At 41.0% G+C, this 144,179-nt stretch overlaps 4 protein-coding genes and 1 long non-coding RNA gene across 7 annotated transcripts in view; 3 read left to right on the forward strand and 2 right to left on the reverse strand.

Moving 5' to 3' along the window:
- AIG1 (androgen induced 1) overlaps window positions 1-29,139 on the forward strand; it is a 118,713-nt gene extending 89,574 nt beyond the window's left edge. Inside the window, exons 4-6 of the mRNA XM_042894680.1 lie at window positions 15,786-15,901; window positions 25,152-25,315; window positions 28,467-29,139. Of these exons, the coding sequence (XP_042750614.1) occupies window positions 15,786-15,901; window positions 25,152-25,315; window positions 28,467-28,504 (318 nt within the window). The 3' untranslated portion in view covers window positions 28,505-29,139. The remainder of the gene's footprint in view (window positions 1-15,785; window positions 15,902-25,151; window positions 25,316-28,466) is intronic.
- A 14,003-nt stretch (window positions 29,140-43,142) lies between these two features.
- On the forward strand, window positions 43,143-46,225 carry LOC122193801. 2 transcript variants are annotated; one of them, XR_006182986.1, is made up of 3 exons: window positions 43,143-43,939; window positions 44,130-44,285; window positions 44,558-46,225. It is a non-coding gene; the product is annotated as an uncharacterized LOC122193801 (long non-coding RNA). The 2 variants fall into 2 exon arrangements; XR_006182985.1 differs by having other exon boundaries at window positions 44,188-44,285.
- A 10,589-nt stretch (window positions 46,226-56,814) lies between these two features.
- ADAT2 (adenosine deaminase tRNA specific 2) lies at window positions 56,815-64,958 on the reverse strand. 2 transcript variants are annotated; one of them, XM_042894338.1, is made up of 6 exons: window positions 64,860-64,958; window positions 64,679-64,765; window positions 59,524-59,674; window positions 58,473-58,579; window positions 57,075-57,147; window positions 56,815-56,962 (listed from the first exon to the last, which is right to left on the reverse strand). In XM_042894338.1, the coding sequence occupies exons 1-6, from the start codon at window positions 64,902-64,904 to the stop codon at window positions 56,922-56,924; spliced, it is 504 nt and encodes a 167-aa protein (XP_042750272.1). In that variant the 5' UTR covers window positions 64,905-64,958; the 3' UTR covers window positions 56,815-56,921. The 2 variants fall into 2 exon arrangements, with proteins under 2 accessions (XP_042750272.1, XP_042750263.1); XM_042894329.1 differs by having other exon boundaries at window positions 64,661-64,765; window positions 64,860-64,957.
- A 41-nt stretch (window positions 64,959-64,999) lies between these two features.
- On the forward strand, window positions 65,000-83,293 carry PEX3 (peroxisomal biogenesis factor 3). Its single transcript, XM_042877928.1, has 12 exons — window positions 65,000-65,126; window positions 70,312-70,443; window positions 71,761-71,842; window positions 76,039-76,082; window positions 77,253-77,377; window positions 78,799-78,865; window positions 78,961-79,015; window positions 79,276-79,432; window positions 80,371-80,441; window positions 81,187-81,309; window positions 82,430-82,526; window positions 82,962-83,293. The coding sequence occupies exons 1-12, from the start codon at window positions 65,054-65,056 to the stop codon at window positions 83,043-83,045; spliced, it is 1,110 nt and encodes a 369-aa protein (XP_042733862.1). The 5' UTR covers window positions 65,000-65,053; the 3' UTR covers window positions 83,046-83,293.
- FUCA2 (alpha-L-fucosidase 2) lies at window positions 83,292-94,719 on the reverse strand. Its single transcript, XM_042877914.1, has 7 exons — window positions 94,523-94,719; window positions 92,508-92,695; window positions 90,810-91,149; window positions 90,021-90,231; window positions 88,088-88,278; window positions 86,681-86,789; window positions 83,292-85,017 (listed from the first exon to the last, which is right to left on the reverse strand). The coding sequence occupies exons 1-7, from the start codon at window positions 94,717-94,719 to the stop codon at window positions 84,877-84,879; spliced, it is 1,377 nt and encodes a 458-aa protein (XP_042733848.1). The 3' UTR covers window positions 83,292-84,876.
- Window positions 94,720-144,179: the final 49,460 nt, after the last annotated feature.

Here is a 144,179-nt window from a genome sequence, read left to right on the forward strand (position 1 = left end):
TCAGATGCAGGACTGGTCTAACATTATCAGTTTCTTAGCTGGTATCTCCTCATTGCCCAGTTGACACTTGAAAGGACAGAGCAGTCATTTAGCCATAGCATCTCTAATCTGTTTACCCCAGCGTTGGGCCTTGAATCTGTACTTGTTTTAGAGACAGGGGAGAGCTGCAATAGTACTGTTTTAGCATCTGAGACTCAGGAGAGGATCACTGAACCCCTAAGATGTATACACCAGTGGAATTTTCAGGAAGAAAGACTCTGGCTGGATTTGTGCATGTGTGGGTGACATTTGGGGAGACTCAGGGCTCTGAGATCTTCTTGTTAGAAGGAGGCAGCATTCAAGGTGTGGGCTTGGACAGCTGTGGAGCTGCTGGCACATAGGGTGCTCTATACGGAAGGAAGGAAACTTTCCAGGCTTGCATTACAGAATCCTTCAGCGCCTGGTGAGCAAAGGGAACAGGTTAATTTAGGGGCAATGGTGGAGGTGGTTTTTCTCACAGCTTACCAGTCTTCATAGTATATTCTGTCTGTAGTGTTTTTCTCAGCCTGTTACATTTGGCTGCACTAAATGAGAATGAATTTATAATCCTTTACTTTTTTGGAGGAGGCGGAGGAAGGCAGATGACTACAGAACCTCTTATAGAATATTATTATGAAAGAAGTGCAAATTACCTCCTAGCCTCTCATGCTGTTAAAAAAATTGATTTGAATGACATTTTCAAGGTGTTATTTCTAAGACATTCAGCAATTGCCATTCATCCATGAACGGTTAGTGAGATGAATAACAAAAACTGATTTAGGATTCATAGGAGGAAGTGTTAAAAAATAACATTTGGCAGAAAACAGTGGTTATACGAAATTCTCTTGTATATCTAAACTGCATGAAGGTTATCTAAGTGGTTTAGGTAATCCAGTCATTGTGAAAAAAGATTGTTTGAGCCATGGAGTGGCCGGTTGTTTTTAGTTCTACATGGACTGGAAGAGTCATCTAGCTATCAAATGCAATATAATAGTATGGCAACATTGCTTTCAAGGAAATAAAACAGGCCCTCTCTGCTGGCCATTCTTCAGGCAGGTAAAATATAGCAACACTGACTCGGAATTAACTCATCCTGTCAGCAAGCAAACATCAGAATTCAAACATGAGGAAAGAGGAAGGAAAGCAGAGTGAATCTTAGAGGACTTCATCTTTGTGTGGAAGCCTGACCTGCCAAAAGACACGTACATTTACAGGGTAGTTAAACATAGGCTTTAATAAAAACTTGCAGCAGATTTCCTTCTGCTAGAGTAGTTCTAGAAACCAGGATACTTCATCAGGGATCTTAAGACAATCCACATAGTTCTTATACGTATGTGCTTATGGTGAAAACAACAGCATGTTATTTTGCAGGTACTTGACATTTTAAGATTGCTGAGTTGTTAGCTGTAAATGCTAGAAGTTTTATACAGATAAGATATATTAATGTATCTACATATGATGGCTATAATTGAAGTCTATTATGTAACTTGTTTGAATTTTTTGAATGTTTGTACTGATAGCATTTTATAATTGAAAGGTTTCTAAAACTTAATAATTAAAAGTTATATCTGACCAAAAAAAATCTGTCTTCAAGAGGAAACTTATTTTTCATAATAGTTGTTGAAATCTCTGTTTTTTCACTGGAACTTAAATTTCAGTGCTTTGGACTTTTACCATTATGGGTTTTCTTCCTCTCATTTTATCTTTCTCCTGTTTTCTCTTTTTCATATCACTAAAGGCAAAAAAAAAAAAAAAGAAAAAGAAAAAGAAGTGATATCCAGGAACTTTCACCATGTTTCATTCTGCCTTAAGAAGAGATTGAGGGAGAATGAAAAGCTGAAACTGAAATGAGAAAATGCTGGAAAGCTGTGTATCTTCACTTTGAAATGCACAGCTCGTATGTTATGTATTCAGACTGTGTCAGCCTCTAGGCTAAGATACATCCTACACAAACATCATTATCAGTGTTGAACTTTCATCTTATAGTGTGGATTCCCGAACCTTATATCAGTAAGTAATCAGTTAAACAAATATTTTGGAGTTCCTTACGAGGACTGTTTCCTAATACTAAATTAATAGGCTTAGAGCACTTAATAAAAAGTAGTTTTATTCCACCTATCTTCTTCTGTAATGTCTGTTTACAGAACACGCTTTGACTCATATGTTCTCCATCTGCTCTGTCTGTCTGTATACTTTCGCCTCACACATGCCTGCTTGTGATGCAAGGTAACTTGCCCATCTCTCATTGAGAAGTAAGCAGGGAGCATAAATAGTTTGTGCTGTATTAATAGTGAGAACTGCCTCTTAAGATGGATTCTGCACTTTGCCTCCCTGCTTTTATGTTCCCTGAGGGTGCTTGGTAGATTTGGTTTTTTGTTTTTCACCATTTAATTTCCTCTCACGTTTTAATCCTGAGCATCCTTAACCAAGAATGCTTCTTCTTCAGCTTCCGTGAGCTTTTTTCCTAGGAGGACTTAATAGCTGCCCTGTGTTTAGAAATTCTGCTTCTTGCTGTGGCTGTGAATGACGAGGCAGCTTCACACGTAGCTGGTACTGGTGCAGAGCATTAAGAAGGATGAGCCAGGGAATGTAGTGCAAATAGAGGAGCAGAGCAGCACCCAGACAATATGAGGCTGGAAGCAGAAAGGTAAAGAGAAATTTTGTAGGGGAAAGACAGGTAAAAGTTAGAGAAAGAATGCTTCAGGTATTGATGACTCTTCCCGAATGAAATCACTGCTAGAGGTTTCCCTACTCTCAATACCACCAAGGGACCAAAATGGTGGTTTAAGTGATTTAAGACTCCCTAGGGAACAGAAAGCATGGTATAATATACCGAAAACTGTTGCCATATTCTAGTTAATCTACTTTTTGTTTCCTCATTTTCAGCCCCAAGTAGCTTGAAGACTATTAAATACATCTGGAATATATAAATGAGTGAATAGTCTGCCATTTGCAAATCCTCACCCAAAATGAAAGAATGTGGCTTCTTATTAAATGGGAGATTGTTACTGTCCCAACATAGTCAGCAGTGTTAGCAATGAATCCAGCGGAATTAAGGAGCTTTCTAAATGCTTTGACAAATAGAGTGCTAACGTCTTTGATGAAAAATGACTTTTAGCAAGGTCTTCCAAATATTTTCTCCTATTTAAATTGTATTTCAGTCCCACTAGATGAAGGAATTCTAGTAGACACTGTGACATTTTTTCGATATTATTGTTCAATTATTTTACCACCAGCACTGGTCACATACTAAATTCAGGCTACTTTTTAATGAAAAATGGCTTTTCAGTTGAAAACAAATAAATGCTTTAATTATTTGTTTTCATTTTAAGAGGAAAAATAGAGTTGTTTCTTGTAAATGTTTTTTTTCTTTCAAGGTTAAAGCAAACCTGAATCCACACTGCTTTCATTTCTCAAAAATATATTTTTGTATTAACACTCAGGTATGAATCTACTGGTTAGAGGAGCTGGTGACCTCTCTCAGGTGCAGAGTGAGAAGAACTCCCCACTCTTTGGCAAAAAAAAAAAAAAAAAAGAACAAACAATCTATCTCCTTTAACATACATTGAAGAACTCTCTATTTCCACCAGCGTATGTGGTGGAGAGTGGGGAGTTCTTCTCACTCTGCACCAGAGAGGTCACCAGCTCTTCTAACCAGTAAATTCATACCTGACTGTTAATTCAGGGCACCCCCACCTGCCCTTGCATGGGGCTCTGTTGAGAGAGAGCTACTCTGCCTCACTCGCTGCTACTTCTCCTCTGGGCAGAGTGGGACAGCTTTCTTTTAGCTTGGTGAAGGGGAGTGATCAGTAGAGGTGGTTTCCTGAAGAATCAAGGGGCAGTTCTTAGTGCTGGCACTCATGTAATGTGTGCAAATCACTTACAGTTTTGATCACTTTGTTCTCTTTAAAAACACAGCGTTTCCCTGCATTACAGGAGTACCAGAGGCTGGCTGCTGTTTGCCAGGCTCCCTGCTCTTGTGTGGGAGTGAATGGCTGTGCAGATGGCACTAAGGTTTGTGGTTCATCCATAGCCACCATGAGGTCATCCACCAGTATTGCTGGAGAAGGATACCAAAGTGCCAGTTTCTATTAACTTTTTCAGTCTTGTGGTTATTTCTAAATGTGTTGTGACTTTTCTTAGGAAGGGGAGATTGGAAACACTCCAGGAACTCCTTCCCAAGTAGTACAGTGATCTGCCTGGCTCCCTAATGTATTGTTACGTCCTTTCTGCTTCCAAAGATATGCCTAGCTGAAAGCATGCCATGAATCCTTGAATCCCAATCACACGAGTCACTGGGATGCATACTGCAAACCTGGTCTTACATTCATGGCCCCTTCTAAAGTTGCCCTGGAGCTGATGACCATTAGTTTTAATTCCCAGCTGCTCTCTCCTTTCAACAGGAGGGAGAGGTCAGAACAAGAATAAATTTCTCAAGCAGCAGCCCAGATATTCATCTGGCTTTTTTGTGTTTCCTCTAGAATGTCTACGTTTACGTTTACAGAGACAGATGCACTCATATTTGATAAAACTATTTTAAATAATGTACTTTCATTGGGTGTTGAAACTATTGGATTTTATCCACGTGATTTTCTTCCGCTCCCTTGAATGGATGAGGTCAATACCTTCAGGCCCTGGTCTAGCTGTGGACCTCACACCAGGACTCTTCCGAGCTTGACCTCCTGACATCCAAGAGGTGTGGTGATGTGGGCTGGGCCCAGTCACATTCCAGAACAAAACCCATCGTGGATCTTTTCCTCTGTTGTAGACAAGATTCCCTTTGTGCACTTCTTTACCAAGAAAGTATTTTTACGTATGTTTCGTTCTCCTTTCTACAGAAATGAGGTAAAGGTTAAATGGAATTTTTTATAGAGCATAGTGACAATCGAAAGTTCTAATTGTTAATAAAACTAAAGGATATCTTCATCATAAGGAGTTATATTATGGTAATCCCTGCTGATCACATAGTGGCTGGGGGTTATCTAGGCTCTCAGAGTGCTTCTTGCCCATTTGTTGAAAGGTCTGAGTTTTTTGGTTTTGTTTTTATTTTTCTGTTTGTGTTAAAATGGCAACATGGTAAATTGATAACTCTTATTCCTGAGATAAGAAGGCAGTGCTATGCATATACTGGAGTTTCCTGTCTAAAGTTTAGGTTTTGTTGAAGTACCATAGTATAGTTTTGAGCCTTTCTTCGTAGTTCAGCAGGTATTAGACATTTTATTCATAAGCCAATCTTTTCCTGATGTTTTAATTTTATTCTAGCTTTAAGAGAGAGCTTTAAGAAGTAAGTTTAGGGCTAAAAAGATAACAAAAAGACCCCACAGTTTTGTAGGCTAACATGTCAAGTAATTAAAATACTAATACCAGTCTACAGCCAGACACTTTTGCGGTGTGAAGTGTAGTAGCACACTAAGAATGTGTTGTAGCTGCAGCAGAGGAGGAGGAACAAAAGGACCAAAGTTCACAGTCTAGCATCAACCTACATCATGTAACCCATTTATCAAGTGCTGTTGCCAGTAAAATGGGCCAGGTTCAATCATTTTGTTGCTCTTGCTGAAAATAGCACTGGTCAGGACCCCACATAGATATTTGCAGAAGTGAATTACACATGTGCACGTCCCTAGTAAGCAGTGCTTAGCTACTTGGAGGCTATGGCTCCCAGGGCTTAAAGCAATGGCACCCTTACTGGTGGGATTAAAAAACAAACGTAACATGAGGAAGCTAGTGATAATAAGTCAAGAGCATTAGGTAAGTATTTTCCTCAAGGCATGCCTTTGCAATGTCCTTAATTCAGTCTTCCTTGTCAGGCCTGGCTGAGTAGCTTCCATCCTTGCTTTCTCTACCATGTACTCTTCACACTTGGTTGTCCTAGCTTTTGCAGATCCAGATATGTCTTTCAGCTTGTGCAGCTGAGGTGGCTGTGGCTGCTGCTCTGCTTCTGAACATGGAGGTCTTAACCAGCCTTTCTCAACTAACCTGTTTTTTTTCAGCAGGTCATCTTAACTCACTTTCTGTGCCCATCCCATCGGCCACTCTAGTTCCCACGCCAGGACCTTAGTTGGGTTCTCTTGTTCTTCCATTAGCAGTAAGGTCAATCTTCAATTGCCCTTCAGATGAAAAACATTGCTGCTGCGAATCTAGGGTGCTCTTAATCAAACGTGTTTTCCCTTTCCCATCAGATGCTATTCCTCATTGCAAGGCCCTTGTGTAACTAGTAGTTTGGCATGTCAGGTTTGTTGGTCTGTCTCTTCAACAAATATCTGTAGCAGTCATTCGTGTTTGTGAGGCTTTACTCTGCAGTTCTTCCAGTACTTTTAGTATTTCAGCTGCAACAAAACAAAGTTAGAGATAACATGACAGACATCTTGTGACTGGCCAGTCTGTTCCCACCTGAAAGGCATCTCCCATCTCAAACATACAATCACATGCAATGTGATCATTAATTATGAGGAAACTGCAAGCAGAACTGATGCCTTCCTATCATCTCTCTGGTCCTGAGCTACAAAATGGTAACAATTACAGGGCTATGTTGTGCTTAGAAAATACTTTGGGTCTGAACAAAAGGAATTTCTGAAGTGCACAGTGGAGACTTTCCTGGAGGGCAAGGCAGTTCAGTTCTCCTTTTCTGCTTACATCTTAGAGAACCAAAACTTTACAGCTGCCTCATTTTACAGTTGTATGAGCACGTGCTGCAAAGGAAGTTCTGTCTTGAATCCCTGTAGCAGTAGGGAAATATGGGTAAGATTTCTGATACTGCAAAAGTGCATCACAATACTGCAGTTATCACCAAACTGAAAAACTTCTCAGACCACGTTCAACAGGACCACTCCTCTACATGCAGCCTCTTCCCCTCATCTACCACTAACCTTTACACATGTGCTGGTTCTGTTTCTCTTCTTGCTCGGAAGAATGCTATAAACTGGTAGAACTGCATCTCATCTCTAGCTCCTCCCTTTCCACATCTGAAATAGAAAAGGCATGCAGAATCACCTACTGAGAGCAGCCTGTCTGGAGGCAGCAAGGGAGGGAAGCAGAACCACACGCATCATGGTTAAAGTGAACAGAAAAAGTCAGGTCAGGTTTTACAAGACAACACAGAGAAACTAATAGCTTTAATATTGTGGGTGCCACAGGTCCACTGCAACCTGATTGTCATAAAGCCCTTAGACATCACATACGTTCAATATGACAATCCTCTTGTGCTTCTGATCACTGTGATCTTCAGATCAGTATTTGACAGCAGGAAATAGCTGTCTGTTTCCCATTAGAAGAGATTATCAAGCTCTGCATTATCTGCATTAAAGTGAGATTGCTTGATTTTGCAGAGTTCAAAATCTGAAAAAGAAAGGAAAAATAAAAGATAAACTGTACAACAGTGTTAACACTGGTTTTATTTACGTCCTCTATCTTACAGTATTTAGTATGTACAAACATACTTTTACAGATGAGGATATTCACGATAAATATTTCACATTTGCCAAGAAAAATGGGTGAATAAAAATATGTTTTGTGTAAAGAATGTAGTTGAATTTTGCTTTAAGAGAAAATATTTTTTATTTGCTGACATTTTACACAATAATCTTGAGATTATGTGATGTGTGGTTGTCTTCAGCTCTCATCATATAGCAGGGATGGCTCACAGAAGACTTGAGTGCCTTAGTTCAAGCATAAACAAAAGGCAAAACACCTGCCAGTCTCCACTTACATTTATCTTCTCCTACAAATGTGTACATTTGCATGCTTGTCCAAACCACACTTCAGCTATGCAGCTTATTTGGAATTCTGAAAGATGGGACATTATCAGGATTCATACATGTTTTAGAACAGGGACAAACACTTTCTTGCATGCTGTGCTGGTTAACACTGCAATCTTTCTCATTCTAAGCATGTGTATGTGTGATTTAATGTGATACCATTTGTACAAAGTGTGCCACCCTCTTGAGACCCTTGTATTTATCTGCTTTCAATTACATTTGAAGTATTCAGAAAGTCTCCCATTCTAATCCCGTCCAACTTGGAAGCCACATAGCTCAAACATGAGACTGTCAAACATGAGTAGTTGCAGATGTCAGTGCACTGGTGGCGGGAGTCCAGGAAGATAGATCAAGCCTTAGTCACTAAAAAATACATGCCAGCACATCTCAGATACATAGCATTGTAGCACCTCATAAGGAAAATGTGTTGTGAAAGGAAATCAGTAACCTCTTGGAGGTGATCTGGTTTTGAAATATTCTTGATTAATTATGCCAGGGTGTGTTTGGCAACATTGCCTGATCCAGCGTTAACCTAATGCTTTTTGGATGAAGCACTATTGTAACTAGTCTCAAAAGTCAAGACTGATGGTTCAAGTCAGGTTTTAAAGGGTCAGCTTATAGATTTTGTAATGCCTTTGCGTCTGACATTGCTGCTTTTACTATGGTGTGTAGGCTTTTACTGTCAATCAAATAAGAATTGTTTTAACATGAACAATAGCATTTAGGACTAATTGCATTTGAAGTGCAGTGGTTCTCCTAAATAATATCATGTAGAGTAAAATAAGGAAGGAACATCAGTGTGTTTTTGTGACAGAAGACCTGAGTTCAGGATGTTCCCTGGTCTTTTTGCTTAATTGCCTCCTTTGCAGATGAGAGGCAGCTCCAGAAGACACTCAGGAAAGGATGTACCTCTGTCTATCTTTTCGACTTTCCTGCACAGGCTCACTTCCCTCTTAACAAGGTTTCCAGCCACACTTGCTGTCCCCCAATAAATGCAGGGCCCCACTCCATGCCTTCCCTGCAAACCCACCTCACTTCCCAGTGCTCCTGCACATGCCAGTGCCTCCCTCACTGTCTGAATCAAGTTGCAGATAAGTTGCAGTTACCATGGGATAGACCAAAATCTGACCTTTGGCTACCTCACCTGCACGACACCCAATAAATCCAGCTCCTTCAGTAACCACTTCCAAGATTTTAAATTTCTGAATAGCATCAAAGAACCACCATTTGAAAAAGAAATTGCAAAAAAATGGATTCTTGATTTTCCCAAATGTGAAATTTCTTCCCCACTGGCCTGAAGCCCAGGACAAGCAATAATCAGTCCTGGACCAGAGACAGACTCAAAGTCCAAAGTCTTCAGGTTAGAAAGAGGATCCTTTTGCTATCATGATGCCAAAAATATCCTTCTGTGAAAGCCTTAGCACTTGCAGTGGGAGAAGGCCGAACACTGAAATGTGACACGGTGCATTTAATTTATAGATAAACTTTTCAAGTCAGTTGAGGAGATTTAGAGAGCATCTTGATACAAATTATTTTTTCCTTTTGAGGCCTGTGTAACTGAACTCACGATATGGAAGGAGCTGGCTTTTCAACAAGGGGAATACTATTTTCCATATGAATAAAATTGTTTTAAACCATTGCTAAAGTACATCTGCAAGCTTTCTTTAGTGACATTTGTGCTAGGAATAGATGAAGCTTAATGAATTTACTAGCTCTTCTTCAACACGACCTGCATAAACACCCGGCAATCATTAATGCAAATTAAATCTTTGTGATACATGTAAGTCTGTATATATAACTATAAACATTCATTTTAAGGATAATTGTAAGAGACAAGGAAATACTTCTTTGCCTGGATAAACCTTTTTGTAAATGATAGATTAAGAAGTCCTGGGGCAAATGGTTTAACCGGTAAGAGGCAAATAAGCTGAACAAAATATGTAGAAAAATAATTTGCCTAATACTGCTAGCCTTAGTGGCACATTTTATCTAGTGATTTGTGGCAAAAATAAGGACTTGAGGTTGAAAGTAAACTAGGGCTCACTGAGTTTGATCAGCTACAGCTTAATACAGAGAAGCTGAGCTGTGTTGGTTGCCTTCGTATTATAAAAGTCTGCAAAGGGTAACGTGGGGCATGCAGCTGGGAGCTGGGTAGGGAGCTTGGGTGTATCACTGAAGGAACAGAAAGCCTGACTAAGGGATCCCAGCAAAGGGGTGACTTGTATGACATTGTACTTTACATGTGTTTTAATGATGTCTGTGTACGTGACATGCATTGAAAGCAGTCATATTGAATTATACAGAGGTAAAGAAAATAAGGCTGATGTCCTGGACTGGACCTGATGGAGTCCTTCATTCCTCCATAGTTACCCTACGTGACCTTGAGCGGTGCTTTCCATCTGTCCTCCCCTTCTGCAAAACGGATATCCTGACCCAAAGTGCGGGATGAATCTGTAACACTTTTGATTGGCACTGTGGAAATTCTATAGATAAACACCTAAATATAGCCTCCTTGGCATAATACAGTCACAGGGGTGAGATCAGACTGACAGTGCTGTTTCATTATATAGTATATACTGCATATGTCAGAAACAAGGAGAACAAACCTGTGAACATTCGGTACATGTGGATAAAATTGTACAAGTCAGGTTAAGTAAGATATACCATGCCCACTGTATTTATCTACAGAAAAGAGAAAGAGGGGGTATCACTGAAAAGGAAGTGTTAATATTCTTTTCAAAGACCTCAACACTCTTATATTGATTGATTACAAATGCTTATATCTGACTCTTGTGTGTTTTGTGGCATTATATGATATTAGTCTTTGTTTAGATCACTGAATACTTCTTCCTTTCTCCAACCTACAATAATAATAAATGAGTTGTCTGTGGCTGCCTTGGAGTGCATCCTGTGCATCAGTGTGTCTCAGTTAAGTCATAATTTCTCATTTGTAAAAGGATAAGTGCTACCAGAGCTTTCCTTCTAAGAAGGATTCAGACTCACTCAAGGATTCCCATTTATTATGCACCCAGTTCTGATATCCTGCTGCTCTCTTTATGGATTAGGCTGCCTTGGTGGAAGGTATCATCCTTCAGCTGACACATAAATACTCACTTGCCAGCTGTTCCTTTCACAGAAGTTTCTCAACAACTAAATCATGATCATGCCTCTTGTTTTACCTGCTTCTGATCTGGTTCTCCATTTTACTCCCAACAGGAGCAAGCAGAAAAAGCAGCTTTATTACTGCTATTAAACTACAAATGGTGCTGATTACAACGGTTGATATTTCTAGGTCTACTGGTAATGATTTCTAGGATTAATGCACTGGTTGTGATTTTAAATTAAGAAGAATGGGTTATTTTGTTGATTATTTCTGTAACGCCTTTAATCTCAAGGTGTTGCACAAACTCCTTGGCAGTAAGGAGATGCAGATGGGTTGCTTCACTCTGACACACAGCAGATATTTAACAACACAATCTGGTTGGGAGCTCAGAAAAAGAGGGAACAATAGCACCCTACTGATGCTGGTCGTAAGGGTTATTCTTACAGTCTTCGCAGTTCAGGACTGGGTGAATTAGTGGGAAGATCACACTGCCATGGGTTCTGCCAAGGATGGGTACTAATACACAAAGCAATCAATTTAGCACCTTTTAAAAAGCTTCAAAATTCTCAAAACACAGCTAGGGGACGAAAAAAGGCTAGGCAAAGTACTGATGAAAACAGTGATAAAAAAAACAGCACTTGTTAGTTGGAAGATAAAGCATACAATTAGGCTTTCAAGATCAAGCATTTAGTTTGTCTAAAGATTATTACAGAACTCATTCTTAATGCACTTCATTTGCATAAAATCTCTTCTTTCAGCTACCTGTTGCAGTTGCAACTCCTAGAATGGAGAAGTACAGTCCTCAATCAAATCTCAGTTTGTCAAGCCAATATTTCAGCTGCGCAGCCTATCTGTAATGTGACTTTCTAGTCTAATATGTCATTAGGCACATATATACATGTGAAGGATGGGGCATATTTTAGAAGTACTTTTTGAAGACTCGTTAGTGAGCATGCCTTTCAAGCAGTTTCCCTCAGAAAGCAGTCGCAGTGGTTTGGGGGATTGACCCAACTGCCGGCTGGGATTTGCAGAGTGTGCTATTTCAGCTTTATTCGGAGGCTGCTCCTTTGCAGTCAGTCTCCAGAGTGTTTTCTGGATCAGATTTCCCATGTGATATCCTTCCTGCAAATTTCACCTGGGTTCCATGAACCAACCTGACTCCTCTCTATGTTCATGCATTGTTACCAGTAGGTGAAGGTTCAGCAACTCAAATGTCTTCCTCCCTTCTAGGTGACCAAACCTCAGGAAGCAGCACTGAGGAATAAGTACAAAATGGGGAAGAAATTACAGTTTTCTGCTCTGCAGAGAAGGTTTGCTTGAAAACCTAGCAGTCATATTGAGCTGCGAAAGCTCCTCTCTCTCTCTCTCTCTCCTCTCTCTTTTTTTTTTGGTGGTAATAAAAATGTCTTACCCTTGTAGTATTACTTGTTTGTACTAGCAGTTTACTACCTTTATCGTATTGTACTAGCCATTATACTCTAATTATAAAGCTACCCTTTAAGATTTTAAATGGTGCCAAATCTCAGCTTCTGCTACGGTGGCTAATCATTCTCGCTATTTAAGCCTCCCTGTTATTTGAACTTCCTAATACTTCCCTTAAGTAAGCCCCTAGAGATTATTTGACGAGCAAGGTGAGAAATGTTCTGCTGTCCTTCCCAGGACTGTACCAAGCATGACAATGATTGAATGGGATCAGTCAACGAGATACAAGTTGGGCATCTTTGGTCAGCGTTTCATGATCTTTAACAAACAGAACAAGGAAGCATCAATGTTATTTTCTGTGTAATCATCAACTTCCAGCTGTCCGTGTTTGTTTAGAAGTCAAGTGGCAAAAAAAGATAGAGGGTGTGGCATTTCTGGCCTTCTGCAGCTTTCCTGTTCCTGGTGGGTTTCACTCCAGTGCATTTGAGCCCTACTCACATTTCCTAGGCCTTTGTCCAGGATCAATCTGATTCGTGTTTGATGTTTACAGCCCCAGAGTGTTTCGAGACGGTTCTGTTTGACTGTAGGTATCCCTGCTTGCAAAAGATTGCGTTTTTTAAATTCAGGTTTGAATAAGATGAGATGTAAGAAAAGGAATTTTAGGTCTTTCTTGAATGTGGGGTAAAGAATCTGAAATAGCTTTTTTAAGTGGCAGTTTCACTAGAACTGCTTAAAACTGAAGTGTGGATTTTTAGAACTGCAGTGTTTGCAGATACATTTGCTGTAATTCATTGACATTAAAGATACATGTCTGTTTTTAATCCTCACACTTGTAATTGCACTGTGCTTTTTGACAGTGTTTTGTACATGAACTCTTCTGTGCTATAGCTCATTATCCTCTTTTTTCCTTACCTTTAGAAAAGGGCAGAATTTAGGAAAATAATGACCTCTTTTATTATATAACCACAAAAGAAAGGAATGAAGAAAAGAATTCTGTTTTAGACAGCTGTTAGTGAAATTATTTTAACTACTTTTTAATTGGCAAGCTATTGAGTTGTTATCATCAGTGAAGAGCACATCGGCAAGAAGTACCTGAAGTGACAAACATTTCAGTTGTGAAATGCAGTTCAGAAGCTCTGCAGTCATCATGCATGTTAAGAGCAGTTAAGACTAAGTAGCTGGATCACAGGAATACACGATACAGGAGTAATCAAGGGTGATTTTTGGATTTGAAAGTCTTTGTTGCCTTCTGTTTGCACCTCTGAAGAGGCTGTGGAGCCGGGGCAGGAGACATTTGAGCAGCCTAGTGCTGTGTGGCTTTGGGAGCTATGCCTGAAATATTGTTCTCTGTCTAGAGACCTTTATTATCCAGATGCACAAGCTTAGAAGTGAATCTTCAGGTCTTGCATTGCTGTCAGTCCCTTTTAATGGACTCTGAAGGTACTGCACCATCAATAGACCTCTCCTCTAATAGTGGCACCTCTCTCACTGACCTCTTGTAAAATATCCATGCATTCCGTTGATGCTGTTCTATGCTGTTTAAAGGGATGGGGGTGAAGAAGTTGTTAAAAGATGAAGGTATTGAAAGCTCCCCTAACTGCTGTATTATCCACCTGACATTCTCCAAATGCCAGTCATTAATTACAAATGTAGTGAAAATCAGAGCAGATACTCAATTCAAATTATGTTACATCTGTGAGCCAGAGCACTTCCATCATCTTATCATTTCCCAGCCAAACAGTTCTTCCTTCTCCACGCTTGTTAAAGGCTCAGTACCCCCACTCTGTTTCCTCTCATTTGAATCTATTATCCATTCAGAGATAATGCTATTTCATGTCCATCCTGCCTTCTTTTTCTTGTGACTACTACAAACTCACCAGTCCAGCCCTCCATCACTCCCCAGAATTACATGTCCCCATCTAATATTTAATGGCAGATTATAGCCAACACAAGTCAAAACCTTTTCCACACACAATATGTGTGCAAGGTGGCACAGCAGGATATGTTTCTAGACTCCCCAGTAATGCCAGTTATAGGTGAGCTTTATATTCAGAAATTATGGGTTTTTTTTTTTCATTACATGCTTGTGCTGATGTATATTTTCATGCTTGCCAGCACTCTGAGATCTAGATGTCAAGTGTTGGGGCAGGCTAGATGCAATTTTTCATTCTGCTGACATTAATTGGATGAACAGACCTTCTCAGAAGGGACAGTATAGGGAATGTGTATGGAAAAATGACAAAATAAGGACTTTCACAGCTGAATAAAGACAAGTGGCTGAAAATGGTTTTTATAGCTTTGGCTTTGTTGTGGTTTAACCCTGCAGGCGGCTGAGCGGCACACAGTTGTTTGTTCTCTCTCCCTCTTCCCAGTGGGATGGGGGAGAGTTAAGAAAAACAACATAGAATTTGTGGGTTGTCAGAACAATATTTACCAGAACAGAGAAAAGAATAATAATTACAACAAATATGTATGTATGTATCAATGTATATAACAACATATATAACGCCACCCCTGACCAAAGTCCAGCTAGCTCACCGAGAAGCAGAAGAGAGATGAACTCCCACCCCCTTCAAAACTCCTTCCACTTGATGTCATATGGTATAGAATATCCCTCTGGCCAGTTTAAGTCAGCTGTCCTAATTCTGTTCCCTCCCAGCTACTTGGGCTCTTTGCTGCAAATGGCCTTGTCTCTGCACTAACTATAGCTGTCAGTGTGTTATCAACATTGTTTTTCTCATAGAACCAAAACATAGCATCACACCAGACACTCTGAAGAAGATAATTCCATCCCAGCTGCAACTGAGATAGACTTTCATATGTTTCATTTGGGAATCTAAAACCATTTTGCACAACTAACAAACTAGGATTCACAACACTTTTCCGAAAAAAAGATAACTGTTCCCACCTTACAGATGGAGGAACAAAGGTATTGAGGCTATCGTTTGAAAATATGTCCTGCTTTCAAGACCCCAGGTTGAGATACATTTAAGCCTAATTCTCAGAAGCATTAAACACCAATGTTTATATTCATTCATTTGGCATTGTTCATGCCTAGAGCCTCTGAAAATCAAGTGCGTTGCCTCTTGTATCGAATGGTCAAAATAACTAAAGTGATTTGGCAAAGATCACAGAGCTATTGCAGGGCTGAGCTGGGACAGAGACCCAGTTCCTTTAGGACATGTCCCTTCATGCCGCATCCTGGTTCCACATAGTGAACATTCCCCTTGTATTCTTGGCCAATATGAAAAGCATGCTCTGCTCACTGAGTTTTCCTCTGCCATCTCAAATAATTGGATGTTACAGAAGCAATATTAAGCACTCGGGTTATTGACCTGCTTTATAGAGTCATTTTACCTTTTCTTGGTAACCATCAAGAAGTTGTCTTTACATTTTTTATTAATAAGTTTCTTATTGCAAAACTAGCATGAAAAAGTAATGAGAATCATTTGTATCACCTGTTTTTCCCCTGTTGTTTTGTTTTTTAGCATACAACAGTTTTGCCCTTTATATTAATCGAGATGAGAACAACACATCATCAGTATCCCAGCAGGAGCTGTGGACTGGCTGCAGTGTGCACCTTCGCTGTTGGCTATATTTTATGGTAAGGGCTGTACATGCTGTGTTTTCAAATCGTATTGGGGGTTTTGTACTGCTAAATTTGGGCACATATTTCATTATGGATATAATCACTAACAGATTCACGCTGCATGCCTCGTTTGGTCCAAGACCTGGGCTTTGTCTGGTTTCCCCAGATGCTTATATTTTTAGAAAGTATATGCCAAACCTCACACAACAGGAATTTGTTGAACAATCCCATGTAAGCAGTGGTCTTTCCAAGAGTACATTTTTTGACCTTTTTTTTCAAGCTAAATGTTTTTCTTGGACCTTGGTTTTATTGCTTAGGGGTTTGTTCTATCAAATAAAATTGGGAATAGGCAAATGATTTCCTGCATTAGTATTTACACGGCAACAGAATAGATAGAATGCTGCCTTTTTTTCTTTTACTAGTTCATAAATTCTTTCTGTAAAACTGATTGCAGAATAAGCTGGTAATCCAAACGTTGCAGTTTATTTAAAAAAATGCAAATGCTTGTGAAAAAACTAAACAGCAATAACCTTTCTTATGCAACATTAAAATCGTTATGTCTTATGTGACAAAGTTAATCTACTTTGGTCATTCTGACATTGCATCTTTCACTAAACCTTTGTTTTGCTCACAGTGCTCCTTTGATGCCATATATTGTCTATCCTTTCCACATACATTTCATGACCTCCTGTTTACTTCTTCTCAGATCACAACAACCTTCCCTCAGCTCAGGGGATGTTTTCCAAAACCATGGATAATACTTTTTTTTTGACCAGTCAAGTGAGGTCTGACTAATGAGAGAGGAACACAGACTTTGCAACATTTCTTGCAAACAAACTATGCAACATTTCTCCTTGGTCCAATAAAAAAAAAAGCTGTTATTCATACACATCAACAACATCAAGTGATCATAAAACGATAGTAATCCAGCTGAAGTGGGATGCTGTGTCCCAAGTTGCTAGTCATTCTGCCATTTACATTTACAAACACATATCCTTCTTAAATAAGAATGATATTTGCAATTTTAAGATAAGGACAGTCTCATACATAAAAGGATGTAATGATTTATTCAGGAGAAAGGGTGTTCTTTTAACTCATATATGGTAATACATAACAGCTGCTTATTTACCACCTTCCTCCGAAGATGCCTAGAGATAGGATGGCCGAGTTGTTGTACGTGTGATCTGACCTGGTGATAGTGCCTGTTTTCTCATAATCACCTGAGTAGACACGTGGGATAGCATTCAATAAAGCAGAAAATTGAAGCAGTCTAGTCTGTAAGTGAAATAAAACCAGAGATGTCTTAAGAAACTGTTACATTATTGGTGTGATACTCGCATGCCTTGAACCTGCCTAATACAGTGTATCTACATCCTACAGCTATAAGTATAATGTAAAATGAACTTTTAGGACAAATAAAGCACAGGAAAAAGATATTTAACTACTAAGCAGATATCCAGTTACAGGCTACTGTCATCTCCCTTTGCTTTTGCTTAATGTTAGGCCTGCTCTCAAGCAATTTGCCTTCTTCCAAGTTGTAATTCCTCAGAAAATAGTGTGAGACAATGGTTTATTCTATCTAAAGGTCATCCTGCTAAAATTTGCAGTTACAGTCCTTACCCTCCTTCCATGTTTATGGAAGAGATTTTGGTCTTCTTATGGGGAAGACCGGAGGGAGACACAGGCTGCACAGTACCATCTGCAAGTACTGCGTCTTCAGCCTGCAATGTTGAAATTGAAGCCTCTGTCTAAGATTTGGCTGAAACTGCAAGCTAAGTCTTGTTTCATTGATATCAATACAGTGTATCTGGTGTTCACAGAAACCAAGAGAAAGAATGAAAAGAGTGGTTTTTTTAATCCACCTCAGAGTGTGCCTACATTTCACAGCTAGTTTTCACCATCTTCCTACTGCTAGGTAATCACAGAATTAATTACCATAATCATTTAGAGAATTTGTAATTATATAATTAGGATTTGCTGCCCTCGTACACTTTAGACCCCTCAATGTTAGCGTGGTGCATTAGAAAGAGATGACACCTGCAAATGACCTAGTTACATGCAGCCTTTTGGAACTTCCTTCCTTTGCATCTTTGCCCTCAGATCCCCTGCTGGTGCATAGTTCTTGGTTTATATTTTTTGACCTTAAAGTCAGAAGTCTGCTGTGTCATTTTTCCCTCAGCAATACTGTTTTCTCTGAAGCTTTCTCAATATAAAATTGAGAAAGTTGCTAATCATATGTTCTCAATGTTTTACCACTGAATTTTGAACTCTTCCCACCACAGATGAAACCTTCTTACTGTACTGCACAATTTATGTATCAAGTCTCATTTTGTACTATAAAGGCGTATACATTTTGTTAATGCATTTTTTCAAGTGTAGCTAGGGAAGAGCTTCTGGTTTGTTTCATGTGCAGCTGAATCTTTCTTGTATGGAAGGGACAGTGAAATGGGGAGTTTTTATTTTGTATGTCTGATAAATGAGAAAACAAACAAACAATTCTGAATAGAATCACAAAAGTTAGAATAATATAGCTAAATAACTTGATATCACCTAAACAATATTCAGAGATCTATTATATGTATTATTTGATCTTGAGGAGTAAAAGAGTATAAACTTTTTCTATTTTTTCTTTTCTTTTTTCTTTTAAATTCTATCCCTTCAGTCAGGAGAGCGTTTGGGCAGGCACACTTAGTTCATGCACTGCCTGTGAAGAAGAACTCTGCATTGCTTTCAAGGAACTGTGCCCAGGCACAACATTCACAGACCTGTGTTGCCTGTTGCACTCCACACATGGACTTTAAGGATCTAGGCCATGGGATAAGATGGGAAAGACCAATTGGCTTTATTCACTATGGCTTGAAAAAGTCATAATTTGTACTGAATTGTTAAATCTAGACTGTACTAAGAAATCGTAGGAGTTTGCCAGTACTACCAGAAAATACTGCCAATGAGAGTATGGAGTTGGTTGTCAAGGAACAGAAAAGAGCCAGAAATGTGTTGCTCCTTGCAATACGAATGACCTCATGGCAACTAATATCAGAGCCTAATATGTCCCTAGAATAAACTGAGATGAACACATTTATTTAAAATCGCTTTCTTGTTCCATCTGCTTTTGAGTGCTTGAGGATGCCAAATAAACAGACCCTAAGAATCTGACTGACTCCACTGCTCACATAATTGGTAGGCTACATATTTGGGATCAAAAGACTTGGTCTGCTCTCTTGTTGCTATCTCAAATCCACTAGGACTTGCCTCCATGTGTGCCAAGCTTGGACTTGATTCATTCTTTGATAGATCTAATTAAATATCTTAGGTATCTTTAAACCTTTCTTTGAAAATAAAGTTTAAGTGGCTTTGTGAGAGCTCTGTAGATTTGCTGAGGGAAAGCATTTACATGGGATGATTTGCTGAATTCTTCTTGAGTGAATAAAAGAAATGAATCTACATTCTGAGAAATTGTAATGAATTTGAAATAGCTGCAGTCAGTTTTGCTGTAGGATTTCCACTAGTGGTTCTCTGTAGAAGGAGAGGAAGGTCAGAAATAGAATATGTTGGCAAAAGGGTAGGAATGCTAGGACAAACACTGTAATTCAGAAGAGAAGGGTAAAGAGTATGGAAGTGATTGATACAGATGGAGTAGGAAACCCAGCATGTGTCTGCTACACAGGGTGCGTTGTTCTCTGTGTGTCAAGAAGGGGCCATACATGGTTTTGCAAGCAAGCACTGGAGAGCGAAATTCAGCATGGATCAGGTGAATCAATGATTGGCAAAGACCAAATTAAAAATCCTTTAGAGACAAGCAAAAGAGGGTTAACAGAGAGCATGGGCAAGGACATGTGCAGCTAATAGGTCATCAAGCTGAAATCATGCAAGTGAGTGGGAAAAGCTTGGAGGGGAAGAGGGTGATGGGCTTTCAAATCAGAGTGGAAGTCTGATGGTGGGTGATGGATCATAGAATCACAGAATCACAGAATGGCCCGGGTTGGAAGGGACCTCAAGGATCATGAATTTCCACCCCCCCGCCACATGGAGGTCCACCAACTTCCCCATTTAAATACTAGATCAGGCTGCCCAGGGCCCCATCCAACCTGGCCTTGAACACCTCCAGGGATGGGACATCCACAACCTCTCTGGGCAGCCTGTTCCAGCACCTCACCACTTTCTCTGTAAAGAATTTCCCCTTGACATCCAACCTAAATCTTCCTCCCTCAACTTAAAACCATTTCCCCTTGTCCTGCTGTTATCAACCCTTTCAAAGAGTTGATTCCCCTCCTGTTTGTAGGCTCCCTTTAGGTATTGAAAGGCTGCAATGAGGTCACCCTGCAGCCTTCTTTTCTCCAGGCTGAACAAGCCCAGCTCCCTCAGCCTGTAAGTGGATGAGACAATGCAAAAAAGAAGAGAGTTGAAGCCAGGACTACTTAGAACGGGAAAGATTCAGAAGTAGAAGAAGCAAAAATAGGCCAGGGAATTAGCATTCCCTGTACCTTACCTACAAGAAGAATGGGAGAAAAACAGTGCTTTCAGGAGGAGAATTCTTCATGAATCCTCAGTGTGATAGGTCTGACATAGCCATTATGGACTGTTTCATTCTGTTTCCCCTCCACCTCCACATCAAGTGTTTCAAAGTAACAGTACAGTCAGTACAGATGACATGCATAGATAATACATTCTCACTTGCTTGTGCATCTCCTTAAAATACAGCTCAAGAAAGCATAGCAACCATTGCTATATTTAAAATTAAATAGTATTTATCAAAACAGACAACCTCCAAATCTGCAGAGTTTCTGTCATTGTAGCTCACACGAATTTCTCCTAATCTTTGTTCATCACAGAGAATGCTGGCACTATGTTGTGCTGCGTATGTTTTGCATGACATTCTTTGCAGGAGCAGTTTTCTGTGATTTGACATCTTCTGACTGCACAAGCCATTCCATATCAGTAGTGCAGTCCTATTGACCCTTGTATTCTTCGGCAACACTCAAACTGGCGAAGAATCCAGCATAAGAAAATGGAAGAGGTGGAGAGTATTTCTTTCATTTCCTGATGACTGTCTATTGAATTTATATTTTAGTATTTAAAATTCCTAACCAGTATAAATTCCTCCTGTAGATTCCTCCTTCCCAGCTTACACCTGTTTGGCTGGGAATATAAAGAGGCCACCATCTTGAGATGGCCGAGAATGTAACAATTCTGATTAGATGTAGAAAAGCTGTCCAGTGTCTTTGGAAACAAAAATTAAAAATGTAAAGAGAATTTTCAGTGTTAGAAATCAAAAGTAGAACAGTTTTATTCTGGGTCATTGTGCTCCAGCGTCTGAAAGCACAGGGTTGAACCCTAGCCTGTACCCACAAATGATTTGTTCAGTGACTTAGCTGCTGTAAGCCTATCACCTCCTTCAGGAGATATTCTACAATTTAACAGTTCTGAGTAAAGTTCCCCCTTTCAGCAGAAAAGGAGAGCGATACTAGGAAAGATCAGGAAATAAAAGCATTGAAAATACCCACATTCTGTCACTTGTTAAATTGTAGCCACAACAATCAGCTTTCAATGTATTTCAGACTGAAGAATTGGCCTTCTATTACCTCTGTCGCCAAAAACCTGGATAGCACAGAAGATGTAGGAAAGGATCTGTGAGAGCTGCTGCAAGAAATACCCAGAAAGGCATTACCACAGTAGATCAGTGTAGTTATGTATCAAGGCTGTGACTGTTGCTAATGTCAGATGCTCCAGGAGAGGAATCAGAAGGCCTTTTTGGAAAAAACAGCCTATAAGGGAAGCTTTCATCTAAAGACCATGAAAAAAAAAAGGATGTTTGGACCCTTCAGTCTTGATGTGTTCTGTACTTTGTACTGAAGCATAATTGTATGCATTTTTATTATTTGTATAGTCTCCTGACTTCAGAAGCTCACTGGAGTTGTATTATAGTGCCTACAACAAAGGACTGGATTAAACAAACACAAGGTCCTATCAAACTTTTATTCTAGGAGGTTTTTTTAATCTTGATTTCAGTGACATATCACTGCAAGCTAGGTAGATCATTAATTAGACATCACACAGAAAGATATTTCTTTTGTCAGATCTGAATGTCTTGCTTCTGAGTTCTGCTATATTGCTCCTTCTGCTACGAGGAAGAGCGTTTGGAGCTCCTCAGCGATTCTGTGGCATGCATTGTTACTGTATGTCATCTCATTCACTGCTCTGAAGAAAGGCTCTACAGGCCCCTGCCTAACAGTTCCTGCTTTCAGATCATGTAGTACTGATTGTTGTCTAGCTGCAGATTTGGCTGAAGGGCTCAACTTGGGCAGGAAACAGATGGAGACTCATAATTCAGACCACAAGGAGCCAGCAAGTTGTGATGCCTGTGCAAGTGTATTTCGAGTTGTGTAGCTGGCAGCCGTGTAGCCATCATGAGGGAGCAACCCCTTTCGGTTGTCACAGCCGTCTTCTGATATCTACCTACTGAGCTTGCCTTTACCAGAACTAGGATTTGCACATGCCATTGTAACAGTTGCATCACTCAAAGTGAGGCATAAACCACAAGGTTCCCACAGTTTTTTGAATTTGTTGCTTTTCTTCATTAACAAAAGATCAGTAGCCAGAGAGTAAATGTACCTATCTTCTCTGCACAGTTTTCGTTTTCTCAGACAGACTGATTGAAAAATGGCAGACAGGAAGACTCATTCCTTTGATATATGAGATATGCAACATCTACTGTATACTAGAAGTGAAAAACAGCTACAAAGTCAAGGTTTTGACAGGTGTTCTGAAAACGAAGTAACAGTGTGTTTTCAAATTTCTGTTGGTTTTTTTTTTTCTGTTTCCTACACCAGCTGGTTGAAAAATTCCAAAAATCACCACTTTTTAAAACATTTTAATTTGAATACAAGTGGGAATATCTCCACTTCTTTTTTCTTACCAGTTCTAACCAATGGCAAAGTGAGCTGTGTGACCCCTAACGCACTCCTCTTTGCAAAAACACTGCTACATCCAGAAGGACTGCCACAGAACCAAAACATGGGGAGCTTCAAAGTTCATGTTATCTTCTCAAAAGTAGTCAGGCCAGTGTTACCTTAAACTTTTTCTCCTCGATATATTTTTGCCTTAACAACCCATTTTTCATACCTGTGCATTGAAAGGGTCTTAAATTGGATCTAGATTTGCACTCCTAAGTAAATCTTAATGCATGCTTCCCTGTGCTTATCTAATAATGAAGTTGGACAAGAATAATGACTACTAGAATTGCGACGTTGAAGGCACTCATTAGTGTTAGTAATCAGCAATCTTGAATGGAGGCTTTATGCCCATGGTTTATCAGCTCCTTGTGTGGGGCTGTGCTAGCGTGCGTTCAGTGTTCAGCAGGGGAGAGCTGCTCAGAAAGGCCATCAGGTGAGGTTTCCATGGTAGCAGTTGTCCTCTGGCAGCTCCCCTCCGAGGTGCAGGCTGCGCAGGAGCAGTCAGTGTGCCACTGCTCAGAGGGGACACGGCCAACATCGCTCAGCCCAAATGCAATGCTCGCTGGAAGGAAGGTCGGGGTTGCTGAGGGTGTGAGGTTGTGACAGTCATCTCAGCAGTACTGTGTACCCCCTGTTCTCAGCGCATGAGTTCCTGTGTTGTGGCTGCACTGGTGACAGGCGTACAGCAGCTGTGTGGAACGCACCAGCAGCCTTGCCAAACAAGGCGACCTTTCTGGGCAGCAAAGAACAGAGTTCATACAATGTACTAGAAATTCTGAACTAACCAGACACAGCTGACATTCGGGAGCTCAGCAGTGACTCATTGGTCAGATTTAGAAAATGTTTCTTCTTTCCAACATAAGTGCATTCTAGTAAATGTCACTTCTACTTGGTTCATGAATTTGAGTACATAGGTGCCATTTAGAAGGTCCCTTGAAAAGTCCCTCCATAAAGATGCTTCATGGTACTGGACAGTTTCATCACGCAGGGATGCTAAGTACATGTACAGGTAACAGAGAATCACTAAGCAGGGATTCTATGCTCTCTGTTTCTCTCTATGCTTTCTGCTCTTCAGTAGCCTGTGGCCATTGACATAGTGATCAAAAGTTTTCTTTAAACAAAAAGTATCAGCAAGTAAAGCAAATCATATGGACGTGGAAATCTCCATCAGTAATTTTCTCTGCAGCTGCTGAGTCTTCTATCTAGCTGTGCTTCACTGCACGCATCTCTCTCAAACTGATCGGAGAGGATCAGATTTACAGTCTTACAGAGAGATCAGCAGCTCAGAATTGTGAGCCTCAGCCTTGTCTCCACTGAGCTTTTTTCCCAGTTAGCCACCATGATGTGTGCTCAGTTTTTTGGCAGCATTTACCTTTCTTAGCTTCCAACTGCTGGAATATATAATCTCTCTCTGTCCCCCGCTCTGATTTCACCATTCACCATGTCAGATCTCTCTGCAGCACCTGTCCTTCCACAGGGTACAGATGTCAACGCAGTCACACACACAGAAACCACATACCTAGAGTGCTTCTTCAGACTGCGTTGAGGTACAGCTCACACACTGTTTCTTGAGTTAATGTTCCAATGTTCTCCGTTGTAGATGAACACTAACAACAACTGTGAGAAGAGCAAGTCGTCATTCCTTTTCCTTTATTGAGTGTGGAGCTGGGTGGAATTTCACTGATGAGATGGTTTAAAAAAAAAATAATTTTGCAAGCAGAAAATCATTTGATCGCGAATCATACCAGGTAGCTGGAAGAAAAATTGGAGCAACCTATAAAACACAGGTGCTAAAGAAATCATTGTTTTAAAGAGAAGCTGAACCATATGTCTCTGACAAATGAAGAAACTGAAGCACTTGCCAAGTGCGGAGAGGAAAGCAGCGAACACACAAATGTACAGAATGAAAACAAAATGCACCAGAAAGCAGAAAGCCAGGCTTTGTAGGAGAATTGCAGGAGCACTGAACACCTTTTGGAAGAAGAACTTGCTTGGAATTGTGGGAGTGTTGCATTCCCATGCTGACATACAAAACAGGAATTTATATTCTTTGTAAATATAAATGTAGCATCAGAACCTGAAAATTGGATGACTGTTCATACTGAATTTAAAACAAAGCTGTAACAGTACAGGAAATCAGTCTTTGTTTCGTCATTTTAAATGTCTGTTCTGGAAAGATACCATCTGAGCTCTCCAAGAAGCTGCAGTTAATAGCAACTCGCTGTCCTTTCAAGTGAACCTTTTTAGGTTGCAGCTACTTTCTAAAAACAAGGCTGTAAGAGTCATCACTTGATGGTTTTGTTCTGTTTCAGGGTGTGCTGGATTCACCATGTTACAGGAGTGTGGGTGTACCCGCTTCTTGAACATCTCAGCCCAGGTGTCAAAATAATCTTTTTTGCAGCTGTTACTGTAATAATTAACATTTTCTACGTGATGGGAGAGGTCCTGAACAACTACATTTGGGATACTCAAAAATGTGAGTATTGTTTTAGAAATATTAATTCATGAAATAATCTGTCAGGGCTTGAATGTGCTGCCCTGAAAGTCAAAAAGATTTTTAGCAGGCTAAAGTGGAGGAGAATGACAGAAGTTCCATTGAAACTTCTTGCTTGCTCGCTCTTAAGAGCAGTCAAATGAATGGAATGGCTGCTGGAGAGCACTATGTGCTATGAATATGTATTCTTTTTTATTACTTCTAATACTAATTTAAGAGCTGCTAGCAATTACCTGAAACCCACTTGGTTTACAACCCACTTATTAGCTGATGAATCCATTAAATGCCTCTAGAATAAAATATCATTTTGTAGGAACATTGTTAATGTTAAGCTTTGACTAAGAAATAACAATTTTAAAAAGTAGTATTCCCAGATATAAGGTGTCTTCTGCTTATAAGTTTATTCAAAGAAAATTAATATGTTCACATCAGTCAAGTATGAGGAATGAAAGACCTTAGTGCAGGGTGAACATAGCTCTCTAGGCTGTATGTTCATCTACCAAGCCTAGGCCAGTAGAGCAGTAAAGGAGTAAAAGGAAAGACAGAGTAAAGGAAAAAGGAAAATAAGACAAACACAAGCTTTAATCTATGAAAGATGTTTTCATTTGTCAAAATGCCTGGAAAGCGAACAACCTTCATAATCTCTGCAGGAGCAAATCACAAATGGAGCGGAATCCTTGCTCACTGGGAATTCTGTCATTGTATTCATTGGGCCCGTAACAAATTGTGACCATAACAACAGTCCACGTCCCATTTTGGGAAATATAGTTTGCACCTGTTCATACACCATAAATTCCCATGGTAGATTTCTGCTCACACAGATCTGTTTTACCAAGTCTTGTGGTACTTGGGAAAGTCTGATTCTTGAAGCTCAAACAGTTTTACCTGCCATTTGCTCATGGCATCACTTAGATGCAAAGTATCTTGTTGGTTTTATGCTACGATCAGTGGTCATTGGTCACAATGGGTTTTGAGTCCTGAGTTTGATGTCACATTCAGGTTTTTTTTTACTTATTTAAATTAATGCTGGAAAAAAAAAAGCTTGTAAAAAATGCAGCTACAAGGAACACTTTCACTTAATCTACATCATGTATGTAGCATAGAAATGTGGTGAAGAACCAACTGTTCTTACCAAGTCGATGAATAAGTAAACGGTGGAAAATCTCCCTCATTTTGCACTGTATGGATCTCTGCTTCTTGTGGCCTCTGATCCCAGAGAAGCCGATCGGGTCATTCTCCCAGTCGGTTCTCCATGACCCTATTATCCTCTCTGTCATTTCCTTGATTTGGTAAAAGAATACAAATCCAAACTCCTTTGTGGCTCAAGCACTTGCAGTCCAGAAAATGTCATGAGTCACCTGCTGTTGTGCTATGCTGGAAACACTTTGCATAAACCAAACCTGAAGTGTATAACATGCATACCACAAACAGCAGAAATTTCAAATAATGCCAATCTGTCAACTGGCAAGATTTAGGAAAATGTTATTTGAAAACTGTACATTTAAAAGGAGTATTTGAATCATAAGTTTTCAAATTAAGGAAGTCTGCAGTGAAATTTCTGGGGTGGAAGGGGGCTGTTTTGAGCTTTGGAGGTTTGTTTGGTTTTTTTTTTCACTTTCCTATGGAGATGCGTAAAATAAAGCCTTGCTACTGACAAAATGATTTGCAGTTAGATATTTCCAACTGAAACTACAAATATGGTAGGCAAGGAAAAATTTGCCCTTTCTACAAGCCAGTGTCTATCCACAGTTTTGAGGGTGTCTGTGTTCCTGCCAAACTATTTGATGCATCTGCAGCAGTGCAATTGAGAAGAAAGGAAAGAGCCTCTTTTCAAAAGGCAAATAAAACAGCTCATTTAAAACTGTTGGAGGAGTTTCTCACAGCAGAAGGCTCAAGGCTGGCTCTGGAGCAGCCTTGTAAACCCACTGTAATCTTTTGGACCCAGCCTCTTGTTTTGGTTGTTAAACCTGTGACTGTTGCTCAGCACAGGTCTGCCAGTGACACCCAGGGCCGTTGTCCTCAGGCTGCTGGCAGCAGCAGCCCCGTTTGTTTCCTCATTGCTTCTTTCTACAAAGGCAGCTCTGCAGCTGTGTGTTCTAACTGCACGTGGCTCTCACTCCTTCCCATCGTGGAATTAACTAGCTACGTTTTCACTGCGACTTTTAGTGTAACTGCCATCTATGCATAGATTGCATTAGCAGGTGATCTTACTTGTGACTAGATTTTCCTCTCAGTGTTCTCAAAAATTACTCCTTTTTTGCCTCCAGTCCTCAGAGGTCCTTCTTTTCCAACATGCAGCAGGCCTGAAAACCTCCAAAAGAAATATTTTTATTTGAGATGTTTGGCAGAGAGGGCCTAGTCAGAAGAACAATACTTTTGTCAGATACCAATAGTAATTCATTGTCCAGAAACAGGCATATGAAATAGCTGAACGTTTTCATTGCCAGAAAAAACACAATCTGCTGCCCAACCCAGACGCTGCTCAGCTTAGAGGAGAGAAAAGTCCTGCAGCAAAGATCAGTTCTTTAAGGAGCCCTGCGCTCAGCACAGTCCTCCCGATAGCACTGAGGGACATGACCCTTACCAGAAGAAAGAGGTGCCCTGTCGACACTACTTGATCCTTTGTTTCTGTGCTGTCAAAAGAGGCAGATGTACTTGCAAATATTTAAAAATCTGAGGCTGAAATAGAAAGGGGGGCTTAAGTCACTGAATTCTAAGCAGAAATTTTAAAACTTGCATTCAAATAGAACCAGCTGCTTCTCTTCAGCTATAACAACATCCACCTTAATTTGCTCGTAGGTAAGCAGAGGAGTTGAGGGAACTAAGTGTTCCCAGTCCCCTGCAGCAGTCAAAGCCTGAGCATGCGGCAGGGGGTGAGGCTGATTTGAAAGTGGTCGGGAGGGAGGGAGGACTGTGAGGTTCATTACTGGACAACCACTGCCATCAGGTGTGCAGATGCTCTTTTCATGCACAGCAGGTGAGGTAACACATGCAAGAGCATGTGAGCAAGTAGGGGAGAAACAACAGCAATATAGGGAAAAGAAAGATTAATGCTTTAGAAGAAACCTCCCTAAATAAAATTTGGTTTTATTCATTCAGAGATTTTTAAAAGCTGTTCTCCATATGCTTTCAGGTATTGAAGAAGACAAAGAAAAGCCAAAATTGGACTGAACAATAGATGCAACATGGAGGCTTGTTCATGGCTCCATGGAAGATTTCTCATCCCCAACAGAGGTTGGCACAGAGAGGAATCTTTTGGAAATAAAGCAGATAATGGGCCTTCTGCTCAGAGCAGGGATATTCTGGGGGTTTGTGTGGAGGGAAAATAATTTTAGCTAAGAATAATAATTATGTTTAAACCTCCATTCCTATTTCTCCATGCTTGCATGTGATATACACATTTAAGATGTATACTTATCTCCATGGCATTCTCAACATGCTTTTCTTGAATCAAGTAAGCCATTGAATCATTAAGTCATTACAGCTTTCCATTTCCACCAAGAAGAACAAGTCCATTCTTTGTATTGTTTGAGAAAAGCTTAACCAGATATGTCTAATATGGAGAACAAAACAATCCAATGTATTTCCAAGTATAGTGTAAAAATGTATTTAAAATCTATTGCATGAATGTATCTGAAGAATTCAATACGACTGCAATGCAAACATAACATGATGTGACAGTTGCCTTAAATGAGTGATGCTAATAATTTTATCAATCCGGTAAGATTTTATTTGCCATGTTAGACTATCTGAAAATGATGCAACTTTTCTTAATTATGTCTAAATAAAGATCAAGTTATCCCCAAGTTTCTGTTTCTTCATGCTGATTCTTGAAATTCTGGATGGATTGATGACATTTGAATTGTATGTTTTCAGGTTTTCCAGTGTCAGCTGTAGATGATATTGTTTCTGCAGGAGGACTTTTCTTATTTTCCTGGTTCAAGACCAGTCCTGCATTTCCAGATTGTAAGTTCTCAATACGTGGGCTTAACCATTAGCATTGTATCAGAAGGTACCTTTAAGCCTTCCTTTGGGAAGGTATGATAGCAAATGTTCAAACTCAGAGGCATGCTTTTTGTATGAGGAATTCAGTTCCAAAATACTAGAGACAGTCTAAGCTTGACAGAATTCTGTTTAATGTTCAGACAATCAAAGATGAACTGTAGTGGGCATGAAAATTGTGTAGAATTAAAATAAAGTGAACAGAATTATTTTCAAAAAATTACTTTATGAAAAAGTAACCTAAAGATCCAAACGTTCACATGTTCACATCTCACATGTACTCACTGGTATTTAGGTGTGTTTACTTTAACACACAGAGCACTTTAAAGGTCTATAATGTTAATGTGTGATTTTTATTACAGAGATTCTTGCAGAGTTTTAATATAACTTGACCATGTTTCTGCTTTGGAACAGTTTGGGAGGAAACAGATCTCATGAAAATCATGATATGCTTCCCGTTATTTTTTCTAAATACACTGCTGTTTCTGTATATGTGATTGCAGAAATGGTGCAGTAGCACGGTGCAGTGACTTTCAGTTGATCTCCTTCAAATATAAGGCATCTGCAATTACATTGCCATGTGACTATTCCTTCCGTGATTTACCTCGTTTATCAGAGTTGCAAAGATTTCAAAGCTAGGCAAGTTACTAGAAAGTTCCTGTAAACGTGTGGCCAGGTTGAAGGAGGAGCTCACATGGAATTGGTTTGGGTCTGCCCAGTTAGTTCACTCTGGCTTCATGCCGAATGAAACCAAGTACACTGCTTGTGCACTCACATCGGCTTTGGAAGCAAATTAGCTGTAGCCACGTGGCCTTGCATTAGGGTTATTATGCTCTGCTGGACCTGAGCTGAGTTGGCACACATGCACAGTGATTCTGCAACATGGTTACTCTATCCACAGATAACTGAACTTGATTGTAATAGATGGTCATTAGTGGAGGAGGTAAGATGTCTGTTGTTCGCAACAGGCCTTCAAAACTCAGGAAGAGAAGAAAATACAAACTCATTTATATTCCAGAGATCTGTGAACTGCTTAAAGTCACTGCTTCTGAAAGCTTTGGTATTATGTGAAAGTATTGGTGGACAATGAATATGCTAAACAATCCAGCTGTACTGTCCAGCAGCAGCAGCAGCAGTGACACATGTTGTATCATGAGAAGATTAGCAGCTCGTGGTGGGAAACCCAAAGCACAAATCTTTTTGTCTTGTTACACATTCTTATGATATTTTTTAAAATATTATTCCACAGTGATTTGTTTCATTCACTGAATTCAATTGTTCATTCTGATGGAAAGGTATCAGATAAAAAATAAGACATTCAAGAATGCCATACAGCTATATGCAGTCTGCTACAGCACACCAAGAGCTCAAAATGGCTGTTGATTTCTTTTTCTCAGTAAGTATTACAGCCGCTTAGGCAGAGTTTTTCTTCTAATACCATGTTGTTTTAGGTGATACTAGAAGTGTATTAACAATATACAGAGAGCAGAAACATCAGAGACTAAACTGATGTAGCTGAATCCATAGATTCAGAGGTACTGCATAGAGACACTTAAAATTGTCTTCCCTTGTATCTGTGAATTAATGAATATTGGGCACCTCTGAAAAATAGTATGCCAAGCTTAGGTATCAGTTATGGGCTTAATCCCATGAAGTCGGCAATATGAGACAAAGGCAACAGATGTGACACAAAATGTGATAGGCTTCATTGGGCTCAAGGAAATTTATGATATTTGAAGAAGATCCAATCTCAGTTTGTCTTCTCAGGTCTCAGAAAGTTCTCCACCTCCTTTGAATCACAGTATTTAAAGTCAAAAACAAGTTTAGAGCACCAAATCCAACCTATGATGTATGAACCAAGATATAAATAACTTAGGAGCCTGTCTACCCGGAGTGCTCTTCTAGACTCTGTTCATTCCCTTTAGAATTACACAATCCAGAGTGTTTAAGAAAGATGATGGATGAATGATGACTGAAGTAGAAGTCACTTGTAAGCTTGCCAAATTTCAACCATCTTGGCTGAAATTGTCCCTGAAAGGCATTTCTCTTGGGAGAAGTTTTTTTTTGTTAAAGAAAAAACTTTTTTCAGAACAAGTCATCTATTTCCAAATGAAAGTCTATGGAAAAGATGCATTTTTTCTATGTCTAGAAAACTTTTCTCTATTTTTTTTTTGCTGTGGAACTGAGTTTTTGGAAGAAGGATTGCATTTATGTTAGTAACACTTTCCACTTTATGGGGAAAATCTATTTTGTATAAGTTTTAGAAAAAAAACCATCCCTGCACTTCCCTGTAGTACACAAGTAATTCTCTGAAGTCTTTATCAACTTTGGAAATGGTCTGTCTACTGGCTGAACAGGATTTGCCATGCAGTTGCTGATCTGCTGACTTTCTCAAGTTATGCAGAGTTTGACTTCCAAGATGTGTACCAGAATGGGGACCATGACCTTGGTTTCCGTGTATTGTCAGTACACCCCCAAAGCTAATGCAAGTAAAGCAGAATTCAAGGAAAGGAAACAAAGCTTTGAGGAAAACTTGAGCAATGAGAGTAGGTTGCAGATAAATAAGCTAAATGGAAAGATTTCCAGCCATTCCCTTGAGAACTGCTGTAAAATTAAATTATTAATACTTGTTAAGTATGTCCTGGCTGTAGTGAAAAACCACATACAAAGTTCTGTGAAGGAATCATTAGTTTTGTTGTCAGAGAAAGATACAGCAGTAAATAAGGCAGGCTGCCACACCTTGAACCACAAGGAAAATAACAAAATATGGTTTCATCATTCACCGAGCACCATCCATCATGTGTTATGAATGAGGCAGAGGAAAAAATATTGTGTGATCATCTAATTAAAGGCAGTATCATAATTCATACTCACAGGGGGCCAAATTAAGGTTGAACAGACTGCCTTAATTTTGACATTACCTCACTCTGACTTTGCAATCTGAATACTATTCTCTTGCCTTAGTATAAAATATGAAAAAAGTGATTTTTTTAAAGCTGGTTAGAATGACTAACCATAGAGTTGCCATAAATTTCTGTGTGAGTATATGCCCAGTTTGGCTTTACAGAGCTCATCCTCACTTTCTGTATGCACTTGGATACCCCAAAATAAGTACGCACAGCTCTCATACCATTCTGTTACAAAGAAATTGCCGTAATTTGTTAATTATTGCCACAGTTTCAGAACTAAATTTAGTCTGTGATTTAATTGGCTTGTATGTGATGAAACCATATTTTGCTTTCTTTCTGTAGCAACTGGTACATTATTTTAAAGGGAACTGACAGACACTTTCCTCAGTTATGTAGTTTGTTTCTCTGCCCATGTGGGCAGTACCTGCTAAATTGCCACTTGTGCACATCATATCCTCTTGGACACTGTGAGTAGACTGAAAAATGGCTACCTTTTCCAATAGGCCTCCAAATGATGGTTTGACATGACAGTGTACAAGGCATATGATTTAGTTGTTTGTTTTGAATATGCTATTTCTTGACAACAATTTCTTCTTCGCCTTTTATTTTTTATTAAGAGTGGCTAGCCTGCCGGGCTCTGATATGCACTTGGTTAGCCTTTGAAGGCTCTGATACCATTAGGTTGAATATTGATAGCTTTTATAATCTAAAACTTGAGTTAAATTGTAGTCCTGAAGAGACTACAGCCTGAAGTTGACATTACTGAGGTAGGTGTGGTGCTCCTGCCCTGAGAATGAAGGAGCAAGCAGCAGGAGATGTGTAGGTGGTTGCCTATGAATGCAGCCTTGGAGGAGTTATGTTACTAATCCTGTCTTCTAATGCTTCTGTTTTAATGTGAGCAGGGGCAAATTGTGGTGACAGCTATTTTCCATCAGCAGCAACCAAAGAAAGCTCCTAATCAAATTGTAATGCATACTAGTAGAACAGGTCATATACACTGGGGTATCCCAGCTGCTCTGCACTGCTCCTGTGGTTCAAAAGCATCACATGCTGCTTTAGCCAGCTGCTTAAACTGGGGTCACAGGTGTTGCAGTGAAACCTGGGAGTTTTTATTATAAATGTGGGCCATTTTATTTGGCTCAAGATGTTCATAGGTGTTGCAAAAGTGCAAATGTCTTCAGTATAACTGATCGTAGTATTTAAGCTGGGTTGCACATACAGCCTTGGCTATTTCAGAAATCCCAGGAAATAGAAGTGTTTGCAGGCTTGGTGGGTTAATTTCAACAGAGGCAATGATCTCTCTTTTTCTGAGGCAAGAGGAGCAAAGGGAGAATGAAATTAGTCTGGAAAGTAAACAGATTTGACTGTCGACATCTGTTTAGGAAAGTACTTAAGCACGTGCTGAATTCAAAGCATACGCACAGGTGCTTCTCAGTGCAGAGGCTTTGCTGAATGAGGGTGCGAGAGCACTGGCAGGTGGGACGCTTTCTGTAGTGCTTCCAATGACGTAATTAAATGAAAAAGCTTTTTGTGCTTAGAATGAAAATAGGTCTTTTGAGCACAGTTACTTCCTTTTCTATTATTAAATAACTCTAAGAACAGAACTGTCCAATTTACAGACCATAAACAACAAATAGATTTAACATATATTCTCAGAAATAAGCAATTTTATTTTTATCTAAAATGCTCTCTGTATTGTCCAAGTAACAGATGGAAATAAATGGATTTTAATGTAACCCAGAAGAGCAAGTTGTAGTCTTGCTCCATTAAGTGCCTTTTTTGTTCAGACCACGGCTGTAAAAGGGTTTGAACCTCCACACCATAAACGCCAGTATGGAAGTTGGAAAGATAGGCTTCTTGGCCCACCGGAGGAGCTTTTTGCTGTTCCTTAGAGCTGTGTAAAAAGAGAGAGAAGTAAAATAGCATCTTTTTCTCATTATCTGTATTGTAGCTAATCACGATGTCCAAGTTCAGCATTTCATACATAGCTCATGTATTAAAAAGTAAATGTCTACGATTAGGCTGGAGAAGTATCTCTGCTGTGTGCATTCTAAATATAGAGAGCACTACAGTACAGTCAGTACTAGGACATAATATCTCTTTTTTCTAATATGCAAACCATCCCCATACTACATTGGAAATACAAAAGTTCAACACAGACCTATGTACATATCTATACATACACATATGTTAATACAGACACACATGGTCTGCAGTTGAAACAAATAATGACAGATATTAAAGGACAGTTACTTGCTTACCGTGAAAAGAAATCAGGAGCTATGAAAGATAAAATTCTTGTTCCACCAAGCTCTTGGTGCTTCTGCTTTTCTCCTCAGTGGAAGGCTGCTGAGCACAATCTTCAGCCACAGTTCCCTGCACTGCACTATGGACACATACAGATAACATTTACAGACTGTGTGCTGCTTAAGAAATTTTTGCTTCTGCATTTCTGCATGTTTAATTTAATTTTGCAGGCAGAGCAGTGCCTGGCTAGCTTTCTACGTATAATTGTCCTCATTTATTTGCTATGTAAAATAAAATAATTTGTTCTTATTTAATAACGGTTCCCAATTTGGCTTCTAAGTTTACACCTGACAGATGTAATAGGATAAAAGATGGGAAGGTCATCTGTCTTCTGCTGGTGGTATTAAGTTGCAAGCCATTTTCTCTAGAAGTGGCTTAACAGAATGAAAGTATGGAGCAGAAGAAGGCAATTAAGTGCAAAATTATGATAATGGAGGACCTCTACTACATGTATACAGTATAGCAGAGTCACCATTGGGCAGGTTATAAAGAAGGAATTGCTGGAATGATAATTTCTTGGAACAAGTAGCTGTGGAGTACACAGAGGAAGAGAGTGTTCAACCTGAAAAGCACAGGGACTCATCCAAGATGCAATCCCAGGTGAACACTGAGCAATAGTGACCACAGCATAAGGATGTTCACCCTCCCTGGGGTGGGAAGGTACCTAAGCTTTGTACAGTGTTCCTAAATATGGGAGAGGAATGTTGTAGAGGACAGGAATGAACAGATGAACAAATGAAAGAAAAAGAAAAAGAAAGAAAGAAAAGAAATACAAAAGAAGCTGCTGGGACTATCCCACATACCAAAGTGGTGCTAGAGGCATCCTGAGGAAGGGAGGACAGCATGTAAAATTGCAGGTCTGAGAAATAAATACTTAGGCAAATGGCAGTACATTGTGATACTTTTAGTGGCAGAACCACTGGTGGGATATGCACAATTAGAGGCATATCGATGTAGTGGTACGATTATAGATTTATAGAAGCATCTAGGTTGGAAGAGACCTTCAAGCACACCAAGTCCAACTATCAATCTGACCTAGTTCTGACAGCCCAGCTATTTCTAGTGTTACTTCTAAACTGGAGGTAAATTTAGAAAGAGGTCCACTGGATGGCCTATGATACGATTAAAGCAAGAATGCTTGTCAAGTCAAGTGCCTAGTTGCCACTGCTGTTAAGGCTGCAAAAGTGGTTATGTTGCACAGTGTTGCAGCAGCCTGTTTGTACTGGACCACATCTTAGCCATGTGGCAGGTCTTTTCCTTCAGCAAGAACTCCACATAGACAAACTATAGCTGGACCTTGGCTGGAACTTGGCTGCTGTGCTTGTGAACACAGGTCCCATAGGATGACATACAGATTGGCACGTACCATAGCTATGGTTGGTGCGTGTGGCTGGAGATTTCACAGTAACTCAGTACAAAATAAAAACAGCAAAAGAAGAAGAAAAGAGATGCCAGGCTTTGTTTAATAGAACTAATTACGCAGGTACTGGAAGATTTCAAATTCCTTTCAGCACTTTTACTCAGGATTTAGATTCTGCTTTAAAACCCTCTACATTTTGCAGTTTACACATTAGCATAGCGTAGGACTACTTTCAGGAACATATATCTGCAGATCTGGGGCATGAGCTGTTCTCATAATTTCAGTGGGATGGAGAGAAAACAGTTCAAAGGAGGAGGATGGGGGAAGGGAGGTATTTCCATATTTTTTTTAAGGAATCATAAAGAAACACAGGCAAGAATGTCAATCATATTTCTGTCTTTAATATTGTCAGGAATACAAAAGTTCACAGAGCACATGTGTGAGAGGGTGCTGTGCTGCCTTGACTACATGATCTGCATGATACATGTCAGAAGATGGGAATGTTGCTATGGCAATTGTTCCCGTTCCTGAATACTAAGTTGACGAATAAGCCAGTCCACAAGAAAGCGGGCTCACTTACGAGCTTATTTGCTTGGAGATGTTAAATATTTTCAGTTTTTCTTGAAGAGATGCATAATTTTCTGCCCTGGCTTCTTAAAGCTGGGTGCTCCTCACCTCTCTCCTCTCCCCTTCATGCAGTGCTTCTGTGATCTGGAAACTACTGAGGAGAGAGATTTAACAGAATTTTGTGTTCAGGGCTGTTGGGGTTTTCCCACAGTTTATACAGCATCCTTCAATTTCCAACTTGATCAGAAAGCAACAAATAAATGGGTCTTTTTGCTACATCCTACATTCCCAAAAGGCATTTTGCTGCCTCATAAAATTCTGTATCAGATTCAATCCAGATCATACTAGCATCTTCCCATTTACATTGTCCCCTGGCAGGACAGCGAGAGAGGGACCGGTAGCTGTTACTTCCCCTACCAGCATTTTACTGTGCCACCCAGAGATCCCATTCCTTCCCCACTGTACTGATGAGCCTCTCCCCCTTTGCTCTGTAGGTACTGTGACAGGGAAGCAATGCCTTGACCCTACAAATTGCACTTTTGATTTCCATTTGAAATATTCCTGTTTGCATATATATATATGCCAAATCACTTGAACACCCACCTAAAAAGAGAATGTACCATAAGAGCATGAGGATTTATTTGATGCTTCATTGTCCAGTCATTGAATAATAAAGCCAACAGAAAATAATCATCAGTCATTGGAAGAAACACGACCAAAACAGCAACATAAGAGAAATTTCCTGTCAAGTTTAATATATATGTATAAATTCCAATAAGACCTACCACACTGCCTCAGACAAGTCACAGATTTGTGTGGACCCAGAGGTATTCACGAATACGGGACATCTTTGGAAACTGCAGGAGCAGGTGTTTTACACAGAAGACTGACCTCCTGATGTAACATTCATTCGTTCTCTGTAGAAACACATTCTAAGTGGAAGAATTTCAGAGCTAAGGCTTAACTCTGAAATGCTTATTCAGACCATCCAGCTGGTCTGAGGTTTTTGATACCCGCCTGACTCAGGCGGAGTTTATCTCCGGGTGGACCACAACCACCAGGAGAGATGTCAAAAGTTTCCACAGTGCAGGGCACGAAGAGGTGAAAACATTTACTTATTTTGCAGAGTAAGGACACAGTGCTTTTCCACTATGCAGGCCCAGGAATTTTAAACTACGCGCTTTCTTTCTTTTCTATCTGAGCTCATTTTGTTTCTACAGTTTTGAAGGACAAACCTGAGCCACTCCTGTTTCAGGTACTTTCCTCATTTCCGAGCAAGGAGACCAGGAAAAAGAGCAGACAAAGATAATTTATTTACATAATTTTCTGCCCTGGCTTCTTAAAGCTGGATGCTCTGTTCTGCACCAGCTAGAAAAGATGATGAGCTGCGGCTGAATATTTGCTGACAATTTTAGTATACGGTCCAGCTCACTGTTGAATGGAGACCAGTACACACTGCTTTCTGACAAGCGCCACCACCACATTCTGGGCAGGTTGCCCAGAGCAGGTGTGAAATTTGTGTGCAGAAGGAATGAAAAGCTTAGATCTCTGTGCAAAGAGGGGCTTTACCTCATCCTGCCGAAAGCTGTCTGTGATAGGGAAGCGTTAGCTGGGACATGACCACTGATGGTTGGATGAGATGATCTCAGTGGTCTCTTCCAACCTTAATGATTCTATGACAGCTTCCTTGGCCACTCTGTTTGCAGGCTGCCTGCCCTTCAGGTGACAGCAGCGCTATCCCTTTGCTTTCTCCACCAGTGATCACTTGCTTGCCCAGGGAAGAGCTCCTCAGCGTTCATGCCCATGAAAAACCACAAGAGCTGGAGTAAAACAAGATTGATTCAGAAAGAGGGTGTGAATCCAAGAAGTGCAAAACAAACAGTCTACACGACACATTTCTTTCTCACCTCTGCAGAAGGTGATCTAGCTAATCCTTCTGTGTTGTAACAGGAAAATAATCGATATCTTAGAACTCTGCAGTGAGTATCTGAGGATGCAGGCAGCAAACAGCAGCTGTCTGGGCCTCCAGCCCATCCAGCACTGAGCATAAGCAACTGCCTCTGGTGTGCCCTCCAGCTTTGTGCTGTGGTGTCTGCATGCAGGCAGCGACTTCAGGCCACATCTCATTTTCTTATTCCCAAATAAGCATTCTGCTTAGCTTTGCCACCGTGATGTGAGTTTCCTAAATAAGATGTTCTGGGAAAGAACATGCTCTTGAAAAAAGATAGATAGTCACTTCTTTCAGAAAGCTTGGCATTCGCACAGGCTGCACTGACATCCTGTGGCTTAATTTCCCAGCCTGAAGTGAAGGTAAGCACACAGGGACAGCTTTACCCCCACTTCTTACTCCCTCTCCTCATTGCCCCATTTGAAGAATGGAGTAGCACCCTGGGATCTAACGTCACCACATCTGCCATCGTGCCAATGTTGCCTGCCAGGCACCCCCCTTTATGGTGTCCCTTGAATTATAGCCCACAGCAGCAGGGCTGGGAGAGAGTGAGCTGCAGTGACCCATCGCTGGGTGGAGTGTTGCTGGGACGCCCTTATCCACGTGTCTTTATGGAAAAACTCATTAACACCCTTACCTCCACCTCTGCCCTCAGGGAGCCCAGGTGGAGCCTGCTGAGCCATTCCACAGGGTGCCCCAGGCCCACTATGAGCTGCACCCCAGCCCCTGGTCAGACACTGCGTGAGAGCACCCAGCCCCAACAGACTTAATGTTTCCTTCCCCTGGGGAATAGCATTAACCTGTAACTTTTTAGGCATCACTTGATCAGCTGAGTAACAGCTATTAGCTTTGGACTCTAGGCATTTTTATGAGATATTGGTTCCAGGGCTTGTGGTTTGGCGTCAAAAGCACGTTATTCACACACAAAACAACTGCATTAAAATAACATTAGGGATCTGGCTGAAACTGACAAAACCTAGGAAACTCAGAATTAAGGCTGAAAGTATGTCCTTAACTCACCCACAGCATGCCTTTTGGAGCAGTTCATATTGCATGTGAAATCCCCTGGCACTGGCCCCTGCCCCAACAGAGCTGTGCTCAACACAAGACTTTGGAGAGGAAATCAGGGCTGTGTCTCACCCCAGGTGAGTCATGGCCACTGCCACCTTCATGCCCTGGGGCCAGTCATTGACACCATCGCTTTCACACTCCAAACCAGCCAGGGTACTGCTCTGCCTTGTCCAGGAGGGATATGCTCACCATCCAGTCCTACCCCCAGCAGGTGGCAGCTGTTATATGGCAAGCCAGGCCAGGCCTACAAGAAAGAAGGGAGCAGACTCTTTATCAGGGTCTGCTGTGATAGGACAAGGGGGAAAGGTTTCAAACTAAAAGAGGGGAGTTTTAGACTGGCTATAAGGAAGAAGTTTCCTTTACAATAAGGGTGTTGAGACACTGGCACGGGCTGCCTGGAGAGGTGGTGGATGCCCTGTCCCTGGAGTCATTCAAGGTCAGGCTGGAGGGGCTCTGAGCAACATGATCTAACTGTGGGTGTCCTTGTTTATTGCAGGGGAGCTAGACTGGATGACCTTTAAAGGTCCCTTCCAACTTAGACAATTCTAGGCTCAGGATTTCTGTGTGTCTGAAGCTATCGAGCTGTGTTTTCAACCCTTTCAGCAGCACCATGGCAGTCAAGAAGGGAGCTGCTGAAAAAACAGCACAGGCTGAGGAGGGCTTTGCCCAGCCAACAGCCAGGGGTGGGACATGAACCTCCAGCCCTCATGGCATCATGCCCCCATCTACTGTTGATTTGCTCTGATTAATCAGAGTAGTACAGTGAGGATGAAACATAGCCAGGCTAGGGACTGCTAGGTAACACCAGGACACTCTAGGGCTGCAAAGGTGGGTTGGAGTAACACAAGAGCAGCGAGGAGGAGAGAGGCCTTTCTGAAACCTGTCAGGGGAAAATCCTTAGCCCAGAAAACACCTTCTAATGTTCCCTCTGTGGATTGTGTTACTGTGAGGGACTGCAGCCAAGACCCGGTGCGGGGGCACAGGTTGCTGCCACGGAAGCCAAGGGGAAGAGGGGAACTCGACACGGCCATGTGCAGCTGTGCTGAAGAGCCAGCAGTTGGAGTCGGTGGACACCACCACCATGAGGACCTCACAGAATTTACACCATGGCATCTAGTGGCTGAAAAGTGCAGGGAGGGTCCACAACAGCGTCACACGGTGAGTCAAAAGCAGCAACTCTGGGACATTCCCAATGAAAACACCTGCTGTGCTCCTCTCAAAGCCCAGCCTTTGGTCACTGGACATAAACATCAAAAGCCTTAATTGGCTGCTGGCTTTCCAGAAGGTGTATCTGAGCTTAGGAAATGGTGATCTCAGTTGCACCCATGTTCTCTGCAATAAGGAAAGCAGCAGCCAAAGGGGTATTAGAGGTCACATACTCCCAGAAGAGCTCCCTGCAGGTGCCCAGAACCCCTAGGAACAATTGCCAAGCCCTTGGAGACAGGACTAGCCCTTCTCTCTCTTAGGCATTTTTTTTCACACTGTGGCCAAGTATCGCGTCCAGACTGCAGCTAAATCAATTCCTCTAAAAGCCTGCTTGAAATTAGTTTCACTTCTGCTGCTCTGCCTATTCCTTTTATTTATGAGCTCTGCCATCTTATAGGAAACAACCCAAGATGTTCATGCATGAGGCATCTCTAAGGGATAAATCATATATGTGTGTGTGTGTGTATATATATTTTTTAAGTAACAAAAAGAAAAGTGTTCAGATTCCAAGGTTGCCATCTAAAAAGTGCACCTTAACCATATTGGGTGTGATTTTTTTTCCTCAATGAGGTGAGAAAGACATTTGCTATCCACATCTTGGAAGCCAAACAAATAGCATAATTGTTTCCTTTCTCAGCAATGGCAAATGCATCTCAACTTAGCTCTGTGCTTTATACTTGTATCCCATAAACCAACACATTCCCTTGCAAAATGGCGTTTGCAACAGAGCACAAACACTGTGCTATACCTGGCACCAAGTCTGTGCTTGGGGTCACAGTCCAGACCTTCTGGTGATAAGGTGGATGCTCTGTCCCAGAAACTCTGTAAATAAGTTTACCATAGCATAATTCCAGTTTAATGTGTATGAAGCCTTTTAATGGAAAACAAACATTTCACTTACTGTGGGGTCACTTTCAAATGTAATTTAGGACTCTGGCAGCAAGCTTCCTTGGTCTTTTTTTAAAGCTGCTGAGTGTTTCTCTGTCTCAGGGAGTACAGCTTGTGTCACAGGTGCTCTCTGCTTCAGAAAGACAGGGTTTAAATGAGCAGGCACTCCCCAAAGTAGGGTATGTGCCCACAATACAAAAGTGATGACTGTACATGAATAAATACTAATCCTCTGCTGCACTTCCTAAACCTAAGCCTAAAAGTAAAAAATAACTAGAAAAGTCTGCTCGCTGACATGCTCAGATCCTATCCATGTTGCATGTGTCATGAACAAGGACAACGCTGTTCCTTTTTGCTTTGCTGTACTGCACACACGTTACCACAGAAGTGAGAGCAGCTGCCGTCAGATTTCTCCTTATCATTTCAATTTCATCTTCTGAGCAAAATGTCTTGAATTCCAAAGAGTCAGCATGCAGGGGCAACTGGCACCTCGTGGGACAGTGCCAATGTGACACGACATAGAGCAAAACCCCTGTGCCTTCCACTTCCAGCAGCTACAAGGCACTATGCATTGCCTTCTCTGCACATGAGTATACGCTCACCCTTTGGATTTCGTAGGACAGATGTTCAAAGCTGCACAAATGAGTGTCTACAGAATGGTAAATACATGTACAAAAACACACAGCATGCTTACAGAAAATGATGGAAAACAGGCCTGGGTGCATTTTCAGGGGCCACCTGGAAAGGTTGGCTACGTCACCTGTGCAATCTCCACAAGTTTTCATTAGAAAACATTTTCATTGTTTTCATTAGAAAACAATAAGAGGTTGAAACTTTCAGGTATGTGCATGTCATTTAGCTCACCATGCCACTTTAAAAATGCAGTTCAAATCACAGGTAATTGTTTCCATATTAAAGAAAGCTTAAGAATGACTGACAAGATCTGCTTTTGCAGCTCTTATTTCTGCCAATCAAGCTACTGAGGACAAAACTAAACAGCACATATTTAGAAAATATATTTTTAAAGTTGGGCTTTGGCTGAACAGTAACTTCACAAGAAAGTGAAGTCTCCCTAACTAGCTGTGACTGAAATACAGCAAACAAAAGTATTAAAAAACATGTAATGGTGAAACAAAGCTATGCAACCAAAAAGGCAGTTTCACCAAACAGACACCTGCACCCTCTTCCAAGCTTGGTATCAAAGCTGAATGCTTGGATCCAAGGACCAATTAACTCTTTCCTCCCACCCTAGATACCTCCCACTCATCTGCCCTTCCATAGTCCCTTCCTTATCTGTTTTTGCTGCCAGGTGGTCTGGCATTCACTTATCATGGCCTCAGAGAACTCTGCAATACAGCGGATTGGAAAAACAAACTAAATTCTCCTCCTGAGCCAGGTAGGTCCCCAGGTGCTTGTCCTCATTACAGAGATTGCTCTGGGAGCTGGATCCAGCTGGCAAAGGTTTCTCATTAAGATGGCAAGGCTGCAGATGTGAAGCTGGAGGGAAAGTACATAGCTGCTGAGTGGAGGTGGCCTTGGGGCTGGGGTTAAGGAGGTGATTGAGGTGCTTAAGTGCAGAGTTTTGTGTTGTGGAGTTTTGTTAGTTGTGAAAGTGGAGTGCATTTTTAGTGCATTCAGGTTGGAATGGGTTTGGATTTTCTTCTACTTTCTCTGCTTTGAAAACATTATAATCTTGTAAGTGTTAATTTTTGACTAGTTCTAGCATAGACTTAGGACAGGAAGAAGCCTGTTTAGGGCTGTTGGAGTTTGGATCTTGTGCAATGTGTGGGAGTTGTGCTCCAGCTATTTTTCTGTTAGGTATATGAGAAAAGGCAGGGGGAGTAGGAAGAGCTCAAGCTTTGCTTATTTTTTTATGCTGCAAACAGGGTAGCTCTGTAGAGGAAAAAGGATTTGAAGTGTTGACCTGGAATGTTAAAGTCATGGGTAACACTTGACAGCATTTTCTCTCTTAGGAGTATCTCAGATATATGGGAAGGTGGTCAAGGACAGGAGCTGCTGCTACTGCCCTTTTGACTGGAAATAGTAGGTGCCAATAGAATCAAGAGCAGGATAAACAAATAAGATGCAGGACAATTGCAAGAGCTCTCAGAGTCCCGGTGTTTCAGGCCTGCAGAAGCTCTGCCTTGTGTACCAGGCTGTGGGGCTGCCTGAGGAGCTTTCGCAAATAGCACTTTAATGTGGCTTATTGCAAGCTGTGCAGCACTCACACAACTGCGCAGTATTTACTGGTTGGAATTGTTGGGCCAGCTGGACCACAGTGCACACAGCCATGTGTCTTCCCAGAAGTCAGCGAGATGCGTGTTTGCACATCCCAGCAAGCTCTGCTTGTGAGTAGTTTAGTGGCCTTTTTCTCTTTTGACTCTATACAGAAGGAGATGTGTTCTGTGTAACTCAGCCAAAAATGGCCAAACTCTGCTCTCTGTACATTTCCAAGCATCAGTAAGTCTAACAGTTTTGCTTATTCTGTGATAAATGGCAATAAGCACTGGCTGATGAAGCTGTTTTCTGTGAAGACAGCATCCATGTGTCCACTGACCCCTGTTGTCTCTTACTCTGTGCTGATGGCACGTGCCAGACCCCACGTTGTCTCAGTGCCAGCTGACCGCAGGATCCATCCAGCCGACCGCTTTGCGGTGATGAATTGCTGTATTTGCTGCTGGCTGCATATGGCAGGTCAGTATCTCTGCCTGCGGTGAGCCTGCATTGCAGCTATTGCGTTCTGAAGAATGTACCTGGGAGGAGGGGATTGAAAATTAAAAATTAAAAAAAAATGAGAGAGGACGCCCACACAGGTGAAGTGATAATAGGAAAAAATGAGAAGTCTTTTAGTCCTCCGCTCTGTGGTGCGGTTCAGCTGAGGGCACAGGAAAGCTGGGCAAACACAGATGAGCTGCCAGGCTTCAAAATTACCCCACCTCACCCATCCCTATTTCCTTCCATTGCAGAGAGCTTAAGATCTCCATGAAGGAAAATGATTATCGTTGAGTCACGCCAATAGCTGCGACGCTGGCTGCCTGCCCCCGCCAGCCTGCTGCACCACTTGTGTGCTAATGTTTGGATCCTAGTGATGGGAAATGAATGTCAGCCTGTACTCTCTTCACGCACCATTGAGCTGTGCTTATGGTCGCTTTTGGCAGCACCAAATCATCAAACAGATAAAACCATCAGTCTTTTTATTTCCAAACATTAACCTAACCGCTAATGAAGCACAGCTCGTGTCATCCTTATGGACTCTGCAGAGCTGAGTCACACGATAAACGGGATCCGAATGCTGGAAAATGGCTCGCGCTTCTTCCTCGTGCTGCAGCCAGGCCTGCTGTGTGAGCGGGGCCCGTCCAGAGGAGTTCTGCCTCAGGCCTGCATGCTAGAGCTGGGTGGGAAAGCTGGTGGAGCTGGGCTCTGTCTACCCAGCACAGCGTGGGGCTGTGACCTGTGTGTTTTGGGGTGTGCACAGTGGGCCATTCAGCCCCAGTTCTGGTGGGGAGGGCTTTCCAGTCCCCAAGGTGGAGGAAATGGAGCAATCCTCCCTCCCCATGGACTTTGCCTCCAGTGGCTTGAACGTATTTTTCCCCAAACATCTCCCAGCGAAACTGGAGGGGTTTTGTAAATTCATTATGTCACGGAGGAATCTGTTTAATCAGCTGCCTTTCCCCAGAGGCGCTTTGCGCTTAATGAGACGCTTGATGGAAGGAATCAAAATTGGTTCATACGAGTTTAGCCTGAGAGCCTCCAGCCAACGTATTACTGAGTGCACTGTAATTTAGAGGGGTAAATGGAGAGGCTGAGCAATTATCACCCTGCTTGCTTGAGGTCAGTGGCGGGGTGAAAGGTAAAACCTAGAGCTCTGCATTGCACCATCCCCTTCCTAGGTGTCATCGTGATAAATAGCACAAGTCTCTGTGCGACCAGGAGCCTGCTCCCTGCTGCTGGTGTGACCTGTTGGGCTCTCTTCCTTCCCACTGCAATTTGCAGTCACGCAGTAAGGCACGTTTCTTGCTTAGCTTAAGTCTGAGGATGTCTCACTAATTCAGTAAGTATCCGTATGAGGCATACAGCATGTATGTGGAAAAGGCATCAGGAACATAGAGAGCTAGATAGTGGGACACAGAGCTGCAGCGTGGAATAGTTCCAACTTTAGGTCCAAAATCCATTATTAAAATCTTCCCTTGTGAAATTAATGTATGAAGAGCAATCCTTTGTTTCCTCTGCACATCCACCTTCTTCAGCTGCCTGTTCTAACCACCAGATGTCAGTTACTTTGTGACCTGCCTTCCTGTGGCGGGCCAGCTCTGTTACTTTAGTTACTTTTCCAAGCGTCCATGATGCATCTTTTCTCTGTGTCATTCTGTTTAAAGCTAGTGGTTTATTACTCACCTGAGAATAGTTTATAATTCTGTGTAATTGCTTGTTTCTGGGATGTAGGTATGTAGATCTTGGTGCAGTTAAGATATGGTTGCTTTGTGTGAACTGCTTAAGATATGTAGCTTAGAATTAAAAGCATTTTTTTTTTCTCACAAAGATGATGTTTAATGGACAAAAAAATAGATCATTCATCACATCACATTTATTTTACTTTCAACCATTACAGTCAATGGTCTATGTAGTGTATCCATTTAAGGTTTTTTAATATAAATACAAAATTTGTGAGAATGCCTCTTACCATCAATCTTTAACATGTTGTCTAGAGATTACTTATGAGCTATTGATATCTTTGCCACCTTCTTCCTTTTTTTAGTTAAAGTTTAAAATGACTGCAGACAAAAGCACAATTTAGAATGGAATTGATTTTACATCATCTGGTTCCACTTGATATGATGTTAAGGTATTAGAGAATTGCATCGTCATCTCTTGCTGTGAAGTTGCATTACGTTCTGCAGCCCTGGCTCACTTAATAATGCTTCAGTAGCACATGCTTAATTGCTCAGCAAATGACACAACATGTGAAGAAATCGTACCTAAAACATGATTTATATCTCTTCAGGCAAAGACAGTGAGAACTGGATCATCTGCCTTCATTATTCTTATGGGAACACAGAAGGATCTGAAAACTGTGGTCAAGTCAGATGCTTAGCACGCTCAGAATAAGCACCTTTTATTAAAGGTATATCAGCTCTGTCAGTCAAGCTCATGCCTGAATGTCTTCTTAAAACTACACAAGTGCACAATGTATTAACATATGCATCCTGTGGAGAAGAGGTTCCTTGTAGCTCTGAAGACACGTACTCTGGGCAGGCTGGGTGCTGGCATGATTACCAGAGACCAGTGGGCTTGCTGTATGCTCACTGTAAGGAGCGGGTGTATGCAGCCAGGTAAAAGCAGTATGGGATTTCAGTGGGGTACAGTGGGACTTGTAGGGGAAGAGGGAAGAAGGGGCTCGATGGAGAGAAAAAAGTGTTTTTACAGATGAGATCTCTCCCACTGTGAGTCTACCTGGAGTGGAGAATCTTGCCAATACAAGCATTGGTTCACAGGTGTCTAGAAAGTGGCTAGAACTGTTGCAGAGCAGAGTATACTAGACATATTTTTTTAATAGCTGGGTCTTACACAGCGCAACAACTGCCTCCATTCCAAGCTCAAACTTTGGCATACCATACTTTGAGTCTCTCCAAATGCAGAATGAATTAAAGATGGACTACTGCAAAGATCAGTAGAGTATTAAGGTTGTGTGGCTATTTATAATTCTTCTTCTTGTGTCTCCTTTTATCTTGCTCTCTGCTTTGAGTAGAGATAGTCTGGTACAGCCTGTTGTAGAGGGTAGAATGAGTTCAGTCCCTTTGTTCTCCCTCCAGAAGAGCTGAAATGCAGTAACCTGACCTCCAACATCTTCCGTGATTACATCTGTCATTTTTAAAATTAAATCAGATCACGTTATCTTTTTTTCCTGTAATTCCACTACATTCATTCCTCTTGCCTTTTCCTCGAAGTAATTAATAAAAAAACCAACCAACCAACCAAAAAAAACCCAACCAGCCTAACACATAGTTTTTGCAGAAGAAAACTAGGAGACAGATATATTGGAAATAGGACTGTAAGCAAAACAGGCTGCCAAGTGTGCCCCACACTTTTCACAGGATCAGGGCTTCAATGATGTTGTATGTTAGTGTTTTGCATATGCGGTACATTGATTTGCCATATCTTTTGGGTTTAATTTTTTTTCTTTCTGGGCCATTTTTTCCTAGTCTCCTTTATTTCTTGCCTTTTTCTTTTGTTGGAAGAAAATAAGCACATTCTGTAGGCCAAACTGAAGTACCCTGAAATAGCATGAAATGCTATCCCTGGAAGGCACTCCTTGAAAAGTGTTAAGACAATGGTAGCCTAGTTCAACCAAGTGTCTAAGGTGTCTCACATGGAGCAGTCAAACTGTCTGCAAGAGGAGTCTAAGTTCATCCATGAGTTCAAATGTTGTGCAAAATACAATACATGAATGCAAATGTTGTGTGTGGAAAATACAGCTTTTGTGTCCAGCATGGCTGCAGGCTATGCTCTGAAAGATGTCTGAAGAGAAATGTCCAAGGTCTCTCCTAGGTGGTGTGGATGAGTCACACATGAGTAGACTACAGTCCGTGCCACTAGCATGTTCAGTAAGCCTTGCATTTCATTTGTAGGCTGTGACTGGCCCAAAGCAGAGTTCCTTTATGATACACAGAGGAGCTAAAAGTTGGTAGCACAGAAGGAAACCTGATGTAGTGGATCCCAAAACTTGCAGTTCTTTTCACCTCCCAGTGCTTTTGAACACTTAAAAAGGCTTTAAAACCTTTCCATGTTCCTTGCCTTAGAGCGGAATAGTCTCAGAATCCCAAGGAGAATCCTTAGTGTTGCTGATTTTGTTGATTCATCTGCTTAGGTTCCAAATGTTACAGTTCTAAATTACCAAACTGTATGGTATAGAGGAAGCGGTATCGTGAGGGTCTCAAGTGCGCAACCCCTTTGTACTTATATTTCTATGGGAAGCAGAAGTAGAGAATCTTTGGCTTACAAAATGGTGGAAAAGCATAGAAATTAAGAGCCATGAGGAAATGTCTGGGAACTTCTGGCAGTACAGTTCAGGAAGGAAAGCACAGGGTGTTATGCTATTTTTGTGTACGGTCATCTGTTGTACGAGCTACAAACCCTGCGGACTTTAATGATGTCTCCTTTGAATTCTGAAATCCTGTAACTAATCTGAGTCGTTTGCACAGCTGAACAGACTCAAGGTCTCTTAAGTAAATTGGAAATACCTATAATTCTGCAGGAAATTAGAGACAGTTAGGTAGTCCCATAGCAGAGGAAGAAATAAAAAAGGAGCTATTAAATCTCTGGTCTCTGGGAAAGCTCTGGGTGAAGATGACTTGGTAATAGAATTTTCAAAACTCCTTTAGTCTTACTTGGCTCCTGTTGTATGGAAAAATTTTCAACAGGCCAAAGCGAAAGGGTACCATTTCAGCATTAATTGCAGTGTTGGGTTTTCTTAACCCTCTTTCCTAGGAAATAACTCATTGATGCACCATTTGCAATAATTAAATTACAGGCCAATTCTTTTGACTAATGTGACTCAGAAGACAGGTTAAAATAGCATCTAGAAAAAATCTAAACAGCATACCTTATGGACAAGAATTTAGCATATGTCTTGAGGTTCACATTAATCAGAGAGCTGTTCAGAGTTATGGCCTGTTATTATAATTTGCTATTTTTAAAATTCTCTGAAGTAATCAGAAAATCAACCAGCTCAACAGCCCTAAAGAGGGCTGCTTCCCACCCACCAGCAGTGGCTGACTTCACTGTTGACATAAAAACCATGAAGATCTCAGTCTAGTATTCTGCCATGTAATTGTATCCTTAATTTTGGCCTTGTTGAAAGTCTGCTGGAAAATTGAGCTCGTGTGTCCTCATTAGAAGCAATTCATATGTAAATCATGGAAGACTTTTTTTTAAACTTGAAGAAAGAAAACATCCCTGACTCAAACATTCTGCAGGCTCTTGCTCCTCTTGCGGTTCCTGTGTGGATGTGACTCTTGGCAAATCTGATGCAGTGTGAGGGTTGCTGGCCACACTTTTGGCTGCTGTTGCCTTAGCTGCTGGAGAAAGCATTTGTCAAGAGACATTGCCTTTTGCCGACCTTGGCTCAGCCAGAGAAAAGACATGAGACAAACTATGCTATCTTCTATGCTCATGTGCCTGGCATATACCCGTGGAAGGTGCTTCTCTCTCTTGAGTCAATAGTAGCCATCTGGTATGAGCTTTTCTGCATATAAGAAGGCTCATTTTTTGCTCTTTTACATGCAAAAATAAGCTGAAGTGGCAGCTTAGCAGTAGTGGAATGACATCCTAGTGTTAAAATAGAGTACCTTTGAAAATGCATTAAATAAGCAACAGTTGGATGAGTTCTCTGGACAATAAAATTGATAAAGAAGCATATGAGGTAACAGCCAAGTGCTTGTGTGAGAGTACAACTTTGATAAAATGCAGGCACCTGTTTCTTCTGAGTATTTCTGGGTCTGGAAATGGAAGTTATTGATAGTACTGAAGGTGTTGACAGCAATTCAAAGGTGTAAAGGAATGTCAAGTCCTGATTGTGATTTCTGTGCTTTTCTGTTGGATGAGCTCAGACCACTCACACTCTTAACTGGTCCTGAAAAGCAATGTATCTGAGGTACTTGTCTCTCAGAAAGGTGAGGGTGAGTCTCTGCTGCTCAAAAATGAATTTCAAACTATTGCTGAAGGTGTTCAGAGATTTCCTATTGGTGTCATCTTACTATAGACATATAAAAATGCAGAAGAGTGGAGGTAGGTTGCAGAGGATGAAATTCAGATTGATTAAAAATTGTTTGTCAAAACCCTCTGGTTTTTGTTGAATAAATAATCCTACATGGAAAAGATGAAAAAAAAAAAATGCCCAAGGTAGTATGTGAGGCAGGTAATTGTTTGTTCTTGAATTGTCCAGTTCATTGCAACAAGGAATTATAGCTGCTTGAAATACAACCTTGTGCCCAGAAAATGTGTAAAAGCACAGCTGGCCCTGTCTGGACTGGAAATCTTTAAGACTAATGGCAAAGACTTTATTTTGAGAGAGTAGTTAGCTTCAAAAATGAATAGGGGCTGCATGTTCCAAATGTCACCTGTCAATTTAACAAATGGCAACTATATACACATCTTAATGCCAGATTGCCGTTTCATTAGGCTCATTGTGGCTTATCTATAGCAACTGGCATTCTAGCAGCAGCAGCAGAAATACGGGAGGGTAGAGACTCCTGATCACTGCTATTCCTCAGCTATATGGAGCATACTGCTTTCGGAATACAGGAAGAATGAAAAAGTGGCACAAAATGGAAAAAATGCCCAGCAAGATGGGGAAGGAGGCACGTTTCTTCAACACAGCTGTGCTGCACTTGGTCTAACACCCCATAAAGACAGGGTGAGAGGTAATGGCCTCACGTTGTGCCAGGGGAGGTTCATGTCGAATATTAGGAAACATTTCTTCTCAGAAAAAGCAGTGAGTCACTGGCACAGGCTGCCCAGGAAGGTGGTGGAGCCACCATCCTTGGAGACGTTCTAGAAATGTGTGGATGTGGCTCTGAGGGAAATGGTTAGTGGGCATGATGGGAATCGGCTAATGGTTGGACTAGATGATCTTAGTGATCTTTTCCAACCTTAATAGTTCTGTGATATACTTGACCCAGCTTCAACCCATTGCAAGTCTTTTCCCAAACTGCCCTCTGCTGTGCAGAACAACAGATCCACAAGAACTGTGCAAACCCATAGTTAAAAATCCACAAGCTGCAGCTGCCCACGCCAAAGCTGGCAGATCTTCTCAGTGGTGGAAATGCCATTGAAGTGTCCTACAGTGTAAGTAATCAAGGTTTTGTTGCAACCGTTGCAGAGAGCTTTCAGCCCACCCTGTTGTCAGTGGCAGCTCAGACATCCTGATGGAGCTCACTGACAGGATAAACACATTTAAATATTAAAAAGTGCACTTGCCAGGTACCGTTCTGAGTGATTCATTCAGACTGCTGCTGCCAGTATAAGTGCTGCACAACATGTCTGGAAATATGTTGCAGAGTGGATGGATTTCTTAGAAAAACACTTATTTGCTATCTGCAGACTCAAGGTTAGTAGTAACAGACTGGTCATTGCACAAGTGAAGGGTTTCCTAGCTGAGTAACTGAGCTTAGGGGTGAGGCCAGAACTGGGAAGGCGGTTAGGTAATTTTGTTTCCAGGCTAAACCTCTTCATTTGCTTGTACAGCAGCATTGGTGGGAGTTTGCTCAGGGATTTGTACGTGGAGAACACGAATGACAGTTCCCCTATTGCAGAGCACTCCAACAGTTGCAAGCAGCTTCTCACTGAGAGTCCCCTATTCCAAACAGTGATTGCAGCCACAGCAACACAGCTGCAGTGGGGACGCTCCATCCCCTGACAGCTCCGCGTGCTGCGGCCAAGCCAATCTGCTCCCCTGCAACATGCATCCATAGGGTTTGGAGGGAAATGGTGTACCACAGAATCACCAAATGGCTTGGGTAGGAAGGGACCTTAAAGATCATCCAGTTCCAAGCCTCCTGCCATGGCGGCTGTAGATACATACGGGTTTATACAGCCATGTTCTTATTTTACTTTCTTTCATTGGGTGTGTGAAAAGAGCTGGTAAGCCATTGAAGTCAGTGTCCTTACAGCCAGTTGCTTCAATGCATGCCTGTTTTTTCCAGCTGTATCATGTGGCTTAATAATAGGTATTGCCTCTCCCAACAAATCTTGTTTCCCTCACTAGTATGTCTGCACTGATTATGGCACAAACTAGTGCAGCTTTAATGGCTACATCTCAGAATTCAAAAGGAGAAAGTCAGAATCAAAGTCGTGTCAGTATTTATTGCGCTGCTTCCTTTTATGTAGAGAAAGCTATGAAGATTACAGAAGTGCCCCAACAAATCGTCCACCATATATAAGTGTGAAATCCTGACACCAAAAAAATCAGTGACTGAATAATTCTTCCCATCAGCACCAGGATCTGAATCATTTCATCATTTCATAAATGGCCCCAGCACCTCAAGCAGTTCACACAAGCACCACATGAGCTGAGGTTGGCAAGGGTAAGCACAGCTCAGGTCATGGTGCTGCTCCTCAGCCAGAAAGTGCTGCAGAGCCTGAGCTGCTGCCCTGGTTCACCAGCTGAACTGACAGGGAAGGGCAGAGTTAATTACACCATGCCAAGCATTTAAGTCTACAGAGCCCCTCATTTTATGTTTTCCTCCTATTTTTATCGCTTAGATTTCTAGAAAACAAAGTAAGGCACCGTGTAAAAAATCACTATGGAAACATCACAGGCTCACTCGCACTTGACTGCCAAGCGACTACCTAACTAAAGTTTTACATCCTCTTGGATCACTGCTGGCCATCTGCTCTCCTTCAAACTTCTCTGAGTTCTTTATATCCCTGAAAAGTTCATTTTTAGAAAGGAGGGAGGAGGAGAAGGAAAGGGGAGAATCCAGCATTCTTGGCTATCGCAGAGCTATTGTGAAAAAGGAAGATAAACTCACTTTGGGGCAGCCCCTTAAAAAGACAAAGCTCTGTGTTTTGTAATTCTGCAGAAAACACCCCGTTTTGAGATGCACTTCCATGATAAGAGTATCTATTGGCAGCCACAAGGCAAAACAAATAAACAGCTGCTTCTAGTACTCTGGCACTAATTGTCTTCCTCTCTCTTTCTCTCATTTGGTGTCAAATGTATTTTCTTCTAAAATGTAACAGTTTCTGCCTACACTGGAATTGCTGGCTGCAGGCTCCCCGGTCTTTCTCCAAACAAAACACAGGAATAGATTTCCTGCCAAGCACTGGAGAAGTTTGAAGACCTCAGTTTTTAAAAATACAATCTTTTTATCAGTGCCCTGAGCCTGCCAGAGGTAATTATGGGGCACGGTGCATTTACATTAATGCACAGGTCCTACAGACGTTTCAAACGCTTAATGGAGAAACTCCATAAAAGCACATATTGAAAAATAAATTAATTAAATTAAACTGTCATGTAAAGATATCACTTAATTTTACAGAGCGGAAGGCGCTCTTAATGGGAATGGAATGGATCAGTGAGCATTTCAAAACCCAAAGCTATAATTTAAGATCAGCCTCTCTTCTGGTGTGCGAGTCACAAGACATATTTATTATAGCCTTGCATTGTCAATTGTAATTGGTTTAGCAGAGACAAAGCCGCATTGCTTTGCTTCCTTGCCCTCCTAGCTGGGTCAGTGTTGTTTGATGTCAGACTATTGACAAGCAAACCAAACACTGAAATAAAATCATGCACATCTTGGATGAACTGGCAGAAATGCAGTCCAAGGTGAACATAATGCTGAAGCCTACGTAAGTTATTTATCAGGTAGCAAGGGAAAAAATGTGAGCTGAAGCTTTTCAGCTTCTTTAAATAAATCAGTTGGATCTATTTACTACTGTTCTTCAAGCCTGCTATGTGGCAACAGACACCAATTGATATAAATAAGTTAAATAAATAAGTGAAAATGAATGCCATCATTTATAAGCTGCTGCTCTGAGCTTTCCAGGTGACAGTACAGTAACAAAGAAGGTCGTTGCACCTGACAGCTTTTCAGGGCTATAGCTAAAGCCTTAGGTCCAGGCCCCCAGCAAGCAGACAGCAACATCCTTCCAAGGACGTACATCATCATGGCAACTATTGGTTCCTGGGGTGCTTCTGGGTGGTTTGCTGCAAGATACGATGTGGTAGCAACAAGCAAGCCTGTGTTTCTGCAGTCATAAGCAACTGTCTCCTTCTTATATAAGCATTCCAACAAAGGTTTAATTTTTTTTCTTACCTTCTCTTCCTCACATATTTCATAAATGCTCTTTCTTGTAAGCTCACTTTCTGCTCTGAGCCACCGAGTCAGGTGAACTGATCTGGTAGTAACTGTCATGGCCTCCTTCTGCCTTCTTCCTGTCCATGCATTGAAGTTAGCAATGGAGATGTTTCTGTGAGCCTGAACTGAGAGCCTCCTGCCCACATGAAGAGCTGCAAGAGCCACTGTTGCTGTGGTGGCAGGTAGAGGAACAGTGCTGAGCAGAGGTGGAAGAGGTAAGGGAGTGACTGCACACATGCCAGCTGCCAAGACATCACACTGTGGTTCTCCTGAATGACTGCTCTTTGAACACAACTTCTTTATTACAAATACCCGTGCATCTGCATTTGTTCTTGCTCGCATAGGTAATGGGATTTTAAGGAGAATGGACTTGAAGTGTAATTTTTCAGCACTCTGTTCCCTAAACTACTTATTATACTTAGGAACATCCAGATGTGTCTTGCAATACTACTGCAAATGGTAAACAGAGACATCTTTTATAGCCTTGCTGTAATACATGGAGTTTTAGCTTGCTAAGTGATTTCTCTTTCTTGTCTCCTATCTAAAATGCAAATGATTGTCCTTGATTGTTCTGGACAGAAACTTTATTTTTGACACCTTCAGTCTCCTTCAGCTCTGAGCAGGACTTAAACTGTTTTCAAGTGACAGGTTACCCCTGGTTCTTATTAAAAGTATTTCTATTCCACCTGTAAAGACTGTGGAATTAGAAGCAGCTTTTAAAAGTTTTATCTTCTTAGCAGTGATTCTTTCTGCTCATTTATGTGGCTCCTACTGACACAGTGTGCAAATACTAACAACATTCTTTGAAACAATGCAGTGGGGAAGAAAAGCTTTCTTTGCTGCTCAGCAGCCCTGGTGCTAAAAGACTTAGGTTATGGCCCAAAACAATACATAGGCTTCAGTTCTTACTGTCACTGATGTCTGTGACAAGTTCAAAGTCTAGAGTCTTCCTTTGATTTGAACTTTAGATTATATGAAAATGTTAGTCTGCTATGAGAACTGAATGTATGTATCTGCACAGAAAAACAGCTAGCTGATATTACTAGTAAAATACCACAACCACAGGTGTGAATGTTTATTTGAAAGAAAAGTCACTGCATATAATTAAAAAGTCTTTTTCTAAACAGCTCCTCCAGCATAACTGCCTTTTTCACGAGCCCTTGCAGCTCTGAAGCTAAAGGAATCTGTAATTGAAGTCATAATTTCTTTTGCCTATGGAAAGTATTTGAGAGCAATGTACTGGGTACTGCTAAGTAATGGTCACTGGGTCAGGAGGATGGGACAGGTCACAGATATAAATTCTAATCTATTAGGAGCAATGGTGTCAAAGTAATATTTGTAATGTTCTTTAAGAAAAAAACCACACAAAAGCACACTTCTGAGCATTCCTGTTTGAAATATCCAAGAGGTTTAATTGTACTTGACTTCTGTAGTTACAGAATTCTAACCACTGTTTCACATTAAAAAAAAAAAGGCATTTCTCAAAATGCTAAATATAAACTCTAAGCCACAGATAAGTATCCACTAAGAGCAACATAATCAAGATTGCACTGGGCTTGTATTCTTAATTCATTAGTGGAACTGTAAGGCCCTCTTCTGGATTATAAATTACTGCATGGCCAAGCAAAGTATATGGAAAGATAAAACCAACCAGCACTAGGAAAAGATACGGTATCTCACAGATATTTCATTCTTACTATTACCAATTTCATGTTCTTGTTTTCCTTTGTATGTGCCCATTTCAGTTACTACAACTTAGTAGCTGGGAATAACTGCAACTTCTTAACAGATTCTTAACAATAAAGCATTTCTTATCCTAATATTCATGAGAGATCTTCTGCAACTCTGTATGAAAACCCTGCTTTCTGAAAAACCACACAGTGCTTGCTTATGCTCATTAGCAGTAGCTTATACAAACTTTGCACGTTTCTGTAGTCTATATGACTTTATGGAACTTGTTTGAAAATCTGGTTTATGCTAGAGGAAGTGTTCAGTCGTATCTGAAATCTTCAAGGACTGTCCTGTGCCTTACATGCCTTTTGACTCAACCTACGCACAAAAATTGTGAAGGTCTTTAAAATGCAATCTTCCAAGAGATCTACTTACTTGCCTAAGCAAACATTTGAAAAGCAAGATGCTTCTCCAGACAGAAGGGAATAAAATACTCTAGAATGTGCTGTGCAGAATGGCATCATTATAATGGATCCATCTGGCTGTAAACAATGCAACCTGGACTGCGAATTTTCCTCTCACTCATGAACAGTCACTTATTCTTCTGTTTGGGAATGTAAAATAACAGAAAATCACAGACATAGATAGAGATGCAGGAAAAGCCAGCATCTTATTAGTAGAAACGCTTCACAGAACACATTTAATACAGTTTTATTTGACTGTACATTCTGAGAAAGAAACACACCGAAGAAAACTTCACGTATCGTGTTTTGGTGCACCTCTAACTCTTGTCACCGTAGTGCTACTTCCGATTGTCCTTTTTCCGTACTTTTGATTTTGGTGCTACAAAAAGAAACAGGGAAAAAACATCAGAAGTGAATTACAAAACACGAGTGCCAGCACTGTCTGAAGTTCCATTGTGGGATCAAAATAGATCCGCTAACGTGAAACCTACCATTGGGATTTTCTTGTCTGTAGAAAGCTTTTAACATCTCCACTGCGTCTTTGGCACGATAACCACCAATGCACTGTTCAAATCAAAATGGTGAGAATCTGAGAATTACACAGGCTGTGTTTCACAATAATGTCTTAAGTAAAGAATAATTGTACTGTCTACACTGTACTGTACTGTCTGTTCTGCTAGTTTAATGTATACCTTTAACTGCTTGAAGGTCACAAAATTTCCTTTCCAGGTTCCTAATACATTTTAAAAACACGATGTTGAGGCTCAATAGAGTTCATAATTTCCCTAGTAACTTAAAAGTTACAAGAATGTTCTCCTTTTTTTCCTCTGAACATATAGAAAAATTAAATATCACGTGCCATTGTCAACAAATGAACAACTTGCAGTTTGGACTCTACAAATTAATTCAGACGGGTAGTCTGACAGAAGGATGCTTAAGACATTAATAGTAGACTGCCAAAGAGTACTTGTCCACTGATTGAAATCCTTTCTGAGCCTTGAGCCCTTAGTGTTTATTTACAATGCTGAATTTTATTATTTTTTACATTCAAATCATAAAGTGTGAAAAAAACTCTTGTCAATACTCAGGTATAACACAGGATAATCTACAATTGTTTATAACTTAATAAATGTAAAGCTATAGTTAATCTCTACACATGCATATGCATGCATAGGCATTTAGGTATATAATGCCATAAACCATCTACAATTATGTATATTATACCTCTGTTCAACACTTGCCCAACCTTTCTTAAATGAGCAAGGTGCCTGTTTCTCTCCATACACTGTTCCAGTGATTCAGTAACCTTATTTTTCAGAAAAGCTTCCTCATGCCTAAATTAAATCTCTTCTGCTACTTTTGTAGTCCGTGTTTATTTTGAGATTTGAACTATATGAAGTAGATCTAAGGTAATGCATTTCACCTTATTTATGTATGGACTGAGAACACAAACATGTCATACACTCACTTCCAGTGGTTCAGCTAAAAAACAATAGCCTACTACACTGCTGTTAGTCAATCTCTGTTGTGTGTTTGTACAGTCTGCACTTAAAACAATTTTTTCCTTCTCTCCCTCTGTAGAATACTGTTATTGTTCTAAGTAACACACATATTTTAGATATATTTATTCCTTACCTTGTACCATGAGTATAATTCTTTCCTTTCCTCTCTGATAGATCCTTTTAAATAATTTATGACTGTTATCAGGCTTTCCCTCAGTTTTCTCTAAGGACTTAATTTTTTGTTTTCTTGTTAGGTCAAGTATACTTGACATCTGCTTATCTTCCACCTGGGTCCCCTTAAACTGATCCATAACATTCTCAAAGCATATTAACCAGGCCAGGCACACTATATTAGCTGAAAACAAAGGAAAACATTTTATAGCTTACTTCAAATGGTTCTCCTGTGTCTGCAATATCATCAGAGGAAATGCTCAAAACTGAGCCACAACCTCCAAATCGCTCATTTCGACAGCCATATACAACTCGTGGAATTTATGTGAACGAGTTAAGGTATGAAGTGAAATGCAAGCAGGACGTAAAGTAGCCTGATTCTCATTAAATCTTACTAAAATGTACTTGTACTTTTCGAACTAAATTAGTTTGCACTGTAATTCCTCCCTCCTAAAACCAAAATTAACTTCTGAATAATCTAAGATGCATTGCTGAAATTGTACATTCAGTGTTTCTCAGAAGATAAGCATGAATCCCAAAACATAAAGCCATGTAGCACTGTTCAAAACCCAACACTGAACTAAGATCATCCTACGTTATGTACTAACATATTTCTAAAGTGTATTTTTATATCCTTGACAGGCTGAGGGAGCTGGGCTTGTTCACCTGGAGAAGACAAAGCTGTGGGGTGACCTCATTGCAGCCTTTCAGTACTTAGAGGGAGCCTATAACAGGAGGGGAGTCAACTCTTTGAAAGGGTAGATAACTGCAGGACGAGGGGAAATGGTTTTAAGTTGAAGGAGGAAGATTTAGGTTGGATGTCAGGGAGAAGTTCTTTACTGTGAGAGTAGAGAGGTGCTGGAACAGGCTGCCCAGAGAGGTTATGGATGCCCTGTCCCTGGAGGTGTTCAAGGCCAAGTTGGATGGGGCCTGGCAGCTTGGTCTAGTATTAGATATAGAGGCTGGGGGTCCTGCCTGTGGCAGGGGAATTGGAGATTCATGATCCTTGAGGTCCCTTCCAACCCGGGCCATTCTGTGATTCTGTGATTCTTAAGACAAATTGTTGTGATTGTTGCACCATTTTTCTTTCACTCTTGAAACTCTTGTTATTTACCATACACTAAAAGGAGGATGATACAGACTTTCATACAGTAAGGTACCTCTGTTGGCTTTGCCTGACACTATCAAACTCTTCTCTGTGGGCTTACCATGAAATGACTATCACTTTTACTTATGGTTTCCCACCATGAATATCATGAAAGGATACTCATCAAGCGCAAGGCAGCTGCACACATGATGCAAGGCTCTACAGTTACATACAATACCGAGTGAGAAAACACTTCCTCATGATCTTTCTTGTGTTGCTGGCACCACTCAAGGACCTCATCAATTGCCACCATTTCTGCATGTCGAGTAGCCTAGGAGATAAAAAGAAACATTTTCTTTAACTTTGGATAGATACACAGCTTCCACCATCTCACTTGTTCAGATGCAATGGAAATAGAATAGAAAGTCATAAAATTAATCTTCACTTAAGTCAAAGATACAATGGTCAATCTAATCTTATAATCTAATTTATCAATAGTGCAATTAATTTCACTTCTATGAAATATTTAAGATAATAATTTCTTGAGAAGTCTAATTCAAGCACACCACTCTGCGTGTTCAAACTGCAAAAGAAATTTCATGAGAAAATATTTTCAATTCCGTGCAGTCCCAGCTGTAGGAGAAATCTTCAACCCAGCACACACAAGATCCACAAGCTCAAACCAGTTTTTTTCTTCAACCTGTTTTTTGGTCATGCCAGCATAGCGAAAGATGAGACATGAAAACTCTACTTGCAGTTAAAGGGAGATCCAAAGCCCACTACAACAATTCACATAGCCCACAGCTTGCTCCCAAAGACCAAGAATGCCTGCCAGGTGAATTTCTCTGGCAATAGTAAGAAACTGCTCCTACCTGGTACCTTTCCATCTCTGAGGATTTTCCTCTGTCTGCACAGAATGAATGTATTCTAAATACACATTAACTTCTGTGTATTTCTGGAATTGCTTGGCCTACAATGTACACACAGTATTTTCAGCCTGTATGAGGTTTAATGCCGTTCAGTAATACATACATGTACAGTCAGATTCTCATGTAATAGGCAGCAGTGTACTTTGCCAGTCAAATCTCACAGAAGAAATATCACAAAGCACTAGATATGAAAGGACTCTCCAGTTACAGAGACTGGTACTTATTTGAATTAAGGTTGTCAGCATTCTCCTTTTTAATCTCCTTTGGAAAATGGAGGTTTTTGACCCATGAATTAGACTAAGACTTCAGCAATCCAAAGTATACTTCTACCTCTGCTAAATAAGTCTTTGTGTGATCTTAAATAACCTCCTGTCAATACATGAATTTACATTGATGTTTCAGCCTTGTGAAGATCAGTGGGGATAACTGTAAGATGCTGTAAACTATATGGCACTCACGCATCTATCGAATTGTGATAAGTTTAATGTTGTTTTAAAATGTTTTAAAACTCCTACAAAGATTTATACTGCCTGTGCCCACACTAGCAAATAGTGCAGTGAAACAGGAGTGTATCTGCAGAGTAAGACTTGACATCAATGCAGGGGAGTTCACGCTGGATTAGTTCCAGTTTAGTTGTATGGAGTATGTCCATCAGCAGCTGGAGTGCATTAGGTATGCTCCAGCAGTGCATCTTCATGTGAAAGGAAGAGTTTGCCACCTGTGAGACACAATCCAAAGCCTGGTAAGCAGACAAGAAACTGATTCCACGAGTACATTTGTGATCTGGACTGCCATCGTAACAAATCTACTCAGAATAAAAACATGGATCTGAATCAATATGTAGACATGACTCCTTCAGAGCTACCAGTGAAATGCTGCCATGAAGGTTCCCTTGCTGAACAAAGAGAGTGCATCAGCTGAAGTCTTCATGCACACACCTTACGAAGACATCAAATACAAAGCCCTCTTGCACACTGATCCCTCTGAACTACAGCCACTGTAACACACGAGTGTAAACTGAGGCTATTCTAATTTTGTCCCCCTAAGATCAGGACAACACATCAATGCCACATTGGCTTTTCAACTCCTCAGCAACCCTAACTGCAAACATAGGCAAGTTAAAGCACTGTCCGTACAGACACTAACTAGATCATGTCCCTTAACTCATCAGACATACTCATTATTTTTTTCCAAGTAAACTATTTCTAAAAAATCATGAAAAATATGGAAAAACAAACAGTAAATTTTGATTTACTATTTCTCATCACAAGTGGGCACCCAATGAAATTAGCAGGCAGCAAATTTCAAACAAACAGAAGGAAGTACTCTTTCACCAAGCAAGTAATTAAATTGTGGCACTCATTGCAACAGGATGCTATGGAAGCCAACAACATAAAAGAGTTCAAAAAATGTTTAGACAGATTTGTGGCGGATATGTGCACACACAGCTATCAGCAGCAATGATCCAGACACAGCCTTGGGCTCTGGAAGTTGCTCCCAAAGCTGTTCACTTCCAGAAGAGGAAAGGACATGCAAGGGAAAGGGTTCCACTTGTCTTTTCTCAATTCTCGTGTTTCCTCCTTAAAGCCTCTTATAATGGTCATTCTTAAAGACAAGATATTGGAGAAAAAAATCCTGATCTTATAGATCTGTCTTTAGGTTTTAAATTGAGCTATGCCTAGATAGTATTTTAACAACACACTCTGTGTAAAATAACATATGAAAAAAGACAACTTTCATTTTGATTCGCCAACTCAGTTTTTGATTTTGTTGTTGTGAAGTCAAGACAACAAAAGCAATTAAATGTAGAAACGGGAAAACTATTAGAGAGTGGCAGATGGTATTTCAAGGAGGAACTATTTTAAGCTGATGTCACCAGGTAAAAAGCCTTGAGATATTAAAACAGTACCCCAAGCAAAGCCAAATGTTTTTATAGACAAATAAAGATACCATCAGCACCCTGAAAAGCTTACCTTCTAGAACTCTGACAAGAACTAACAAGTGAGAGCAAAGGAGGCCAGTGTTCAAAGTTCTGTCTTGTCTTGCTGCTTCATTAGTAGTTTAAGAGCGTGAGCAGTGTTTCAATTCCAATTATCACATACTGTATGTGCAAGATGCCGTGGGCAAAGACACGTGCTACAATGACCCAACAGGAGATAACAAAGATGAGGAGTCTGCAAGTATCAACAAATGACATAAAGGAAAGAACACTTTAGTGGGAAGCATATGATTGCATCACAAATGAAAACAAAGATGCTAAAAAAATAGTTCAGGTTGGGAAGGGTCATACAGATTAAAAAGAAGAAATTGTAAGGTTGGTCTGAGGCAAGACTGTGAATAAGCAAGCAAACGTGGGAGAAGCCAGAGGGAACACAGTGCTGGCACCAGCATGTGAGCTTATTGCCAGGCTGTTGAAAACTAGTGTCTTACACAGACATTTGTTGCACTATTGCCCAATGAATGCAAGTAATGACACATCAAATAATTTTGAAATGGTGATGCCACAGCCATGCTCCTAAATAAATAAAATAATAAAAACACATAAAAACATCATCCAATATCAACACTTTCCAGAAAAATATGATGATCAGGAATTCTGAAAATTACTCACACAGAGTAAGAAGCAGCATCTCAGATGTTTGTGTGTTTTGCAATGGACACACTGGGCAGAAACAGAGTATGCAGGGTAACAAGAGACAGACTGAAAAAATCTGAAAGCTTTTAGCAACTACATTTTCTTGACAAGATGAGCAGATTAGGAACAGGATAAAAGAAGATGTAAAGAAGACACTGCTTGCACCTAACTGCAGTCCCTTAGAACAGAGGAAGGACTTACACAAGGAGAAAACAGGGAATTTATTTGACATAAAGCCTCGTGGTGATTTGATTCTTAAGAAGGGAAGAATTGTAAGGAAGGACTGCAGACTGAAATGAATACAAAAGTAAGCAAAGAAGAGAAATTACACTGGAAAGATAAATACCTGCTCTGAGAAAACCTATCAGCAATGATGCTCAAGGATCATTTTTCTTTTTTTTTTTTTTTTTTTTTTTTTTTTCAGCTGGGACATGGGCATTAATTGGAGAAACACCTACATAATATAAGCTACACAAGCTACCAACATGTGATGAGAGATGTGATAAAAATAAACAGGGTCAGAGTATCACTCAAGAAGCGGATGGTTTTAGGGACAGCAGTCGGAAGAAAAAGAACACAAAGTATAGCAAAACAGTATTAAAGACAAAGGCAGCTCCAGACAAAATGGGCAAATTTTTTCCAGAAAGAGTGGGAAATACTGCTGCTATCAATCGAGACATAACAGAAAGTCCATCTGGAATAAAACATAGTCTGGTTAACTGAATTCATGATCACAGCTGGAATGGATGTACAGGAGAAGAATAAGAATGAATGCAAACACACAGACAGTCTTTTGAGAGGCTTGGGGAAAAGAGGGGAAAACAAAACCCCAAAGAAGGTATGACTTTAAATACATCCAAGCTGCGTAAATCAAAGAACATTGTTTCAAGCTTAAAGAGAGTAGATTTAAGTTGGATATAAGGAAAAAGTCTTTTACAGTGTGGGTGGTGAGGCACTTGAACAGGCTGCCCAAAGAGGTGGCGGATGCCCTGTCTCTGGAGACATTCAAGGCCAGGCTGGATCAGACCCTGGGCAACCCAATATAGCTGTGGTGTCCCTGTTTGTTGCAGAGGAGTTGGACCGGATGACTTTTAAAGTCCTGTACTGAGGACCCCACACATGGACACAGTACTCCAGGTGAGGCTTAACCAACTCAAAAGATTCATTTTCACTTTTTATTACACCCTGAGATTAGATGCATCAACTACGAATTACAGCCAGATCCTGCACTCAGATCCACTTACACAGATCTTCCAAGATCCCTGTTGATTTTAATGGGCCTCTTAGCATGTATAAGACCTAAGATTAGGGCTAAAATTGCAAGCATCAGGTCTAAAGTTCAAAGGTACATTTTTAGAGGTAATCACTTTGCCAAAGAAATGATTCCTGTAAATGAGACGTGGGGTTTTGTTAGTTATCCACTTTCCCTAGTCCTTGTCTTCTCCCTCACCTTCCAAACTGAGACTTTTATTCATTTACGGATTCTCTCTGTTAGTGCGGAGGTGTTTAGCTGGACGAGGATCAAGCGATCCTATGACCCTGTCAGTACGAACCGGAAGGCCCGGCAGCCGTCCGTCTCCCCAAGCGCCCGCCAAGCTGCCCAGGCCCGCTCACATCCCGTCTGAAAAGCGACCCATGGCAGAACCGCGGTGCCGTCAGCCGCTCCCCGCCTTCGCTCCCCGACCCCCGCCGAGCGCGCAGACCGCGGCGCCCCGCCTCACTCACTCACTCACTCACTCACTCACTCACTCACGTTCTTGGTCTCGTTCACCTCGTTCCTGCCCTTCCCGATCGCCGCGCCGTCGTACACCAGCAGGCAGCCGACGGGCACCTCCCCGACTTCCAGCGCCTCCTGAGCCTGCGGACAGACACGGCGCGGGGCAGCGTTAGTGCGGGGACGCGGGACGGCCCAGCCCCGCCGCGCGGCCGTCCCGGCTTCCCGCCGTGCTGACCATGAGGAAGGCCTGCTCCATCCACGCTGCCTCGTCCTCCTCCATGGCGGCCCGACGGAGCGCGGGCGCTGTTTCCGGGGGGCCGCGCGGGGAGGCACCGCGGGCGGGGCCGCCGAGGGCTCCGCCGGGGGCCGCTGCCACCTCCCCTTCCGCCGACGCAGGGAGGCGAGGGGCGGCCGTGTCGGGCGCGCAGGATGCTCCGGTCGCTCTGGAGTTTCCTCAAGCGGCACAAGAAGAAATGCCTCGTCCTCGGCACCTTCCTCGGCGGTGAGTGCCCGCGGCGCGGCCGAAGGGGCTCCGTGGCTGCGGGGGGAGCCGCGGCCCTCCATTCTCGGGGACCCTCCGCTCCCCGAGTGCCGCCCGGCCGGCCCGGGCCCCAGCTCGCGGGGTAGCGGTGGAGGAGGGGTTGTGAGAGCGACTGTCGGAGCCGTTCTTCTTCCCTCAGAGCTCCGTCTAAGCCACGGGGGCACGGTCTGGTAGGCTCCTCTTTGGAGTTATTACGAGATTAGTTCGAGTGGGATTAGATTTAAAGGAACGCCTCGGACCTGTCTCTCTCTGGCGATAAAACGCCACGCTGTGTTTTCTCGGCGGAGGTGAGGTGTTTCTCAAACGACGCGGCCAAGTCTTTGCACGCTCAGTCGTCAGATCTCCATGTATTTTAGGCAAATGGCACAGAATTAAAGATCGCAGAGTTGCTAAGGAGCCTTTGATTTGTTTGTGCCCACAGGAACTTGTTTGAGCAGTTCAGTGTTCTGAAGGCTGTAAGGTTTCTGCAGTGCATTTGGTGTCTCTCTCTTTGTTGCTTTTGATTCAGGTGAGGCCTTCTGGGGGGGTGCAGTGGATATACTTGTGGCCTCTACACCCTTCCAGCACGGATTCCTTCTGTATTTTTCCAAAGAGTTCTGATGGGTGCATGATAGTTGGTTAGCTGGTGTTCACAGTCAAACTGCTTTGCCCCTTCCCTGCAGGCTTTCTGCCTTCACAAACACAAAAGAAGGTTATGTTTACCTGTTTGAGCCTCCACGCTAGCAGCCCACCATGCTAAATTAACGAGGCTTACTTTAACATGCCAAACTGTAATCTGCCAGCTGTTCCCCCTCACCTCCCACTGTCCTTGTGAGAGTGGCAGGCAGACAAATGGGAATAGAGAAAGCATGAGTTCTCCAGCCTTAGGTGGAAGTGTGGATTGATGTCTGACTGGGAAAGCAGGTACGGTAGAGCTGATGGCTCTCAGTAGTCCTGCCACCCTGAAATCCTGAGTTCATTACCTGTAAATGGTCCTTTGCCAGCCTGGAAACCATCCTGGCATCACCAAACTTGCAGCTTTTTCCTGACGGTTGGTACTGTTCACGTAGCACCTCTTTCACTGAAATGCTGTTAACTGGATGAAGTATATTTAACAAAAACGCAACTAACTAACTAAAAATCAGGGACAAAATCAAAGTCATTTAAAGTGCTGCCAGACCTAAGGAAAAAAAAAGTCAAACCAAAGTTGTTGTGCTTCTGAAAAATCAGCTTATCTGCTGATGTAATGTCAGAGACTATAATTTCTGGTGTGTTTTTCTTAAGAGCTGTAGTTGCACTTGCTGGGAAGGCAGAAGTTACAAGGGAAAACAGCATCACAAAAGCCTAAGGATTTTAAGTCTTTGGCTCGTGGGCAGAGTGCTGTATTTAATTATTCATTAGACAGTACAGAAGAGTCCCTGCATTATTACTGGTGCAATGTTTTATCAGTGAGTTACTGAAGAACCATGAGTTGGTACTCGTGCCTCTGCTTACTGAGACAAATTCCTTGTGTGTTATTGGTGGGTAACATTCCTAATGCAATTTTTGTGAATCCCTAGGCTCTGTCTCATAAGCAGAAAAATCTTTTGCAAAACTCATGAGATAAGTGCTCAAATTGATAGAAAAGCAACTGAAATAGGTGGATTTTCCCTTTTATTGAGAGCACCTGAACTTAGGAAAGACTACCACATAGGAACCCATTCTTCAAGGGTCTGTTCTTTTAGCAGTATAAAGTAAATTGACTTCACAGAATCACCAAGGTTGGAAAAGACCTTCAAGATCCTCCAGTCATCAACCTATCACCAACAGTACTTGCTAAACCATGTCCTTCAACACAAAATCCAAACGTCCCTTGAACACCTCCAGGGTCAGTGACTCCACCACCTCCCTGTGCAGCCCATTGCAGTGACTGATACTCTTTCAGAAAAGTAGTATTTCCTAACATCCAGCCTGAATCTCCCCTGGCACAGCTTGAAGCCATTCCCTCTAGTCCTAGATTTAAATCTCTTGAAGTAAGCAAAGTCTAGGGTTCAAAGTTCAAACCCATGAGAAGTGTTATTTAAAGCAGAGAGAAAGAGCTCGCGTGTCTCAGCTGTGAGGACATATTGCATCCATTTGTTCTTACTGGACAAAGAGATTTAAACTGGCTTTTATCTCAATGCTCAGCATTCAGTGCAGATTGCGTTGGATATTACAAAATGCTTCACTGTTGTCATTATCTCAGTGTTGTAGAAGAGCAAGTGCAGGATGTGTTTGAAATGTGCAGTTCTGATTTCAACAGTGAATTAATTGTTACTCAATTTCATCTGTTGCAACCTTCAGCTTGCAGGAAGAGCATTTTGGTTCAGAAGTCTGTCTTCTTACCTGGGTTGGTTGTGTTGGTTTGTGAGAGAGAGCAAAGGCATTCAACACAGAAGTCTGTGGTGCCAACAGAGGCTTTGAGCTTTCCTATTTTGAAGGTACTTTTTAAGCGTAACAGAATGATTGCGTGTCAGCTGATATGTGGTTGACTTGTATGTAAGAGCAAATCACGACACATGCAGCTATTGATGTTCTGGAAGAGTGCAGACTTGTGTATGTCAGCACCATTTCTACATAATGAAATTCTTGAAGGTATTTTTTTTAATTATTTTTTTGAGGGAAGTATGACAGCGGGGTAAAGATCACATAGACTTGTAAGGAGATTTCCTGAAACTTGATGCCTCCTAGTTACTAGTTGCACCTGTGAAGAAAGAATCATAGAACGGCCTGGGTTGAAAAGGACCACAAATGATCATCGAGTTTCAACCCCCTGCTATGTGCAGGGTTGACAACCACTAAACCAGGCTGCCCAGAGCCACATCCAGCCTGGAGGGGAAAAAGGAAAAAGCTTAGGGAGAAAGTCATTACTTAGGTGTGATGGGAGAAATCTCCAACTGGTTTGAAATCACTGTCATGAATGTGTAAGAGCCTGTGGATTTTGTAAGCTATTTCCATTACTTCTATCTAGGTGGGAAGAAACTATACAGCAGTGATAAACTGGAGCATGTTTCTCTCAATTCTCTGACTGATAAATTGCTTCCACAGGAGACAGATATTATAGACCCAAACGTTGCATGTGTTATAGGTCAGCCAATGTGTATGTTTCACTTTGTAGACCGGTTACAGAGCAATAGGAAATGTAGTTCAAGATCCTTGCTGATGTTCCTATACCTGAGTGCACTGCTGAGTGGCTGTAATCCTTCCTTGTACCACTAATCTGCTTCTCTGAACCTGTGGGCTTCAGAAATACTGAACCACATTATTGAAGGTGGAGATAGTTTCTATAGAAATTATCCTTTGAGCAGTCTCATTATTGCTGAATTTTCTTCATTCCTGCTTTTGTACGGGACATATGGGAAAGGTAATGTATGAAAATCTGTCTGTACAACTGTTAGCTAATTAGATATGAGCAAATGCTGCCACTGCCACTTACTGCTGACCTCCTGTCTCCTACTGAGAAGTATAATGGAGATATTTTAGCCGTTGTAAAAAGTTGACGTTTCCTTTGCTTGTTCTTAACAACAGAAGTCTTCAAAACATCGATTTCATTTCTTACAATTACCTTAGCTGATGTTGGCTTTATGGCAGTTGTTAGGATGTGACTTGCTCTGGTCCTGCTCCCAGCTCTTCTCTATATCAATACAGATACAGCATTTCTAAAGCAAAAAGTGAGCACACACGCAAATCCCAGGCAGGCAGCTCCTTGAAATACCCCTCAGTCAGGAAATGTGCATGCAGCAGTAACTCGTGTAAGTGTTCATCTTCATAAAGCTGCAAGAGCAGGACTGGAATTCCCCGAGCACAGCATCAAGTCCTGCAAACAACTTGAGGCATTTAGGAGAGCAGTTGGTATCCATGCATTGCTCACATGCAAAAACATTTTTTTGTTCATTGTTTCTGCTTAAGCTCTGTGGATGATGCAGTTTTTACTTCAGCTAACTTTTTATGCACCGCATTCTTAAAGGCGAAGCTGGAGTGCACAGTATCAGTTAGTGATGGGTCAAAGTTACACCTTTGTTCAGAGGAGGAGGGAGGAAATTGAACTCCTAATGTGTTGCCTCACTCAATTGCATTGAAAGCTGGATGGCTGCTAGTGCAACTTTGGACCCTCGTGAGATAGGTGGCAGTTTACTGCAGAGTGCCCAACTGTTAGGCAATTAGTGCCCTCCATCTTACTTACAAAGGTGTTGCTCCTGCATATGACTAAGGGGCCTGCGCATGGTTCTTGTTGTTTCCTTCTTACTGTCTCGTGACTGCCATGCCGCGTGCGGGAAGAGCCTTTTTTTAAACCTGGGTGATATTTCTGTCACAAAACCTGGAGTTAAATGGCTTACTTGGGGAGGAGGGGGAATGAACCAAAGCTTGTCTTTTGGACATATGGTTCTGTCTGAATGCAACGTATGTGGCGGAATTAAATATGGTTGGAAGAATCTTGTGTTCAAAAACTATTTGTTTAGAATAAACAAATCAATTGCTGCTGTTGCAGTAGGCTGTGAAAATCAGCATCCTGAAGTTTGTGTTCTAAATACATATTCTTGACAGGAATTGATTATGTTTAGAAGCAAAATTTTTGTTATTTATGAAGTCTCATTTTGGTTAAGAGTTTACAGTGGTAAAACTGCAGTTTACATTGAGGAAGCTGTAGCATTGAAGTTTGCATCTGATGGGGTGATTCGTGACAAGTGCTGGCTGAGTCTGCCAGAAGGTTGAAGCAGGAGAGCTCGACTTTCACTTGTTTCCCAGAAGACTCATAAGATAAAAAAAAAAATGGAAGTGATGAAAATTGTTCCAAACTGGTTGGGTTTGCAATTGCAGATTGGGAAACATGCTGCCAATATGAATTGAATAACTTTTTTTGTTTTTTTTTTTGGTGACCATAAATATTAGGGCACAGAGTTGACAAACCTTTTGAAATAGTGATGGTAGTTTTGTAGAATATACTGAGATGTTTTAATGACCAAAAAATGGAAATGAATTCAAAACTGGAGTAGTGCTGTTGTTTGCTAATTACTATTAAAATACTTGAGACCCACATATCTTCTCTCAAATCATTTCATACCCTTACGGTTTTAAGCCAATGAAAGGAGCTGAAAGGGGCTTTGCTCACATTTTAAAAGCAGTTTGTAATCTGAAAATCTCTCTGTAGGGGTCTATTTACTGGGGAAATATGGGCAGAAGAAAATCAGAGAAATCCAGGAACGAGAGGCAGCTGAATACATCGCCCAAGCACGAAGGCAGTATCATTTTGAGAGTAATCAGAGGACATGCAATATGACAGGTAAGATAAAGAAATAGTTTATGTTCCTGAGAAGTGGAATTATTTGGGGATTTATAACAGTAAGAAAGGAAGGTGAATTCGAAGTCTTAACTAAGTAGTAGTGTATAAATTATAGTCATCTTATGACTTCTGACTAAATTGGAGGAACAGAGGATTGAAGAGATTTCAAGGGGTCATTGTAATCCTTGGTTTGTGTGTATTCATCTGTTATGTAATGCGTGATTTGTCAGTTCAAGACCCTTTTTTGCATTGCCCTCAACTCCATGTCACATGGATGTGTGAAGCAGCACCCAGAATTTACTGCAGGATTAATTCCCTTATTCATTGTAGCACATGGCTAGTAAACCACACAGAGATCTCAGAGGGTAATTTTGATTTGCAAATATATTCTATTCCCTACAGTTAATTCCCTACACTTGAACAACTGAAAGGTACCAAAAATAGTAGTGATTTTATTCTAGCATTTATCTCTGCATTTGGGAGGACGTGAGTCTGAACACAAACCTTTCAAAACTATTTCTGCAACACAAATTGGGCAGTGTTTTCTTTTCCTCTTGAAATTTGTAGCGGTTTATGAAGTGACTGCAAATGGTTTCTGTGCACTTTGTTTACTCTGGAGCAATTTGTGTTTCTTTATTATCATTTTCCATTTGGTATTGACTGCTGGTATTGACTACTGCAAGGACTAAGCCTTTATTTGCCATTAATTATACAAAGTATGTTCTGTACGGCAGCATGCATTTTTGCCAAGAGTTTTTTATATTTTGTGGTGCTGATCATGTTCTGCGAGTGCTTTTGTTTACCACTTCTTGTTCCCATCGTATAGTGGTAGATTAGAACTTGGATGTTTTGGAAATCAGGCATTTTCTTCCACCAGCTTTCCTTTGATTTAAAATGTACCTTTCCTTTGTTCTCTTACTGTGGGGGGTGGAGGAAACAAAAACAAGCAGAAAAACACTCAGATTTGTTCTTCCTATTTGGGGAAATACAACAGTGTGGATGAAAATCCACTGATTACTCTTATGGGGAGTTGAAGGTGCGTATACACAGATACTGCAGGATGTGAGCATTTCTCTGCAGGCAGTCAGGAATAGCCATGTAGCCATGTAAGGGCAGCATTCTACCCAAGCTGGAAGGAGGTGTGCAGGACAATTGCAGGAGTTCCTAGGTTGCTTGTCCTCCCAGCTTTGTATGTAGAGTAAATAGGACCAATACAGTATAGCAGCTGTCGAGTAAGTGTGAGGTATGGATTAATGATGCTTTTTGTATGCTGAAAAATTTTGGTTTACATTTTTGTTTTTTTTCTTTCAATTACAGTGCTGTCAATGCTCCCTACATTGAGGGATGCCTTAATGCATCAGTTAAATTCTGAGAGTCTCACATCTCTTCTTAAAAATAGGTAAGATTACTTCATTGTGTTGAAGATAACTTGTTTTGATATCTTTTTTTTTTTTCTCAAATGATGTATTTATAATGTAGAGAGTGTGCAGGATTTCTGTTCTGCGTCCTGTTGAATAACTAGTCTTAAGGCATTTTGAAATCACTATATAAATATTTTGTCATGTTAGATGTAGTTTGATAGGTAGGTATAGCATTCTCCAAACTTTACAGGAGATAGTTATCACTTTCAGATGTTTCAGTGAGAGCCATGATTTTTGTTAAAATGCTCTATTTAAGGGAAGATTAGATACTATAAGTAGTTTGTCTTAAATAGACTATCTTTAACTATGTTTTTAGTTGGAAAAATGTTTATGTAATCTTACGGAGATCAGACATGATTGGTAGTAGAAGGTATCTGAAATGATGTTACAAATGGAAGTGAGCTATCAGAAGTTAAAGAGGCATGTCATGCTTTATGACAAATGTCTCCATGTCAGAAAACACCTTTGTTTTCATTAGAACTGTAAGAACAAGTGGCATATTAAATAAAGTGTGTAGTAGCATGCCTTAAAAGCTGCTTGGCATTGAGGAAGGAGTAAAAGTGTTACTGTAGGCCGTTAACATAGGATTTCTGACTCCCCCAAGGCTACCTTTCCTGTTCAGCTCCTGCTAACTTATTTATATAGCTGTAACTTCAACTGTCCAGCATTTAATAAATTGGCAATCCCATCATTGACTTTTTTTCCAGTCAAATACTCTCCCAAGAACCTGACAGAATGTGATACTTGGAATGGGAATTATGCTTAAATAATGGCTTTGTAATATGTGATGTGAGAACCTCGGTACTGTAGTTGAGTGATAGTGAACCCAAATGAGAAGTAACTGGAAAAAGTTAGTTTGTATGGAATATTTAATGTACTTCCCATAGTTCTACTTAATGAAAATTAACCTGAATGAATAAGGGATGTTGTGGATGACCAGATTTGTCTTCTGGACTTTAGTCTCTTATTCCATGTTCAAAACAAGTAGTGGCCTTGTTTGTTCTCCCTAGCATGCGTTCTTTGATCAGAATGTAGCCAGTGTCATCAATTTGTTGAAGTATTTGGAGCAGTTTATGGATACAGAAGCAGACTTCTGAATTCCAATAATCCCAGCAGAAATGGTGATGGGACTTCTGCATAACTTCTGTTTTGCATTTCTGAGAACAAACAAACGTGTGTGTGTGTGTGTGTATGTTTAAAATATTGGTTACATGCAGCTGAGACCATGAATATCCTTGGATACTCTAATTTGGAATGTATTTTACAATAGAGTTTGTGCTTCCTTTTTTGACTTATGCAGAGGAAGTTCTAAATAGATGCTTGAACTTTTTGAAGGGTAGAGAAGGGGCTGGGAGGGACAGATCATGAAATGAGGCTGCAGAGCAGGCTTTAAAGAGAGCCTTTCAAGAAGCTTTGCATTCAGGTGCTGTACACAAAGGTATAGATTTGTTTTCTTTCCGCTTTGATTTTGGAAGATTAATCACATGGCTCTGGACCCTTCCAGTGTCACTCATGTTGCCTATGCAAGAGTAGATCCAGAGACATTCATCTTTAGCATCCGTAAATATACAGTCTTTTTCTTTCATCATCTGAGAAATCCTTTAACTTAAAATCCTTTCAGTTCCTTAAATTTAAAACCTTTTTACATTATTTTAGTAATTTGGGGAGGATAGGAACAGATTGGGAGTATAAGCAGACTGACTTCTTCAGCCTTCCAGGTAAACTTTTAAAAAGTGAGCACCACACAAGGTTACCAGTGCTCTTGTTCTGTCTTCTGTCCTACCCTTCTCAAATCAGTGAGATTGAATGAGGTGGGGAAAGTAGTTGCTGCTGTAGTCTTGCAGATGTTGCATATCTCCCATGTACTCATTACAAACTTTATTCCAAAACTCTGTTTATGTTTGTATTACCATCTGCGTCGCTACTGCTTTTCTAAGTAAAGGAATGCGAAATAAAAATTGAGTAGCAGGTGAAGACTGAAAAATCTATTTCCATTAAGCCACTGTTAGGCTTAATGCTTGCAGTCTTAAGCTGTTAACTGATTGTTGCCTTATGTTGTGAGAAAAGACTTTGTAAAAAAAAAAAAAAAAAAAAAAAAAAAAATTATTTTTTTTACTGTAAAATGTGTTTTGACTCAATAGATACAAATGCATTTGGCTCATGTTGGTGTGCTGTCCTGCCTTCTGTTGGCATAGAAAGTATATTGCTTATAAGTAAGGCTTTTTGTATTGAGGCTTGTCATGTGTTTCACCTACAGAAATATTACTGTCTCTTTTTGAAGTCTTTGGCTTTTGAATGAGTTAAAGTTGTTGATTTTGCTTGTAAAAAGTGAAGTGCTATGGATTCTTCTCTCCTTTTTTTTCTTTTTTAAATCTTCTTCTTTCTGGACTTGTAGATTTAATAGTTTATAATGCCAATTTGTGTGCATTACTTAATGGCAGTGAGCTGAAAAATTATCTGTGATTGATAAAATGGTCAAACTAATGCTAAAGTACACGTGTTTCAGAAAGATAAAAGCATTGCTTAATGGTTAACTGAGCCTGTGAAAAGTCTATATATTTTATTAACTAGATTACTGTAAAATCTAAGAACAGGTTGGTCTGCACTGTGTGTGCCAAATATTTAAGTGTTACTTCTGATCCCAAGAAATTACCAAATGTTTCTCTAAGTTACTTCTGCGAATTGATTCCTCCACAATGAGATACTGTAGATGTTACTTACTGATACTGATCCACGTGAGAGAAGGGCTGAATTAAACTCTTGGGTGGTTAGCTCGCTCTTATGTCTGCTATTGCATTGCTAAAATCATGTCTCTTTACTAGTCCTAAATATGCCATAGGTCTTAGTTAGATGCATTTATGCATGCAGGCAGGGAAAACAGGCAAGTTGAATCTGAGCCAGCAGCGTGCCCTGGGAGGCCAAGGGGTGGCCATAGCCTGGTGCAACAGGCCCAGTACTGCTGCTGAGTGATGGTGAGGGGTGTCCTGCACTGCTCTGCACAGTATGGCTTCACCTCCAGCACTGGGTGCAGGTTTGGGTGCCGCAGTATAAGGACATCAAGCTATTAGAGCATTCCACGGGGGGGCTACAAAGATGGGGTCTGGAGGGCCAGGTGTATGAGGAGTGGCTGAGCTCCCTTGGTTGGCTCAGCCCAGAGCAGAGGAGCTGAGCAGAGCCCTCGTGGCAGCTGCAGCTCCTCACAGGGAGCAGAGGGGCAGCGCTGAGCCCTGGTCTCTGTGACAGCCACAGGGCCCGAGGGAACGGCATGGAGCTGTCAGGGGAGGGACAGGCTGGGTGTCAGGAAAAGGTGCTTCACCAAAGGGTGGTGGGCATGCAACAGGCTGCCCAGGGCAGTGGGCAAGGCCCCAAGTTTGGATGATCCTGTGTAGAGCCAGGGGTTGGACTCAATAATCCTTGTGGGTCCCTTTGAGGTTGGGTATTCTGTAATTCTGTACCGTCTGTGTTCTTGCTTTTTGTCTGCAGAGCATATTTATCTTAGAAATCAGACAGACCAAAAGGTAAATATATTTCAGTGGAAGAAAAACCCTTGAGTTTACGGCATTTACGTGGGCAGACTACTTTTCCACATATGGTCACAATCGCTTTGTTTTTAGATAACCTAGTCAGTATTTTAAAACCAAGTCAAACAGTGGTAAATCTCCTAAGCAAGGAAGATAGAAATTCTGATCCTTTGCTTATTATATACAGGTAGGTACAGAAAGCCCTACTGATCTGAGGTCTATGTTAAATATATGCACAGTCAAGGTCCTAGGAAGAACTACTTTATGTGCAATCCATGTTTTTTTTCTGACTGCTTAGTATAGGAACTCAAAATTGATGGTATAAATGTAATTGACATCAATAAATACTGTATTTAAACATTTAAATTTGGGTATCTTTTCTGTGACTTCATGCATTGCTTATATACTGTTTTCTTGAATGAAGTAAATCACTGTAGAGGTAAATCTGATGTAAGTAATTATAATAGTTAAATGAATTTGCCTTGGAACACTGACGTTTTATTTAATGTGTTTATTAATGTCCAAGGAAAATATACAGTGCTTGATAGTTCAATTTATTTTTTTCAATTTATAATAATAATAATAATTAATTATATAATAATAATAATATATTAATTATAATAAATTTTTTCAATTTATTTTTTTCCCCACAGGCCAGCAAACAAGTTAGAAATATGGGAGGATTTAAAGATAATAAGTAAGTGTAAATGAATGATTCCATCTACCTAGTATTTAGTATAAATCTTAAAATGATACCGTTCAAAGTGCACACTTCACACTAGAAGAAGTTGTTTCAGCAGGTACAAAGATAGTGTGACGTGATATTGAGCAAGTTTCTCATACGCTCTCTCAAAAAATTTCCTTATTAAGGACTTTTTCATATTACCCATGGAAGGCAGATGCTCAAAAACCAATGTGAAGGATTTTATTGGCCCTCGTATGTTATCCTGCTCAACAAAACTTTGTGAGGACTTTCTGTGCAATCACAGAAAAATCAGTCTAGTTTTTCACAAAGTTCAATTCTGAACATAGCAGAAAACATCTCTCAGTAATGTACTCCAGCCCTTGCACAGCCAACAGTTTTCTCTTTTCAAGCCTGTTTGAGGTCACCATCACAGCAGAAGTTATGTGAACCCTTTGGTTCATCATTTTATATATTGGTTGGTGCAAGCAGTGGAAGGGAAGTCAGATAACTACGTAGTGAAAAATCACTAGACTTTTAAATATTATTTAATACTTCTGATCTGTTACTTCCATTTATTATGCCTGCCATCACTGCTTCCCTGATTTTGGCTACTTCTGCTGTAGGTAACTTTTTTTTTTCTCCCGTAACTGCTGTTAGACATTCTGTGTCTTAGTTGTGTGAGGGTTAACACACTTTGTGTGTTTCGTGGCCTAAGATAGAAAGAGAATCTGACAGCATTGCTACAGGGTACACCTTCTAGAGCAGTTTCTATAATTATATGAGACTTTTGGGCACTGGAACAGGCTCCCCAGAGAAGTGGTCACAACGGCAAGCTTGAGTTTAAGAAGCATTTGGACAATAGTCTCAGATCTGCAGTTTGATTTATAGGTGATCCTCTCTGGGGCTGGGAGTATGACTCTGATCTCTGTGCATCCCTTCCTACTCGGAATATTCTCTGATGCTGTGATTAAAATGGGGCAGTGCTTCAGCAGATGCTCCTGTACATATTAGACTCATGGTAATTTGGGGCATGTTTTATGAAAGTATGTGTTGAGACAACCAATGAGAGAAATCGCTGTGTGTTTAAAAATCGTCAGTACTTTTGGGTCTTGGGAACACTCTCCTTTATTGCCTCGCCCTTATTTCCTTGACTTTGAAATTGCTGTGTTGTCTCTCCTCAAGGTTTCACAAGAAGCATTGTTGCTGTCTATAGTACCTGTATGCTGGTAGTTCTTTTGCGAGTCCAATTAAATATTATTGGCGGTTACATCTACCTAGATAATGCTGCAGTCTGCAAGAATGGCACAGTAAGTTTCTTCTTTTAAAGGTTGAAATTTCATATTCTTGGGAGTGAAAGAATAAGTTAGTGAGAGATAGGCATAGCTCAGCAATATTTGAATGAACAAGTGTCGTAAGATGGGGAGACATGAAGGGATTACTGATGGTAAGGTTTGTTGATATTTTATTGTAGTCTCTAAATTCAGATTATTTGGGGATAATATTGCTTAACAAAATACTAGCAATATTGAATAATACCTTTTGTCTGCGTTTGTATTGCTTTAAGACAGCCACTTCAATCTGAGCATCAAAGTTAGTCATTTCTTTGCTTTCTGTAGTCTTCTGTGCAACATTGTGCAAATTATCCAAGATGTGTATGCAAATACATCTATAAATGCTCAGTTCTTCCTAGCTTGTACATTAATCTCCTCAGTTAAATTCTCTTAGCGTTAAAGGAAATGAAAGAAAGACTGGTTAGTTGTTGGTTTTTTTTTTTAACTCTAGAAGGCCACCTAACGAAGTATCTGTTGATGAGGTGGAAGCTTGGTTTTTGTTTATACAATGTATCTACTGCTCAATAATAGTAGATTCTAGAGTAACTAGATGTCTAGAATAAGATCTGCAAATTGCTGAACAGCTCACCTAAAAATAATGAATGCAAACTTTTATTAGTTGGTATATGCTCCTCTCAGATCACTCTTGCTGGGAGTCCAGGGACAGCACGTCAAGGCAGGTCTGAAGGGTCTAGAAAAGCTTTCATTAGGGAAGCCAGAGATGATGGAGGTCGCGTTTGCATTTTGTAAAGTCTGAAAAGGCTTTTTTGGGCAAAGAGGCTCTGGAGTAGAAATGTTTCCTTTCTATTACTTTTCCAGTAGAGGAGTAGGTTGACAGAATCAGCTTTGAGGCACTTAGCTGGAACAAACAGACATTCTCTTCAACTCCCCAAAGCTTTGTTTTTTATCAAGGGATTTCTCTGGTTTCTGCTAGGGTTGAGCATAAATATCCTATTTCAGCAGGTTTAATTTTTAGGGTGGGGACTGTTATCTCCCAGTTCAACTATGACAACTTGTAAATGTAGGTGTCCTGCTGTTCCTCATAGCCTGCTTAAGTATAATGAAAATATTGGTAGGAACATGTGATTGGAAGGAACCACAGCAAGCTGTGAAATACTAGGGAAGATACAATTAATTTTGAGATCTTCTCTCAGTTTTTCTTTAAAGAAACTTTTCATTTTCATATTCTGTATTTTCCAGTACTGTGATACAGAGGAAACTTCTCAGCAGATAACTACTAAGTTACTAGTTATTTTCCAGACCTGCACTGAGAGTGGGGGACTCTGCCTGCTGTAGGGTATTATAAAGAAGAAGGAAAATGTTTGCTACCTGTTCAAAATGATTTTTTGTGTTGTTTTCTATTTTGTTTCACAGAACTTTTTCTTTTCCCCCCACAGACACCATTAGCTCCCCCTGAGGTTCAACAGCAATATTTATCAAGTATCCAGCACCTGTTAGGAGATGGTATGATATTTTTTATAAACCGCTTACAGGATGCTCCTTTTCTTTAGACTTAAGCAAATAATTAGAATAACTTTGACACTTTTTTTTTGTTCTAGGACTGACTGAGTTAATAACTGTTGTTAAACAAGCTGTGCATAAAGTTTTTGGAAGGTAAGAGGTCCGTATTTCCTGGTAGTTTGCTTTTTGTCTTTACTGTGGTGACTGCTCCCACAGCAATGAGTTTTATTAGAATTTAAAAAGTGAAAAAAAATGCAGACTGACTTTTTCCAAGACCAAGCTTTTGGCAGGTTGGAAACACAATAGTGCAGACCAGTATCAATTGGGATCCTATAGTGAGCATATTATCAGTAAATAAACACTACATCATTACAATGTTGACTGCAAAATTAATAGTCTTTCCATCTTTTCAGTATTTCCCTTAAGCATGCCCTATCTCTTCTGGAGCTGGAACAGAAACTAAAAGAAATCAGGAAAGAAGTGGAACATAAAGATTCAGATCAGGTCGCACCTTATTCTCCCTTATGTCATTATCTGATGCCAGATGAAGAAAACCCTCTCGCTACCCAGGTACTTGTTTTATTTGTTTCATCTAACTTCTTTATTTTGGAGAGGGAGGACTGCATAACTACTCTAATTACATTGTGCTAACTGAATCTTCAATAAATGGCAGTACCTCTTTCTTTATAAATGTGAAGTATCCTTATCTCTTTGATCTAGGATGAGAAAGTTGTACCTTCTTCACACTTGATTGAAAATGTCAACTTTGAACTTGGAAACACAGCCATGTTAGTGCTTTTAGCCCATGATTTATGCCGTAGCATAGTGCTGCTTAACATAGTCCGAAGCTGAAATGTATTACCTTTTACTTGTGCACCAGCAAAGAGCCTGAACAGTTGGCGTCATCTCTGAAAGAGATGCTGTGCTGGAAAAAGTGATGGTGTGCCCAAGTCTTTTTGTTGATTTGAGAAGGAAAATGAACAGGAATCAGGAGCCAGGCGTATCTTATCTAAGTGGCAACATTAATGTAATTTCCCAAATTTTCTAACAGTATTTGACTCCAGCCATATCACAGGTTGGTGAAAACTGGTTCTCAACTTGATATTATACTGGTATGAGGAAGAAACTGAGGTTTCATTGTGTGACCCCATGCATTTATCTCTTAAAGTTCAGCTAACATGCAGTGTTTATTTCAGCTGCTTGATTAGCATGGTATTTTCTGCCAGTATTTTTTTAATATATATATATATATGTGTGTGTGTGTGTATATATGTGTGTATATATATATAATTTTTTTTAAAGTAAAATAAAAAATCACACACAAAACCAGTGACCAGTTACAAGCAACACACATAAATTTATAAAGAATCTGTGATAAATTGTTTGTATTAAATAGATGTCTTAACAGTCATCTTGACTTAATGCCATGACATGAAATTATTTCCACCCTTACTTTTATGATTCGTATAGATTTCTCACTAATTGGCATCTTTCTTGTTTTTTTCTAGGCTTGTGGACTCACAGAAAGAGACACTGCAACAATTAAATTACTTAATGAAACTAGAGATATGCTGGAAAGGTATACAGAAAATATTCAAATCGAACTCCTTACAGCTACAGTTTATGTGAGACAATTAGTTTTATAAAGAAAGTGTTGAACTTTCATTTGCTAGATGTGACCTTTCAGCCACTGTGCTGCCTTAAATTTTTATATTCCATAATTAAAGGCTGGGATTTTCAAAATTTGAGTGCTTTGAAACTTGTAAGAAATAATCTTGCCTTAATACTACAAGGATGCTTTATCACAGCTAACTGGTACCTCTTCCTCACATTTTCTTAGTTATGTAGGGAAAGAGAAGTACATCCCTTCTGACACAAATTGAGAGTGATTATTTTGCATTTACTTGCTTTGATAAAATGAACACCAGTTTTGGCTTATCAGAATTTGTTTTTAATGCATGGTTTTATGAGTGGTTATATGCATCCTTCTACAAGAGCTACTGCAGTGAGGCTTCTAAAATGAGCACTGAATAGGAATGAAGAGAGTCAAATGCCAAACTGTTTTTAGAATGTAACTGCTAGACATCTGGGGCATTTTAGGGATGAGTCCCTCAGTGCTACTGCCTAGTAAGAAATAGGTAAGGAAGGAATGCTTTCCATTTTATCTTTTAGTATCTCTAGGGTAGTGTTGAGGTTGTTGACTGTTTTGCTGTGGAGATACTTGGAGAGATTTGAGAACCTCACATACTCTTGAGATTTGCAGGGGTTTTGGTTTTGGAAAAATGAATCCTAAGAATCAAAAAAGCACATATTTACTTCTTCAGTCCAGACTTCAGTACGGTTTTGAGCACGTGTTTAAACAGAGGATTCAGTCAACTGCTGGACAATATGGCGGAGTTCTTCAGACCTACTGAACAGGACTTCTCTCAGAATGGCTCTGTAAATAGGTAAATGTTTTTTTTTGTTGTGGTTCTTACTGTGACGTACTATCACATGAATTCTAAAACAGGCAGGGATTTTCTTGCCTACTTGAAGTTCTCATGCTAGAAATAACTTTGTTTCTTGCTTTTCAAGAATAAATATGGTCTCTTTGCTTTGGTCAGAGAGCAAGGAGTATTGCTTGTTTCTCCCCAGCCAAGAACCCGCTGGAATTTTCCTGAAGTGTCTTTCTTACCATCACTTGCACATCTATAAGCAGAAATCAGAAGATCGATACTTTCCAATTTTTGCCAGTGCTGTACAAACAGACTGCTTTTGAGTTTGGGAGATGTCCTTTCACCATTCCCCTAGGAGGCTGGGAGAAAGATAGCTCTGTATGTCCAAGTCTCTGACTGTTAATTACAATAGTTCTGAGGGAAGGTAGACATAACTGTGGTTCTCCAAGTAAGTGTAATCTACAGAGCTTTAGGTTCTTGTCTGGTATGTTGGAAAAAATGCAAACATTCAGGATCTTCTCCTTTCTAAAAGACTGTTAGAAAAACAGGTTTTATTCTGAGGTTATCTTGGTTTTAGAACATGTCAGTGTGTTAGAAATCTGAAAGCTACGTTCAAATCCTAGAAATATAATTCCTAAAATATTAAAATGAATACTTTGAATAATAACTTTGTATGTTTGTTTTAATAACTCATGGCTCTTAAATAGTAATGTTTGTATTGAAATGTAGCTATTTACATTGCTTAAAATATCCCAAAGGCTTTAGCTTGGCTGTCTCTCCTCAGCTTGGTTAAGAGCTTAAGGGTCTGAGATTATAGAAGGACACGTCTAGCAACTACCTTACATATATACACAGGCAAATACTGTATCTAAAACATTCATTTTGCATGAGAAGCAGTTGTGAAACTGCAATAGGATGGCCAATTGATAAAATTTTCTTTGGTAGTTCTATATTAAATGAAAAACTTAATAGGGACAAACCTTCATCTTGTACATTCCAGTTTGTGGTCTATCCAAAACTAACTTCTTCCAACTCTTATTTTTGAAGTAGAAATTATGTAGATTAGTAATAATCACAGTTGTCTTACAAGTATCCAAGCAACTCTACGTCAATAATTTTTGTTCTCTTCTAGTCTCTCCAGCATCAGTCTTCCTTTAGCCAAGATAATTCCAATAATAAATGGACAGATCCATTCAGTATGCAGTGAAACACCCAGTCACTTTGTTCAGGTAAGAATCTAGCTTCATTTAAAATATCTCTAGTGAAGTTTTGAGACGTTATTTCTTTTTAGTAAAGTACCTTATTTTGTTTAATTTCAGTGGCTTAAATAAGTAGGAATAAGTAACATAAATTAATTTTTTTGATTTAGAAAATTAATTTTTGTAGAGCCGTACTTTCCAAAAAAAAAAGCTTTTTCTCCTATAATCTCTTCCCTTAATGAAACAATGCAGAAGCAGAAAAAAAAAACAAAAAACCCAAGTCTCAGCTTGGTTGTATTTGGAGTTCTGTTCAGGAATTTCATGCAGTTGAAAGGTCTGAGTTAGATCTCAGGAGGAGTGCCAGGTGCTTTTCTCATGATGGGCACAATTACATACTGCAGTAAAACCAGAAGCGTGGTGGGTGTAGTTTTGATTAAGCAAATGTATTCCTCAAATTTCTTCTAGGACTTACTGATGATGGAACAAATGAAAGATTTTGCTGCTAATGTTTATGAAGCTTTTAGTACCCCTCAGCAACTAGAGAAATGAACTGCACATTAATAGGAATAGATCATGTATTTATAACACATCTTTGTGACTACTGCTGAGATTGGGGTTCATTTTATAACGGCGTAGGAGTGGCTGAGCAGCAGGAAGAACATACTGAAAAAACTGGGAGTGAGCCCATAGTCGTTCTCTCTAATACAATTCTATTTCAAATGCCAATCAAAATATTCTTGTTGAAAGAATCACTGTATGTAAAGAATTTTCTATTAAAAAGTTGTTAAACTCTTGCATAATTTGATTATTTTTATTGCATTTGAAAGGCATCTCGTGGCAGTACTTCTAGAAGTTACTAAAACAAACAAACTTGGTGGCCTGGGGGGGTGTATGGTTTGGGAAAAACATTAATTGAAGAATAACAGAACTGAGTAAGGGTTCACATTTTTCTTTTGTTGTAAAAGACTTCTCCCCTTGACTTTACAAACATTGCTCCTCATTCTTCAGAAAGCCTTTGCCAACTGCTGCCCATGCCTCTTGAACAAGTTGGGGGTGCTCTCTTTGTTACTTACAGAATGTAGATTTTTAGACGTTCTTGTTTATGCTGTTCAAACAGCTACATTGTACACATTAACTTGTAAATATTTTATCTTAATTTGTATTAATTTTGAGGCTAATTGTCTGTATTGTAATAAAATATTTTAATGTAAACTTTGTGCGTGTGTAATAACATTACTTAGCAGAAAAAGCAATACCTTATTTGGCCTGTCACTTAAAAGCCTCATGGAGTTGAAAAAAGAGAGTGAATTTAACTTACTCAGTAATAGTTTTGCATTTATTAAGATTACTCAAGCCTTTGGGTTCTATACTGAAAATATTCCTGTTTTTTGTTGTCTTTCATCTCCTGCTCCATGCAGATCTCACATGCAGGCCTACCATTCTTAGTCCTGATATGTGATGAGTTTGGGAATTTTTCAACTGGCCACAATCCAACTCATGCTTAAAATGTTGTCTTCTTGCCAAAGCTGAGGAGCCCTAGCAACAAATCCTTAAAAAAAAAAATAATTGCTGAAATATAGTTTTTGTTGTTGTTAATAGTCCATAGTTCACAGAAGGCACCCTGGTAACTGTAAAAATAATGGATGTAAACAAGAGCCAGCCTTAACTTTATGACATGATACAAAACATAGAAGAAAAAAAAAAAAGTAAATAATCAGAACTCGTGGACAGAATTACTCAAAATAGTTCTGTTAGTGATTCTCATTATCTTATCATTAGAGATTAAAATGTACATATGCATTGCCTCCATGCATTCATGATTAATTGCTAGTCATTATGAGTGTTCTTGCAGCTGCAGTATATCCATTTCAGCCGAAGCTGCCAGATGTAGCACACAACTGGAAAGTTCATTCTTTTAAGGCTTATATATATGCATTATTTTTTTTTCTTTTACAATATTTCCATAAAACTCTCAGTTCTCTTGCACTGAAAGTATACAACTTTTATGCACAGTTGTCTGACCTGTTGACCATGAGCTTGTTCTTTCTCAGGGCTTTAAAAAAAAAAAAAAAAAATCTACTGCCCCTTTTCACATAACTGCCAAGAAACAGACTAAAAAAAGCGAAGAGGTCAAGATAAAGGCTCAGTTATTCACACAAACTCAGAGAAACTAGCTGTACAATAGATAGGTAAGTAATTAGATTTCGTATGAGGTTCATTTCATTCCATCTTGTATAACAGTCTTTTAAAAAAAAAAAAAAAAAAAAAAGTAGATGTTTCTCAGTCAAGTAGTAGTTCAAAGCCAATGATGAGAAACTGGGCAGGAAGAAAGAACACCAACAATGTAACTTCTGTACTACCCAAGGCTCCAGTGTATGGCTCAGTTTACATCAGTCAGTTGCAAGGTCCAGCCCCACTGACACGGCAATTGCTTCAGAGTTAATTGAGGTAGAGCTACGACAATTCCCTTTTCTCCCATTGCAACCCATTTCAGTGGTTCCTTGTAGCCAACTAACTTCACCTGAAATTGAAACAGTAAAATTAGAGCAACGTGTTTTTGAATGCATATAATTGCATATTCAATTAAGGAAAAGTTCTTCCCATTCTACTACCCATTTATTCTTAAATGCCACTTATCAACTGAGTGAATAATAAGAATAAAGGTAATGGGAGAAGTACTTGCTAAGCAGACGTGTCAGTAGTAAAGCTAGTGAGATTGTGTCTAAATCTGAGACCTTCTTAAGTCTATAAAAGGTCTGCAAACATGTCAGAAATCTCTGAGATAGGATCTGGGTCTAAGTAGGAATCAGGTACCACAGCAGTGATGTTAGTATCACCTGTTTACGAAATGCCTCTTTCCTTGTGGTAGACCTTGTAGTTTTGAATAAGCATCAGCTTTTACAGAGTACAGACAGGTTACTCAGAACAAAGCTGATCTAAAGAGCCCCTCCCTAGTAAGAGCACATAAATCTTTTGTGGACATTTGTTTGCCAGCTTGTATGAAACGTTGAGAACAATGGGACAGTGTAAGGGAACGACTGAAAAAAAAAATAATCAGTCTCTACCCCTAAGGAATGTTTCTCCTGCTCACAGATAGTCCAGATGCTTCTTTCAAATTCAAGGTGCATTTACATTTGCATTTTACATAATATTTAGATGGTACTTTTAAAGTTTTTTTGCCATATCACAGACCTGTTTCATTATCAGTTAGATTCTTTTCAGTTGAAACTAAACCAGGGCCTTGTATGTTTTTACTCAAGTTCTTTGCAGAGTGAGTGGTGAGGTGCTGGAACAGGCTGCCCAGAGAGGTTGTGGATGCCCCGTCCCTGGAGGTGTTCAAGGGATGGGGCCCTGGGCAGCCTGGTCCAGTATTAAATGGGGAGGTTGGTGGCCTGCATGTGGCAGGGGGATTGGAGATTCACAATCCTTGAGGTTCCTTCCACCCCTGGCCATTCTGTGATTCTGTGATCAGGGGACTGAGTCCAGGAACACAAATGCATTTCAACAGCTAGTGAGCATGTGGTGATGAGACCAGAACAGAGCTAACTCAAAGCAAGCCCCTTAAGTGCACATAATGTGGATATTAAGATCTGAGCACCAAGTGTTCTGCTGTGTAATTCTGCCTCTGTTGGGTCTGGGTACTTGCTAATGGAGTTGTGGTATCGACGTCCTTAATTTATGACCACTGTATATCTAGGGTCATATAGAGTTACATATAGAGTCACTGTTGTGTCCCTGGACATCTAAAACCTTTGTGTGCATCATAGTATCATAAAGATGGATATTGATCATAAAGGCCATCCTGGGGTAGAATCTACAGTGGAAAGAGGTGAGGTGGCATAGTTGTTTTCCTGCTATTTGGCCTCTTTTTAGGATCCTCAGTTTGAAAGCTAAAATGTATCCCACCAGCAATTTAGCATTAACCTTGATAAGAAACATACCAGTAGGAGGTCTATGACAAGTAAGGTCCCAGAATGAAAACTAATATTCTGCTGGGTCTCTTCCACACTACTCTATCCTAACAGTTACACATTCCCAAAGATGCCAGAAAATAAAATAAACATAGATGGAACACAACAAATACTAGATATGTTTTCCATGTACCTTCAGACTATGTTCATTTCTTGTGTTACGTGTTATAAACCTCACTGTTCTACAGGGGGAAGCAAGAAGTGTCTTCTTACCTGTGTTTCTGCAAGCCTTGCCTGTGGCTCACCAAGTTCCAGAATCCCAGAGTTTGGCCAGTTAAGGAAGATGGCATTTACTTTGCCTTCCTTTGGTCTGAACGTGTACCTGGATGGAAATGGGAAGCAGAAACATGTCAGTCTTTCCCTGTAAATTTTCTGGAGCAGTATACATCACACTTTCTGGAAAGACTGGAAAAGAACTAATATGAAAAGTTAGCACTGATTACATTTTCAGATGCATAGCCTTCATTTCATAAAATCAATCCCCTTTCTCAAAGTACTATTCCTTGAAAATACATTCTGACCAATTAGAGGTAACACAGATTAACAATAAACTGAATGTAGAGGTAAACATCTCCAGTAACTTAAGCAAGCAGATGACAACTGCTGCCTTGTCATGTAAGAACGAGGATTTTGGAGGGTAGGGGAAACCATTAACAGATAATTGTGGGTTACATTCAGAGAAAATTCACATCTATAAGGAAACAGAGGCATTACACTGAAGGACTTAGGATCATGTGGAACTGTACATCTTCCACCTTGCATAGTTAATTTTTTAAAAACCAAATTACAGCAGACATTATCTTGGTGAAGAATTTTTTCTTGATAGCCAACTTATCTATCTACATTATGTCACTGGAAATCTTGAGCATTCATCTGAAGTATTTCTCCCACCTTACTTCATTGTAATTACATTTTTTTGTCCTCAGAAGCATTTTTATTCAAGGCCACAGCCAGATGGCCAAATCTTAACTGGAGCAAGAGTTAAACAAAGCCCAGTGAGGCAGAGAAGTGGCTGAGACCAAAAGCCTGATGGATTGTTATGGAGTTACAGCAGCAGTGAGGCACAAAAGCAGAGCAGAGTTCATAGGCTGGCTGAATTTACTGACCAAGCAACTGCTAACATCTTCCTTTTTAAAGGTAAAAACTCACAGAAATACAAAATACATTAGATCCCTAGTTTCTTTCTCTCCCCTTTATCTCTGAAGAGCAACACCAAGATTCCTATTGTATAGATTTGTACTATATAGACTTTGTAGCAGTTTTAGTGGGAGCTATTGGTAATAGGTGAACGGTTGGACTGGATGATCTTTTAGGTCTTTTCCAACCTTGGTGATTCTATGATTCTATATTTCTGGATTTTGTTTATTGTTTTTGTTGCCAATTCCACTCAGAACCACTAAAGAAACTCCTGCAACCTTCCTTCAGCTCTAGCATCATCCTGGAGCTACATTCTCTGACACGCACTGTCTGCATTCTTAGACACGCTTCCACACGCAATTTCTTAAATTAACAAAAGGGTTCATTTCTTCAGAACAAGCTGATGATTTCTGCAGTATGAAGCCTCAAGAATTTTAAAATTAAAATTTTAAATGTTAAAACCTCTACAGCTTTACGCCTTACCACACTTGTGGTGTGACCGTGTCGTTCTGTGCTCTCCACGGTTTCGTTCCATAGATGGCTTCTCCATTGACTTTCAGCCAAGCACCCATTTGCCGCAGGCGTTCCTCAAAGATAGCAGCGACGCGGCCATCGTGAGTGGGCCCGATATTCATCAGGAGGTTTCCTCCACAAGACACTGTTTCTACAAGTTGCTGAAATGTTTTTAAACACGTAGACAGAACAGCGGTCACGATTAATGGAATTACATATTTGAAGTTCTTACTACAGCCTGGTACGTTGCTTCGGAATGATGGACTGGACTAGTTAGTGCAAGTTCAGACTCTGGAGGTCCAACATCCCAACAACCAATGCAAAATTTAAGCTCCCATAAAACAAAAGCTCCACTGTCAGTTTGCGTGGCAGAAAATATCCAAAAATACATTTTCACACCAATACATCTGACTGATTCCATTAGAATCAGATCCTACTTTTTTTTTTTTAAATTTCAACTTCTGCTGGAATTTCGCAAGAGATTTCCCAGTAGAACACTTACAGGATTATTTTTCTGCATGAAAAGGGCTAGCAGATGCCACTTCATTTTTACTGAAGCTGGGAAAAGCAATGTTTTCTCTATTTTATGGCCACATATCTAAAACACCATGAAGCTTTAGATATTTAGTACAGTTTTCATAAAATATGCAGAAGAAAATGAAGCAGTTTTAATAATTTATGTAGCAAAGAATAAATCTCATCTCTAAGGGTACCATTAGTATCTCCCATGTATTCCTCCTTTTTTAAGTGAAGCCAGTGATAGAATGGGCATTCATTCGTATGATTTATTCATCACAGTCATAGACCTTAGTGCCCACAAAATTCACACTGTGCGTTTCTGTAACATGCAGTGTACAGACTGAGAATCAAAGAAAATGTTCCTACTATAGAAAGAGCGGGATGGAAGAGGTTGGAATTCAAAAGAGAATGGAAGATTGAATCAGCACAAAAAAAGAAATCCTATATTTAATCTAGATTTTCAAAGGGTTCATTCATCATGGAACACAGCCTTTACTAGACCTATTAATCCACAGAGGATCTTAAAGAAAAAGAGGTAATACGTATTAATGACATTGTCTTTTAGCTCAGCCCCTGAGATTACATGCTCTGGCATCAAGAGTCTACATTAATGCCATATTGTGAACTTGACAATTGGCAAACAAGCTGATGATTGTTCTAGAGAGTCCATGATGCATCTGTGTTCCCATCCACACTGCCCTCCAGAGATCACAGGCTGAGACTCTGGAGTCTGAGGAACAAACAGCTGGAGATAAACTACTGAATGAATTAAAACCAGCTCCTCTGAAGAGAGATTGCTTCAATTTGAAATTGTCTTTTGCAAGGACAATACAAAGGACATGGATTAAGCAACAACAATCTTCCTCTTCAGGAGCTGAATTTTGTAATTGAACACATTTTATCTCAAAGACAAGACTTCTTATCATTCAGTGTCCTAAGCTTCCAATCTTTTTTTCAAATATTTTAGACTAGCAAATGGAATCAATGTTTTAACACTGGCTTTCTGTATTTGCTCATGTTTATCTGTATGCCTGTAGCACAAGTGTCTTTTTTTCTTTCCCTTTTTTAAGTGTGAAATGGAACAAAAGGAAAGTTTCTCGCTGCTAACTGAAACAGTATTAACTTACAAAGTTAAGAAGAAGGGGGAAAAAAGACACAGCCTTCAAGCAAGAGCCCCTGTGAAACTACAGCTGTTTGCTTCTTCTCAACTCAGAAGTGCAGTTACCAGAAAAACAATCATACAGATGAGTCTTTGGTTACTCACAGAGGAAATTCACTGCTAAGAAACTGTATGAATTTTTACTAGATGACATTCCTCACAGTATTTTCTATAAAATTAATATATTAACCAGGAGTTGCAGACATTCTCTTTGTCCCGCTGTACCTTCACCAAGTCCTCAATTGTCAAGTAATCTTCAAGATTTGCGTTCCTCCTGTACCCCCATGACCTCTTGTCAATAGTCATGCAGTTCTCCCACTTGTGAGGCAGAAGGTGTCCTGGGTTGTACCGGTCACTGCATGTGTAGAAGCCACCATGCTTACAGATGCTGCCCACTCCCCAGCGGTCATTGGTCACCACTGTGTCCCGAACTGGACTGGAAACAAAGAAATTGTATGTTTAGGATTTTAATTCTAGCCATTACACTCAGAGCCAATGTAATCCCCCTCACCTCCTGTACAGCCCTCCCAGAAATTAACATTTAGGATGACTTCTGTACTACTGCAATTAGATTAAGTACTATTTCAGGAACCCAGTTCTTAGGGAAATATGCTGCAGCCTTTCACAGGAGTCTTGCCAGAAGGCAGTGTGCACTTCACATCTGCTGCCAAACGTTCAGTCTGTGATGACAACAACGCACCTCTGTACTCAAATTATCTTGCTATCTTATTTGCCCATGCAATAGACAACGCTAAAGAAAAATGATTAAGTAGAATAATCATTGCCATCTTAACTGATGAATGTGCAAGCATGGTTAAATAAATATGAAAGAGTCTAAAACAAGCTTCAGTAGTTTTAGGTAAGACCTGGATTACTGGCACGCTATACATCAGGTAAATTAAGATTTAGCTAAGTCCCCGTAAGTGGAGGTAAAAAGTTCCACAAATGATACAGAAGGAGACAAACTAGAAAACAGAATTTCAGATTAGGAGCTAAAATAGCATCATGATACACCTGTCATTATACAGCCAAGCTAGAAAACCAGTGCTGTTCCAGTAAGTATCTGGTGCATTTCCATTCCCATCAGACCAAACTATTTCTGGTTGGTACTTGGTCACAATTTCATAGAGTTCTGGTAATGATTTACTGGTTGGAAACTTTCGTGTCTTGAAGACATTGGTGGCATCCTCAAGGAAGAGAGGATTAAACCATTCAAACAGGGAGTGATATAAACCAAAACGCAAGTCAGTTCTGTTTCTAACAGATGTTTCTAGTTCAGCCACAAGATCTCGCTTTGGTCCCACATCGACAGCGTTCCAGTTCCAAGAATATTTGGACCCCCACAAAGTAAAGCCTGAAAAGAGAAAAATTAAAAGTTAAGAAAGGAAAGCAGCAGAACATCGTGGTTCTACTATGCAAGTGTATTGCAAAAGAAAAAAATATATCAAAATAATCATTAAATGTGTAACCATTTATACATATACATAAACATCTGTAGAGATAAACATTCAGATAGAAAAATATAAGCATTCAGTGTTCTTGTTCTGATAATCATTTGATTCTCCTCCAGTTGTCCATTCAAATGCCCATATGAAATTAACCAAGGATACAGAAACTTTTTGACACATTAGATTTTTACTGAATGTAGTAAATATGAATTTTGAATATACATTCAACAGTTGGAAGATTAAACATTAGCTTGTGCATTCTGCAACGGAGACATCATTTGCATTCAGACTACTCTCCTCCCTTTTGTTCACATCTCATGCAAATGTTCACTGTTCATTTGTCTTATCATTCATTAACAGCTCAATCAGCAACTCAGTACACGTGCATAAGCAGAGTGCAAAAACTCCTGAAGCAGCTTTTAAAACATCAGCATTAAACATCCTCACCTCTCAGACATGCAGCAACTCAGCTCAAGCACTGTAGGCACTACCACGCTGCAGATTTAAACCAAGGCCAGAGGGGCCCCACTCTCACCTTCAAACTGCTTCACACTCATTGCCTAATAAATTGTGAACTGGATACATGTAATTGTATCGACTAGACAAAGATTTGGGGTTGTTTTTTTGTTTGTTTGTTTGTTTTGTTTTTAAGTCAGTGGAAATTACGCTACAGAATCAGAGTTTTGAGTGTGTCAGAGATGGGATTAAATTTCACAAGTAGTTACTCGTTAAAGTTGCAAGTTTCAAGCTAACATCTCCCTGAACACCAACAGTGCTGACTGGCATTGTCATATTGCTTCCTGATATTCTATACTTTGCTACTAGGTTTCCTCCCAGCCGTGCCCTTTTCTTTGCTCTTGGAACATATTGCTAAATTCCCTGGAGAAATCTCCAGGCAACTGCCAGTTCAGAGCAGCTCTCCATAGACAAAACAGCGCAGCATTCACTTTGTGGTTCCTTGAGCAATATATTACACAACAATCAGAAATAAACCCAGCTGCTGCTGGAAGTTCAGTTGCCCTCACCACTGCAGGCTGTCTTACATAGAAGAAAAAAAACACGGCACAATCTATTCTTCCTTCTATGTGAGTTTCATGAGCATAGCTTTTGTGCAAGAATCTGGAAAATGCCAGCACATTTTAACTTTTTGACTGGGTTGGGGCAAGTAATTGTGTCATCTCTGCCTTTCTCTTAGCAGGCAGGAAAGTAATTCCTTCAGTTAAAAAACACAACAGCTTCTAACATTCAGAACCCTTCTGCTTACCTTCATGATGTTTTGAAGTTAAGACAACATATTTTGCACCTGAAGCCTTCAGAATATCTGCCCACTGGTTAGGATCAAAGAACTCTGCTGTAAACAGTGGCCCAAAATCTTCATAACTGAACCCAGGTGGGTAATTTGCCTTCATAAATTTCACATAGGGCTCCCTCTTTTCCTTCTGCCAATACCACCTACAAAATACAGATCAAAACCATGTCTGCTGGTGTGTTTTTAGACAAAAGATTACTGAAATCATTAGTTCCTATGTGCATTCACACTGAGAGGCACAAGAACTGGATGCACATGATACAGGCAGCCACATAAAACTGCTTCAGAACATAACAGCATTAATAATTAAAGGCTTCCTTCTCTCTGTCCTTTCCCCATGCTGCACTTCTTCCACTGGCTCCACTTTGGAAAGGTCCCAGGATTTCATTTGTGAAGTCAATGCTATTGCTCCAATCACTCCAGCCCACAGTGAGGCCACAGAGCTGCTCTGGCCTCACCCTCACCATGAGCAGAGAACAAAAATGGCCAATACAGCACTATGTGTCTTCCGCCTGCCCCACCTCTCCCCTTCCTAGAAATGAAAGAGGAACTCCAGATACAGCATGCAACATCAAGCCTTATTGCTAGAGGCCTTCTATAACTGCTGGGGAGAAAAGATCTGAAAGCTTTCACTTTCACATAAACAAAGCCAGGTAGCAAAATCCTGTTGGCAAATTTAGGCATAAATGAACAGAGTTTGAAAGTAGAAGCAATGAACAGCAGAATTGGAATATCTGAGATGCGCTTCTCTCTCCCATCTTGAGCCAGTCTCTAAGCTGAGCTCTGTACCACCACAGAAGCTGCATGGATCTTACTGTGACTTTCCCAAAGAGACTTCAGCATAGGCTGATACAGTCTCTGGGAGCCGGTGGCAAAACATATAAAAAATAAAAGAAAGAGGCCAAGGTTATCTTCCTTCTTGAAAGAGCCTGAAAACAAAACCGAACAAACTGGTTTTTAAGGATGTAGCTGCACAAATAAAGGAGTAACTTCCTTCCTTTGTCACACAGCTTGCTAACAACAGTGAGCCTTTCTGCTCTGACAGGACTGAGTTTCAGAGCTCTACTGCCCAAGGCTGTACAGCCCTACAGGGAAGGAGGCACCTAGGCAGCACCAGGGTCTGTGGCCTTGCCCTGAGGCCATGGGCAGGGACCTGGGCCACCTGAGCGTGCTCTGCACCAGGAGGTCCTGCAGGGCTCCTCACCGGGATGAGCCTAAGGGAGGGAGGCAGAGATGGAGACAATCATCCACTGCATCAGATTGCTTTCAGACCTTTTTAGAAAAATAAGAAGAAAAAACAGGATGTTTGAGCGTCAACGCGTGTATGAACCTTCCTGTGAGAGAGGCCTGAACAGAACCTAGCCTTTTTTTCTCTAGCAGAAAGTCATTACTCAGCAAATGGAGTATGCAGCAAGAACTGCAGATACCCTTATATGCAACTCTGAAAGGAATAGGCCAAATATTGCCTTCATTAAACAGTGGTTTGCTGATATTGACGTCAGCTTGCTTTATGAAGATTGCTTTTAAGCTTCACCATGGCGAAGAGCTGCTGTTTACCTCCACACCTCATAGCGTGACTTAGAAGGAAACTGCACACCAGACGGCTACACCCAGCGGACCAAAGGCTCGAACTAAATGGATTTGAAGGCGCTGAGACTGAAGTTAAGCGGAATGCACTTCTTCATGAAAGTGATAACGAGGGAAGAAAACCACCGCGAGCAGCACGAAGGCAAACAAAGCAGCGCCAGGCAACGGAAGCGCTGGGCTGCTCGTAGCCTCTGCCACAGCTGTCCTCATTGCGCTGCGGCACCCATCCCTTTACCGCGGCACCTCGGCCGCCTCCTGCCGCTCCTCCACCTCTCTCGCAAAGCTCGCAGAAAACCACACCGGCCTCCAGCCCCGCTCGCCCCGCTAAGCGGGCCGCCCCTTCCCTCCGCGCCCGGCGGGCAGCAGGCGAGGCGGCAGCTCACCAGAACCACTCGCTGCCGAAGCTGGGCACCGCGAACACGCCCCAGTGGATGAAGACGCCGAACTTGGCCTCGTCAAACCAGGTGGGCAGCGGACGGGCGTCTAGCGAGGCCCAGGTGGGCTCGTAGCGGTGCCGCCCGCTCAGTAGCCCCGGTAGCGCCAGCAGCAGCAGCAACGCCGGCTGCAGCAGGCCCGACATGGCGGTAGGCGGGGGCCGGAGCGAGGCGGGGCCGGGGGCGGGAGCTATTGTCCGAAGGCCGGGCCGTACGAGGGGCCGAGGCCGCCCCGCCTCGCTCGTCCCGGTGCCCTGCGGCTCCTGCCCCGGGGAAGGAGCAGCCCGGCAGGCTTTGGGGAGAGGCTTTTTACATTTTTAGTTACGTGCCCCGATGGGTGTAAGTTACAGCCTGATAAAAAACATTCTGACTTCCATGATATCATTATTTTTTTTTCTGGTAGACTGCCCACGTTGCTCTAATTTACAAATAAACTTTGATGTCGAGAATAGGAGCCCTTCGTTATTTCTTTCTTTTGCCTTTCCCTGCTTCTGCCTTTTGCCCAGCGCTGACCTGCTTTCTCTGCATCTACACTGACCTTCATTTCTTCCCATGTCCCTTCACATCTCAGCAGGAGCTCCTCAGCACCTTTGACCTCTTGCTGCTGTATCTGCTCTGGTTTATCTTTGGATTTCCTCATGTTCTGCGACTTTTCTTTTTGACGGCTGCTGCCACCAAGGGACTGCAGAACCGAGCAGCCCCTTAACGGAGGAGTTTTGAAGTAGGTTCTCATTCTTTACAGCATACCCAAGCTAGAGCTGCTCTGTGACTTTCAGTGCTTTGAAGGAAAAACAACACGAGGAAAGCTCCAGGGTCTCACCCAAAGCCCACCAGTGTAGATGAGATCCACAGCACGAAATGTGCAGTTTGCTTAATGACCTTTCTCACATGCTTTCAATTAAGAGAAGAAAGAGAGAAAGAGAGAAAGAGAGAAAGAAAGAAAGAACAGTAAAGAAGCAGTTCAGTAAATAGATGTCAGGAGTACACTTCCAATTAAGGCTTAGAGTGGTTCAGAAACTGCCACCAGCCGGCCTGCTCATGCACAGCTGCTGCCATCTCCAGTGAGAGGAAGGGCCCTCAGCACATCTGTGAGCTGTAAAGTTCAATTATAACGACATGCACTCTATGGGATTCAGTGAGAAATTTAGGACTAACTCCTGTGACTTGGTAGAAAACTTTCTGATCAGGGGAACGTAGTGCCTGTGCGATGTGGGGCAAACCTGGCCCTGAAGGAGAGTCTGCAAGCGCCCGGCAAAACAAAACGAAACCACGGAGTTTGGGTTTGCAGCTCTCGGGGGGTGCGGAGGGAAAGATGGATGGGGTGCAGGGTTTCCTGGATGCCCAAGTCCCCACCGTCCTCCTAGCGGGGCGGCCCCGCGTCGGGGCGGTCGGAGCGGAGGGGCGGCTCTTCCTCCGCAAACTTTCCCTCCCTCTCGGGGCTCTCCCTCCCTCGGCTCCCCGATGGCGGAGGCACCGCTGCCCGCCTGGCCGTTGCCCGGCCCTCGCGGCCGCTCCCAGAGCGACATCTCCTCCTTCTCCTCCTCCCGCAGGAGCTGCCTGCTCCGCTCCGGCGTGGGGGGCTCAGGTAACGGGGTGCGGGGAGAAGAGGGAGCGGGGAGAGGCGGCTCAGCCCTCGCAGAGCCTGATGAGCCGGGCTGGGGGTTTCGGGAAGGGGTATCCCGTTCCCGAACTGCCTTAACAGGTGGGGCAAAGCGGTGCTCCTCCTGAAGGAGTTAACCCTGCATCGCACGCGGGATGCTTTGGGTTGGGAGTAGTCCCAAAGTAGGCTTCCTGCGGTGTGCAGAACAACGCTGCTCTGTAAAGGAGAGGAAGCGAGGACCTGAGTTTGCAGTGTGGCCGACTGAAAGTGGCCAAAGTGAAATAAATACGTGCTTGGATGAGGCTGCTCTTCACTCAGGCTGTTTTCTGAGGTTAGATATTAAGGAACATGAAATTTTGGTGTTTGTGCTGCTGAGCACGTTTTAGAAACATGGGCTTGCCTGGCTGCAAACCAGCACTTCTCCATTGACTAAGGTGGCAGGAGGCACACATCCCTGGTGATGCAGGTGTTCTGGATGCACCCATATAGAGATGCCCGTGAGCCCCAGCAGCACCAGGAACTGTGTCTGAGTGAGGCAGAGCACCTCAGAGAGCACAGAGACCTCCTGTTCCCCAGCACCAGGGCAGCATGGTGCATGTCAAGCCAGCAGTCAGGGCAGCATGGTGCATGGTTGGGTCTGCAGTGGAACACCAATGAAAAGAAGCCTATGTGCCATTTTCCACACATCTTTTTCTGCTTTACATTTTTCTGTGTCTACTTGTAAGGTCTACTCAAGCATATTTAGGTCTTGGAGAGGGAGGAAGTGCCAGTGGTGTGATTGAACTAGAAAGGACTGCTTCTAGGTGTGAGATGTATTGTGCAGCGTGAATGAACAACACCCTACAACTTCATTTGTATACAAGATGTCCACCATGGTGGTGATCCTACTGTGACCAGGTTAAGACATGGCTGAGACCGTGTCAAAGTTAAAGTATGTTGGTTATTAACTTGACTTTCAAGACTGCTGGCAGTGAACTGGATGCATTATATGAGAACAGCAAATCAAGTGGAGATAAAATGACAGTTTTTCCAAAGATATGTTGTTATTTGCAGTTTCTCAAATAGATAATTTAGGCCTCCTTTTTGCCTCACTTGGTTTTTTCTTATTTTAATTTTGAGGATGTGCCTCTTGCCAGCAAATGACAAGTTTCCTGGCTTTTATTATTTTTAAAAAATCATTTCTTTCATTCTATATCCTCCCAATTGCTGCTTCCCATATTTTTTTCCAGCTGCTCATAGTGCACAACAAAAATACTTACATGCTGGCACATAACTGTTGATTCCCCCTTTAAAAAGAAAAACATGCATTAAAGATTGAAAGCTGTTTAATTTTTAACACGGTGGTACAGAGATGCCATTAAAATAACCTCTCTCATTCCCCCACTAACCTGGAGAGCAAGCATAATGGGGACAGAAATGTGAAGCACTTAGGGGATCTGTATAAGCCTTATTAATATTTTTGCTCCTACCTCTTTGCCTGTACCACCTGCCAAATTTGAAGTAGGCCATTCGCATCAGATGTTACCCGTGCTCCAGCTGCTGAACTTAGAAAAGAACAACCTGAACTTTAAATAACCTGCAAAAAATTTGCTTGCTGCCCATTCCTAGTGGTTCAGTTCCAGCTTGAAAGTCACAAGTTGCAGTTTTTGCTGTTCATTCGCCTTCGTTTTCCAGATTCTGATGTTGGTTGGTTGAAAAGACAACTTGTCTGCTCGTGCTTCGCCAGCAATGGGTTGGTACCTACCAGCCCATTACCCATTAGCACAGTGTGCTGCCATTTTGCTACCTCCTGACTCGCCATTCTCAGTGCAGCATCTGTCAAGAGACAGTAATTGTAGAGACCCTTCTGGCTAAGGAAAACAGAACAGCATTTCTAAAAGCATCTTTGACAATACCATGAAAAACCCATCTGTTTGATTTTCCAGTTCAGTACTGCACATATCTCTTTAGTACAATGAGTTTGATGAGATTTTCCCAGTGTTTGTGCTCCCTTTGCTCTTTTACCCCCTCTCCTTCCTCTGCTGCTAGCTTTTGCTGAGAGCAGCAACTTCCTTGTATCTCTGTGCAGGATCTCACTTCACCAGCTGTGATCCAATTTGTGAGAATAGTATATTTTCTGTTTTTCCCTTTTTCTTAAAGCAAGCCTTTTCTTTTACAGTCAGTGGTAGAAGATCACTTAATTTCCCTCTCTGGGCTGCATCGCATCATCTGTTGTGGTGTCAGGCTTAGCCTTTAGTTTCAGACACTAATTCTCATTAGACCCTGGGGAGAAAAAGGTGATCCTCATCACGAGGAAGGGTGACACAACTTTGGTTTTTGATTCATACTCTGAAAAGACGTAATTTCATCCAAGTTCATAGGCTTTGTGAAAGGCAGAGCTGAGTCACTTGAACACTCTGCCTGACAAAGGGCTGCTTTGTAAGAGCATCTTTAGGAGACTGGGGAGGAAAAATGTTATTCTAAAGTTCAGAGCAGTATCATTGCTGCTCCAAGACCACTGCTTGGATGGCGTACCCTTAAGCAGCCTTCCATATGGAGTGATTAGACTTAAAAACCATGTGAAGGGTGGGTAAATCTAGGTGAGTTTATTGATCTGCCTGGTGTAGGCAGGGTTTGAACTGCATTTGAAATGCAAGTACTGTTCAGATGCTTCCCCAGAAATAATTCAGAAGCTAAGTTTGGTGGTGTGGGGCTGAGGGCAGCTCTCAGACAGCGGAGGGCTGAAGCAGGGGGCAGGCTGCTGCTTGTGTCGGCTGCTTGTGGTTTAGTTCGTGACAGCCTCAAAGCCTGGGCCCTTGCTGCCATGGTACACAGCCAACGTGTCACCCTGACAGCTTTTTATCTGCATGTCCACATACTCAGTTTTCACTTTGCTCTCTTATTGTGGGTTTTGCTGTAGGGCCTGAAGCAAAGAGTCTTGTACTTTATTCAGAATATGTTGAGGTTTGTGGCGAGGTGCCTTTTTGTGAAAAGGGAACTTCTTGCACCAGAAGTCAAAAAAACCCAATGTCTCCATTCCATCTAAGGTACTATGTGTGAAGCAGGCCTTTCAGATAATCTGTCCCACTGCTATGAAGTGCACCTTTCAGTTCTAGAGGTGACGGCCAGATGCTTGTTTCCATTCCTTTCATCCCCTTTTTCCTGCTTTTCTGATGACAGATGGAAAAAAAAAAAAACAACTGAGAATTCAGACAGCAGTTCACAGTTGTATCAGACCATACCATAGATGCAAACAGTGAAAGGCTGAGTGAAATGGCAGTCAAAATTCAAAACTTGTACATCCCAGGTTTACTCTAGAATTTTTTCTGTGTCAAAATGGTTCTTTGCAGGTTAACTTATTCAAAATGATGATGAGTCACAGCTAGGATTACACCTCCTACTAACTGCAGAGTAGAGTGGGTGAAAATGTGGCTTAAAGTCACCTCCTTCTGTGGAGAATTGAGGAAGAGTTCATGTGGTGACCAGAGCATCAGAGGAGCTGGTACTGGGTGAGGAGGAAGGATAATTATCATTGTATATGTTGACTTGGCTTCCTGGGGGCATAGAACTTGGGAAAAAGATAAATGAAGAGTAGGTAGGAAGGTGCTTATGTTTTCCTGTACTTCTCTCCATTCTTGTATGAACATTTGCCAAAATAGCTATACAGATTCCAGTTTCTTCAATCTTATGGCAATATATGCTAAGCAAGAGTACTACTAAGGCTCATGGGAATCAAGTTTAGTGTTTGCAAAGACATCAGATGTGCTTTGGGAGGGCTGTTAGAAAGATTGTGTCTTTCATTCATCCCATGGTGATGAGAGGGGCACAGCCTCATGATGTGGAAATATGCTAGCAAGTAAAGCAGCTGGTTTTGATATGTAATACAGAAATATAAGAGTTAAAGGAAAACATCATTTTCCATCCCTATCAATCTGGACTTGTTGAAAACAAATAAAAGGTAAGGCAGATGCAAGATAAGGCAGGTGATTCAGGGTAGAAAACTACAGACAAAGTTAAAACAAAACATAATTCCTGTGGATTTAGAAACTAAACTCAACAACCATGACTGTGCCATGCCATTTCCCTAAACCCACATTTATATTTTCCCTTCACTTTGAAAATTTAAACTGTCAGGAATAGGAAGCAATCTAAATCATGTGCAACTTGACACATACTTACACAATTGGTGCATCTACTTCTTTGTAAAAATCTGAAACATGCTTAGCCAAGTAACTTAAAGTTTCCCAAGTGGGCTGAGGGAAAAATGCAGGAATAACAAAATATTTTGCTTAAATTGAAAAAGTTTGAGTCTGCCTGAAAACTGTTGTTGTTTACAAGATTTGATGGACGTGCAGGGAGGCATTGTTCCCCAGAACATGGCCTGCCGTTTCTAACACAGTTCTTTACAGCGTTATACAAGGAAGAATCTGTTTTGTACAGGCATAAAAGACGTTGTTCCACACCAGCTCCTGCAGAATAATTGGAGTAAATTCTTGAGATGAGCCCAGTCAAAGAGTTAAGATTAAGGAAGGCAAATATTTAAAAATGCAAAGCATGTATGTATACTACGTATCACACACGTAATGCAGTTTCTGGTACAGCATCTTTACAAACAAACATTCTGACTTAAGATGGAAAAAAGTATTTTATGAATGTGGTAATAATGTTTGTTGTCTAAGTAGAAATTAGTTTACAAACATTTGCAGCGTATGACTGAATGCATATTTTTGCAGCATCAGATCAGTAGCTCAGTCTGTGATCTGTTCAGCATTATGCTACCGCGTGTTTAGTTTCTCAAGGCCCTTTGGCATTTAACACTTCCTGCTGATGTGTGGCTTCCAGCAAGTAACCATTTAGTATCAGATTGAACTTCAAGTCTGAAGCTGGGGTGAGTTGATCAAAAAGTGGCTGAAGAGTTTTTACTCTTGAATGTAAGCAATTTGTTCCTAACAGTATTTGTTTTTCAAATCTAAATGTTTCATCGATCCAATCCACTGTTATCATGCACCATTTCTTCTCCCCCAGCCTGCTGTTCTGGCCTTTATTTCACAGACAGGGGGATGGACACCATTTAAGGTCAAGGGGCTGGAGATGGCTGTCAGATTTCTGGAAGACTGGTGTAGAATTCACATTTTTATTCCTTTTTACTTTTGGAGTAGGAAAGTTTTCAGTGCCAGCAATCCAGTAGGATTTCAGTTTTAGCTAACAACAGAATGTGTCCTGCTTCTGAGCGTGTAGTGATTGTCACTCAATTTATTGCCTTCTAGCAGAAGGCAAAGATATCTTCAGTTGTAAAGTTTTTTTTAACCAAGCATTTTACCTGGAATTTTGCTATTTTTAACAGATGTCAAAGTTTTTTCCACATACAAATTACATGGTACAAGAGGAAAAATATCCAGAAGAAAAGAGAAAATGCTGATTTCTTCCGAGCTCAATTACTTTTTAATTTTTTTGTGGATTTGTCAGTTTTAAGAACCATCACCACAGATGCTCTTGCTTTTTGTTCATGTTGAAAGCATCACTGATGTGAAACACACAGAGTTTATAGGCAGTCAACACTCCCCACTATGGTCAACTGAGATGAATTGTCCCTCTAGCACAGCTTTGATGAAGAATTGGTCTTCTAATGCACTGTACTGCGTGAATGTTGAGTGCTGTTCTGAGGCTTAGCAATATTTTCGAGCTTTGAAAGGCTGAAACAGAGAATGTTAACAACTTTCATCAGTATTGAATACTTTTAATATGAGTATATATCAAGTACTCTAACATACTCCCTTATTAACTCAACATGAATAAACTTTGCAAGACTGCCTTGCTCTCTTGTATAGTACTTTATAAGACATGTGGCTAAGAAGCAACTTATCCACTGCCTCTTTAGGTGCTAAGAAGCTTTTCTAACCCCTCTTCTCTCTTGTTTTTCTATGTGTCTGTGTCAAGGTTCGGGTTTCCCTTCTTATTTTTAATGTTATTTCTTGTGTTAAAACCACTGGTGTATTCAGAGAAATATACTGCCAAATAGCTGGGGGCTGGGAGTTAAATGTGGAAGAGGAAGCATTCTACCACAGGTGGCATATGCTAGAACACTACATTTACATCACTTCTCATTGAAATGGGGATCTTATTTTCAGTAATTTGTCTTATTTTTCAGAAAATGTGGCACTGAGCATGAACTCTAATTAAGCATATTCTAGAGCTTTCTCTTAAACTTAAGCCCATTTGCATTTAATTGGTAGCCTTGGTACCAATTTTGGTACCTACCTTGGGTAGGCCTGGCTGTGTGTTTCCTAGGTTGAGGTCCACTCATTCAAGCGTGATGCACTCCAGTACTTCCCAAATATTGGAGGGTCTTTGACTCCAGAGACTGAGATGTGAGGAACCTGCAGACAAATGCTTATTTTTTTGTCTGACACAGGGAGATAGAGGTCAGAGTTTGTACAGGCTGAGCAGAGATTCATTCAATTTTAGGAATTCGTTGGGAAGAAAAAAAAAATTCTTCACACAAACGTGGCAGCTAAAAAACAAACAAGAGGCCTTTCTAATACAGGGCGTTTTCCTGGTGGTGAGGATCAGGAAAGGGCTGAACTGTGGCATGATCCTTATGTTATTAAAAATCCTTGGAAGGACACTCGGTATTCCATGGAGCCAAGGCCTAGAAAGCATGCTGAACAAAGGCACCCCGATGTATGCATGTTTTCTTTTTCCATTCTGGGGGGAGAATCACAGCTTAAAAGATTTATCTGTGACTAATATACACAATACTCAAGAAAATTACAGGCACTGTCTAGAGTTGGTGTTGAAATGTTGTCTTGTATCACCTGCAGGCACAGTAAAGAAGGGGTTGTGGTACATTTGCAGTGGAATATGTCCTAATTGTAGGACTTCTTTGTGTTCAAACAGTGGCAGCTATATTGTAACTTTGTGAGTGATAGGATAATTAGCAGTTATCTTTCCTTATTGCTATTTTTATTTATTTTCACTGTTGCCCAGTGTTGCTGCTGACAGCTAATGTTAATGGTTTAAACCACTGATGATACAGTGAGTTTTTTTTTAATCTGAAGAAGAATGACTGCTACCAAAGCACAGCATGAACAGGCATTGTCTACAAGATATAATTCTGATTTTGTTTTCTGATTAAAGGCAGTTTTGACAAGCTCAGAGTGGCTGGATTTGAAATATGCCCTTCTGCTTGTACAGCTGCAGCAAGTGTAACCCATGGGGGACGAGAGGCAGTTCTGAGGACGTTCAAGACATGATGTTAACAGCTCTAGCCCCAAGGATGGAGCATGTTGCTTTCATTATTTGGGTTGTAGTTTTACAGTGTTTCTCTGAATAGACTCTCAGCTCTATGTTTTTTGGAGTGAGCAGAGAGGGATAGTTACAGCTCCCCAGAGACACTGCATCTCTCTTCATCCATTTGACTTTGGGGTTCTGATTATGTCTCTGTAATGTCTTGCTGGAAACAAAATGGATATTTCACATAATGTTTATCTCAGCAAATAACAAAACCAGAAAATATGCTGCCACCCAGCTCTTTAAGTCTTTGGAGGCACATCTGCTATGAATTTTGTCTTATTCTTTGCAAGTTGAGAATTAAACAAAAGTTATTTTTTTATTATTTGCAAATAGCACAAATAATTTTGGGGAAAGATTGCATTATTTTGCAGAACTTCCTCTTATTTAAGTAATCAACTTGGGTTTCGTCCAGTCTTCTCATACTGAGCAAGTTAATGTACATACGACTGTGTAGGTGATTTCAGCTCACAGCAGCACCCGTTTCTCTGTGTGGTATGGTTGTTTAGCACTGGGTGCATGCACATCAGGTTTTTCTCTAGGACAGTACTACAGACAAATGTTTTTAAACTCTAAAAGAGCTTTTAGTATCAGATTAAATGCACATATTAATCATTTTTCTCTCTATTTATAGGCAAAAAGGCCAGTATCTTCTAACATGGTTCAAAGCAGACTGTGTAATTATATTGTCAGTTCAGCATGTTTTTGTACTTTGCTGGAGAAGTTGTCGTTTATTAAAATTAGAAATCATCTATTGCAAGAAGCACACTTATGGCTGGTATCATCAGTTCCTGTCAAGTAAAAATAACTCAGTGGAGCACACAGCTTTTGCAACATCATTGCATTAATTTGTAAACTCTGTGTGTAAGGAAGATACTGGTTGTCCTAGTTCTAGGCCAAGACTGGAAAAGTGCAAGCATAGAAGGGGATGTGTGGAAAGGGGAGTGAGATTTATTGGGCTGGGGGGCCAGGGAAAACCGCCGTGCTGGAGGCACTGGAAGCAAAACTGCAAGCACACTAAAAGAGGTGTAAAAAAAAATAGTTCACCAGTGGCAGAGAACAGGGTCTTTTGCAGTTGTGGGGATTTTTTTTTTGCTTTTTCTTTTTTGTTCTTTTTTTTTTGGGGGGGGGGGCCCCCCGGAAGTGGGTGATGTGTTTTGGTTTGGTTTTTATTATCATGTGTTTTGGCCAAGTGCACTGTAGGTTAAGAAGACATTTTGGCTGGAAGGAGGAGCCACATCAGTGTCCCTCCATCTGTGGTAAAGCATCCTCTTCTCCAGCCTCTTTAAAGGAAGAGGAGAGCAAGTGAGATGGGAAGAATTCTGAAGCAGCCAAGAAATAGCAGATAACAAGATGAAAGAAGTGAAGTGGAAAAACAAAGGAAATTCTTACTCTGTGTTTTGAAGAGTTGCTCCTTTACCATAGGGTTAAGATAAACATAAACTTCAATGAACTTAGATGAATATTTAGAATATTTACGTGATATTTAGATGAATTTTAGACAGTGAGAAGTCCATCAATTAAACATTGTCTGCCATCTAAATTAGTTTTGAAGATGTGATGCCAGGGAGACACTGATTGAGACCTGATGCTTATTGGAACTCCATGCTTCTGCTCTGGTGAATTTGTCTCAATTACATACACCCCATAATGAAAATAAGCCAGGAAACTAAACTCTGTGCTTATCACATGTGAAACAAATGACATTTGATTCAAAAAGCTTTTGTAAAAACATTGATTATCATAACAACTGGGGGAAAAAATCCAGAAGGACTTCTGCAAATGGCAAATATGCATCTGACTCAGGATTAGATACTTCAGATTATGCACATAAAAAGGATATGAGTTTGAAAAATGCATGCAAATGTTTTCTGATACTGATCCTTTTAAATGTCAATAAAAGCTACCGAAGTATGCATGCCTTCCAATAGGTCTAATCTCCATTTTTAATGGGAGCTTAATTTTCTTGAAACAGAGTTGTTGCAGCAATGGTTTACATGTTTTGAGGTAAAGTGGGATTAGTATGAACATTATTTGGCCAGATTAGTAATTGTACTGAGGAGAAATAAAAAGCCTGTTTCATTGGCATTTGGTGGATGCCAGATGTCCATGTGATTCATGCTGACGCTCAGGACTCCTGCAGCAAAGACCATGGTGTTTCAAGAAACCAAAATTCCATGCTTGTCTTCTAATGGAGTATCTTCCTTAGCCAGTGCTCTAAAGAGTGTAATTTCCTGATATTTTTTTGTTCTGAGCCTAGGAATTTCTGTAGCAGCACTGAAGAAGAGGGTTGAAGGGCAACAAGGCTTGTGAAGGGCTTGGAGAATATACCCTATGAGGAACGACTGAAGGAACTGGGGCTGTTTAGTCTGGGGAAAAGGAGACCTTATTGCTCTCTTCAAATACCTGAAAGGTCTCTTCTCACTGGTGACAGGTGACAGGATGAGGGAAAATGGCCTCAAGTTGCACCAGGGTAAGATTAGGCGGATATCAGGAAACACTTCTTTACAGAAAGGGTTGTTAAGCACTGGAATAGGCTCCCCAGGGAGGTGATTGAGTCACCATCCCTGGATGTGTTTAAAATGCGTTTGGATGTGGTGCTCAGGGACATGATTGAGCAGAGGGTTGTTATTTAGGGTAGTATGGTTAGGTTGTGGTTGGACTCGATCTTTAAGGTCTTTTCCAACCTGAGCAATTCTATGATTCTATGATATAGCAATCTACTGTTCTATTTTCTTAATTAATTTTCAAATTAAGTTATAATATTCTTTCTTTGTCATCCTGATGTTTCTGGAGGCCTGATTCATGTATGCTTGTGGCTGGCAGTGCTGCCATGGCCTTCAAAGGGCTTTGGCTCAGGCTGCAGTAAACTGCTGCAGCTTTTATCCCAGGAAGTTCCCTTTGCAGTGCTTTACAAAGACAAGGTGACACTTATTTCAATACTACAGTCCTTAATCGCACGTTTTGTGATTGTACAGGCTTAGTAATTATCAAAATAAATGTGCTATCCTAAGTACTGCGAGATTGTTTTCTAAGGGAAATTAAACAAGAAGCAAATGGAAAGCATCTGTAACCATTTCAAAGTAGGTGATGTTATATAGCGATTTCTACTTTTTCTTCCATAAAACCCCTGTGAAAGTACACCTGAGGAGCAGAAACACATCCAGGCAGCATAGCTTCATGCCAGAGGGTCTCCTTGGGGGTTGAGAGTAGGGCCTGGCTTCATCTCCGCCTAGCCTAAGGGTGGGCTACTTCCACCTCTTCCTTCTGGCAGTGGTACTGAGGATCACACTGGCCCTTCTTCTTCGACTTGAGCACCCTCTATTCAGCTACTGCTTTTATTGTGGTGGGGTTGATTAGGAAGGGTTTGGGAAAATCTGGGAGGGAAAAAGTACTGACTCAGATAACAAAGGAAAATGGAGAGGGTTTAAAACGTGAAAGAACCACGACAGGAACAGAATTATTTCATTCAATTATTTGATGATTCTTTAGTGGTCCCACCATTATGTCCACTAACAGAGCAAATGACTTTGTTTTTCTTTTTAAACCTGGAAAAATAATTTGATTCTTATCTGCCTCTCCCACTTTATTTCCAACAAACCGCCTTTTGAATCTGCCTCCTTCATTCTTCAGGCTGGTATTTTTAATCCATTAGATTGTAGAATTTCTTGAAAAGGGTTTCACTCATGGGTAAACTTTTTTATTTTTTTATTTTATAAAGGATCTACAGGGAAATGGAATATTCTATTTCTTTCGCTCGTGGTTATTTCCAGTTTCACAAGGCCCAACAACACAGCTAGCTTTCCTGCTGTAGGAATAGGGAAATGGAAAAAAAAAGTTGGAGAAGCGAAGCTTTTTGGCTTTTGTGAGGATGCCCAGATTTATCAGTGCAAAGGATGCTACGCCTGCAGCACCTCCCCCTTGGTGACACCCCTTGCTGCCCGCACATATCTATCCAGATGTTTCAGCTTCCCATCTCAAGGCGTGCTGCTGGGAGAAGCTGCATGCGCAGATGAGATGAGGCTGCTGCGAGGCTGGTGCGCTAGATGGGGCGGTTGTTATGTTGATCGACAAATGCCTCGCTGCCTGGATCGCTGGCCTTTCCTGCGAAGCAGAGGATTTAAAACATAGGCTGCTGTTGTCAAGTCACAAGCCCCACTGCAGCAGAATTAATAGATTCTGAGCCGTTTGTGTTTCGGAGATGGATACCCAGCAGAATCATTATTAGTTTCAGTGTCTTTAAACGCATACTCAGCTGTATTTAAAAGCATAAAACTGAAGTAGGATCAGATAGCACAGCACTGTTTTAAATTTCCTGAAGGCTTTTTTCTTTTTTTTTTTTAATCCCTAAAGCGTACATTTAAATGATACAGAGTGTTTTTATCAGTCATTACTCTTCACTCAGCCCAGGTAATGCTGCAGGCTGGACATTACTGTTTGCCCCACTGAAACGGGATCTCCTTGTAGTATTGATTCTGCTGTACTTTGGTTCAGGCTTGCGGTTTCTGTATTGATCCGTCAAAGAAACTGCTGAGCAGCAGGTAGGTGAGTGAGGTCTGTTGTCTGCACTGTTTGGGAGCTATTATTCTTTGTGGGAAGCCTGTTGCCCACCTGGACATTGACTCATTATGAGAGAAGTCTGCTTTAATTAGAACCAGGTTTTCCAGTATTTATACAGAGTGCTTTGACCCTACTCACAGCCAGATCGTAAATGCAGACTCTTAGGCTGAGTTATTCGTTTATTATGTAGTCTTCTGAAAAAGAAACCATTACAAAGAATTGGAGTATTTTTTTTTCTATGTTCTGAACTTTGAAGTACTATTTTCTAAAATCAAGCTCAGTGGGATCTGTAAGATACATTTAGAAACACACATGTAGGACCTTCATTGGCATTGTGCATTGAAGCAGATGCTGCTTTCCCTGACATTTTCCTGGCCTGCTAGAGATTTAAATATAATGTATGCAACACTAAAGGAGATACAGAATCCTTTGACTGGTTTGAAAGAGTGTGAATATAGGAATTCTTTCTCTCAAAACATGAATTCTGGAACTGGAATGACTTTCCCCAGAAGTCTAAAACAGAAAAGTTACTCATTATTTCCAATCTAAGAGCAATTTTGTGGCTGTGTATATATATATATATATATATATATATATATAATTTATTTATTCTTGAAGGAGGATAGCCTGCTTAGATTTTTGCTTTTAGACTCTATTTCATTAAAAACACCCTGGTAATTCTAAGTGGTTCACATACAATTGATAAATATCAAAAATAACATCAAAGCATTCATATGTGCTAGTACATGTGCATCTGAATTGTTTTTACATGAGAAGAAATGCAAGTATAAACACCATATATATGAACTACAAGTTACCAAAAGCAATTTTTCCGTGCCATATCTTCATGCTTTATTGTTTTCTAAATGTAATGTGAAAAGAACAGTCTTACGAAATTACCAAAATGTCTCTCAATAATTTATTCAGTACTGGCTGAAGTGATCATGAAAATGTCTCAGTTGTTTTTCACTGAGTCATTTTTATAGAACGTACCACATGGCCTACAAAATAATGGTATTACAATAGTACAAACAAAATCAAAAGTCCAGTAAATTACATTTGTAAGTTCTGGCCACCTTCCACAGAGATGTGCAGATTAATTTAGCATGGGGGGGGGGAAAAAAAAGAAAAAAAAAAAGAAGCACCCTTACTAGCACCCTTATTAGCAGAGTCCCAGTTGAGTATAAGCATCTAGCAGTCATATACCTCCACCAACCCCTGAAGAGCCACTGTACCACCTCCAAGACTAAGCAGCCCAAACTCCCTCACTCCACAGCAACCACAAGAAATGCTTGGTGTCTTTCAGCTCCAGTGGATCAAGAACAGGCAGGATTGCTACCAGCTTTCTGAAAGCCTTGGGGCAAACTAGGTGGAAGATCTTCATGTTGTGGACTATTGGAGTCTAGTTCCATCCAGGTCTCAAAGTGTGTAGTTGTATCCTTACAAACACCATCATTATGTCAGGACATTAACAGCATAGTAGTTTCATTACTGATTTGAATGTTATGCACTAACCTATTTTGGATTCCGATGCATTCTTGACCTAAAGATGCAATAAATAAGGTGGCCTACTTCATTGCTTGTTGCAGCCTTTATAACAACATAGCATGCAAACATTTCCTTTAATGTTAACAGCTCCAAAGTTTCCACATTTCCAAAGTGATTTAGTTTTTGATTTGGACATTAAAGGCTGTGGGAGATTTGTAGCAGAGAGTCCGTGTGTCTTAGCTAAGCAGATTAGAATGTTTGCCTATTGCACTCAACTTTTCTTTCATCAAATAAAAGTGTGATAGTTAATTCTGTAGTATAAGAGCCTGTTTGAGGACTGGACTAGTGCAAAAATGATATTATTTCTTTAGTTACCTTTAAACATTTCTTTCTAGATGAAGCGTGGCATAATTAATACAAAGTGACAAAAAATATTACTGAAGTATTATAGGACTAGTGTAGCTGTGCATAGGATAGTTGGACTGTGTGGTTGATTTCTTACATGGATAATCATTGGTAGGATTGGTCCTTTATTTAATACAGGCTCATTGAAATATACAGGACAAGCACAACTTTTTTAGGTCAACTCGATCTTCACCAGCCTATCTTGTAAACCATGTGGCAGCAGTTTGAGAGTTTGTACCATCTCAACTGATTTTTGATAACCACTTCACTTACATTGTTTGTTCTGTTTTTTACGAGGCCTCTCTGTGGGTCCTTGTGCTTTGTTTGTAGGATTTTCAGGGAGAGGATCATGGAGTGGCGTTTAGTAAAAAAAGATCAAGAGCATGAATACTCAGTTTCATCACAGGTCAGTTTCAGAATGAGATATGTAGAATTGTTAGCAAGTACTTGGAAGACCGAAGTCAATCATTAAATGAGACCAAATGTAGAACAACGCAATTTGATTTTCTTCATTTGGAGGGTTAAGTAGCCTACTGAAGGAAAATACTAGCTATATCTTGATTTGACATGCCTTGAATTCAGAGGGGTTTTGAGGCTGTTGTACGGGACCACATTTTAACATGAGCTAAGGGAACAGACTAGATGCAATCTCCACAAAGTGGGTGTACAACAGTTTGATAAACTTCTCTCAAAAATATGTCTCAGTAGTTTTCTGTCAGATTAAAAGGGCATCTCATGTGGAATCTGACAGAGGGCTGTCCTTGACCCAGTTCTACTCAATTCTTTAGTTTTGGTTTGAATGTAGGAATACAAAGTACCCGTGTGTAATTTGCAAACATTAGCAAGCCAGAAAAGTTACTAGCATTTGAGAGGATGACACAGAGAGACAAAACAGTCTTCACAAGCTCAAACATACTCATCCTTTGGGCTGATTTTCATATAAAGCATGGGTAAAATTCCAACGTGCTTGAAAGGCTAATTGCTGTCAATAATTTGTACCCAACACTATGGTTTTGCACGGATTTAAAATGAACAAGTTGGGGAAAAAAAAGCTTTGGAAGGATTCTGCAAGTACCACATAGAGTGATACCATTTCATGTTTACATTACAACTGTGGGAGTTTAGAGTTCCCCAAATATAAAACCTGTGGTCTGAGAGGCCAAGTAAGAGTAGAAAGTTTCGGAAGTTACAGCTGTGTATGATTGTGCCATATGCCCACATCTCTAAACAGAAAGAAATTTGGAGGAAGGCAATTACTGGAAGCCAGTATGCCTGTGCCTGAAAACCAAAATGGGAAATTGGAAATAAAAGAGGAAACAACTTCTATTGTAATCCCATTTCCCACAGTGATTGCAGTGACAAAGGAAAAAGATATTAGAAGTGCAGTAATTGGCTATTTCAAATTCATTACATTTTAATAATTCAAGCATTATTAATAATGCAGATAAGAAAAAATATTTCAGATATTTTTTTCAGGATCCCTCTATAGCATTCTGTTCTTCACCAGAGCAAAGCAGATAACACTTCTCTACCCTGCAATGTAAAGAGAAGGGCAGTGTAGCTCTAAAATACCTAACCACCCTTTGTAACAGCTTTAATGAGCTTTTCATATCCCTCTCAAGGCGGCAGCTTTCCCTTCACTTCTAAGTACACTCTCTAGGCAAACTCAAGCAGCATGTTCCTGATGAAATTTTGTTATTTTTAGGAATAAATGAAGCAGGATACATTGTTTTCCATCCTACACCTTTGTTGCTGCCTTGATATAAAGACTTGTGTGCAGTATTTAATTACAGCATCCCAGACTGCACACCAAATAGGCATTGCAATGAAAGTGGGTGCTATTGTAAAGGGAAAATAGAAGGAACAGTGCCATACAAATGTCACTGTAGAGTTCTTTTTAGGTATGATTACCACTCCAGAAAAACAGTGCTGACTTGTTTGCAACAAAAGGAATTAAACTGCCTTGCACGACACCCTGGAATTGGATTCTCAGGTGAAAGGCATATTACAGTAAAGGAGGGCATTTTGGGTAATAGTTAACTGAGGAAGGAAAGACATATCACAGCCTGACCTGTAATATGTATTCAGTCCCTTTTTGAGTGTTTGTGCAATCTCACTGTTTCAGTTAGGAGGAGGAATTGTTAATAAGAAGCTCTTTGATTCCTTCATCTGTTTGTATACAAGTTTCTGTTTCCCTGAAGACAGAGGAGTCAAACAAAAGGGCATAGTTCCATTGCTTGCAGCTCAGCCCTGTTCAGCTGGCATTTGGTGTAGAAGGTCTCCCTAGATTTGCCTTGAGATGTTTTTCAAGAGTTCTGGCTTCACTTTGGCATCCTTGGTCAAATTTCTGATCTTTCTGCTCTTCTTTCCTAGACAGGCTTTTTTTTTTTGAGAAAAGTAGCATTAGCTCCCAAGGTTTTTTAACTGGTTTTATCACTGAATCTATTATAGTATACCTCCGAGCAGTTCAAGTTCTCTGCTTGCATCAACAGTTTACCTTCTGCTTCTGTGTGTAGTGGAGCACTGTTAGAGTTTTGTCTCAAGTTAAAAACCTTCAGATGATGAATTATCAGTGCTATTACCTGAAACCACTGTGGCAGGTCATTTTTCTTCTGACATATTTTCTCAACTGTGGCCTAAAGAGCAGCCAATGGTGATATGGTGATGCAACTGTATCCTGAGCTGCAAAATATTTACTTTGTCTGTTCATTCATTAAAAACAAATTTTCTCTAATGCATATTTTCCCAGCACTTGCACATGGCACGCTTCCAGCTTGCCAGTTCGTCTGATGGGTTTTGTGGATCTCAGTTTGGCTCTGTGTTTGTCATGTAAGTTCATGCAAATGGACTCATTTTCAAAACAGTAAAAAAATAACAATTTTTACTTACTAGCTTATTTTGGAGCAAAAATATTTTTCTAGGAATTGAAAGATACTGTTTGTTTCATTACTTTGAGGTGCATTTCAGCATGTCTTGTTGCCGGTTTTAGAAAATCACCAAGCTGCACAAAATACAGTAGTCCTCTATGCAGTACCTGAAGTGCTGAGAACATTTAACAGAAGCTTAACAGAAGTCAAAGAGAACACAGACATTTGTATAACTAACAGGGCTACTGAGGGTTAAATGATGCACACATCAACAGGCAATTGATTTACTACATGTTCTGCACTTGAGAATTCAGTTCCTGACTGTTACTCATTAAAAATAAATATCCTCTGGTAAAAGTGTGAAGCACCTCATGGTAGTAGCTGTGATGCTAGCCTAGGTGGATCTCAGGTTGATCTAGCACATAAATATCTCACCTTGAATCAGAAAACAGCAGGTGAATCAGAAGTAGGGAAAAACATGAATTCTTTGCTTCAGGGATCTCTGCAGGCATTGCAAAGGCTGACCAACCTAAGCACATTTTGCAGTTACACAGCCTGTTCAGATTCAGCTCCCACCCGTGAGGGAGGAAAGCAATCCTCACAAACCCGTGGCAACTTGAGGGCTGGAGTAACGGTAGTCCTAAACTTGAACAGGTGAGACATGTCCCCCAAATCTCATACAGGCACCAGTTGCTCAGACAGATGTCGTAACTTGGATTTTATGTGGGTAAAGTGGATACCTTCTAAGTGGAACTGAAGCTTCAATTAAGAGAGAATGCAATTCCATTTCAGAGAATCATAAAATGGCCTGAGTTGAAAAGGGCCACAATGCTCATCTGGTTTCAACCCCCTGCTCTGTGCAGGGTCACCAACCACCACACCAGGCTGCCCAGAGCCACATCCAGCCTGGCCTTGGATGCCTCCAGGGATGGGGCATCCACAACCTCTCTGGGCAGCCTGTTCCAGTGCATCACCACCCTCTGAGTGAATATTTCAATAGTATAGAAATTCAATTTGTATCTAAATATAGTTAATTAGCTATCTTTTAAAGTCATCTAGAGAAACCCACTCAATCACTGTCATATGGTTGGGTTCTGCTGCAGTTCTCTTATTTTCAAACATTGCGCAACATCTGTCAGCACACAACTGCTCCTTTGTTTAATGGCAACTGCTTGTTGATGGATTTTCTTTTTTTTTTTCACATATAGAGTGGAACACAAAAGCCAACAAAGATCAACAATGAGAATGATGTGATAATTAGCTGGAGCTTGGGAGAAGAGATAGGAAGGAAATGAACTGAAATTATAGCTGTCTTTAGTGGATCTTGCCAAGTGTCTTCTCTGGTTGGTTTTAATTTATGTTTGTTCTGATTACTGCCTCATGAATAAAGTTACAAAATTCCAGCCTCCAAAGAGGCAAAGTTTGTCTGGTGAAATGTACTGTGTGTAACATACAGACTATTCACACTATCAGTTCATCAGTTTTCAGTTTGCAAGGAAGAAGATTTCTGTCTCACTCTTAAATTTATCATTCTACTAAGGATGGAAAGCATTTAGCAATAATTGTCTAGTTTTCACTTTCCTAAATTTTGCTCCGAGTAGGAGAGAGGGATTAAGTAAGCTTGATGTCAATATATATCTCAAATGAGCTCTTCTATTCTGTGCTTAAGTCTTTCTTCATGTTTTTTACTCATACTCCTTAAAACAAACTCACATACCCAGAATCTCCCCTAGCCTTGACACAAGCCTGACTGTGTTTTATGTGCAGAGATGAAGTCCAGGCCCCACTAAAATGGAAGTTTTGCTCTTGGCTCTGTTGTGCATGGGATCTCACCTCAGCTCCTCAATATATTGTCTCATTTGTTTTCCATTAGTGAATTATCTATTAGCATATATAAGGTAAAGCAGAAAGAAGATTACATTTATTCTTCTGAATAAGGTTAAATTCCCTCTCTTTTCACTGTACGTAAGACTCCAAGAGAGAAATCTGCAGAACAAAAAAGGGGAAAAGTGGTGGGCAGAATCTAAGATTAAAATCCTGAGATAAGGAGAAGGGTAAAATGTTTTGTAAATCTATTATGTGCAGTCATTAAGGAATGATAGAAGCCTAGTATTTCATTTCAGCACAAATAATGAAGACTGGCCTTTTCACATAGATTTATAGCGCTAATGTCAGAGGGGTTATTAGGTCCAATTTGTATGATAGAGGCCCTTAAATCACTCTCATTTGCCTTTCTGTTGATCTCAGTAACCGATGTTTGATTGGTGTTATCCAGAAGACACCAATTATGAAATGATGACCTCTAGAGAGAGAAGATCCACTGATAGCCTTAGTAGCTTAATCATATTTGCCATTGCAATAGACACTTGCTTTCAAGTATCTACTTGGTAGCTATCAACTTGCCTATCCTGAGTTTCCAACCATTGTTTCTTACTGTAACTGTGTATCAGACCAAATGACCTCTCTGGTGCTTTGTTCCTTATGACTCAAAATATTTGATCACTTTCTACACTGCAATGAAAGGCTGCAGCATTTATGTTCATACGAACAATCCCCATTTTGTTAAATGCTGAGAGTGAGGTGTTGCTGTACCAGCCCCAGTATGGCAAAGCCAGAGATAAAATTAGATCCAAAATTGGCTGGTTTTGTATCCAGAGCTTTGCTTTTGCCTCTTTGTGTAAAATCTGTCCAATCACAAATATTGCATCTAGACAAATATCATGATGGTTTCAGAACATGCAACGATGCTCATGCATTTTCACAGCCAGAACATTTTACAAAAAGGCTTTGTAATTGCCTAGCTCAGGTGTGTCCACAGCCCATAAAATGGGCTCTGAGTCCAGAAATTTATTTTGCATTTTGCAGAAGTGTACAGAATTTATATTCCTTCTTATTACTGGATAACACCAAGGATTATACCAGCCTGCTACTCTACAGTCATACTCAAAATTCGTATTTTGCCCTGATTTTCCTTCTTTTCTGTGCCCGAATTTAGTCTAGCACTCTGGATAGCAAAGGCCATGCTCCAACATAAGGAACTGCAACATGATTCAGTGCACTTGTTTGTGATATTTAGAGAGAAAAGGAGAGAGGTTATTTCAGTATGCTCGACAGAATTCACTTTTGTGAGCAATATGTTTTATTAACGGATGAACAGCGATGATAGCAATTGTAAATCACAAGATCACAGAATGGTTGAGGTTGGAAGGGACACCTCTGGAGATCATCTCGTACAAGCCCCAGCTCAAGTGGGGTCTCCTAGGGGACATTAACCCATGATCGTGTCCAAATGGCTTTTAAATATCTCCACTGAAGAAGACTCCGCAACGTGTCAGGGCAACCTGTGCCAGTGCTCAATCACCCATACAGTAATGAAGAATACCACACCCCCAGTTCCTCCATAGCCACTTGCTTTTTTCAAGTCATTTTCATTTTAGAGGCATTTTCAGTTAGTAAATAGCAGGACATGTTTTGTTTCTGAGGGCAAACACATTGCAATTTAGTGGAAGATGTGGCTGGTTGGGGTTCATGTACCCTACAGTGCATTCATGTTTGTGGTCACATCAGCAGGGCTTACAGATGTGTTGTGTTCAAGCAAACTGGTTCAAGCAAACCTCTGCAGGTTTCCATGGCTGAATGAGCAGCCAGGTGAGTACAGAGCTGCCTGATGCCACAGCAGAACTGGTGGGAAAACTAAAGGAAACAAATAAGAGCTTGCTTTTCCAGAGGTTTTCCACTTGTTCATTACAAATACCTGCTGCCTCTGGAAGACCGAAACCAAACTCATACCACACTGCTTTCTAGATGTGAGTTTGTTAAAAGTAGGTATTCAGAAGTAAACTAGAATTTACTTAAATAGTGAAGCACTTAGAGGTGCTTTTCTTTCTTTGCTTGTATCTCCTACTCAGTGCCTCGCTTCATGACATGCTGAAACCTCTTTCTCTACCCCTCCCCATGTCTTTGCCTTCCCTCCCACTGCCTTTGCCTGCCTGCACTGTGCTCCACTGTGCCAAGGCCCTTCCTGCTCCCTCTGCAAACCCATCTGTGCTGTGAAACTTCCCACCTACGAAGACCACACGTTGCTGTCTGGATCCCACTCTCTTCTTGTTTTGTATCAGTTTAAATCTGATGGCTTTTGTGGTGCTACTTCTCCCCTTGCGGCTTTAGAGAAGAATCACAACTCTGTATCTAGCTGGGCTGCTCAAGGATAAAATCCGCCTGGGGAACAAAAGGCTCCTGTTGTTTTCTCAGCAACATAAAGCTTTCTCTGCACTTAGAGTAGCAAATTAACATTTCCAAGTTGAAATGTAGCTTATTCCCAGGCAGTGAGCATTTCTGCTTATCCCAGTCCTGCTCTAAAACTCTTCTACCTATGTGAGCCTGGGAGAGAGTGTTTGGCAAACACTTCTGCCACTGATGCTGGAAATTACTGCTGAGGCTTTGTGAGAGGCCTCAGCAGGAAAATGTGTTCCAGGTATATGGTTCACCACTTCCCCAGGAGGCTTTCCTTTTTGCCTCACAATCTTCAAGAATGTGCCAGGGGAGCGGTGGTTTTCATATACCTAAGGCCTGAAGAATGTGAGTAATAATCAAAAGTTTTGGTGTGTTGTACAAAGCATCCTTTTGTGGTAAGAAGCAATCTTCATTACCGACTGTGAGACTGGGGTCTGTCTGAGCAAAGTCCATTCCTCAGCCTTCGGAGTGTTCTTCTCTCTCATTGTGGAACTACCCCACCACGAGCAGTGCAGATGGACACTTCTTAGAAGGAAACACCTTTTGAGGGGCCACAGATCCCAGATACTCAGTAGTCGTTGGCCTGGTACTCAGTGGGTACTCAGAAGAATCACATGAAGATGTGTGTTTAGTGTTGGCATTGACTATAAAAACCCACATTGTCTAAAAACAAGTATAACTTCTCCCAGAGACACCTGCACAATTGCTGCTGTGTGGGAAGAAACAGACACAGTGCAAGTGAAGTGAAACATGTTGCCCAGAATGGAATCTTACCCAGTCAGATCCTTGCGGTGACAAATCCACTCCCAACCAAGCCAGATTCTGCATTTTCTAAATGTATTCCTGGGTGTCTTTGTCATGACCGGAAACACCAGAGCTGAAGCTCTGCATTGATTCCAAGGGTTTGTCGGCTTACAGTGTTTGTGATGGCTGGGCATTGAGATATCTATTTACCCTGCTTTCTCTATTTACTTCTTTCCTAGGCATACTGCTGAGCCTTTGTGAATCCTCATTGATTTTCCCAGGAGCAAAATGTCATTACTGCAGCAGGCTGTGTACATCAGGTACACTGAAAAACAGGATCGTTAGGTGATTGTGTCATTAGCTGTGCTTCTAGCGTACTTCATAGTGCTTTCACCCAAGGAGGTGACACTGATTGTCCAAGTTAGCTGCTTGATAGGCCTTTAATGCAGTGCCATTAGGTCTCACACTGCCTCTAGCATGTTTATCCCCACACAGGTTAGGTGCAGGGAGCAGCACGGCACAAAGCGTTCCTGCAGGAGGCCCGATGCTGGAGGGGCTTGCACAAAATCACTCAGCAAGTCCCCAGCTGAGCGGGATTGAACCCGGGTCTTTGGGCCTGTGGGTGAAATGAGTGGTAAGGCAGGACTTTCTCACAGCTGAAGGAAACTGTGCAATGGGTTGAGGGCTGTGAGACTTTGGGAAGGAGGAGAGAAACCTTTGGACTGCTTCAGGCTTGGTCTTCTCCATTCCTGTCTCAAACTGTCCTTAAGCTGAGATGTTGGGGCATCGTGCAACTATAGATTGTGATGTGGTTGTTCTGTACTTAAAGATTAGATAAGTTTATGTATGAAATATACATATATTTACCTTTTAAATATCATTTCCAACCTGTACATTTCCTTTGCCCATCTGCAGTCAGGAAGATATGGCTTTGATCTGGTATTAACTGCATCTGATCATGCACAATTGCTAATTCCTATGCAATTGTCTAATTGCCTACAAGAAAAAAAAATGTCATGTATTTTGTGAAGCTTTCTTTTTTTGGAAGCTTTCTGGTGAGATATTTTCTGTTCAGACAGCAGAGATATAGGTCACATATCGTATTAATTTTCCATTTATAGTTAGCTTTCAAGAGTTAACAAATGATTACTTGTCACACAGCCCTGATGAAGCACCTGAACTCATTGCTTATCAGGCTGTTGCAACTCAGACTTCTACACTTCAGTTAGCACTTAACAGTCACAAACCTCAGCTGACCTAAGGCTGTGGTTATATCTGAACTGCATGTCAGGATGGGCCCTGGGCACACACTATCGTCTTCCAGGGCTTCCTCAGCAGGAAGTTTGTGTGTGGGCAGGAAAGGGGCTGTGGTGTGCTCCCATAGATCTGCTCCTCCCTGTGGCTGGAGACCAGCACTCTGTGGGGATGACATGTAGGCCATTGGCTCTGCAGACGAGGCTCAGACATGGTATGCATGGTACTGGAACCTGCTTGCCACATTCAAACAGTCGCTGCCTTGAGCTCTTCTTTTGCCCTAGGTCAGAGGAGGTGCAGCTCTGCATCTCCCTTGGGCTCCTGGGCACAGGATCGTACCCATCTGTGTCCCCGGCCACCGGGCTTGGGACTGGTTTCCTCCAACTGCACTGTTGCCCAGTGGCTAACTCAAGTGTGTAGTCCAAGTTAAACTCAAAGCAAACAGATTGGATTCAAAACCAACACCTCTTAGCTTTAGCCAGCACAAAGCTTTGTCATACTTGCTAGGATTTAAGATGCATTTATGCCCTTCTGCCCTTCTGTGAACTGGGCACGCTCTGGGCAGACACCTGATGGCTCATCTATCAGGTGTCCACCTTGCCTCCTCCAGATTAGTGCTCCAAGATTTCATCAGATGCACATAAACCGATAACTTCCATTGTCTCATTAATCAATTGTTATTAACTGATCTACGATCAAGCAGGCAAATAAGCTCCTTACTGGTCATTTTTAACTTCTTGCACTGATGTGGTTTCAGCTATCTGAAACACAGTGTAAATGCAACATGCTCATGACAGCTGCTATTTTTTTTTTTATAAGCTCTTTATAAGCCATTTATAAATAGAACCTTAATATGAAGTGTGACAGATTTCTAGTCTTTATTCTCTCCTTAGCCCTCCAAGCGCTTCCTTTCCATAATATGGAATACATCCAGTGTGCCCTAGATATTCTCCATTCTTGCTGATGACTTTAGCTCTCAGCCATTGATTCTCTCCACTTTATCGTGCAAATAGATCAGGGCTGCAACTGCCTTCTCTTTGAACATTTAAAAAGGATAAATAAGATCAGAGGGGCAGTGAAGAGGTGATGAAGATGGTGATAGATGTATTTTGTTGTTCATGTGATGCAGCTCTAGTCTGAGGGGTTTCATGTCAATATGCTACAAATAAAAAATAAGTATTTCTTTTCCATTGCAATGGAGAGAATTGGAGTACCTAGTGAATTATTTAAAGGAAGGAAAAATATTGTGAGGGCACTGTGACATTTGTGTAGCATTAGTGCTCTGTGACATTCTGTTTCACCAATGTACTTTGCCAAATTCAGAGTGTATGATGGTCTCCCTTACACTGCTGAGCAAACATTGTAGCACAGAATGCTCTGCTTTGGGTTACATATAACATCAGTGGCAAAATGGGACTGGAACACACATTTCCTGGTACCTTCCAGGTAGTGCTTCCCTTCACTCTCTACTGCCAGGAAAGAAATTATTTATTGTATATATATATATGTTAATTTATAGGGAGGAAACTCTCAAAGTGCAGGGAGGAGAAATGTTTAGAAGTCTATTCTGGTTTTGTTTGTTTATTTCTATGCGGTAAAATTCTACGCATCAGAGACCTGCATGGTATCAAATGTTTAGAAGCAATATCCGTTAATCTCAGCATGTGTCATTCAGATTTCATTGAGCCTTGTCTCTGCAGCAGTCAGCGTGCTGTTACTTTAACACTGAAAGAAGTAAAGCCCTGTTGTTACTTTTCACTCTTTCCTTGTATTTAGCTATGAAAGTATAACCATGGATGCCTCGAGACAATTCATAATTGGCATCTGCTGTGTTTCTCACAGACAGCAGGGAACATCAGGTGCAGAACTTGTAGGATTTAAAGCACAGCCAAAGCTGAGGGCTGCAGATTGTGCTCTAACCTAATGCTTCTCAGCCATAGGTTCCTTTCCCTTTATTTCCTTAAAACTTTTCTGTTGCGTCACTGAAAAATCATAGCCCCTTGCTTTGTAATCATACCTCTTTTTTATTTAAAGTTTTGCCTCCTTTCTCATTAAATACATCCTCATTAATGTTCCTTTTACTTTTCAGAAACATATATTCAGTATTATAGGCTTGGAGTTCTTTTGTTTTCTCCCCGAAGAGGTAAAACCCTGGGGAATTTAAGTATCTACTTGATAGGCTCACACAATCTTAATCAGCCTATAATGGAGCTAATGGCTGTTTGTCATCCTTGGAGATATAAATTTCCTGGTGATGTCTACTGCAGTCAGTGCATGAAGTATGCTCTGACTGCCAGCAAGGTCTAATAACCAGGAGAAGGGCAGCCAGCTTCATTAGCGAGAGGGAGACTGTGCCGGCTGCTTTTCTGGATAACTCCGTTTTTTGAATGCTGAGGAGAGAAAATGGATAATGCTGGTAAGTGAAATAAAACAGATCTTCCTTCTTAGCGAGGCTACGGGGTTCGTTTGTCTCCTGTCTCACTTGCTGCAGGAGATGTGTTTCTTTAGCCTTTGAGGCTCCTTCCATTTCAATGTCCTTTATTAGAGCGAATTTCTATGTGCAAAATGTGACACACTTAAGTTTTTAACCCTTTGACAGTCAGCTTTTCTGTTTTAAGTCAGTGTTTCCTTGAAATCTGAGCCAAAACTGTAACGTAGGATCTGCCTTTTCAAGGTTTTCAGTTTAGTTTCGGAAGCTTTATGCAGGAGACGTGAAAGGAAGGGAAAATGTATAGCGTCAAGTGGGAAAATATCTTTCACAGATTGCAATAGGTGTGTGGAGGTAACTGCTGGAGCTAACCAAAAGTGGGTAATGCATTTCTTGTATCTGCAGTTTTATTTGAAGCTTTTCTATTCTTTCTGTTTCCTCTCTCTTCTATTTAGAACATAAAATTCTGCATGCATTTGCACTTTTGTTTTCTGTGATGTTCCAACTTTAGATCATGCATTTTTATGCCGAATAATGCATTGCGTGGTTTCTGAGAGGTGCACACAATACCAGCATTGCATATGTCATAAAATGGTTTATCTGCATTTTCCTTTTGCATTACCTTGAATCCCAAAGCATTGCAAAAAGTGCTTTCTGTGATGGGTATTTTGCATGTTACTTCGACTGCTGTGAAAGCGGAACATTTCAGCGTCACGCTTATTTATTGAGACAAGTACAATTCATAGTGGGATATAGAATTTACAGCACACTCAGTGCCCTTTGAAACATTCTCAAATCATCAGATTTGTCTGATGTTAACCTTCAAAGTGATGTTCACCTCCATAATGTATGGGAAAAAAAAAAATTGTGGTAGATTTCAGAGATGACGCTTTAAGGAAAGCTTATTTTTGTGGTTTTATTATTATTTTTCATATAATTCAAACAAAACTCTTGCTTGTGCTTGCTAGGCTGTCCAGGTCAATTTCGCCTCAGGTGTATTGTCATCAACTTCTATGACAAACAAACTCCTGCTCATATTTATATAAAATTCAAGACCAAAAAAAACCCCACTTTTTCCAGAAACTAAAATGTTGGTGTCATGGAAGATTACATTGCTGGTACCTGTGAGCTTAGAAGCTGCCCTGCTCTTAGTATGATGAACATTTCTATGAAATAAGTAAGATTATAAATACTTTTTGTGCTTGGTGCAATCTTCTGAGAGGACTTAACCTAATAAATGGTAATGGCGTGTGCTTGATATTCTGTGACGAGGCAGAATTTTCCAGTTGGAGGAAAAGGACTCCTCCAGCATGGAGTGCCTGTGGGCAAGAGATGCTCTGAGCAGCTAAACCCTTCTGGTTTTTAAACTCTCCAGCATCAGCAACTAATGCTATTGAAGTCTTGACAGAGCTATTACTTTAATCCAGCTATAAGAATCTGCTCCAGAATGAGTCACATTCATTTCAAAGACCAGTTTTTTGGGGGGTGCACAGGGAAGCTGGTATCTGAAAACCATAGAAACAGATTTTCCTCTGTGTTTATGTATATATATTTTTGCCTTAGGAATGATCTGGTTTTCTTGTGATCTGTGAAATTTGGAAGTTAGAATAAGTAAGCTTTGCTCTCTGTACAACTTTACCAACTAAATTCAAAGCCTCTTATATGACCAATTTCCTGAAGTTTCCAGATGTTTGGTTTTTCTATCATGCAGAAGCAGTGACTGATGCTCTGCTTCTTTTTTTTTTTTTTTTTAAATAACCATTTATATACAGTAGAGCTCTGCTGAAATAGTGGAAGGAGATTTGAGGACCAGTTAAGAATATCCAACAGCTGCTGCAAATAAGACTCAGTGAGAAGGCTGATCTGTTCCCAAAGCATCTGCAAAGAAATTTTTAGGGTACTTGACCCCTAATAGAAACCAATCAGAGCCAGATGCCAGCATGGGGAGTGCTCAGCAGGCACCCCTGAGGATCTGGCTGTGCCCCCTGAATTTCACAGGGATGTGGGTGCACTTTTGAATGTCTTATGCTAAAAATCTGGGCACTCATCAGCTGGTGATCAAACAGAAAAGACTGGGATATCTGGAGCCATAAGACCGTCTGCCTCATTAGTTTGTTCAGCAGTAGTTGGCCAATTGAAAATGTAAACATGCTAATGTATACCAACTGGATACCTGCCTGGATTCTTCTTAAAGAGATGCTATTTCTGGCAGCACAGAACCACAGCCCTAGCTCAGCTGTGAGCTTGAGCTGCTGAGTGTTAGAAATAACAATTTGGTTATCACTGTTGGTGAATCAGGCCTTTGTTATTACATTCCTTGTGCTGCCAAAGAGACTTTCCAAGTCAGACTGTGGATAATCGTTGGGCAAAACTCCATCTCCTCCTCTGCATAGCAGAAATATCGTGGCTCGTATTCTGTGCCATCATCAAAGCCTTTTTTCTGTCCAGAACTGTTATCTAAAAAGATCAGTGTTGCTAATAGGTCCGCTGTTTGGGTCCATGGTTTCAAGAAACCGTGTTTTCATTTAGAGACTCCTTTCATTTAAAAGCTAGATCACGTATTTTTAATCTGTGCCACTGAGACAGCCCCACAACATTGTTGTCTCGTGTGTTCTTTTAAAAGCTTTTTCTGGAATAACAATAAAATATTCATCACTGCCTGCATGGTGTGTCAGGGCAGTTCTGGCAGTGTTTTTTGGCTTGTTTTGGCAGCGGTTGTTCCTGACAGTTTGGCTGCAGGTATTCAGCTGTGAGGCTGCCTGGCACTGGGGGGGGGGGGGGGGGGGCGAAGGCTTGCATCCCACCATGCAAGATTGGCCCAGGCCTGTGGCCGAAGGCAGCACTGGTATAACACTCACTTTAAAACACAAAGAGAGGGCTGGATATAACTCATGGGAATGAAAGAGAATACAAAAGTGGCAAGGAACTTGTGCGGCAGGAAGAGAGGAGCTGCTGAAACAGATCTGTTCACAAGCGATACTTTTTGGGGGATTTCCTGTCAGGAGGGGGGGGTCAGCGCTATCCCCTCCCCCAAGAGCTCCTGTCCGGCATCTCACCTTGAAGTGGGCAAGTCTCATGTCATCCATAACCATATAGAGGTGCCAGGGCAGGGATTTTGACAGGGGGAGACACACCACAGCCTTCAAGCTAAACCAAGAGGCCTTGTTTCATCTTTCTTGGGGTTTATGTGGCTTCTTTGTACTTGGAATATTATTATAGCAGTAATGAGCTAGCTGTCGTTAATTGTTACCCTGAATTATTTCTGCCCTATGGCTGGGCCTCCCAGTAAATAATCTATTTTAAAGGAACCAGAAGTCTTGTACATTCAAACTCTTATATACATATATGTTACATATTCAGACATCCAGCAGCCCAGTGAACTTCTCTCACCAGTAGAGTAGAGTTGCTCATAGCCTATGCTTAGTTGTGGTGGGACAGGGTGAATAGCACGTGTTAGCGTAGCCTTTTTTTGCCCAGAGACACATGTCACAGGAAGGCTAGGAGACACAGGAAGCTATTTGCTTTTCAACTAATACGTCACTTTTGTCTTTCAGTAAGTCAAAATAACTTATTTAGCATCCTTTAAATATAGGACTGGCAGGATTGAACATTGGTAAAGAATTTTATTTTAAAGATACCTTGTTGTCTCTTACGTGTATTTCAGGCAAATGGTGCACACCTTAATAAAATGTAAGGGAGATAAACAGTTAGAAGAGCAAGCTGAGACACCTCTACTACAGCCCAGTTTGTCTGTGTGCAGAATTAGCCTACCCAAGTCTCATAGCATGTTGTAAGGTTCATTTGTTGCCCATAGAGTGGTATTAAACACTTTGGCCACCTATGGCTTAAGCTTGGCTGAGTTGTTCCTATTCTTCCCTATCTAATTTGGAAACCTATTGGGGAAAAAAACAGCACCTGTAATGGAAATAGTGTCAGTGTAACTGCAGGTTTTCCAGTGGCACAATGACAACTCCAAATTCCAGCAGCACTTCCTTTTCAAAAGGACAACAGCATCTCCTTTCTCTCCATCCCACACTTTGGTATGAGTTCACTCATTGTCTTTGCAAAACGTGGTAATCAGTGGTGCCACGTTAACTTTTATTGGGTTTGTGTGCTGTTTTCTATAGGTCACAAAATGGCTGAACCTGGACAATGAAATACACAGCAGAAATCATCTTTTTTTATTCTACACTGTATATCTTTATTTGTTTCCTGTCTGTACTCATGGCCTCTGAGGCAGATGCTGTAGTATGTCACAGGTCACCATCTCCTAGAAAGTTGACTTTTTTCCTGACATAATTTTAGAGTAATACTCACGACACATGCTCCTTTACCCAGAAGCTGGGAGAGTGCATTTATAAACATTTTCCATCAGCACTAAACTTCCCTGTGAGACTGCTGTTCCCAACTTGCTTTCAAGTCTGTATACAAGTAGCCTCTGAGTAAGTCATAGAATGATAGAATGGCCTGGGTTGAAAAGGGCCACAATGATCATCAAGTTTCAACCCCACAGCTATGCGCCAGGGACGGGGCGTCCACAACTCCTTGGGCAACCTGTTCCAGTGAGTCTGGAGTAGTCTGCAGCAACTTACACCAGAAGCAAACAAATGATGTGCAGGATCAAAATGATGGTGCATCTTCTAACTTAGTAATGGTTCCCTCATGCTATCTAGAATGACTCTCAGGTAACCTTTTAGATAGAAATACTGTGGTTGCATCGCACACAGCATATTTCAGCATCTATTCCAGTTTCCACACCACATCTTTTGAAGAAGCGCCATGAACTTCATCCAGATGGTTTGGAGAAAAAGTGAAATGCAGATTCTATTTTCTATTAGGCTCTAACTTTGTTTTCTGACAAAATAAATAAATTAGCAATCACCAGCCCATCAGGTATATACGTTATATTTACATCTGCTGATTGTGGCAAAATGCTTTTTAAACTCCTCCTTCTGAGCTCTGAATTGTTACTGTGAAGAAGGAAGCATTGTGTACGGTCATAGAAACCCATATTATGCAGGCAGTGTTTCCTGACAGGCTTGTAGCAACCACCAGACCATTGCTGCAGGAGCCAATCCTTTTAAGGGCACAAGGAAGTAATTGGGAGGGGAAAGGTTGTGTTAAGAGGCGCTGGCACAAATCGCTCAGAGAAAATCAGCCTGGGCTCCGGGGGCTCCAAAGGCATCAAATTGATGGGCCTGAAGTTATCCACCAGGGGAAAAGTAGCACCATGTGACTAAAGAGCAGGTGGCTGATAATAAGGACCCTCTCTGCTGCTGTTTAATCATCGTTCATTGTCTCTCTCCATGAATCTTTTCGGAAATTTGATCCTTAATTATGGAGTGCCTTGCAGGGGTATTGCTTTGGGCTCTAAGCGTAGACTGGATGGAATTTTACCAAAACGTCTTTTTCTGTGTTCCCCTCTCATTATTTAACCGTTTTTAATATTTTCACATAAAATGTTTATGAGACCTCCTCCCGAAGTATAACTGGATAAAAATAAGTAGCTTAGGACTGTAAGACTTCCTAGCAACCTTCCCTGCCAGGCAAAAGCAGTTCTGAGTGAAGCAGCCCCATGGCACTCCAGTCACTCCTATGGCAGGAGGAATCTGGCAGACCTGCGAGGCGGGGGACAGAGCTGTGCAAGAGGCTCCCACTAGTGCTGCTGAGTGGCAGTGGGCTGGGGGAATGGGTCATCCCATTTACTATCCCATGCCCAAGGAGCACTGTGGGCTTGGTTGTGTGCACAGCTTGGCACCAGAAGGGATACTGGAGACACCAGTAGAAATCAGTATAAAAGTGTTCTCCCCAAGAATGCCACAGGGCAGAGGTACCACTGTTGGGGCTTCTCTCAGGCAGTAAAGAGTGATGGCTTTGGGTATGGTCAGCTGCTTGTGTCCTGGAAGAAACAAACTCCACCCAGGCAATGAATATCTGAGTTTCTGGGAACATGTGGCTGAAGCAATGGATTTGAGGGCAGGATCAGGTCCCCACTCACAACCACTTTTTAAATAAGGCAAAAGGACCAGGAGGAGCTGAACTGTCCAGGACAAATATTTACTTATTCTTCATTTGCTCAGCACCAATATTCCTTTAATATGATTATCAAAAATTACTGTTTGCAGTTCGCAACTCATTAAATGCTAAAATGTTTTAAAATGCATTTCTGAATAGTACCAGGAGAGTCATAAAGAGTATATTCCGTGTCTCTACAGGGAGGCAGATGCAGTAGGAGACACTTGTAACAGTAAGCTTCTCAGCTCTGGTGTGACCTGTGCTAGCAAAGGCCTTGCAGAATGTAACTCAGACACAAATGTGATGGCAGCTGGCACTGCCACAGGAACCAAAGCTGGGATGGATTTGTCCCCTCTGCAGCTGCTGCTGGTTCACAAGTCCCTTCTGTCTTTCTCACTGGTGCTTGAGGAGGTCCAAAAAGTGAGGGGTATTTAGTGATGGAGGCTTGCCTTGGAACCACATGAAAGACAACATGGCTGCTTCAAAGCAGCAGAAAATGCATGTTGCTGGAGGGCTGCTTGTTAGCATTTGGAGCACAGTCCAGCAGTGCTATGCTTTGCTGTGGCCTTATTGCCAGAGGAAATGGTCTGTTAATGCAGGAAGCCTATAGAGTTCTTGCACATGAGTACTGTAAAAATAGCATATATATCTTAGCTCCTTTGATTGTTGCTGCAGTACTTATGTCTCCTTTTTCTTCTCTTTTCTGTTTCTGTTTTTATGTGATATTATTAAAATAACTATCATGACACATGATTCTGTTTTAATTTCAAGTGAAATTTGGCAACTCCTAGTGGTGAGATAAGGTCTAATTTCACTCGGCATTTTAAAAAGAAATGCAAATGACAAAGACATTAAACTGATAAATTTTGACAGCTCACATAACACTTTTTAAATGGATTTTTTCCATGCATTTTTAATACCCAGAATAGTCAGCCTTAATACTCCCATATTTACAATAAATCATTATTCCAATGGAGACATTCTGTTTTGTCAGGCAGTACACAATCAGCAGTTTTTAATAAAGGATCTGAAAACTGTTTAACGTTAAGTCTATGACACAAACTTGCAAGTGCCAGACAATTTAAAAATGGGGCCAATATGCTGCCCTTACACTGGGATATTAAGAAATAATTAGAGCACAGTATGGGCTGGTTGCCAAATGTAATTTTTACCTTCCTTAGTTTATGTTACTTAGCACAGCGATTGCAATGCATGATAGGGCCTCTGTAAGGCATGTACGTGCATTTCCTACTCTGCAACTGAAGGCTCTGAGTGGTGCCGGCAGGAGGTAGAAGTGTCTGCTTACTTTGGCATGTGTGGCTTCAGAAATAACAAAATCATAGAATCTCAGAATGATTTGGGTTAGAAGGCACCTTAAAACCTACCCATCCCCAACCCCTGCTATGGGCAGGGCTGTCCCCCTCCAGCTCAGGCTGCCCAGAGCCCATCCAACCTGGCCTTGAGAGCCACCAGGAACAGGGCACCACAGCTTCTCTGGGTAGCCTGTGCCAGTGCTTTGCCCTCCCTCTGGGTAAAGCATCACAGAATTCAGGAGTAAGAATGGTTTGAGCCTTAGGGGTGGAATGGGTGTTGTCAATAGCAGAGCCCAGATTTCCTACTTTTTCTACAGAGCACAGCACTATCTCTATTTCCTTCAGTACGTCATAAAGACTGTGCATGCCCTGTGTCAGGGCCCAAGCTTCTATAGCGAACTCCAAGCACACTGGTGTGCTTAAACTGCACAGTGCCTTTTGTCCAGCAGGCATTAATCCAAACCCACAGAGTAATCAGTCCCGGCACAACTCCATCTTGCTCACCACTTTGGAGGTGCCACAACCTGTCAGAAGGAGGAGAAGTTTGTGTAGTGTTCCTTGAAAGCATTGTGGTCATTAGTAAGGTTAGACCATGTAGATAATGAAAAAAAAATACATTCTTACCTACACATGGGGGCCATAAGGCCAAATTAACTGTGGTGAACCCTTGGGCAAGATTTTGGAGTCTATCAAGGTGAGTAATTTACTTTGCAATGCCAGCAATATCTGAGGGTGATGAACACTGAAATGTTTTATTGTCCTCCACTTCAAAATAATGCAGTGTCTATTAACATTCATTGTTTTAGTTCTGAGTACTGAGATTTCAACATGCATATCGCAGTAGTTGTATGCAGAGCTCTGGATGTTCATACATTCCTGTCACCTCTGCAGCCTCTCGTGTTCTGTAGGCACTGTGCACATTCCTTCATCTTGCAGCTCAGGAAACTTGCCTGCTGAGTGGTCAGGGATTATATTGGCAAAGTAGGCAGACTGCTCAACTCAGTTTAGAATCTTATTTTAGGAGCAAAAATAGCCTGCATCCTTCCCACCTTCCTACCTAAAAATGTTCCCTTCTTCCACAGAGCAATAAGAGGTTGTAATGGGACCTCTTCCTCTCTCTGTTGGCTGCCTGCATTGCTCTTTTTATCTTCACCACGGGTGAATAAGCTAATGATATGGCACTGCATTGAGGGGGCAGGCTGCATGGCTGTTGTTTAAAAGAACTTTTTTTGAGAGTAGTGTTTTTCTGTTACGTTAGTACTGCTGTGCGTGCGTTGGTAAAGGCTGCATCCTGTTACCCATTGTGATGCTGTTGGCTACCTGACGCAATGGCTTACTATTTCAGTGACATGAAAAACTCAGCTGAGGTAAGATTGATCTGAGATAAGCTCCCTGATTGCTCCCTGGTTGCTTTGTGCAATCACAGCTAGATATTCTTGTTGCTTTTTTTTTTTTTTTTTTTTCTTTCTTTTTCCTTTTCTTTTTATTTTCTGATTTACATTTAAAAGCTTGACAGCAAATTCAGCTTTATTTATCCATTAGTGCAGATGACTCCCAAATGTTAGTCTGTGCACCTTTTCTGGATTCAGAGAAGGTGTGTGGCCATTTCAAATGACTGCCTTTGAGGTGGACACCAGGTTCACCTGGTGTAAGCATCATTCCCGTGACCAGTGGTGAATCATGAGTTTGTGGCATCATTGTCTCTTCTCTGTGATCTCCTTTGCTTTGCTTTGCCTTTCAGATTTTTTTCAGGTCAGTAAAGAGCACCTCGAGTAGTAGGTCAGATTGCCAATGGAGAAAAGTGTTGTCACTGTTTTGAAAGACAGCTTTCCTGAGAAAGCAGCGAAAATAAACTTCTCAGCACAGTGCAGATGGAGCTGAGTGACTGATTTGGTTTCTTAAAACAAAGAGTGAACAAATTTTGTAAGAGAAAACTTACTTGTGGCAACTGGGCTTCTTTTCAGCAGAGAGAAAAAGCAGAGAATATTTTCACACATTGTGTGACTTTCTCGTCACCTTTCTTATCATGTTTGACTCGACATGAACACACAGAAACTGAATGTTCTTCCTAACTGATACCAATCTACTTCCTACAGCTGGGATGTGGTCTCCAAGGTTATTTTGGATTTTGCTGATAAAGATGAATAGTCCAAGATTTTGCCATCTTTAAAAAGCTTTGCTCCTAATCTTTCCTCCAATTTTAGTGACCACTACTTTAAATCAAACTGCTCCTTGCTCATTTGTAGAACAAGATATCTCTTTGCCATATCTGCACATAGCTGTATCCTGTGCTTTGTGTAGTACAGAAGCCACTGCAAATGGATGGGAACAAAACAGCTTCCCAAGCAAAACAAGGCAGTAACATGCAAGGCTGATGCTTAGCCACCATGCAGAGCCTGTGGAAAGCCAGCATTGCTTAGGGCCACTGTTGGAGATAGACTAGATGGACCTTTCCTGTATGTGTAGGAGGAATGCAAGCAGGAAAGTGGGAAGTGCTGCAAGACATGTTCATATATAGCATTGGCTGGGAAAGTGTTACCAAAGGCAGATCTCATCACCTTTGTGAGAGAGCTGTGTGCTTTTAAACAAATGATTATTAATCTGTTATAGCGTTTTTTAAAAGCAGTAAGTGAAGTACACTGGTAATCATTAGCTGGTGAGTCTGACATCCATCCTGAGCAAAAACATGGAACAGATGATACAGGGACTGAGCCAGAAAAAAATGAAAGGATTGAATACAAATAACTCCCATTAACATGGCTTTTAGGAAAAACAGGTTTGGGGAAATTCTATCATACAGCTAGCTTGTTGCGTTGAGTTGTTTGGTTTTGGTCTGCCATGTAGATGCTAACATGATATACAATCAGTATGTTATGTATCAAATGAGTACCTAAATGCTGGGCTTCAGAATACAAATGTATTTTAGGAGGAATCACACGTCTGGTGTGATTCAAGAGGCATCCAGCAAGAACTGGTTCTCTGCTCTGTTCTGTGTGCTGCTACTAGCAATGACTGGCAAGAAAAAATAAAACTATTTTTAGGTGAGAAACCAACGCATTCAATACGGACAGATGAAAAGCTATACAATCAGTGTGGGAAATAATTAGGTCATAGTTACAGATTGAGAGGCTCAGCATTGAGAGCAGTGATATTGAAAGGTACTTGCATAATACATGTTATTAAGTTGGGAGCACGTGGTCAGCTGATGAGCTATGTCCCAGAGAGCTAACAAACTCTTAAAATGTAAAAATGTATTTGCAACACTGAAAGCGTCTGACTCCGGTTTGAGCTCCTGGGAAGCTGTAACTTCTGGTGTCCCACATCTTGTTTGAAACATGCAAATCTTGAGAAGATGCAGGAAAGCCTCATAACTCAGAAATTGATGTCACTGTGAAAGACTAACCAAAACAAATTTCTTAATACTCTGAACTTTCTTTGCATCTCACCCTAAAATCCCTTTGCGTCTCTGCAAATGTAATAATACTGCAAAAAGCAAAAACAAACAAATCAACAACAAAAACTGTCTCAATACTGTTTCTTACCACAAATCATTAGTTCGGACCTCTTCATTCCCATCTATGACTAAATATCACCAACATCTATCTGTAGATGTCCACTGTCAGGAATGGTGACATATATATTTTTATATATATATATATATAAATACTGGTAATGGCTGATTCAGATTAGACTAAAGGTAACTGTTGATGACCTTCAGAGGAAAAACTATTTCAGAAGTTACAGCTAGTGGACTGCTAAAAAGGCTGGAAGTATTAGAAGGCTTCAGGAAGGATGCTTCCTAATCAAAGCTCATAATTCCTCCTTCCAGTTTTAATAAAGCCCCTGTTTCCAGCAGAGCTACCCACATCTGCCTTAATTGCTGGCTGTTGGACACAACAGTATGGTAATGCTGAGACATACGAGTCTTGGCTACCTCCTCAGCATGAGAAAGGCTTCTTGAAATAATGCCCATTACAGTGTCTCTCAGTGCATGTGTAGTTAAATGAAAGATGCTCAATTCTTTCTCATTATCACGGAGCCAGCAGTGGCCTGGGTTCCTGTGCAACACATTAACTCATGTTATTTTTATGCCTAAGTACTATCAAGTGGGGCTGATGGGTGTAAGCCAGAACCAATTAAACCAATTATCACCACTTGCTCCAATGGAGGGCAGATTTTGGAGTTTTTCCAGTGTCTGAAATGGGGTAACGTACTCATTTCTCAGGGTCGCTGTCAGCCTGGCAGTGCAGTAGGAACACATACAGGGCTGCAGTGAGGGCCATGGATAAAAATCACTTTGCTATTTCGCCCAGTAGGAAGGGCTCACTTCCTGAGTCTAGCAGCTTGGGAGACAAATTGCTGGTGCTGCTCTTTGCACTGTGAGGAACCACTTCTTTGATCTGGCACTGTTGTTTTACATGGATGGTATACTGGCACTGTTGTTTTACATGGATGGTATAGTTTTCTTTTCTGCTCTAATGAGAAAGAATTTACTTAAATTTTATTTTTCCAAAGAACGTTAGGAGAAATGTTCATGTCCGTTAATGATTATGGCACCCTTCCCTGTTTGTCACCCAAGAATCCAAAGCCATGAGGCACCCCTTGTCAGGTTCATAACTAAAGAACAGGGCACCTCACTCCCTGTCACTACACTATCTAGGGGAAGGAGACCCTTACAAGAGAGGATAAGATTCATTAATGATAGGCTTTTTCCCCAAAACTTCCATTCTTTTGGTAGTACTTTTTTGCAGTATCAACTGAAAGCAGTCTCCTCAAGAAATGCAGTCTTCAGGCTGCTCTCCAGAACAGTGTTAAAGGGATTGGATACCATTTGTCCAATGGTGCAGGTGCTAATAAGGCACTACTATGGTTCAGGCAGCTGTGGTGGATCCCCTAAATGGACATTTTAGTATCGGGGAGGAAAGCTTCACTATATAGGTAATTCTGGTGCCCCTGTGGTTAGGCAGGGGTAAAAGAGAGGGCTGAGGACTGTGAAACCAAGCGTCTGTGGGTCTAGCTACACTTCTTTGAGAAGGAATAATTTCTCACACAGCTATCCTGGTAGCTTTGAGGTTATGACTGTAGCAGATCTGTCTGGTGGGTGCTGGGAGATACTCAAGTATTGCACTGTCAGGAAGCCAGAGGTTTGCCTTACCTCACAGCTGGTAAGCTCCCATAGTTCTTACTGTTTCAGCTACACAGTGCTTCCAGGGCAAGAGTGCTGCTATATCTTTCTCTCTTCTGGCCTGTGGAAAGCTGCATGAAAGACTTCGAGCACCATGGAAATAGCCTCAGAATTACTACACACGTTTTCTTTCTTCATCTCAAAGGGAAGAGGAGTCAAGAAGCCAAGTCTGAGCGTAGGCTGTTGTTCTAACCTTTTGCTCGCATTCAGAAACAATGCTCTATTGTTATGTTGCTTCCTGCAGATTACACTAATAACCAGTGAGTGGTGAAGCATGAAAAGTGTTCCGGTTGCTTAGACTGAATTCTAATATAAGAAACTGTGTCAGCTTTCAAAAGGCTGATCAAAAATACACAAGAGGGCAAATTAGATAAGATAGAGCACAAGAAATTTTGCTGTAACCCTCAAAACTCAAAACTCTTCCTGGAAAGAATGAATTTTATACCTAGGGAACGGTGGCACTTGCTTTCTTCTCAAATATTTTTGTAATTTGGCTATTACATACATAGATCTCTTCCCTAGAAAAGCGTAATCTGATGTTGAGAGTGGAATTTTCATGAAGGCTCAATTGTCATTGTAACAGGGATATGATTTTTTGTGTGTGTATGCAGCATACTGCAGGTTATAGGCATATTATCAACAGCAATTAGAAAGTCTATGAATTACAGGAAACTCAAGTTTGTTTTTGGAGGTGAGGAAGAGTTAATAGAATGCATCTGGTCCTCAGAAGGTGCCCCATGCAGCAGGATCCCCTTGTCTGGCTTTGGCCAGCAGCAGAAGCTGAAAGTGCCAGGAAGGGAAAGAATGAGCTCTGCATGCTTATGGAAGTGTCACAGTTGTCTGCTGCTTCTCTGACAGATCAGGTATAAAACTCACTGTCACTGAAATACGCTCCAGTGACTTCACTGATGCAGCACCAAGGATGCACTGAGTGACGTTCAGGTTTCGTTTTGGCAATTCAGTAACAAGCTTTTAGACTAAAAACACATTCATGTAAATGTTTTATTTCCTTGGTTGTCACGTTTTCTTTTGTCATCTAGGCTGGCTCAGATTCTAGTGAGCATGAACATGGGAGGTGCAAAATGTCACAGCACTTTGAAAGCTTAGCTGTCAGACAATGGTGTTCAATGTGAAAATCGACAGACAAGTCTAAAGTAACTTTGTAGAAGGTATGATCTTTTCTTAATAAGGTGATATGTCCATTAGTGACCCAGTATTAATAGATAACTTGCATGAACCAAAAATTCCTTGCTTGAACTGTGGATCAAGTTACTTCAACTTGCAGGGACAATTATTTATCATACGATAAACGTTATCACATCATAAATGCCAGATTCCTATGAGCTGCCTGCACCAGAATTTCTTCAATGGCTGGTTTCATAACAAAATACCTCAACATTCAAATACTTAATTTTCTCTCTGTCAGATTAGTAAACAGACCTCTGCAATATTTTTCACACTTTTCCAGTCCATGGGTTTGAATGACACCAGCCCTTTCTGTTGGAACTCTTATTCAGACCTATAAACATTTGCTAGGAATAACAGGATGTTGTAACACAAACATCTGGGCACAGTGTTTCAGCATTGCTAGCTGCAGTAGAAAATGTGTACCTTTTCTCCTGCATCAACATTCAAGTGACTTGTATTAGTTTAGCTTATCTATTCACAGATACAGCAGGCCTAAGCAAAATTGTTTATTATGTAAATATAACAATTAGATTATCCATCCCATATCCATAGACAAGGTCTTTCTTGTAAGGCATGGAGCTAGCGGTCACTAAGCAAAGGTAAATCTGCATACCTGAACCGTGACAGTGTGGTGAAACCATAACCACACCATATCTTGAAATCTGCCTGCAGCCAGATGCTATATAGCGTGCTGAGATATTTGACTTTTGTGGAATTTGGCTGCACAAAATGAAGGTAGCCCTGTTTTGTCACTCAAACAAAAGGCTGCTTCAGAAAGTGACAAGCATCTTCTCAGCTCACATTAAAAAGAAACCCCACACCCTCTGTGTTTTCCTCAGATGCCAGTTCTGCACTCCAGTTTATTTTCAGCATGCCAGGATAATGAGGATGGAAAGAACAGTACACACTTCTCAGTCATATAAATAAGTTGTAAAACACTCTGAAAGTTTTTGGCGCATCTCCAGCGATGGATCATTAAATAAGAGGAATAAACAAAAAGGGACCATCAGCCTGACCTCCACATAATGCACTTAATGGCTGCCAGCTACATTCATAAATTTGCAGGCTCTGGCTTTTATCACTGTATATGAATCAAGGTTGAGTTTCATACTTGCTGTGGAGTTCGTGAGAAAACGAAGACTCTGACATCTTGTGTTGTATTTTAGGAGTTTAAATGAGTGGGATGTGGGCTTGAGGGTGCTTGGGAACACACCCCCCTACCATTCTCCTCCCTCCCCCCCCCCCCCCTCTCTCAGATGTTTGGGCAAGATTTTATATAGACTTTCACTTGCTATTTTGATCAAAAACAGCTATTTAGTGTGATACACAGCAACTGTTTTTAAAAAGAAATAGAGTGATCTTAGGTATCTTACTTTTTTTTCTTTCTTTTCTTCCTAACATTTTTCAGAGCAATAAACTAAGGGGTTGATCATCACATGCCCCAGTGACAGGAAAGCCCTATATAGACAGCACTGGTCCAGGGACTTTACAGAAAGCATTGGAGCTTAATCCCAAGCTGGATTTTGTTGATCAAACCCCACAGCTAAATGTAACTGTGCTGCAGTCAGTAAGCCTGGTCTCTTTTCTCAGGTCACAAGTGATAGGACATGAGGAAAGGGTTTCAAGTTGCACTGAAGAGGTTTACATTGGACTTCAGGAAGAATTTTTTCATGGAGAGCCTGTTTGAGCATCAGAATGGGCTGTGCAGGGAAGTAGTGGAATGCCTACCCCTGGAGGGATTTAAGAGATGTGTGGATGTGGCAACAGGGACACGGCTTAGTGATGGGACTCAGAAGGTCAGGTTGATGGTTGGGTTTGGTGGCCCTATTGAGTCTGGTGACCCTGAAGACCTTTCCCAAGCTAGATGATTCTGTGATTCTCCCAGAGCTGTTGGCAGCACCCAAGGCACAGCTCTCTCATGGCCCAAGTCTGTGCCTTGCACCCATCTGTGTTTAGGAGGGCACTCACAGCCTGGCTCCAAGGACACTGGGAACTGCAGAGTAGGCAGTGAATGCTCCCCAGGCAGTCTGTACTCTTGAAAATGTATATTTTCTTCCTTTGGGAATGAGACTGCCTGGGTTAACTTTTTTAGGCACTCACTTGCCTTCAGTAAGCACTGTAAATTAAGTCATTTTTCTCCCAGTAAGTAACAAACCAGTAAAGATCTCAGTGCTAGCTCTCCCACACCAGCATTGCAGCTTCTATGCAGGAATGTAATTCAGTGAGCCACAGAACCATGAAAATATCTGAAGTACAATTTCTTTTAAATTGATTTTCCTTACAGGCAGATTTTCTTCCTGCACTTTTTTTGTGAAAGCTTCTGTCAGCCCTATTTAATTGCATTGGAGCTGAAAACAACAATATTACATTTACATTAGCTCTAAAGTCTCTGCAATTTTTCTCCCCGTATCCCATCTGGTTTTAATGGCTCTGAATTTTAATTTAATGAAATTTGTTCATTTTAACTAACTAAAATGTGCTGCATTAATGATCTGCTGTATTAAGCAGGTAGTAAAAAAAAAAAAAAAGGGTAATATTAATGTTTAGTCTTAGTAAAAGCACTTTCCACTAGAACCATGTAACATTCCCATCTCATGTAATTGTTTAGTTTCTTTCCATGTGGGCTTTGTAACTGAATGAACCTGAGCTAAAAACAGTCTGGATCAGCACAAGAAACCTCAGGGCTGGCAAATTAAAGCACACTGGTTCCCCTGGCCACCAACACGCAAACAAACAATGCATGACAATTGGAAAAGCAAAATCAGACTTACAGGTTTACACTTGGTTTAAACAATCAGCACATAGACACCAAATGTCCCTGCTGAAAAGGACTGGGGAGTACTGGTGGATAGCAAACTGGACACGAGCCAGCAATGTGCCCTTGCAGCACAGAACACCGACTGTATCATGGACTGCAGCAAAAGAAGTGTGGCCATATCCCTCTATTCTGCACTGCTGAGACCTCATCTGAGTACTGCATCCAGATATGTAGTACAGGAGAGACATGGATCTGTTAGAATGTGTCCAGAGGAGGGCCACAAAAAATGATCCAAGCGATGGAACATGTCTCCTGCAAGGACAGGCTGAGAGAACTGGGGCTGTTCAGCGTGGAGAAGAGAAGGATGCAAGGTGACCTGATAGCAACCTTTCAGTATCTAAAGGGGAGCTACAGGAAAGATGGGGACACTTTTTAGCAGGGTCTGTGGTGATAGAACAAGGGGAGTTGGTTTCAAACTAAAAGAGATCTAGATTGAACATAACAGAGAAGCTTTTAAGTGTGGTGATGCACTGGAGCATGTTGCTTAGAGAGGTGGTGGATGCCCCGTCCCTAAAGATGTTCAAGGTCAGACTGGATAAGGCTCTGAGTAACCTGATCTTGTTGTAGGTGTCCCTGTTCATTGCAGGGGAGTTAGACTAGATGACCTTTAAGAATCTCCCAAAACTAAAGATTCTATGATTCTATGCATAGGGGAGCTGAGCTTTGCCTTTTTTTTTAGGCAAAGCTCACCAGGCTCTCTGCCTCATTAGGAATAGAAAGCCTTCTCCAGGGAGATTCTGTCAAGTTACCAGAGCAGTGTTCCCTCACATCCCATTGGGAAAGGGTACAAAGTCTGAGCCATTGTAACCCTCCCTGTCACAGTCATTCATTCAGCAGTGTGGAAGCATCTCCGAACATCAAGCGTGGCTTGAGAAGAGGCTGTTAGGTAAAACCTATCAACAAACTACAAGCAATTAGGAGAACTGCTGAAGATCCTGAAAGATGGTGGCTGATTTAGAAGACCAAGAGGTGGGGAGCTTGCACTGAGCCTGACAGAGGAGAACCAGCCTGGATCAGTGCTCTGCATGTGCTCAGGTACCTCTGCATGCTCTGCAAGATCCCTGCTGGGGAAGATTCCCATCACTGTTGGCACTTCACTGCAAGGCAAGGACTTTGAGCAAAAGCCACAGATCCACCATTTAAAAAAATACACTTATCACTGGGCAGCACAAAAGCAGAAAATTAATTTTATGCTGATTAGAGCCCTTCTTCCTTTTGCGGGTTTTTCTAATGAATCAGTAAGGATGCAGGCCAATTGCCATGACTGTAATTGCAGTAGGTGCAAAAGGGACTTTCTCGTGGTGGCCACAGAAGAAAACTAGCCAGGGCCAGGTTACATGCCTTGTGGCAGCTGAAGTAAGCAGACAGACAGCAGCCAGCAGAGTTTGCCAGTAAGGAAATGCAGCTGAGCACCATACCTCCTCATTGCTTCTGTAGCCTGCCAGACACCCCTGAGTAAGTGAGGTTGAGACAGAGATTTAAGAATTTTTGTTCTGAATATCATCTGGGTGGCCCAGCCTGTGCTGGGGAGCAGCTCTGTCCCCAGATCTGACACAAGCTGGCAGTGCTTTCAGCACTTCTCCCCACAGCACTCCTGATGAAATGCAGAAATCTGACCTTGAGGATAATAGCACTTCCTTTGGACCGGTGTGGGGTGCTCAAACGCCGCAACAAAATACACTGTATGAGTGCTGCACATGGAAAGTAGATATGAGTTCACTATTTGCAAAGTGGGAATAGTAAGCCCTGACTTGCAGAAGACCATTCAGGGAAGATCCCAGCCCTGGAAAGGTGAACAGCCCTGCTGCTGGCCTGCTAGCCACTGATGAATTAAGCATAAAGCGTCATGCTGTGCAAAGTGGACCAGGCACAGGGAGATGTCTGACATATATTTTGAGGTGTATTTAATATTGCAGCACTTCCGGATTCCACTAATATGCTAGGGATTTTGGCATCAAATCAATGTTTGCATCAGTACCATGTGTCTCTGGAACAGAAGTGCTTACTTTAGAGCTGGCTATGAAAATAGTTTCCATTATAACCCCTTGTTTTCACATGCTTCTTATAATTATTATTTTTTTTAAATCCTGTTTTGAGTCAAAAATTTCCATTCTGCATCTTTGCCAAAAGGTGAAGTTTCTCCCCCTCTTTTTCGTAAGCTCGGAGGAAGAATCCTTCAGATGTTTTTGAGTCATGGGAGAGTGGAAAAAAAATACATTTTCCCTGTAGGGGAAAAAAAGAATCATATTTTTTGTAGTAGTAGAAAAAAGGGGGAAATGAAACCGAAGGCTGAAAGTTGTATTTTTGGCCTAGAAATGTCTGAAGTAAACTAGCATTGTAGGGAATGACTTTGATTCAACAAAGGCAGAGATTATTCCAACTCCTGGCTGTTAATCAGGCACAGGGCCAGCTTTCCAACGTTGCTGGTGTTTGGGATATTGTTTAAGATTGTGCCTTTACAGCTGCCCATTTAAAGGGAAAGAGCTGGTCCCCTGTGGTCTCTTGCCCTTCAGGGCTAATTATAATCCAGCAACACGTTTAAATTCATTTCAAAATCTCATTGAATTAAGTGGAATGAAGGAAACTATTGTGCCAAACACTCAGCTTTTCTGAAAATAATTTTTTTCTCAATTGTCACTGAAGCCAGTAAGAGCAAGTAGAGGAGTTGAAAGCATGAAAGAAAGATAGGTGTGTAATAGCCATGCTGATCAGTGATCCTCCAGTCCTCCACTGCTTTCTGTTCCTGTTTTTCCTGCTGGGAGCTGTAGCTGATGCACTATCGATAAAACCTATTCCTTATGTTCCATTAAACACACTGCGTGAGCCCAACCAATAGCCTGATGGTACTGTTGTGGCCTTCAGTTTTGCATTTTATTTTTTAGTTTGCAACTTTTAACTATGCAGCCTGAATATTACATTAAATTGTTCACTTTCTGTCATTCAAAATTTGCTCTATATGTATGTGTGTTTGGCAAAGACATCCCAAATGACGTGTTTATGTTGCTCCAGTGCCAAAACACAGTGATTCATTAAGAAGCTTGGAGCCATGGAGGGAGAGCTGTAGCCAGCAACCACTACACATGCTCTGAAGAACAGAAAGCTGTGTTTTCCTAAGGAGAATGGTTAGTGTGGCTGGATTGGTAGCATGGCTGACTTCTCTGGAGGGAAGAGGTACTGCTGAACAGGCTGGGGAGCACAAAAGCTCTCCTGGGTAACTTGGCTTTGCTGCTGCAGCAACAGCTAGCAGGCATTAAGCACAGAGGGGAGAGGGAAAGATGCCCAAAGGAGCCAGTGCAGCTGGTGAGAGCCCTTCTTGCAGTGCTGAGGTAGTGTGCTCTTATGCTCTGCTTTGAGGAAAAGGTGGAGGAGGAGAAGCAATACCCCAGGGTAGGAACAGACTTCCAGCTGCACATGGGTTTTGCTTGGCCTATGTCAGCGTATAGCAAGCAATGGGGGCCATCCACCCTATTTAGTGTAGCTACTGATATAAATTTGCAGTGGCCAAAGTCTCTGGAAACCTGGCAGAAAGGCGACTCTTGAGGAATTCCACAACCCAGGACAGTGTCTTAACGTCATCTCTTTCTTCTTCCCCGGTGGCTTGAACTAGGACAGGCAGAAAGCTATTTATAATTTTTAATGCGGTCCTCTTTGTCATAAATCTGGAGCCACGGGCAAAATTGATACCTGGTGATAAAGACATGCCTGACTGGAAAATTTCTGACAGTTGTTTTCTGTTTGGAAAGGGAACACTTTCCTGTGCCACCACAGCACAGTCACTGCACTGCCGAGATCAGTGCAACAGGCAGCTATGGGGACATGGGGCACAACACAAATATCCATAATCATTCCCCCTGTCAGTAATAAAAATGTGGAAGAATGTGTGAATTGTAGAATCTTAGAATGGTTTGAGTTGGAAGGGATCTTTAAGATCATCTAGTTTCAACCTCCCTGCTATAGGCAGGGACACCTCCCACTAGGCCAGGTTGCTCAGAGCCCCATCCAGCCTGGCCTTGAATGCTTCCAGGGAGGGGGCATCCACAGCCTCACTGGGCAACCTGTTCCAGATTAAAATTGAAACTAGAATCTCACATTTAAATTATTAAGTACCAGGGTGGGACCTTACAGACTTTGGACAGCATGTCATTCCATCTGTTGTTAGATCGTTCAGCTTTTTCAGGAATGTCTGGTGTAGGTTTAGGGTTGGGATGGGATCTGGTACGCCAGGTGCCCTCTGTACTTTAAGCAAAGACTTCTGTAGCTTTTTTTTTTTTTTTTCTTCCCAATGTGCACAGTGCTTAGCACTTGGTAAAGGGATAAAACAAGATCTGAGCCCTGGAAAGTGCACTTTGCATTTTGTATTACTTTTCAGTAAGTTCAAATCAGAAAAAGTACAACGCTCAGTATCAGTTTAAGCAGAACCTTCAATTTGCTCATCTTTCATCATTTTGCACAGTCAGTCTAAGAAATTATCCAAAACCTGGATTACACCAGTTCTGCTGTTTCATAAGGTTTTGGACAGCTGTTAATTGTTAAAGCAGTAGATTGAAATAATATCCCAAATACAGAAATTCTATAAGTGTGTAAGTAAAAGTAAAAAAGAAGTGTTTCTTCATAGGTCAGGTCTGCTGAAGTGAAACAGAGCAACTGACTCCAGATACTTTCAAGTGAATCGTTCCCTACAGCAACTCATGAGGCAATTCCTTAACATGAATAACATACACTAAAGGATACAGTGAAAGCTACAGATCAGGTGTTAAAGGTACGTGGGTAGAGCATCCCTCACCCATCGTTTAAAATCATATTGATGAAGCTATGAAGTTCCCTCTAGGCGCAGCTAGTACCATGGGTCAGAAAGTACAAAGGAGCTGTGCAGATGAGGGTGCCTCACGCACAGCCCAGGTAATAAATTATTGAACTGCTGCAGCAAGGAATTGTTTACATAACTACCACTGCCTGAAATTCACTTACAAAGTGTTTGGTGAATAATTTAGGCTAGCAAACAAGTTTGTCAGTGCATAGCCTATTTGCAGATCATTTGTGAGCAGAGAGGAAAACTGCTGGTGCCAAATTGCCACAGAGGAGCTTGCTCAGCTGTGCTCTATGTGTGATGGTGAGGAGCCGAGAGCTCAACATTCAAGGGATCACCTGCATACTGAGCAAGGTGCATCCCCTCAGATTGCTCACAAGTGAGGACCACACTGCCTGTCTCCTAGCAGCCGCACTGCTGTATGGGCAGAGCTCATCCAAGGACTCCATCACTTGTCTCAATCAGAATAGTCCTCATTTGCGTGCTAACTGTGCTGGCCGAACGCTCTGAACGCTTAGCTGCCATATATATAGGCTGAACTACAAGTTTCCTCTCAGTGAGCTTCTCTGTACAGACCCCTTTCACTGGGCTGTGTGGAAGGTCTGTCTGTGGGGAATTAGGAATTGCCCGGCTGGGTAATTTCTATTCTGAACTCAGTGCCATTTTCTTGCTTTGCGTTGGTAATAATCTGAGCAATACTTTTTTTCCTCTTATAAAATGGAATGCTTTTGCCAGTCCTTCCTGCATTCTGAATCCTGCTACTAAATGTGGTGGCCCTTGGTTACAGCTTCACGCTTTGTGCCACAAGTTAATCTTGATAACTGAAGGAATAATAATACAAATTCATTTTTTTTAAATGCTTCTTTACTGAACACTATCCTACATAGCTCTAGAGGTGGGACAACAGCATCCTACATATTGTAGGTTATGTACTGCTGTGGTCCATCCCAGCAGAATAAGCCCATTGAAATACAGCTGTCTTTGAAGCGTTACCGAGGGGATGGAATTTTCTCTTTGATGTGTGAGAGAGGTTAAAAGCTGTGCATTATTTCATTCTCCCTTGGGAACTATTTTGAAGTTTTACATTCGCTTCAGTGATCTCCTGCTAGCCGTTTGTACAAGAGCAGTATTTATGTTCTACAAGCATTTCTGAAGTCATGAAGATGCTATTCTTCCTCTAACTGTCCTAAAAGCCAACTACTGTGCCATTGTGGCAAGAAATTTAATGCGTAGATTAAAATATTTGTATCATACTGCAGATTGAACATTGAATACTGAATACATGTATTTCGTTTGGGCACTCATAGAGAATGTCAGTAGGATGCCAGAATTCTATCTAGAGGCAATTGCATAAACATAGCTCTGCGTAGGAGAAATGCAATACACTGTTGCTTTCAATTTTCCAGTTTCTCTCACAGGTGACACTGGTAGA

Source organism: Lagopus leucura, unplaced genomic scaffold, assembly GCF_019238085.1.
Source record: "Lagopus leucura isolate 7727_CA_CO unplaced genomic scaffold, USGS_WTPT01 Super-Scaffold_73, whole genome shotgun sequence".
In the NCBI taxonomy this organism is placed as follows: Eukaryota; Metazoa; Chordata; class Aves; order Galliformes; family Phasianidae; genus Lagopus; species Lagopus leucura.

What these genes read in the sequence shown, in the direction of transcription:
- FUCA2 (XM_042877914.1), bottom strand. Translation starts at nt 94,719, where the DNA reads ATGTCGGGCCTGCTGCAGCCGGCGTTGCTGCTGCTGCTGGCGCTACCG. An exon ending in TTCGGCAGCGAGTGGTTCTG is followed by an intron (nt 92,696 to 94,522) that starts GTGAGCTGCCGC and finishes TGTATTTTGTAG; the next exon opens with GTGGTATTGGCAGAAGGAAA. An exon ending in ACGGTCACACCACAAGTGTG is followed by an intron (nt 86,790 to 88,087) that starts GTAAGGCGTAAA and finishes ATTTCCATCCAG; the next exon opens with GTACACGTTCAGACCAAAGG.
- PEX3 (XM_042877928.1), top strand. Translation starts at nt 65,054, where the DNA reads ATGCTCCGGTCGCTCTGGAGTTTCCTCAAGCGGCACAAGAAGAAATGC. An exon ending in CCTCGGCACCTTCCTCGGCG is followed by an intron (nt 65,127 to 70,311) that starts GTGAGTGCCCGC and finishes ATCTCTCTGTAG; the next exon opens with GGGTCTATTTACTGGGGAAA. An exon ending in GGAGGATTTAAAGATAATAA is followed by an intron (nt 76,083 to 77,252) that starts GTAAGTGTAAAT and finishes TCTCTCCTCAAG; the next exon opens with GTTTCACAAGAAGCATTGTT.
- ADAT2 (XM_042894329.1), bottom strand. Translation starts at nt 64,904, where the DNA reads ATGGAGGAGGACGAGGCAGCGTGGATGGAGCAGGCCTTCCTCATG. An exon ending in AGGTGAACGAGACCAAGAAC is followed by an intron (nt 59,675 to 64,660) that starts GTGAGTGAGTGA and finishes TTTATCTCCTAG; the next exon opens with GCTACTCGACATGCAGAAAT. An exon ending in CAGACAAGAAAATCCCAATG is followed by an intron (nt 56,963 to 57,074) that starts GTAGGTTTCACG and finishes TTCTTTTTGTAG; the next exon opens with CACCAAAATCAAAAGTACGG.